We start from the raw sequence: 144,179 nt of genomic DNA on the forward strand, positions 1-144,179 counted from the left end.
GCCCACCTCTACAAAACCTAGGCACATCCCCCACGGCGTACAACAGCATTAAATCTACACCAGCTTTCTTGATTTAGATCATGCCAAAAACTGGCTTAGAAAATGATAAATGAGACATGTCTGCTGCACCGCCCTCTTCACTGCCCATGCCGCTCCCCTACTTTTTTTAGAACTGGCATACATGGCATGGCAGGGGAAGAAGTCACAGATTTTGCTGCAAATCATCTTTTTGACAAAATCTACACCAAATATACGCCAAAAAGTGGCGCATATTTGGTCAAGAATGACCCCCATGTCTTAGACAAGCAGAAGTCATCACTTTTAAGGCTTTATGAAGACAATGCATATAAATACAAGTGATACAAATGAATTAAAATAACAAACCCAAAGTTCAGACATCAATAAGATTCACTTGTATGACTTGTAACAAGAATTCATAGCATCTTAAAGGGGTTGTGACACGAAACATAATTTACATTTTTCAAACCAGCACCTGGATCTGAATACTTTTGTAATTAGTAAGTTAGCCAGTGAGCTATTCAATATGTATGGCGCCCCCTGCTGTTTGTTCTTTTCCTTATTTTTTTGTCCATCTCACTTTGCTGGTTGAACATGCTCAATTAAAATCTTCAACTGCAGTATGTTTTGTTAGACGTGGCAGTTACAGGTAGAGAGATGCAGCAGAAAGGACACATCCCTTGAGCTATCAGGCTGAAGATAATCTAGCAGAGTAATTGGAGCAGTAAATGTGGAGATCTCTGGACCCATGTGAGGTGCAGGACTGGGTCATAGCTTTGTTAGAAAGGTATTTTCATGTACTATATGATGTTTAATTTTCAATCATGGCAGAACCCCTTTATGCACATTGTAAATGTCCTCATCCATATACTTGATATATTCCTAATAGTATTAAATATTATACTAAACTCAATCAATTACTCCTTGCAGATAAAGAAAAGCTCTAAAAAGTACCGAGACGTGCAAAATAAGGCAAATAGAACAAATGCCTATGGATGATGCCACATATCTTGAATTTCAGCCTTGTTTTCTTCATATGCAGCTATAAAGGTAAAGTATGAACAGGTATGGTATATCGTGAGCTTCTCCTACACAAATGTATTTGTGTAAATTTTACAAAGCCAGTATTGCTACAACGCAAGTTTTTATTATTCAATAGTAGTGAAACTTTTAATGGACCCAATTACGAAGGCAAACATGACAAATAAGTAAAGGTTGAAATGTATGGCATGCTGAAATAAAGGTCTGATCGACATTTTCTGTCTCATCGTCAGTACCTTAGAGAACTGATTATAAAATGTGGTCAATCAAGCTTCTTCTTCCTGCAAAGTTTGTGTCTGTAATAGCATCTAGACAGGGCATCACTTCTTTCTTCCACGCTGAGCTGCAGTAGTCATGCACTCAACAGCTCTACCATTCACAGCGCAGTCCAGAAAGTCAGGAGGGATTCTGCTCTCATTGTTTCGCTTTTTATAAGTATAACGATTGGCAGAAGTTCTGCTAAACTTTTTCTCTCTAAAGGCTTGCATTATAGAATGTTTATAGATATTCTCATTATCCTTTACCACGGTGAATCTCCATTTCTACATGTACTTTACAGCTATCGAGTTACCTAAGGGAAGAAAAGACAGACACTTTAGATAGAACTCCTGTAAAATATTGTTTTATATGTTTATTTTACAATGGTGTTATAAATATAGTTCGTACTATATGAGGGTCAGTTTCAGATATAATGAGAAGTGGCAGGGCATGACATAGGGATTCTGTTTTGGGTATTCTTTGAATCTTTGTGTCATGTACTACCCCCTGTGCGAGGCATAACAGAAACATAAGAAGAATTTCCTCAAGGTGCTAAGGAGGTAGTCCAAAGATGTATCTGATCGGTGGATGTCCAACTGCTGGGACTCCCAATGTTCATGAACGTGTACCCCTTTCCCAATATGAATAAATATGCATTGACACTACATTCATCTCTATTGGACTGCTAAAAAAGTCAAGTACAGGGCTTGGCTATCTCTAGCAGTCCTATACAGATGCTTTACCACCAATCCATGCATAGGATGAGACAAGGGCACCCATTATTGTAATCCCAGCACCAGTTTTTGAAAAAATTGCATCATCTAGAACACAGGAACAGAATTCATCGTACTATTCTTGGATCTGCTGTGATTTTACAAGAAGTGCTATTTAGTAGTTAAAATATTTAGTTAACATCACACACTGACAAAACATAACTTGTAAAGACAAAATGGTGACAAAGGTGAGGAAGACCCAAATCCTCATTTATGTATCGTCTCTCCCATAGTGAGACTAGTTTATACTAGACTAGCAGATGGACCCAGCTTCACAATTGTATATTTCATCTATATTATTTAATGTTTGTGTGTGTCGTTAAAAGATATTGACAGTATCCCCCATAACAGTGACCTCTACAGCATTCCGCCCCTTTAACAGTGAACTCCACAGTCCCCCACCCCTTTAACACTGCCCCCCCGCAGTGCCCGCCACTTTAAAATGGGACCTTTACAGCATCCCGCCCCTTAAACTGTGATTTTCACAGAACCCCACTCCCTTGACAGTGACCTCCTCAGGGGCCCTCCCCTTAGCAGTGACCTCCACAGTAACCCACTGCCTTAACAGTGACCTCACAGTACCTTGCTGCCTTAACAGTGACCTCCACAGCAGTTGCTCCTCTAATAGTGGTCCCTGCCATATTAACAGTGACCTCAACAGTGTCTGCCCCTTTAAGGTCCCTTTCACACGGGCGAGTTTTCCGTGCGGGTGCAATGCGTGAGGTGAACGCATTGCACCCGCACTGAATCCGGACCCATTCATTTCTATGGGGCTGTGCACATGAGCGTTGACTTTCACGCATCACTTGTGCGTTGAGTGAAAATCGCAGCATGCTCTATATTGTGCGATTTTCACGTGACACAGGCCCCATAGAAGTGAATGGGGTGCGTGAAAATCGCATAGCATCCGCAAGCAAGTGCGGATGCGGTGCAATTTTCACGCATGGCTGCTAGGTGACAGTCTATTCACTGTATTATTTTCCCTTATAACATGGTTATAAGGGAAAATAATAGCATTCTGAATACAGAATGCATAGTAAAACAGCGCTAGAGGGGTTAAAAAATAAATAAATTAACTCACCTTAGTCCACTTGATCGCGAAGCCCGGCATCTCCTTGTGTCTCCTTTGTTGACTAGGACCTGTGGTGAGCATTAAATAGAGGTAAAGGACCTTTGATGACGTCACTCCGGTCATCACATGGTACGTCACATGATCTTTTACCATGGTGATTCACCATGGTAAAAGACAATGTGATGACCGGAGTGACGTCATCAAAGGTCCTTTACCTCTATTTAATGCTCACCACAGGTCCTAGTCAACAAAGGAGACACAAGGAGATGCCGGGCTTTGCGATCAAGTGGACTAAGGTGAATTAAATTTTATTTTTATTTTTTTAACCCCTCTAGCGCTGTTTTACTATGCATTCTGTATTCAGAATGCTATTATTTTCCCTTATAACTATGTTATAAGGGAAAATAATACAATCTTCAGAACAACAATCCCAAGCCTGAACTTCTGTGAAGAAGTTCGGGTACCAAACATGCGCAATTTTTCTCACGCGAGTGCAACGCATGACAATGTTTTGCACTCGCGCGGAAAAATCGTGCATTTTCCCGCAACGCACCCGCCTCTTATCCGGGCAAAAAAACTGACGCCCATGTGAAAGAGGCCTAACAGTGACCTCCACACTGCCCACCCCTTTAACAGTGACCTCCACAGTGCCAACCTCTTTAACAGTGACCTCCACAATGCCTGCCCCTTTAACAGTGACCTCCACAGTGTCCGACTCTTTAACAGTGACCTCCACAGTGGTCGTCCCTTTAACAGTGACCTCCACAGTGCCCTGCCTCTTTAACAGTGACCTCCACAGTGCCCTGCCTCTTTAACAGTGACCTCCACAGTGCCTGCCTCTTTAACAGTGACCTCCACAGCGCCCTTCCCCCTTAATGCTAGGGCTACACGATGACATGTGTTGCACAATATTTTGTCTGAACAAATTTTATAATGATAGGCTATGGTGTTGCACTGCGACATGTGTCATACTGCGACTGCGACACGACAGTTGCAAAAAATCCATCCAAGATGGATTTTTCTGCGACTGTCTTGTTGCAGTCACAGCATGTCACATGTCACAGTGCAACACCATAAACTATCATTATAAAAATTGTTGTGCAACATTGGTGCGACATCAATGTAGCGCGACACATGTAGCAGTGTAGTTGGGATATGAAAAGAACGACTTGCAGGCTTTTATTGGCTAATGCAGGTCATTTTTGGGGAATTTCTCAGGAACGTTAAGTCCTAGAGAGCTGTGAGATTTCTTTCCAGGTAGCAAGGGACGTGTATACCAAGTTTCGCTGAAATAAATGATTGCGTTTTTGAGTTATCGCAGAACATACACACATATACATCCTTCTTTATACAGTGAGTGCAGAATTATTAGGCAAGTTGTATTTTTGAGGATTAATTTTATTATTGAACAACAACCATGTTCTCAATGAACCCAAAAAACTCATTAATATCAAAGCTGAATATTTTTGGAAGTAGTTTTTAGTTTGTTTTTAGTTTCAGCTATTTTAGGGGGATATCTGTGTGTGCAGGTGACTATTACTGTGCATAATTATTAGGCAACTTAACAAAAAACAAATATATACCCATTTCAATTATTTATTTTTACCAGTGATACCAATATAACATTTCAACATTCACAAATATACATTTCTGACATTCAAAAACAAAACAAAAACAAATCAGTGACCAATATAGCCACCTTTCTTTGCAAGGACACTCAAAAGCCTGCCATCCAAGGATTCTGTCAGTGTTTTGATCTGTTCACCATCAACATTGCGTGCAGCAGCAACCACAGCCTCCCAGACACTGTTCAGAGAGGTGTACTGTTTTCCCTCCTTGTAAATCTCACATTTGATGATGGACCACAGGTTCTCAATGGGGTTCAGGTCAGGTGAACAAGGAGGCCATGTCATTAGATTTTCTTCTTTTATACCCTTTCTTGCCAGCCACGTTGTGGAGTACTTGGACGCGTGTGATGGAGCATTGTCCTGCATGAAAATCATGTTTTTCTTACCTTGCAGACTTCTTCCTGTACCACTGCTTGAAGAAGGTGTCTTCTAGAAACTGGCAGTAGGACTGGGAGTTGAGCTTGACTCCATCCTCAACCCAAAAAGGCCCCACAAGCTTATCTTTGATGATACCAGCCCAAACCAGTACTCCACCTCCACCTTGCTGGCGTCTGAGTCGGACTGGAGTCTCTGCCCTTTACCAATCCAGCCATCTGGCCCATCAAGACTCACTCTCATTTCATCAGTCCATAAAACCTTTGAAAAATCAGTCTTGAGATATTTCTTGGCCCAGTCTTGACGTTTCAGCTTGTGTGTCTTGTTCAGTGGTGGTCGTCTTTCAGCCTTTCTTACCTTGGCCATGTCTCTGAGTATTGCACACCTTGTGCTTTTGGGCACTCCAGTGATGTTGCAGCTCTGAAATATGGCCAAACTGGTGGCAAGTGGCATCTTGGCAGCTGCACGCTTGACTTTTCTCAGTTCATGGGCAGTTATTTTGCGCCTTGGTTTTTCCACACGCTTCTTGCAACCCTGTTGACTATTTTGAATGAAACGCTTGATTGTTCGATGATCACGCTTCAGAAGCTTTGCAATTTTAAGAGAGCTGCATCCCTCTGCAAGATATCTCACTATTTTTGACTTTTCTGAGCCTGTCAAGTCCTTCTTTTGACCCATTTTGCCAAAGGAAAGGAAGTTGCCTAATAATTATGCACACCTGATATAGGGTGTTGATGTCATTAGACCACACCCCTTCTCATTACAGAGATGCACATCACCTAATATGCTTAATTGGTAGTAGGCTTTCGAGCCTATACAGCTTGGAGTAAAACAACATGCATAAAGAGGATGATGTGGTCAAAATACTCATTTGCCTAATAATTCTGCATGTAGTGTATATATAGATTCAAGTAAGGCTTCCAAAAATGCATTTACAAACCTGAATTATATCAATTACATAACACTCTTTAGCAAAATGTGGTAAATGTGAATATTACATATGTTTTACAGTAAAAAAAACCCTACAGACATGGTAAACAAGAAAATCTTATTATCTTCTATTACCTTTCTCTATTCTCAGCTGCATCACCAGCCTCATGAGATCTACTGCTTATTACACAATAACATAATTGCACCACAATCATGTCATGCATCTCATAGGAGCAACACTTCAGTCTCGTTTACAGCCTCATTAACGATTTTCTGTGATTGAACAAGAATTGGTGTACACACTTTGATTTGGGGAGCTACTATTTTATTTTAACTACATTCACCAATCTTCACACCTTGTAATGACCCAAAAGTTAGCTTTACAACTAATGATAGATGCTGCCACTGTAACCAAAACTAATCTGAAACAATGAAATGTTTTTTTTGTCTGAGCAAAGAGAGTTAGGAATTTGATTTCAACCCCTAATAAAATGCCACAGGTAAAATATGTAAATGACTTAGCTCCTTCATTGGACACTCACACCAAGGACCAGATATAGACTCTGGAGAAAGCCTAGGGACTATGTTCATAATTTCATCAATTTAAAGGGAGTTTGTCAGCAGTTTTGAACAAGCTAAAATGCTAACAGCGCTAAATAGGGTCTGGAGAGTGCTGGAGAAATGTACCTTTTGTAAAGCATTTCTCATCAGGAGTAGTGTAAATATGAACTTTTATTCTGTGACATGTAAGTGCTCAAGAGGTGCAGCTTCACTGTGAAGTGCCCTCTGCTCTCCACATTGACCTGTTTCACTGCCCCTATCCTGTGCCGTGAGTGACAACTGTAGCATCCAACCAGGAGAAAAATTAACGCACTCAACGCAGAGAGAGGGGCTATGAAGCAGTTCAATGAAGAGAGCACTTCACAGTGAAGCCCCACTGAGCACTTACAAGAGCAGCACCTGCCAAACTAAAATGTTATATTCAAATTACTTCTAATAATAAAAGCTGCTTGTTCTTTTCTTCCCAGCTTGTACCTGCTGCTGTGAGCATGATCAAAACTGCTGGCAGACATGCAGGAGGACAAATATGGAGCATTAGAGAAGCCAAAAAAATCCCACAAACCAAACTAGTGGATTAACATGTTTGATAAATAGAATTCTTCTACTATTTTTCTGCTGATTGACATATTAGTGGAAAGCAAAGTGAACTGAAGAACTCCATGCCAGACAGCTTTAGCAAAACCAAAGAAGTTCATGGACAGAGGGCATAAAGCAGCATAGATATGTATAAATACGGTACATCAATGGTCACTACAGTTATCATTCTGTACCATAATCTATTGATACCTAGGACAATAGCTGTAACAATTTAGCATCCTCTACAACTAGAGGATAGAAGGTTTCTACACCAACATAGAAGGAGATTCTTTACTGTAACAGCAGTAAGACTGTGGAGCTCTCTACCAGAGCAGGATGTGATGGTAAACTCTCTAAGACTTCAAAGGGGCCTGGATACATTACTCAGAGGTAATAATATTGTAAAATATGGTTACCATATTACTGGAAATTTGATCCAGGGATTTTTCTCCTTGCAATGTATGAGGTTGGGAAGAATTTTTTTTCTCCTAAGATGACGAAACACTATTAGGTGACAATTGCGTATTGAGTATATAGTCATTATAGTGTGTGGCTTGTCTTGCAGAAATTATTACAACTATGATGGACTACTCAGATATAAATAACCTGGGATTATAAGAAGCAAGGGTGTAGCTTTAGTGGGTACAGAGGCAGCATTCGCACCCAGTCTGCCACATAAGAAGACATTGGTATTGGCACATGACACTTACGGTAATTGATATTGTTTTCTGACCGCAGTAGTTGTTATTCACAGTTTATGGCTATTCTTGGGAAATTTCACTCAGTATAATGAGCTAAAGACAGATGGTATACAGTACTTTTCTCAGTACTGGAGGAGAAATATCCTTTGGACTTGATGTATCATCCAGCAATGTTATTAATATCCATAGCTTATTATATTGTACAGTATTAAATACTTTTTGGCACACTGACAAGTACAGCATTAAACATACTACTATACACGTTTATATGCATATTAAATTTTGATTTCAAAATAGCAAGATAATATTATGCTCACTTCTTACCATATGCAGAGCAGGTGTATAATACCCCAGGTGACTTTGCATCACTGGGGAGAGGAATACCTTTTGAATGCTTAATACAAACACATTTGATATACACACCTATTATGAATACAATATGCTCAAATTTTGTGGTGAACAGTTCAACAGGATTTATCTGACATGTTAAATGTTTTTTGTCTTATTCTGTTTTCAAAATTTCCAGTTTGTGACCATAAGCAGAACTCACTTTCATCATCATTATGGAAACTCCATTCACAGGCGTGCAATCAAGATTCCCTGGAGGAACAAACAGGCTGTTGAAATTATGATGTGTTTTAAAGTCAGTATGGTTGGGAATTTAGAATTCTCAGCAGTGAGAGCTGTCATTTCATCTGGTGAATTTATGTGTGAATCTCTTTTCTAAAACATTGGTATAATAAAATACAGTGACTATAACATCGCTTTTTTTCCTCACTGTATGTGTTTAGGCTGGTCATCATTCATTTTTGAATTTGTATGAAAAATGTATATTCTTCAAAACTTTAACTGGTGTACAGAACTAAATTTGAGTTAAAAATGAGTTAAACACACATAAATCTAAATAATTATGTATATATACACAATATAGTGTATATTTAAATATATTCAATGGATTCAACGCTGTCAGGTATCTTTTGGACCGTGCACTTCTGCCCATCTGCCCAGGGCTTTAATAAGAGTGTGAAATAGCTGGATTCTACATTACCCGGAAATTTTGCAGGCCAAAAGCCACGGACTGGCAAGTCTTTTAATGTAGGTGCCATCTGTCTGAAGCCACCTTGTCACGGGTTCCAGAAGTTACTGTCATGTGTGCACTGGTCCCTGCAATTGTTACTGTTTGGACTGGTCTCTGTATGTCTGGGTTCCAGAAGGCTTAATCCAATCTGAATAAGTTCCAAGTCCTTATGTCTGTATGTTTGGGGTCTGACGTCTTGATCCAAGTTTGAACAAGTTCCAATTCCATGTCTCTGTATCTTTGGGTTCCAGAAGTCTTGATCCAAGTCTGAACAAGATCCAATTCCACATCTCTGTATCTTTGGGTTCCAGAAGTTTTGATCCTAGTCTGAACAAGTTCCAAGTCCATGTCTCTATCTTTGAGTTCCAGAAGTCTTTATCCAAGTCTGCACAAGTTCCATATCCATGCCCCTGCATGTCTCAGTTCCAGAAGTCTTCATTAATGTCTGAGCAAGTTCCATATCCATGTCTCTGTATGCCTGAGTTCCAAGTCTGATCAAGTTACAAGTTCATGTCTCTATTTTTCCTGCTCTGTAGGTCATCTGCATTCAATCTAGAGTCCATCCTTGTGGTGTTTTCCAGTTTGAGGCACAGTGGTTCTAGAAAATCTGAAACAAGTCTACAAATACATATATCTACAGATGTAAACAGACTATATGTATATGTGCATTGATATTCATGCATATACTTTATTGTGAAACTTAGTGTGGTATAACAGTATTTTTATAATCATGTATATGTTTATCTGTATATATTGTGAATCTTTTGTATGGTATGGCAGTATGTTATGAGCATATATTAAGGTAGTTTAAGTTTAGTTTTATAGGAATTGTACATCAATATTATTAGGAACAGTATTTTTTTGATCAATGTATGGTGGAAATATTCAGACACATTATGACAATAGCTTTTGAGCAAAGTAGGGTATGGCAGTCATTTTAGGCCATAGTATTATGGTAATATTTGAGCAATATATAACATTCATATATCAAGAACATGACCTTTTGCTCTGGGTCTCAGTCTTGATAGTAACCAGAATAAAATTGTTAGGGTTTGATGACACAGAACATGCACACACAGGGATAGTGTAGTCCTGAACTTCCCAGACCCACTATCTCTTCCTACTTGCACGGTCACCCTAGGACAGTGATGGCTAACCTTGGCACTCCAGCTGTGGTAAAACTACAACTCCCAAGATGCCCCCGTTGCTTGGCTGCTCCCAGAACTCTATAGAAATAAATGGAGCATGCTGGGAGTCGTAGTTTTACCACAGCTGGAGTGCCAAGGTTATCCATCACTGCCCTAGGAGGTAACCCCACAACTGTTTCACAGTCTCTATACCACGTAAGTCAGGAAGCAACACACAAGCAGGAAACAAACAGTCTCAAAAAGAGTATTTGTACAGTTCTAGGGTCAAAAGCCAGTCGTTTAACAAAGTACCAAGAATGCCAGAAGCAAACGAGAAAGCAATGCCAGAAGTCAAAATCAGAAAATGCAAGAACAAATTAGCAGAAGCGAGAAAATGCAGTCACAATACCAAATACTGACGTCTGCAGCCAAAGGGAATGCAATACCAAAAAGGAACAGCAGAGGGAGCCAGAGAAACAGAAAGGAACTCTTCAGATGACGGCCTTTATACTGAACAGAGGCAACTCACGCTGGCGTGCCTACATGCCAGGTGGAGCTGCTGCCCATGTACCCTGACACCCGGGGCCACGGCACACACTGTCATTGGCCCGGGGCTCCCCCGGCAACCAGATGCTGCTGTCACACAGATGCAGCAAGGAGAACCATGACAAAAAGCCTACGCAATACCTCCTTAGTAGCACCAGTGTAAGTGGAAGGACAAGAAATCATTGCCCTGTACTGTAAAAAAAAAAATATGTATCGCAGTTTCATAAATTTAGTTTGAAAAATTAAAATCATACATGCTGCTAATTACTAAGTTACAATGCTTTTCATGGAAAGCAAATTAATCTACATCATTATATGTACATTTTATCTAGAACTCACCTTTGTAGTTTTCACTTTATTACCTGAGGCACAACTCCATCCTTTTTGGTCTGGAAGGACTTTGCATTCCTCTCCATCAAGACAAGGATGCATTTGACACCACCATTTCTGCTCCACTATTGATGCTAAAATCAACACACAGACATGACAAATCAACAAAATCAACATCTACTGTAGATGGTAGAAATCAACAAAACTCAATATCTATAATCCATATAAATGGTAAACTATCTCATTTCTGCTGTATTGAAAGTAAATAAAGTATATAATTGCAAACATCACCATAGATAATATGTACAAAATATACTTTTTAATACTAGACTTTGGTATTTTTTATTACTTTACAGCTTTAAAACGGTTTCTGGGAAGTAAATTATGATGACCTATCCTTAAAGGGACACTGACAGGCCCGATAAACATATTTAGTTATTCCTATGCAGTCATAGGTCTATTAAAGTGTATTCCAATCACATAAGAGTACCCCCTGTCCGCATTTTAAACCATGTAAAAACAACTTTATAATCATCTGTCAATCACCTTCCTTTATGCCCAAGGGGCGTTTTTTCTCCTACCATTGTGACCAGCCGCGCCCCAACTGTTTCCTACCGCCGCCCAGCTCATTATTATTCACTGGGCTGGGCGGCTTTTACAGTCCCGATCCTGCCAAGCCGGCGCAGACGCAGCAGGAGACGCTGATGCCGCCGCATTGAATAAGGGACACAGGCGCACTGCGAGTGAGGGTGCCGGGCAAGTTATCCGGTGCACGCGCAGAAGGTACAAGTGAGGCCGCTGCCCATACGTTTCTATTGGGCATGTGCCGGCTCAGCAGGATCGGGAACTGTAAAAGCCGCCCAGCGCAGTGAATAATAATGAGCTGGGCGGCGCTAGGAAACGACAGTTGGGGCGCGGCTGGGCACAAAGGTAGGAGAAAAACGCCCCTTGGGCATAAAGGAAGATGACAGATGATTATAAAGTTTACATGGTTTCAAATGCGGACAGGGTGTACTCTTATATCATTGGAATACACTTTAATAGACCTATGACTGCATAGGAATAACTAAAAATGTTTATCGGGCCTGTCAGTGTCCCTTTAAGATAGGTCATCAATATCAGATAGGTGGGTACCTAACTCCTGGCACTCCAGCCTATCAGCTACTTGAAGGGGCCAAGGTGCTTTTCGAGTTCTTTTTCTGGCCTATGATATCATGTCTTTGTGGTCTTACTGTAGGTCAGCACTGTGACTCGTATACAATGATGAGACTACAGAGTTTGTTTGAGGGCAATGGTTTCTTTAAATATCTGATTGCCAGGAGGTTACCAGGAGGTAGTTTTATATTTATGTCCTAGAAAATGTTTGATTCATTAATAATGACAATAAGAAGTAAAAGTAAGACAACTGACAGTAATACTGAATAATACATTTTATATGATATTTCACTGAGTAGAGTTAATATACTTACAATCTACACAAGATGGAACAGCTTTTGTTGTTCCTGCCACTTGTCCTGGGAAACATGAACACTTCACAGTCTGTGACCTTTCCTCTATCTTATTCTTATTACAGCATCTGTGAAGAGCCACAACTTCACATGTTCCAGTTTTAACATGCTGAGCTGAAGATGCAAGAAAATAAGTAAATATTTAAAAAAAAAAAAATATATATATATATATATATATATATATATATATATCTATATAAATAATCAACTGAACAATCTCTAAAGTTACAGTGACTCACATGTGAAGATTAGTGATGGATGAAAATTGACCGGGACGTTTCGCGAACGTGCATTCGCAATCAAATGATCGCAAACCGCACGTTCGTGGCGGGCCCCCTTCACTTTAATGGCAGGTGAACCTGGAAAACCTTTGGGTCATATTTGCAACCTTTAAAATATTTACTAGACGTGCACAAATAGTCCCAAAACATGGACAGTGACATACCAGAGGGGGATCAATGGCAAAACTTCCCACAAAAAATATGTATTTTAATCAGGGGCCATTTTTATGCGTCTTAAAGGGAAACTCTCAAAAATGTGCCCTGCTGGAACCTAGAAGTACAGAACCCAAAAATTAGGCATTTACCTTACAGAAAAGAGAAAGTAATTATGTAGCTGGAGTCATATTAGACGGTCAGTGGATAACAATTTTATTGTAGACCATTACAGGCCCCAAAAATTAGGCATTCATCTGACAGAAAAGAACAAGTGATTATGTGGCTGGAGGTACATTCGGCGGTCACTAAATAACAAATTTACTGGCCAGTGGAGTAACCTGCGGGACTGGACTGGTGTGGCTCTTGGCTTCCAGGCACAGCAGCCACAGCACAGCATGGCAATGTCTCACCTGGCACGTCGAATAGGTTCTGGGGAGCTTAGGGGGTGCAGTGGAAGAAGCAGTAGCAGTGGAAAAGAAAGAGTCAGCCGAGGAGGAGACGGAGGGTGGAGAAGGAGGAAAAGAAGAAGAGGCAGGCCTGCATGGAATCCGTGGCGGTAACACCAAATCCACATGGGTGCCATGGGTTACATGCTTGATGGCCAACAGAAGGTTCACACAGTGGGCAGTAAAAATTATGTACCTTCTCTGCCCGTATTTGATAGATCACGTGTCTGGGGTCAGATGTATCTTGGCACCGACACTGTGAGCCAGAGATATATTCACTTGCCGCTGAACATGGCTATATAGCTCTGGAATGCCCTTCTGGGAGAAACATTTCCTTCGGGGGACTTTATATTGTGGTGTGCCAATGGCCACAGAGTTCTAAAGGCCTTTGTGTCCACCAGTTTATATGGCAGTAGTTGGCAGGTTAGTAGTTCCAATAAGCCAGCGGTCAGCCATTGGGCAACAGGGTTATCCGGCGTCATCAACTTTATGTGCTCGAACATTTCGGCCACGGAAGCCTGCCTTCTGCCAGATGAATGCGGCGACGGAAGGTGGAGTGGAAGACAAATCGGAGGAGAGCGGAGAAGGAGAAGAGGCAGGACATGGAAAGCGGGGAGTGTGCCTTTGCGGGTTCTAACGGCGCTGCTCCCACTAGGATCGGTGATGGGAGGCCAGGCAGTCGTCCCTAGGTGAGTGTTTGGATTACATCAACTTATGAGTTGACAGCACAGGCTGCAGATGGCAATACTATTGTCAGCAGCTGACACATAAAAAAAAATGTGCTGGCGTCCTGGGAGCACAAGTCTGCTTTTTGCCTCCGGTGCACTGCGAGTTCTGCCTGCTTCTCCTCCTTCTCATCCCTATCTGCTGCTCCGTCTCTCTCTCTAAACTCCCCTTCTCTTCCTCTCTTGTGGACACCCACATGACGTCCATCGACACCTCATCATCGTCACCTTCACCACCACTGACATTAGAGATCTCAGAGTAGGCATTAACAGCGGGGACCACTCTCCTTGGGCTGCTCTGTGTCTTCAGAACACTGGGTGGTGGCCGTTGCTACCCTCTCTTCCTCATCTGATGCCAAAAATGGCTGTGCATCGTTAAGGTCTGGGAATGGATGGGAAAATAATTCCTCTGACTCGAGTGGAGGGGCTATGGTGGAAGTGGTGGTATCTTTGGGGGTGCACACAGCAGAGAGTGAGGAGGGTGCAGATACAGAAGTGGAAGGCTGAGTGAACCACTCAAACAACTCTGGTGCATCCTTTGACGTAATCGCACACACCTTCTCCAACTTTCCACATAGGCTCCGGCTGTTGTACCTGCCCGACCCCTACCACCACTGCGGAATTGCCTGCCTCTTCCTTTGTCTGTTATTTTCAAAATGACCCTGTGCCAAAGTCCCTAGAGAAGAGCAGTATTTGTGGAAGCAGGTATATTGCAGGCCTCAATCAGTATTTGGTGGAAGCCAGTATATCAAACCCCTTAATCAGTATTTTGTGGAAGAAGGTGTATTGCAGGCTTTAATCAGTATTTTGTGGAAGCAGGTATATTGCACCCCTCAATCATTATTTTGTGAAAACAGGTATATAAAACCCCTTAATCAATATTTTGTGGGAGGCAGGTATATCAATCCCCTTAATCAGTATTTTGTAGAAGCAGGTATATCGCACCCCTCAATCAGTATTTTGTGGAAACAGGTATATCAATCCCCTTAATCAGTATTTTGTGGAAGCAGGTATATCACACCCCTCATTCAGTAATTTGTGGAAGCAGGTATATAGAACCACATAATCAATATTTGGTGGAAGCAGGTATAGCGCACCGATGAATCTGTATTTTGTGGAAGCAGGTATATCAAACCACTTAATCAGTATTTTGCGGAAGCAGGTATATATCGCAGGCCTCAATCAATATTTGGTAGAAGTTCGGATATCAATCCCCTTAATCAGTATTTTGTGGAAGCAGGTATATCAAACCCTTTAATCAGTATTTGGTGGAAGCAGGCATATCAATCCCCTTAATCAGTATTTTGTGGAAGCAGGTATATAGAACCCCTTAATCAATATTTGGTGGAAGCAGGTATATCAAATACTTAATCAGTATATTGTGGAAGCAGGTATATTGCACCCCTCAATCAGAATTTTGTGGAAACAGATACTGTATATAGAACCCCATAATCAATATTTTGTGGAAGCAGTGGAAGCAGGTATATCACACCCCTAAATCTGTATTTTGTGGAAGCAGGTATATAAAACCCCTTAATTAGTATTTTGCAGAAGCAGGTATATTGCACCTATCAATCAATATTTTGTTGAAGCAGGTTTATCAAACCCATTAATCAGTACTTTTGTAAGCAGGTGTATCGCAGGCCTCAATCAATATTTGGTAGAAGCTGGGATATCAATCCCCTTAATCAGTATTTTGTGGAAGCACATATATCGCACCCCTCAATAAGTATTTTGTGGAAGCAGGTATATCAGAGGCCTCAATCAATATTTGGTGGAAGCAGTTATATCGCACCCATCAATCAGTATTTTGTGGAAGCAGGTATATTGCACCCCTCAATCAGTTTTTTGGGGGGCAACAGGTATATCACACCCGTTGCAAATAGTTGTTCCAATAGCGCTTGTCCCTCTATATACCTGCAGGTATCGCAGTAGAACCGCACACAACTGCTGCACAATACAAATGCACTATACACTTTCTTTTATAGAATGTATATTATAGGTATATCACACCCCTCAATCAGTTTTTTGGGGGGCTAATTGCAACAAGAGTTGCAATTAGTTATTTCAATATCGTGTGTCCCTCTATATAGCTGCAGTATCACAGCAGAACCGCACACAACTGCTGCACAAAACAAATGCGCTATGTTAGAAAGTATATTGTAAGTATATCACACCCTTCAGTATATCACACCTATCTATAGCACATCTATACCAGTCCTTTCGCAATTTTCAATTTAAATTTCTCTGCTTTTAAAACAGATAGAGATACCTCCTAAAATAATTATTCATTTACATTTCCCATATGTCTACTTCATGTTTGGATACATTTTAATTTTGGGGGATTTTAGAAGGCTTAGAAGTTTAGAAGCAAATCTTGAAATTTTTCAGAAAATTTACAAAACCCACTTTTTAAGGACCAGTTTAGGTCTGAAGTCACTTTGTGAGGCCTTTATAATAGAAACCACTCATAAATGGCCCCATATTAGAAACTACACCCCTCAAGGTATTAAAAAATAATTTTACAAACTTTCTTAGCGCTTTAAGTGTTCCGCAAGAATTGAAGGAAAATGTAGATGACATTTCAGAATTTCACTTTTTTGGCAGATTTTCATTTTTAATCCATTTGTTCCTATAAAGTTCTTGTTCGTACCGAACATTAGGATTTTTTGACCCAGGACCCGAACCCAAACATTTCAGTAAAAGTTTGGGTTTGAGTTCTGTGTTTGGCGTTTTAATGGTGCTTTTTGAAAGGCTGCCAATCAACAAGCGTTTCACTCGTGTGCCCTTAGAAACCATCACAGCCATGCCTACTAATGGCATGACTGTGATTGGCCAGTGCAGCATGTGACCCAGCCTCTATATGAGCTGGAGTCACGTAGCGCCGCACGTCACTCTGCTCTTACTAGTGTAGGGATAGGATGCTGCTGCTGTGAGGGAGAGAATAGGAAAGAATCTATCTGATATTAGAACTTGTTGTTAACTCTGTGATCTACAGCGATTTTTGTTTGTGGGTGCAATGCAACATTTTTGTACCCTGCCCTCAGCCCAGTGACACAGAAAAATATATTTTATCCGTCTGTTAGTTAGGTAGGTGTCGGCGGCCATTTTGTGCAAGTTCAGTGCACCAGCACTGCATATGTGCCAGGGACAATAATTTAATCCTGTTCTTTTAGTTCAGTGGGCAACATATACCCATTTTTTAAGTGCACCTGCACTGCATATGTGCCAGGGGAAAGGAAAATAATATAGGTAATCCGTCTGTGAGTTCAGGGACCCGGGGGTGACATGTTCACATTTTTTTCTGTTAAGTAACCCTGTGCTGCATATGTGAGTGTATTTAATTCAGTAAATCCATCTGTTAGATTCTGATGGGACAAATTTTTTTTTTTTTGCTAAAAATGCACTGCATTTGTGATAGTGAAAGAAAATCAGTTAAATCCATCAGTTTAATTGTGGGCAAAAAAATCCTATTTTTTTCCCCCATAAACTACCTTTTGCAGCCTTCACTGCAAATCTGATAGTGAAATATAATCCATGAATACAACTGGGACATTGTGGGTGAAAATGTTTTTTCCCATAAAGTACCTTTGTGGCCTACACTGCATTTCTGACAGTCCAACACAACCGTTAAATACTGCTGTTATATTATTGTTTGAAAAAAACACCCTTTTTATGCTAGATATTACATTTGCAGCCTTTGCTGTATTTCTGACAGTCCACTAAAACTGTTAGATACTGCTGTTATATTGTGGTTTGAAAAAAACACCCTTTTTGTGCTAGATACTTAATTTGCGGCCTTTGCTGCATTTATGACAATCCAATACAACCAGTCAATACCGCTGTTACATTGTTGGTTGACAAATTCAAATTTTTTGTTACCGTGAATTTATTGTTAAATATTCGGCTGTCACACTGTTGTGTGACCTCAAGAAATTTTTTCTCTTTATGACACTGGCACTGTCTTACTGTCAGTGAACTTAATTGTTGACTATTGTCGCCTGACATAAAGCATCTGTTAGTTTGGTGGGTGAATGCAAAGAATTATGAGAGCGTCAAATAAGGGAAGTGGCCCTGGTCGTGGTGCTACTGGTGTTGGTGGAGCTCCTGTTGCAGGGAGAGGACGTGGTCAATCTGTGGCAGCTACAGGCACAAGTGAAGCACCTTCCTCAGGTACGAGAAGCCGACAGAACCTTCAGAGTTATTTAGTAGGGCAGAATGCGGCTCTACGAATGGTGAGGCCAGAACAAGTACAGGTGATAGTAGATTGGGTGGCTGACAGTGCCTCCAGTTCCTTCACATTGACTCCCACCCAGTCCCTTGCTAAAAAGATAAGAGTTGGCACCTGCAGTCCATGGCCATCAGTCTTTCACCTAACCCCCTTGCAAATCAGCTAAGCAGTCTGAGCCCCAAGTCATGCAGCCGTCTCTTATGCTTTTTGATGACTCTGTTTCCCAGGGCCATCCACATAGCCCTGCCCCAGAAGAGGAAGAGATTGAGTACACCAATGCCCAACCACTTATGGCTCAGGATGAGGACATGGGAGGACCACCACAGCACATCTCGGATGATGACAAAACACAGGTGCCAACTGCTGTGGCTTTCTACAGTGTGCAGACCGACAAGGAGGGCAGGGGTGAAGATGTGAAGACAGGGTAGAAGATGATGTGGAGGACAATGAGGTCCTCGACCCCACATGGAATCAAGGTCATGCGAGTGACCTTGGTAGTTTGGAGGAAGAGGAGGTGGTCACACAGAGCCACCAGCACAGCAAAAGAGGGAGCAGGGTGCAAAAGTGGAGCGGCCATCCCCTAGACAGTACGCCTGATACTGCCCACCGCACCAAGGGACCGAGCACACCAAAGCCAGCTACAAGGAGTTCCCTGGCGTGGCAGTTCTTCAGACAATGTGCCGACAACAAGACACGAGTGCAATCAGAGCCTGAAGCGAGGCATAAACATTCTAAACCTGAGCACAATCTGCATAACCAGGCATCTAAGTGCAAAGCACGAGCTGCAGTGGAGTAGACACCTCAAAAACGAAGAAAGGTCTCTGGCTCCTCCTGCTTCCTCTTCTGCTACAGTCTCGGCCTCTTCATCCCCCTCTGGAATGACAGTGGCACCTACCACCCGGCAAACAGAGGATGTGCCTGTAACGCCACCACCTCGGCCACCGAGCATCTCCACAATGTCCCATGTAAGCGTTCAGCTGTCTATCTCCCAAAACACTGGAGCAAAAGACGAAGTACCCCCCCCTACCCACCCACAATCTTTCGACCTGAATGCCAGCATTTCAAAATTACTGGCCTTTGAAATGCTGTCATTCCGTCTGGTGGAGACGGAGAGTTTTAAAACCCTCATGGCGGTGGCTGTCCCACAGTACGTCATTCCCAGCAGCCACTACTTTTCCAGGTTAGCCATCCCTTCCCTGCACAACTAAGTGGGGGACAAAATGAGGTGTTCACTGCTATACGCCATCTGGGCGTTTCTCTTTGCCTCATGTTGCTTCCTCCTCCTACTCCGCTTCCTCATCCTCTACCGCGTCCTCATCCGGTCAGTGTAACACGTTCACCACCAACTTCAGCACAGCCAGGGAAAAACGACAGCGGGCAGTTTTAAAACTTTTCTGTTTGGGGGAAAAAAAACACACCGCACAGGAGCTGTGGACGGGCATGGAACAACAGACCAATGTGTGGTTGGTGCCTGTGAGCCTCAAGCCCGGCCTGGTGGTTTGCGATAATGGGCAAAATCTCGTAGCAGCTCTATAGCCGGTTTGACGCACATCCCTTGTCTGGCGCATGTGCTAAATTTGGTGGTGCAGAAATTCCTGAAAAATTACCCTGATATGTCAGAGCTGCTGCAGAAAGTCTGGGCCGTCTGTGCGAGCTTTCAGCGTTCTCACCTTACTCCTGTCAGCGCTGCAGCGTAACTTCGGCGTTCCCGATCACCGCCTCATATGCGACGTTCCCACAAGGTGGAACTCCACCTTGAACACACTGGCCAGAGTGTGCATGCAGCAGCAGGCAATAGTGGGGTTTCAGCTGCAGCACGCACGGGTGAGTTGCTCTGCGGAACAGCACCACTTCTCTACCAATGAGTGGGCCTCCATGCGAGACCTGTGTTCCTTCTTGCGCTGTTTTGAGTACTCCACCAACATGGCCAGTGCCGATGACACTGTTCTCAGCGTTACTATCCCACCCAATCCATTCTATGCCTCCTTGAAAAAACGCTTCGGGCGATGATGGAAGAGGATATGGCACAGGAGGAGGAGGAAGAGGGATCATTTACAAGGGTTTCAGGCCAGTAATTCACAAGTGGCTCCAAGGGTGGCTTCCTGCACCAACATACGCCAGGTGCACAATTGTCCAGCCAGTTCTGGAGGATTACGAGGTGGAGGATGAGGAGGAGGAGGAACCATGTTCGCAGCAGGATGGCACCCAAACAAGTTCATGGCCATCACTGGGGCGTGGCTGGGGGGATACAGAGGACACAGACGATGCACCTCCCACAGAGGACAGCTTGTCGTTGCCTTTCGGCACACATGAGCGATTACATGCTGCAGTGTCTCCGCAATGACAGCCGAGTTGGCCACATTCTAACTTGTGCTGATTACTGGGTGGCCACGCTGCTGGATCCCCATTACAAGGACAACGTACAGTCCTTAATTCCTTCACTGGAGCGTGATCGTAAGATGCGTAAGTACAAGTGCACGCTGATGGCATTCCCACCTGACAGCAGGGGCACAGTGGAAGCACAAGGCAAAGGCAGAGGATGAGGTCGCCAACGCAACTGGGGCACCACCAGCACCTCAGAAGGCAGGGCTAGCATAACCGAAATGTGAAAAAGCTTTGTCAGCACACCACAACAACCAGCACCACCAGCTGATATGGAACGTCTTAGCAGGAGGCAGCATTTCAGCAACATGGTGGAGCAGTATGTGTGCATACACCTACACGTACTGACTGATGGGTCTGTCCCCCTTTTTCTTCTGGGTCCCCAAATTGGGCACCTGGCCTGAGCTTGCCCTTTACATCTTGGATGTGCTAGCCTGCCCTGCAGCCAGTGTATTTTCTGAACGTGTGTTTAGCATGGCAGGGGACGTTATCACAGACAAGCGCAGCCGCTTGTCTACAGCCAATGTGGACAAGCTCACGTTCATTAAAATGAGCCAGGCATGGATCCCACAGGACTTGTCCGTACCTTGTGCAGAATACAATGCAGAATGTATACCGGCCTCACCCAGCCATTATTATACTCCAGCGGACTTTCTCATTGTTTTATTTTTTATATTTCCCAATGTTTTGGGGAGCACCCTAATTTAAACAACAACATAAAAACATAAAAAAATAAAAATACCAGTGTTAGCTACCTCCTCCTCCTCCACCACCGCTTCCACCTACACCACCACATCCACCGCCTCTTCAACCTCCTACTCCATATGGACCACCACCTCCTAGATCAAAATTATTATAATTTTTTTTTTACTTATTTTATGTTATTTTAAGTCATTTCACTAATTCGTCTGATACATTGTTGGGTGAGATTCCCAATTTTTGGGCGGTGGTATACCCCTGCTCTACATAGTTGACAGAGAAATACTTTTCACTAATTCGTCTGTTACATTGTTGTGGGACATTCCCAAATTTTTGGCTGTCATATACCCCTGCTCTACATAGTGGACAAGGAAATACATTTCACTAATTTGTCTGTTACATTGTTGTCTGACAGTCACCAATTTTTGTCTGTGATATACCCCTGCTCTACATAGTAGACAGGGAAATACATTTCACTAATTCATCTGTTACATTGTTGGGTGACATTCACCAATTTTTGGCTGTGATATACCCCTGCTCTACATAGTGGACAGGGAAATATATTTCACTAATTTGTCTGTTACTGTCACGGATGGTGTTGCAGAAAACAAGAAGTAACAAATAAAGATCCGACTGACTTGATGCCAAACTAAGGAACAAAAGGGTGAGCCCTATTAAAGCCCTATAGCTCTCCTTTACTGCTTAGCCCATGCAAAGATCTCTGTGATAGAAAGTTGCATGTCCACGTACCTAGACTGAGTGACACCTGAAAACCCTATAATAGGGAGGGAGTCAGGGTCACCTAGAATCAAGCCAACAGGAAAACACAAATAAAAGGATAGACTTATCTGAGAAACCAGCAGTAGCAAACTTCTAGCAGTGAGCACAATCCAGGAAGTAGTATAAACCGCAAAGTGAGGCAATATGGGAGGGGATATAAAGGGAGGCAATCACTGCTAATAGATGACAGCTGGGAGAGGGAGAAGAGATGTCAAAGCGAAACCAAAATAAAAGAACATCATGCAGGAGGTACTGAAGAACGTTTGTCAGAACTTCTCAGAGTTCTGGCGGTGACAGTACCCCTCCCTCTACGAGTGGACTCCGGACACTCAGAGCCCACCTTCTCAGGATGGGACCTATGGAACGCCCTGATAAGACGAGTGGCCTTAATGTCCGCCACTGGAACCCACATCCTCTCCTCAGGACCATAACCCTCCCAATGAACGAGGTACTGAAGAGAACCGCAGATGATACGAGAGTCCACAATCCTAGAGACCTGAAATTCAAGATTGCCATCAACCAAAATCGGAGTCGGAGGCAAAGAGGAGGGTACAGTGGGTTGGACATAAGGTTTTAATAGGGACTTGTGAAAAACATTATGGATCTTCCAAGTCTGAGGAAGATCAAGACGGTAGGCAACGGGATTGATAACGGACGAGATTTTGTAAGGCCCAATAAACTTAGGACCCAACTTCCAAGAGGGAACTTTCAATTTGATATTCTTAGTAGACAACCACACCAGATCACCAACATTCAGGTCCGGACCAGGCACACGTCTCTTATCCGCCACACGCTTATATCTCTCACTCATGCTCTTTAGATTATCCTGAATCTTTTGCCAAATAGATGACAAAGACGAGGAGAATCTCTCCTCATCAGGTAAACCAGAAGACCCCTCTCCAGAGAATGCCCCAAACTGCGGATGAAACCCATATGCACCAAAAAATGGTGACTTATCAGAGGACTCCTGACGACGGTTATTTAAAGCAAACTCAGCAAGGGACAAAAAAGAACACTAATCCTCCTGATTCTCTGCCACCAAACAGCGCAGATATGTCTCCAGATTCTGATTGACGCGCTCTGTCTGGCCATTCGACCGCGGGTGGAAAGCAGAAGAGAATGACAACCGAACCCCCAAGCGAGAACAGAAAGCCTTCCAGAATCTGGAAACAAACTGCGTGCCCCTATCATAGACTATGTCTAAAGGAATACCATGCAATTTGACAATGTGATCAATAAATGCCTGCGCCAGCGTTTTAGCATTGGGCAACCCAGGAAAAGGAATGAAATGTGCCATTTTGCTAAAACGGTCCACCACCACCAGAATCAAAGGCACACGGACACCATTTGGAAGGAGAGGGACCCTGAGACAAGACCGCACCCACCTCAGAAGCGTCCACCTCAACAATGAAGGGCAGAGAGACATCAGGTTGTACCAAGATGGGAGCGGAAGCAAAACTCTCTTTGATACTAAAAAAGGCCTTATGCACCTCTACCGACCAGGAGGAAAAATCTACCCCCTTTCTAGTCATATCAGTGAGTGGCTTAACAACAGAGGAATAATTCAAAATGAACTTCCTGTAATAATTGGCAAAACCCAAAAAGCGCATGAGTGCCTTCTGATTCTCAGGAAGCTCCCAAACACACATTTTTCCAGTTTAGCGTACAATTTATTCTCCCGCAGAATGAGCAAGACCTGACGTAGGTGGTCCCTATGAGTTTTGAAATCAGGAGAAAAAATCAAAATGTCATCTAGATACACTAGTACAAATTTCCCCATTAAATGGTAAAAAAGGCTGTTCACAAAATGTTGGAAGATGGATGGAGCATTCATCAAACCAAAAGGCATAACCAAATTCTCAAAATGGCCTTCAGGGGTATTGATGGCCATCTTCCATTCGTCCCCTTCTCTGACCCTGACCAGGTTGTATGCCCCTCTTAAATCCAACTTGGAAAAAACTTTAGCCCCAACAATCTGGTTAAATAGGTCCCGGATCAGAGGAAGCGGATAAGGGTCACGAATTGTGATACGTTTCAGTTCCCTGAAATCCAAACATGGTCTTAAAGAACCATCTTTTTTCTTAACAAAAAAAAAAACTGCGGCAACAGGTGACTTTGAGGGTCGTATGTGTCCCTTCCTCAGGCTCTCAGAGATATAAGTACGCATAGCGACCCTTTCAGGTTGGGAGAGATTGTATAAATGAGATTTAGGCAGCTTGGCGCCTGGGATGAGATTAATAGGGCAATCATACTCCCGGTGAGGGGGCAGCTCCTGAACACCACTCTCAGAAAACACATCCGAAAATTCAGAAAGAAAAGATGGTACAGTCTTAGTAGAAACCTCTGAAAGAGACGTCGAGAGGCAATTCTCTCTGCAAAAGTCACTCCAACCATTTATTTGCCTCGCTTGCCTATCAAGGGTGGGGTTATGTTTAGTGAGCCAGGGTAGCCCCAACACTAGAGGATTAGGTAACCCGCTTAGGACGAAACATGACACATCCTCAACATGAGCATCACCCACAGTCAAACGGATATTGTGAACTATGCCCTTTAAAGATTTTTGAGAAAATAGAACGGAATCAATAGCAAAAACAGGCATATCCTTTCCCAAAGTGCATACCTGGAAACCATGTGTTATAGCAAATTGATTGACTGCTGCTCCACTATCTACAAAAATCTCACAATGTTCTTGCTCTCTAGCGCCACCCTGGTAAGTAGGACTAAACGGGAACTACAAGCAAACGGAAAACCCTCAATTTCCGCATCAACCTTGCCAATTGTAACAGATGGAACATTTTTAGAGGATTTTTTTCTTTTTGTTTCTTTATTACTCTCAAAAAACTCCCTGAATCTCCTAGAGGGACAAACATTTGCCAAATGATTTATACCTTCACAACAGAAACAACCCCTCCTCTGAGAGCTGAATCCTCTGTTGTTAGAGGCAAGCAAAGCCAGCTGCATGGGTTCCTGCTCAGAGAGGATTGAGAGAGACTGAGACCCTTGCACACTGAATGAGACCGTCCCACTGTCCTTGGACTGAGTATGACAGGAAGGAGTGATCTCTCCTCTCTCTCTAAGGCGCCTGTCAATATGAACAGCCCGAGACATGGCAGAGTCCAAGGAGGTAGGTCTCTCATGAAAGGCAAATGCATCTTTCAATCCCTCTGAAAGACCATGACAAAATTGACTTCGGAGTGCAGCATCATTCCAACCAGTATCAGCTGCCCATCTCTGAAATTCTGAACAGTATATCTCTGTGGACTGTTTACCCTGGCATAAAAGATGCAGTTTAGATTTAGCCAGAGCAATACAATCCGGATCATCATATATCTGGTCACCTGAAACTGAGACACAATTTTACAGAGCTCTGCGACCTCCAGTGAAAGAGCCCGCATGCGGTCCGTCAAGGCTGAAAGCGGATCCATGCTTAAGATGGTTTTGGCGGTTTATAATGTCACGGATGGTGTTGCAGAAAACAAGAAGTAACAAATAAAGATCTGACTGACTTGATCCCAAACTAAGGAACAAAAGGGTGAGCCCTATTAAAGCCCTATAGCTCTCCCTTACTACTCAGCCCATGCAAAGATCTCTGTGATAGAAAATTGCATGTCCACATACCTAGACTGAGTGACACCTGAAAACCCTATAATAGTGAGGGGACACGACCACTGGCTCTCTGCACTTAATACGGAGGGAGTCAGGGTCACCTAGAATCAAGCCAACAGGAAAACACAAATAAAAGAATAGACTTATCTGAGAAACCAGCAGTAGCAAACTTCTAGCAGTGAGCACAATCCAGGAAGTAGTATAAACTGCAAAGTGTGGCAATATGGTAGGGGATATAAAGGGAGGCAATCACTGCTAATAGATGACAGCTGGGAGAGGGAGAAGAGATGTCAAAGTGAAACCAAAACAAAAGAATATCATGCAGGAGGTACTGAAAAACGTCTCAGAACTTCTCAGAGTTTTGGCGGTGACAGTTACACTGTTTGGTGACATTCACCAATTTCTGACTGTGATATACCCCTGCTCTACATAATGGACAGGGAAATACATTTCACTAATTTGTCTGTTACATTGTTGTGTGACATTCACCAATTTTTGGCTGTGATATACCCCTGCTCTACATTGTGGAGAAGAAAATACATTTCACTATTTTGTCTGTTACATTGTTGTGTGACATTCACCAATTTTTGGCTGTGATATACCCCTACTCTACATAGCGGACAGGGAAATACATTTCACTATTTCGTCTGTTACATTGTTGGGTGACATTCACCAATTTCGGCTGTGACATACCCCTGCTCTACATAGTGGACAGGTAAATACATTTCACTACTTCGTCTGTTACATTGTTGGGTGACATTCATCAATTTTTGGCTGTGATATACCCCCACTCAACATTGTGGACAGGAAAATACATTTCAGTAATTCGACTGTTACATTGTTGGGTGACATTCACCAATTTTTGGCTGTTATATACCCCTGCTCTACTTAGCAGACAGGGAAATAAATTTCACAAATGCATCTGTTACATTGTTGGGTGACAAATTCTCATCTTTTGCACTAGAAAGTACATTTTGGCCTACACTGCATTTAGGACAGTAAGAATGGTGAGGCCAGAACAAGTAGAGGCGATAGTAGATTGGGTGGCTGACAGTGTCTCCAGTTCCTTCACATTTTCTCCCATCCAGTGCCCTGCTGAAAGCTCAGAGTTGGCACCTACAGGCCATGGCCATCTGTCTTTCAACTCACCCCCTTGCAAATCAGGCAAGCAGTCTGAGCCTAAAGTCATGCAGCAGTCTCTTATGCTTTTTGATGACTCTGCTGGCAGGGTTTTCGTGGGCCATCCACATAGCCCTGCCCCAGAAGTGGAAGAGATTGAGTGCACTGATGCCGAACCACTTATGTTTCAGGATGAGGACATGGGAAGACCACCATCTCTAATGATGACAAAACATAAGTGCCAACTGCTGTGGCTTTCTGCAGTTTGCAGACCGACCAGGAGGGCAGGGGTAAAGATTGGGTGGAAGATGATGTGGAGGATGATGAGGTACTAGACCCTACATGGAATCAAGGTCATGCGAGTGACGTGTGCAGTTTGGAGGAAGAGGTGGTGGTCGCACAGAGGCACCAGCACAGCAAAAGAGGGAGCAGGGTACAAAAGCGTCTGTTACATTCTTGGGTGACATTTTACCATTTTTACCGGGAGTAAACCCCTGCTCTGCATAGGTGACAGGGACCTAAATTTCTAAACATCCCCTGTTACATTCTCAGGTGACATTTTACCATTTTTGCCATATACAAACCCCTGCTCTGCATAGGTGACAGGGACTTCATTTTTGTAAAATCATCTGTTCAATTGGTGGGTGACATGAACCAAGTTTTGCCGTGAATAAACCCCTGCTCTGCATAGTTGACAGGGACTGAAATTATTAAAAATCATCTGTTCCATTGGTGGGTGACATTAACCCATTTTTTGCTGTTGAAAAACCCCTGCTCTGCATAGGTGACAGGGTCTTAAATTTATAAAATTCGTCTTTAATTGACGCATGCCCCCTCCTTTCATTCGATTCTTCCGCTTTACTAACTTGTCCCACATTTCCACCCGATCGATAACATTTCAGCCATTGACCTCCCGTGGATGTGGTATGCCCATTCTCACGCTCCCTCTCCGGCATGGAACCCTGATTCCCCGTTATCCATGATCACCATGGTAAGCGTATAAAAGAACATCCAAAGTTGATAGAGAGGATATCGAATTGGATCATGGACGTCACTGTGACGTGCAACATGGTGGAGCAGTATATGTGCACACACCTACACGTACTCACCGATGGGTCTGCCCCATTCAACTTCTGGGTCTCCAAATAGGGCACATGTCCTGAGCTTGCCCTTTACGCCTTGGAGGTGCTGGCCTGCCCTGCAGCCAGTGTATTGTCTGAATGTTTGTTTAGCACGGCAGGAAGAGGTTACCACAAACAAGCGCAGCCGCCTGTCCACAGCCAATGTGGACAAGCTCACGTTCATTAAAATGAACCAGGCAGGGATTCTGTACCTTGTACAGAATAGACATGTATACCGGCCTCACCAAGCCATTATTGTACTCTAGCGCTCTTTGTTTTATTTTTATATTTCCCAATGTTTTGAGGTCTACCCAAATTAAAAACAAAATTAAAAAATAAATAAAATACAAAACCAAAAACCAGTGTTGGCTACCCCCTCCTCCTCCTCCTCCTCCACCGCCGCTTCCACCTACACCGCCACATCCACCGCCTCCTCAAACTCCTACTCCATATGGACCTCCTCCTCCCAGATCAAGATTATTATTTTTTATTTTTACGTATTTTATTTGAAGTCATTTCCCGATCCACATTTCTTTGCAGAGCACTTGCCATGCTCTTAACATGTTGCTGCCTTTTGCAGCCCTCTAGCCCTTTCCATGACTTTTTAGAGCCATTTTAGTGCTCAAAAGTTCAGCTCCCCATTGACTTCAATGGGGTTTGGGGTCAAGTTCGGGTCAAGTTCGGGTCCCGTTGAACCTGAACATACAGGTGTCCGCTCAACTCTATTAACAGCCAAAGTAAACTCAATATTTATTACCCTGAATATGTAGTTTACAGAAACACCCCATATGTGGTCGTAAACTGATTAGCCACATGGCAGGGCGCAGAAGGAAAGGAAAGAGATGTGGTTTTTGGAAGGCAGATTTCACTGGGATAATTTTAAGTTGCCATGACACATTTGAAGACCCCCTGATGCACCCCTAAATTAGAAACTCCAAAATAGTGACCCCATTTTGGAAAATACACCCCTCATGGTATTAAAAACTGATATTAAAAACTTTGGGAATCCATTAGGTGTTCCACAAAAATTAAAGGAAAATGTAGATGAGATTTCAGAATTTCACTTTTTTGGCAGATTTTACATTTTAATCCATTTTATCCATTAACAAAGCAAGGGTTAACAGCCAAACAAAACTCAATATGTATTGCCCTGATTCTGTAGTTTACAGAAACACCCCATATGTGATCTTAACCTGCTGTACGGGCACACGGCAGGGCACAGAAGGAAAGGAACGCCATATGGTTTTTGGAGAGCAAATTTCACTGGGATAATTTTAAGTTGCCATGTCACATTTGAAGACCCCCCTGATGCACCCCTACAGTAGAAAATCGGGATAAGGTGGCAGTTTTTTGGGTAAAATTTTAGGGTACATATGATTTTTGCTTGCTCTATATGACACTTTTTGTGAGGCAAGGTAGCAAAAAATTGCTTTTTTGGCACCGTTTTTATTTTTAGTTATTTTTTATGTTTATCTGACAGGTTAGATCATATGGTATTTTTATAGAGCAGGTTATTACGGACATGACAATACCAAATATGACTTTTTTTGTTTATTTGTTTCAGTTTTACATAATAAAGCATTTTTGAAAAATAATATTTTTTAGTGTCTCTATATTCTGAAAGCGATATTTTTTTTTTTTGGGCGACTGTTTTATGTAGAGGCACATTTTTTTCAATATTAGATGATGGTTTGATTGGTACTATTTTAAGGTGCATATGACTTTATGGTCGCTTGGTATTACACTTTTTGTGATGTTAGGTGAAAAAAATTGCTCTTTTGACACACTTTTTCTGAAATTTTTTACAGTGTTCACCTGAGGGGTTAGGTCATGTGATATTTTTATACAGCAGGTCGTTACAGATGTGGCAATACCTAATATGCATACTTTTTTCATTTATGTACATTTTAAACAATTATATCATTTTTGAAACAAAAAAAATCATGTTTTAGTGTCTCCATATTCTGAGAGCCATATTTTTTTTTGTTTTTGGGCGATTGTCTTAGGTAGAGTACAATTTTTGTGGGATGAGATGACAGTTTGATTGGCACTATTTTGAGGTGCATATAACTTTTTATCGCTTGCTATTACACTTTTTGTGATGTAAGGTGACCAAAAAATGGCTTTTTTGACAACGTTTTTATTTTACTTTTTCTACGGTGTTCATCTGAGGGGTTAGGTCATGTGAGATTTTTATAGAGCAGGTTGTTACGGACGTGGAAATACCTAATATGTATACTTTTTAATTTATTTAAGTTTTATACACTAATATTATTTTCGAACCCAAAAAAAACATTTTTTGGTGTCTCTATAGTCTGAGAATCATAGATTTTTTATTTTTAAGGCAATTGTCTTATGTAGGGTATCATTTTTGCAGGATGAGATTACAGTTTAATTGGCAAGTTTTGGAAGGTGACAAAAAATTGCTTTTTTAAAACCGTTTTTATTTTTTACGGTGTTCATCTGAGGGCTTAAGTCATGTGATATTTTTATATAGCAGGTCGTTACGGACGTGGCAATATCTAATATGTATACTTTTTTAATTTATTTAAGTTTTACACAATAATATCATTTTTGAAACAAAAAGAAATAATGTCTTAGTGTTTCGATAGTCTGAGAGCGATAGTTTTATTTTGTTTTTGGGTGATTGTTTTAGGAAGGGTACCATTTTTGCAGAATGAGATGACAGTTTGGCACTATTTTGAGGTGCATATGACTTTTTGATCGCTTGCTATTACACCTTTTGTAATGTAAGGTGATAAAAAATGGCTTTTTTAACAGTTTTTATTTTACTTTTTTTACGGAGTTCATCTGAGGGGTTAGATCATGTGGTATTTTTATAATGCAGGTTGTCACGGACGTGGCGATACATAATATGTCAACTTTTTTTTTTTACATTTAACACAACAAAAGCATTTTTTAAACAAAAAAAATTATGTCTCTGTAGTCTGAGAGCCATAGGCAGGGGCAAATTTTTTTGCAAGATGAGGTAGCAGTTAGATTGGTACTATTTTGGGGGCATACACCTTTTTGATTGCTTGGTGTTGCACTTAGTGATGTAAGGTGACAAAAAATGTTTTTCATAGCACAGGTCATGTGATATTTTTATAGAGCCAGTCGATACAGATGCGGTTGATACCTAATATGTCTACTTTTCTTTATTTCCCTATTTAAAAAAAATATATTTATCTTTATTTGGGGAAAAGGGCGCTTTTTTTACATGAAACTTTAAATTTTTTTGCAAAACTTTATTTTTTGAACTTCTTTTTTCACTTTATTTTTTGTCCCACTCTCGGACATCAACTTTTGGGGGTCTGATCCCCTTTACAATTCATCACAATATTTCTATATTGTGATGCATTGGCTGTAAGTGTATTACACACTCTAATACACTTACAGCCTGCTTCCTGCGAGATCCAGGGAGCTGGATTTCACAGGCTGTCACTGAAGGCAGCCACTATGCCTAAGGAAGGCATCAGGCTGCCTTCCCTGCCATCGGGTCCCCATGACAACAGCGCGGGGACCCGATGGCCACTCCACACCAGGCAGGATCCCACACGCGCCGCAGTCATCGTTGACCACGGCAATGCACATACAGAAGCGGTCCGGCTATCAGTAACTGTCGGACCCCTGCCACTGATCGGGTGGGCGCAGCTGCACCCGCCCAATCAGCCCGCCGTACATGTATGGTGCTGGTCCTTAATTTACGTCCACCAGTGCCGTACATGTACAGCGCGGGTCCTTAAGGGGTTAATGGAAGTCTTTCAGCAGTTATGATCCTGCAAAACCTTGAAACTCCTTTGTTTGGGCCATGGCAAAGTTGGTAATCGTACTTGTATCACAGCTTTATTATCAGGAGGACTGATAAACTGAAGTTCTATTCTGTGGGGCACCACTCCTGCAATTGCCCAGAAGCCATCGGCTGCAGCTGTCACATCCCCCATGTCAAAATGGATGTTGATGTGTGGAGACTCGGGACCTACAGAACTGACAGTGAAGCCAAAACCCGGGGCCAGGAAAGGAAAGGGGGGGGGGGGGTAGATCAGGTATGATCTGGTAAGTATGAAGTTTTGGGGGATGTATTCTGTGCTGCTGGGGCAGTATTTTGTGATGGACTGCAGTATTTGGCTATGTTGGGATGGTATAATGTGCCACAATATGGTATTGCTCGCCCTGCCTTCTATCAATTTGGACTCGACTACAAATCAGGACCACTTTTACTATTTTTCCCAGGGCCATTTTAAGTTCCCAGTCCACCCCTGGCAGAGTGTTCAAAAATCTGCTATGGGGCTCTGGGGCCCAGTCATGTCTAGTTACACCCTGAGATACTACTGAGCCTGAGATACAGCTCAAACCTATTTAACTAAATGGGACTGGTCTGCAAAATGAGACATAGGTGCTGTGTATTATATTTATTTATCCAAACAAAAAATGTGCCCTATTTATAGCAAGCAAGAAGGCAATGTTTTGGCTTTAATATTTCAAGCTCTTTTTTCAAGCTGAAATAACAGAGTTTTAATATCTGAACATAACATATTAAAATCCAGAAGCTTCAGTACATAAAATAGTGCACAGAAGGCTGAGGCACCAACTGTGCAATTATATGTATGGTTAGGTCATGCTTTTCCCACATCAGGTTACTGTAACTTCCTGTAATAGAAATCTCCACAGCAACCTTTGTACAGAAACTGAGCCAGCAAGAAATATCAGAAGATTTCAGCTGAGAAGCATGCAGAACTTTGAATACAGCTCTAAACTGTAATACAGGCTACTACTCAGCAGTGGTATACTCACCATGGAGGCACACTACATGACTGCTATGGGGCTCGTTTTGCTTCCCCATAAACCCTACAGCCACAAGAAACTGTATAGGTAGAGCTCAATGTAGAGATATTTTACAACTGCAATTTCGTTCAGTAGTAACTGTACACTTTCCTATGCATTGAGCTCCCCCTGCTGGTGTCTTCAAACATCCAATTTAATATTATAATGTGGAGGAGGCTTAAAGCTGAATGGGGGAGATTTATCAATGTGTTTATTCCAGTTGTCTGATGTAAATACATTAAGAAATACTGTATATTATTCAAAATGTGCACCATATTTATGAAATACATGTTCCAATTTTTCCAATACAGATGTTGGGTAAAATGTTCCTGCGCAAAAAAAATTTTTATTATTCAGAAATCTCACTTAGGGTGGTAGTCTTACTAAATTTTGCTAAAGAGCCCTTCAATTTTTGTGTAGGTTCCTATGCAATTTTTTGGAAAGTTAATGCATATATATTATTTTATATGTGAAATGATAATCAAAGGTGAACATACTTTTTAAAGCCATTTTCTGACATGATAGAAACTTGAGTGTTAGTCACGTCATCCTTTTTAAATTTCATGATTTGTTTAATTTTTTTCATTATCCACATCATTATCTATATTAAAACAAAGTTCTAAAACCTTGTAGTTTTCACACTGACCATTTACCTCTCATTAGGCTGAGACTTACTATTCTGCAGAGATCTCTTCTCAGCAGTCACCTCATTATAATCACAGGTAAGATTATACTAACAGATAATACCTCTATTAGAAGATAGAGGCATATATGAATACGTTTTATGTGGTCGTCAAACATATGCAGCGACATATCCATGCCACAGAAAATGTCACCATGCATTATGAAAAATAGTCAACCTAGATGCCTGCTGATTCATATACTTGCAAGGAGAACTGATCAGAACACGTTATAAAGTAGTAAATGGGAAAAATATTGTATCGATGGTGACAAAGTCATAATAACATAAACATCTTTAGACAATATTGGCCCTTTTTAGATATACCCAACATACTGTATTAGCAGCTCCCAATGTTCAATCGTCTTCTGCCGTATAATATTTACTCATTAAAGTCTGGAGAAATTGCCAATTCCAACCAGATATCCCAGATGGAAAAGCCAGGTATGTCTTTGAACAAGCTGGTTCCTTCTTAATCATTGTCCCTACTGCTTAATTAACCTATTTTAGACAAAATCAAAGCTTTTGCACAGGGCTCATGTTGGCATAATGTGTTGTGAGTGTCACTAACAGAGATAATGATGGGTTTTTTGAGAGAACCACATGAGGCTTTTGCATGCGCATTGCCAAGATAGAAGATCAGTTATTCCTGAAAATGACACATACTAACCATCTGTGTGTAGCCCTGTGGCCTTTACGCTACAAAGTGGAAAATGTACATATTAAAACTGCAAATTGTATATGTAGATAGCTTGAAATTGATGATTTTAGTATTTAATAAAGAGAATAATTAAATCAAATAATGTATAAACTATTGAGGGTCCTGGCTGCCAGACCCCTACTTATGTAGGAATGAGAAAAAGGTTCCAGCATGATTATAACCTTTAGTTAGACCTTCAGGACCAAGTCTTTTTTTTTTCAACATTGTGTTCTATGAGCTATATAGTATTTTTTCACCTACAACTGGATGAGGGCCTGTTTATTTTTTTTACAGCACAAATATATATATATATATATATATATATATATTTGTGTGAGGCACTTACGGTAGTACAGTGAAGAACCTAGGAAATCAGGGAATAAGCGTAGTCGGTTGTGGTGTGCCGAAACCGAGGATGAGGTAGGCCTGAGAAAGAAGAGGGCCCACCCAAGGAAAGAGATGTGGAAGAAATGAGTTATTAAATGAGTGGAGTGGTGGGAGGGTCAAAGTTCAGACCTCGGACGGTGCAGGAGTCAGGTAGAGGGGTGCCCTAAATAGGCTGGAGGCGGACCTCAGCCCCTCCCACAAATCCAGGCCAAAGCCTTCACACTTGTGTGAGGCACTTACGGTAGTACAGTGAAGAACCTAGGAAATCAGGGAATAAGCGTAGTCGGTTGTGGTGTGCCGAAACCGAGGATGAGGTAGGCCTGAGAAAGAAGAGGGCAAAAATGAGATAAACAGGGCTCATGTTGGCATAATGTGTTGTGAGTGTCACTAACAGAGATAATGATGGGTTTTTTGAGAGAACCACATGAGGCTTTTGCATGCGCATTGCCAAGATAGAAGATCAGTTATTCCTGAAAATGACACATACTAACCATCTGTGTGTAGCCCTGTGGCCTTTACGCTACAAAGTGGAAAATGTACATATTAAAACTGCAAATTGTATATGTAGATAGCTTGAAATTGATGATTTTAGTATTTAATAAAGAGAATAATTAAATCAAATAATGTATAAACTATTGAGGGTCCTGGCTGCCAGACCCCTACTTATGTAGGAATGAGAAAAAGGTTCCAGCATGATTATAACCTTTAGTTAGACCTTCAGGACCAAGTCTTTTTTTTTTCAACATTGTGTTCTATGAGCTATATAGTATTTTTTCACCTACAACTGGATGAGGGCCTGTTTATTTTTTTTACAGCACAAATATATATATATATATATATATTTGTGTGAGGCACTTACGGTAGTACAGTGAAGAACCTAGGAAATCAGGGAATAAGCGTAGTCGGTTGTGGTGTGCCGAAACCGAGGATGAGGTAGGCCTGAGAAAGAAGAGGGCCCACCCAAGGAAAGAGATGTGGAAGAAATGAGTTATTAAATGAGTGGAGTGGTGGGAGGGTCAAAGTTCAGACCTCGGACGGTGCAGGAGACAGGTAGAGGGGTGCCCTAAATAGGCTGGAGGCGGACCTCAGCCCCTCCCACAAATCCAGGCCAAAGCCTTCACACTTGTGTGAGGCACTTACGGTAGTACAGTGAAGAACCTAGGAAATCAGGGAATAAGCGTAGTCGGTTGTGGTGTGCCGAAACCGAGGATGAGGTAGGCCTGAGAAAGAAGAGGGCAAAAATGAGATAAACCGTTTATTGTATTCGATATACAGGAAAACTCAACCCGACATGTTTTGGAAAGCATTCCTTAACTCCCGTGTTGGATTGGGGATGTAACGTGCGAAAGCGGACGACTTCCAGCGCCCCAATCTCTTAATGACATGAGCCGGGATGTTGGCACTGGAGGCCGTGGACGCGGCCCCGATCCGAAAGGAGTGCCCAGAGTAGTTGGATGCGTTGAGGCCTAGTTGAGTGAGGGATGACCTGACATAGGTCATGAAGGTGGTGGTGGTGAGTACAGACCCACGCAGTTGAAGTAGTGGCTGACAGGGTAGGAACTTGTGATGCTGTTTGTACGCGTCCAGAACCCCGACTGGGCACCATATGTTCTGCGTAGGGTAGTATGGAATGTTCACGGGTGAGAGCTGACTGCTTTTGGAGTGAGGTAAGGTTAGGATATAATGATCCCCGTGTTTCGTCAAGTGGGAGGCTAGCAGACAATGTGTAGTTTGGGTCGCCGAGGTCGTGGTGAATTCCCCGGGCCTCAGGAATCCGTAGAAGGCCAGGTACATCGCTGTTTTGATGATGGAGTTGGTATCAGCTTCAAAAGGACTGGAGTCTAATAAGTCGGATAGTGCTTTGAAAATGTGACTGTTAATGGGCAGTCTCTGTGTCGGCCGTGCGGGTTCTGTCTTCTGAATGCCCTTGAGTATGGTTTTGATCTGGTGTGAGGCCATGAAACTGATGTTGTTAGGGTGTATGATTAGCATGTGATGTTGGATACCGGTGAGATAGAGCTTGATGGTGTTGTATGACAGTTTGAGCTTGAGGTGGCAAAAAGAAGCAAACCCTAGCAGGGAAGTCATGACAAATGGGTGCGTGATGCTGTGTTCCAACAGGAATTTGTTAAACAGTGCGAATGCTCTGTTGTATGACCTGCGTGTGTTGTCTGATAGTGCAGAATGGGATAATGACTGGCTATGGCGCATGATGACATCTAATCCAGAATGAGCTGGTGAAATGACGGGGTGATGGAGGCCGTGGGTGACGCTGACGGGAGAGCCTGATGAAACGCCTGAAATTGGAAACGAGACAGATTGTCAGCTGCCGTATTGCACCTTCCCGGGATGTGGAAGCAGTGTATGACGAAATTGTTGCAAGCTGCCAACCAAGTAAGCTTGCGCAGGAACCTCATGATTGTGAGGGATTTGGACCGACCCTTGTTAATGATCTGGCAGGTTGCCTGGTTGTCTGAGTAGCATCGGACCGACCTGTTTGCCCATGAATGACCCCACGCCACGGCGGCCGCCACGATAGGGTAGATCTCGAACAGAGCCGAGGTAGTGGAGAATCCTTCCAAACCCTGGACCGCAGGAGGCCAGCTACCCCACAGCCAATCGTTCCCAAAAATGGCCGCGAAGCCTGTGGTGGATGCCGCATCCGACCAGACAGATGGGGAAGAGTCCGATAGCTGAGGGAGGAACATGCTCCTGCCGTTCCAGGCGGACAGAAATCTCCTCCACATACCCAGATCTGCAGTGGCGTGGGCATCCAGGGGCAGCCTGTGAGAGTCGTGAAGAAAAAGGGGGAAAAGGTGCAGAAGCCGTGAAATGAACGAGCGACCCTGGGGAATGATGCGCATGGCAAAGTTCAGGGAACCCAATAGGGACTGTAACTCCTTGCGATTGCAGTTGCCGAGTTGAAGGTAATTGTCTATGTGGTTGAGAATAACCTGGATCTTCCCGAGTGGCAAACTGGCTTGCATGGAGGCCGAATCCAACTGAATGCCCAAGAAGGTGATGATTGTGTCCGGCCCCTCTGTTTTCTTGGAGGAGATGGGTACCCCAAGTTCCCCGAACAGCTTGATGGTGGCCCTGAGGCTGGCGGGAGGGGAGATGTTTTCCTCCACGAGTAGAAAGTCATCAAGGTAATGCAAGACCATCGGGCATCTTGCTACGTTCAAGAGCAACCAGCATAGTGCCTCCGCGAATGTGTCAAAAATGGCCGGGCTACTCTTGGATCCGAAGGTCAACCGGGAGAAAAAATAATAGTTTCCGGACCACTTGATGCCATGAAGGTGCCACAGTGACGGGTGGATTGGTAGCAATTTGAACGCATTGGCGATGTCGGTTTTGCTGAGCCATGCTCCGACCCCTGCTTGCTTGATGGCGGTGATGGCGTGATCTATGGTGGTGTATTGGAGTGAGAATTCTTCCGACGGAATGAGGGAGTTGAGACTGGGGTCGGCTGAACCGTGTGGTGCCGATAAATCGATGATTAGCCTCTGTTTCTGGGAAGACTTCCCGGTGACGATGCCAATGGGATTGGTGCGCCATGTGGTGAATGGGGGTGTCTTGAATGGTCCTAGCACGAAGCCCTCTGCGACTTCCAGGGCTATGAGGGCGTCAATTGCGGTGGGGTTGCCTTGGGCGGATAGGAGATTTGGACATTCCAGGGTACCTGTCGGCATGTGCAGGATGCCCGTGTGGAAGCCTTCGGTCAGACCCGCCACGAGGAAATCCGTGAGATGTCTGGATGGGTGCTGAGACATGAATGCTGTAAAAACCGGCATATTTATGGTCGATAGATACTGTTTGGAAAACATTTTATTTAGACACATTGACTTAGCATGTGCCCGGAAACAATTGGTACAAATGTGCAACAACCTACACCCGCTATAATTGCAGGATCCCATATTGAAATTGTTGCAGATCTGGGACTTGCCCAGAAACTTGATTGGCCGCCCCAGCTTGTCCCGGGTTGATTTCTCCGTGACCCCGGAGGGGCCGGCCGTTTGAGAGGGGGCTTGTCTGTCCGCCGCGTTCGGGCAGAAATTGGTGGTGTGGGCCGTGGAGGAGCAGTGCACGCAAGCTGGCGTCCTCAGGCCTGCGAAGTGTCGGCAAAAAATGACAGTGTCGATTCTAGCCCAGTTGGAGCGGACTCCGTACTGGGAGAAAGCCCCCGCCACCTTTGCCGAAAAAGATCTATGGTAGTCATAGAATGCCGACCCTCCATATTTGTTGCCCAGGTCCACCAGCTTGTGCATGTAGAGGTCGAGCTCCTCCCTTCTGTTAGGGTAGACCGTGCAGATGACCTCCCTGTAGATGCCGAAAGCCAACACAAATTCTGGAATAGACAGTTTCCTATTGAGGCGGGCATCCCTAGATTTGACCACAACCGAGACATCGTCGTAGGCATACGTTTTGTTCTCGACAATGTCTTGAGAGGCAATCAGGAGGGAGGCCAGGTTCACATCCTTTCCTTCCAGAATGTCCTTTTTCAAGTGCTCCGGTATCATGTGCGCCGGGCTGACTTCTTGGTCATCTGGGTTGATGGATGGCACGCCCACTGGCAAATCGGCTGGTGCCGGTGGCGCTGCCGGTGGTGGCACTGCCAAGGAGAGGGATGTGGTGACCGACTCCAGCCTCTCTAACCTGTCGTTGACCCTGGACATGGACGTCATCAAAGAGGCCAGCATGGCGTGTATGTCCCCCGTGCTGGACTGGCTGGGTCCTTCCCCTGCCTCCGCGTTACTGGTTGACGTGCGCAGTAGTCGGAAAAGCTCCGCTTTCCTTGCCGTGGCGGGGAAGGGAATCTGCCGTCTCCTCAATTCCGTCGTGATACGCGGAATTGTCCAGGATCTGATGGATGCTGGGCTGGCAAGATCGTCTCCCTGGGCTAAGGTGATGGATCTGGCCGGAGTGCCAGGAAGGGAAAAGTTCTCACTTCCTTCCAGAGACATGCGAAAACAGAATAGTTTGTTAGTGTGGGTAAACACAGGATCGTGCTGGCAAGCTAGCTATGCCGGATGGCGAAATAATTAAGCCTAAGATGGTGACAGATGAGGCCCTGCTAATTGCCGAGCGGCTTGAGAGGCACTATCTATGAGTTGGCGCGAGGGGTTGATGAGGCCACTGACGTGGTGGCAGGAGTGTGAGGCCTCTCGGTGACTTGTAAGACAGGACTAGGGAAAGGGAGTGACAGGTGAGGCCCTCTCTATGCAACAGCGAGGCGGCTTACTAACGAGTGGCGCGATGGGCGGCTGCCTCCGAGCGTGTGAGGCGGGGTGTTGGCCTCGCGGACCACTGACTGATGGCGGAGCCAAGAGGGGGATACTCTAGTGGGATTCCGACGCCCCTAATGCCAGCACGCTGACCCTAACGGGATGGAGTGAAATGTAGGAAAAAATAGACGATTGAGCAGGTGTACGTACCTGGTAGCAAGAAAAATCACAGGATACGTGCAGCGTAAATAAGAATGAGCTTGACCGCCTAAAAGAGGGGTAGACAGAAGTGTTATGACGAGAGTTTGACAGCGGTCTGGACGTTAGCATGACCTGAGAGGATTGCGCCGTGAGTTGCAATGGTGACCCGGTATGGTGGATGTAGTATGAAATGTAGAAATGAAACCGGGGGTAGTTTGATTTTGATGATTCCTTTTTTTTTTTTTTTTTGTGGCGGGTTTTTTTTTTTATTTTTTTCCTGGCGTTTTTTTTTTTTTTTCATATGGCAGGGTTTTTTTTTTTTTTTGTGGCGGTTTTTTTTTGTTTTTCCATATGGCGGTTTTTTGTTTTTTTTTCATGTGGCGGAGTTTTTTGTTTTTTTCATATGGCGGGTTTTTTTTTTTTTTTTTTCATATGGCGGGTTTGTTTTTTTTTTGTTTTTTTTCTTTTTTCTGTTTCTATTTTCCCATGCGGGTTGTTCTGGTGGTTTGTGTGAAGCGTTTTGAAGGTTTTTATTGCGGTGGATTTTGGTACATGGATGTGGCGGGTGTGTACTCTGCTGCAGGCTTGGGATGATTGACTTGCGCCCCCCTCCTGAATGTGCTGGCTGATGGAGGGGAGCGGTAGCTGAATCTTGTGGTGCTTGGTGCAGGGGTGTATATGCGGCACCCCTCGGCTCCCCCCCCCCCCCCCGCACAGCGCACGCGCGCGGCACCCGGCCGGCCGCCGGTCACCGCGCATGCGCAAACCGGGCGTCGGGACGCGGCGGACGCCATTGGCAGCGCGGCAGGAGGACGGAGACGCGGGGAAGAGAGGGACCATGGCACTGGTGTAGTGTGTGGAGGGGGAGCGTGGAGCGTCCGGGTTGCGGCGAGCAACTGGTGACGGTGAGAGGGCGGGCGTGCCGCTGAGCTGGGCGAGGGGAACAACTTATTATCCAACAAAGTAACAGAATGGTCCACAGCAAGTGACAGCATGACACATATATATATTTGTGTGTGAGGGGAAGGAAAGTGTGGGATGATGGTGAGGAGGGGAACGGCGTTGGTGCTGCCATGGGAACCTGGTACAACGTGTTTGGCAGCGCTGGGAGTGGGGATGTGGTGTGGTGACCGTGTGCATGCATGATCGGAAAACGTAGCAAACATGAAAACCGTGACTTGGAGTGAAACTGTGACATGGTTTGACAAGGAAAAGGTGAAATGAACGAGCTGGTACAGGGGCAGCCGTGAGGCCCTGTGCTGTACCGTATGACAAGACTCACAGTTTAACGGGCAAAACGGGACCCGCAAGGAACCAGGTGAAGTCGGACGGATGGAACCGGAAAGCTCCAAATCCTGGACCCGCAAGCAACGAACCTCAGAAAAAAAACAGCAACTCGTAAGTAACCTCTCAGTTAACTCCACAAGTAACTCTCTCTCTCTCTAAGTTCAGACCTCGGACGGTGCAGGAGTCAGGTAGAGGGGTGCCCTAAATAGGCTGGAGGCGGACCTCAGCCCCTCCCACAAATCCAGGCCAAAGCCTTCACACATATCCATAAAAATGAACAGCACTCCAATGTCCATTGGAGTGCTGTTCATTTTTCTGGACTATAATTGGGGTAAGAAGCCTATCCCCTTAGGGACGTGCACCCAGACTTGCTTATTGGCCTGTGCCGCCATTTTCGTTGTTATTTATATATATATATATATATATATATATATACAGTATATATATTGTAGGAAGGCGCAAGGGACCATCGTTGATGACAGACATGTGTCACCGAGGTTCCTGGCCTCGGTGGAGTAAGAGTCAGTTTTCATGTGTCAGCAGCAGTTGCTGTTTGACACCTTGTTATTTAGTATAGCTGTAATAGCTGATCCGGGATGGCTCTTACTGAGAGTAGCCAAAGTACTGGGTGGGTGACTACTCCCCACGTTCCAGGCCAGGTTTTGAGAGGCCTATAAAAAACAGCCAGCAGTCTCAGGTCGTTGTGATGATCTCTCTCTGACATTGGAGCTCTGGCAATCTCTGTGGGATCTGAGCCTTGTGCCAGGCTGGAGGCCTGAATCCGGGAGGACTGCTCTGTCCTGTGCTATGCCGATCGGGCGTGATAAAAGGTGACTGTTTTTAAGATATGAACTGTCTAGGTGTAAACGAACACCAAAACTGCAAATGGACTGTCGTACTGTTTTCTTGCCATAGGTGTGAATAAAACAGTGAGGTTTTTGAGTTACAAACTGGTCTTTGCCTCTATATTGCATCCACTTGTCCTGTCTACCAGAGCGACCTTTAGACCCTCTTCTTCCCTATCTCATGTTTGCTGTGCAAGAGGTACCCCAGGCCTCTACTGGGTTTTCGCCCTTCGAATTGCTATATGACAGACATCCTCGTGGTTTGTTGAACGTAGTCAAAGAGGCGTGGGAACAGCAACCCACTCCACATAAAAGTGTCCTTGAGTATGTTACAAAGATGAAACAGCGGATAGAGAGCTTCTTGTCAGGGAGCATATGGAGGCCGCTCAGCGAGCCCAGATTTGGATCTATAATCGGCAGGCTTGGGTCCGGATCTTTAACCCGGGTGATCGGGTTTTGGTTCTGGTGCCAACCGTGGACAGTAAGTTCCTAGCCAGGTGGTAGGGGCCCTGTGAGGTACTTGAAAAAATTGGAGAGGTAAATTACAAGGTACACCAGCCAGGGAGGAGAAAACGCCAGAGCAAGTGTACCATGTGAATCTACTCAAACTGTGGAAAGATAGGAAAACCTGTACTGAAGACAGCCCGTGGCCAGGTTTTCTAGGGGAAGCGGTTTCGGCCCCTCTGTCTGAAGCAAGGGAAACGGTAAGAATTTCTGACAGCCTTTCCTCTAAGCAGGCTCAGGAGGCCAGGGAGTTTATTAGCCGGAACACGGATGTGTTTTTCGGAGCTCCCTGGACGCACTTCAACAATTTGGCATAACATTGTCACTGAGCCTCAGGTGAAAGTCCAGCTAAAACCATATTGGGCACCCAAGGCTCTGCGACAAGCCATCTCAGGGGAAGTGCAGATGATGCTGAGACTAGATGTCATTGAGGAGTCTTAAAGTGAGTGGGATAGTCCTATAGTGCTAATACCCAAGCCGGACGGAACACTCCGGTTTTGTAATGACTTCCGAAAACTAAACGAGATCTCTAAGTTTGATGCATATCCCATGCCTCGGGTGGATGATCTTATTGAGAGTTTAGGCCAAACCCGATATTTTTCTGTTTTGGACCTCACCAAAGGGTACTGGCAGGTACCCTTGACGGAGGCTGCCAAAGAGAAAACGACCTTCATCACACCAGAGGGGCTGTACCAATATAAGGTGTTACCCTTTGGTCTGCATGGGGCCCTTGCCACTTTTCAATGGCTCATGGACATTGTGCTGTGTCCACATCGTCGGTACGCTTCGGCTTACCTGGACGATATTGTCATCCACAGTACCGACTGGGAAAGTCATCTACCCAAAGTGCAGGCTGTAGTGGACTCCCTTAGGAAGGCTGGACTGATGGCTAACCCAAAGAAATGTGCGATAGGGTTAGAGAAGACTAAGTACCTGGGGTACATTATTGGACGTGGAGTTATCAAACTCCAAGTGAATAAAATAGAGGCGATTCGGAATTGGCCCCGACCTGTCACCACGAGGCAAGTAAAGTCGTTCCTGGGAATGGTGGGCTATTATATTAGGTTCATTCTCCATTTTACCACTTTAGCGGCTCCGTTGACAAGGCTCTTGAAGGGACGGAAGTCCATGATGGTTCGCTGGGATGACCAGGCAGAAGAGGCTTTTTCTGCATTGAAGTCGGTCCTGTGTGGGTCACCGGTTTTAGTGATGCAAGACTTCAAGAGGGAGTTTGTGGTACAGACCAATGCCTCTGAAGTAGGCCTCGGAGCTGTACTCTCTCAGGAAATCAATGGGGAGGAACATCCCATTGTTTTGCTGATCCGCAAACTCACACCAACCGAGACCAGGTACAGTATAGTGGAGAGTGAGTGCCTGGCAAACAAGTGGGCACTCGAGTCTCTCCGCTATTATCTGTTGGGGAGAAATTTCTGTCTGGTGACCGACCACTGCACTCTCAAGTGGATGAGCCAGGCCGAAGAAAGGAATGCTCGGGTCACCAGATGGTTCTTGTCATTACAGAAGTTCTCAGTGGAACACAGGGCAGGCCGCTTGCAGGGAAACGCGGATGCCTCAGGGTTGAACAAGGGGGAGGTATGTAGGAAGGCGCAAGGGACTTTCGTTGATGAAAGGTATGTGTCACCGAGGTTCCTGGCATCGGTGGAGTAAGAGCCAGTTTTCATGTGTCAGCAGCAGTTGCTGTTTGACACCTTGCTATTTAGTATAGCTGTAATAGCTGATCTGGGACAGCTCTTACTGGGAGTAGTCAAAGTACTGGGTGGGTGACTACTCTCCACATTCCAGGCCGGGTTTTGAGAGGCCTATAAAAACAGCCAGCAGTGTCAGGTGGTAGTGATGATCCATCTCTGACATTGGAGCTCTGGCAATCTCTGTGGGATCTGAGCCTTGTGCCAGGCTGGAGGCCTGAATCTGGGAGAACTGCTCTGTCCTCTGCTATGCCGACCATTGTGGATTAACACCCAAGATAAAAGGTGACAGTTTTTGAGGTATGAACTGTCTATATAATTATGAAGATACCAAATTTGTATGGTTTATATTATGTTTTACTACTTTTTTTTGTCTTTACATTACCAGCATCAACATATTCTGACACCCATAACGTTTTATATTTCTGTCTCTACATTGTTTTTTTGGGAAAAGCTGTTGGTTTTATTGGTATCTTTTTATTATTATTTTTTTTCGCAGGGGGGGAGGTGGAGTGGGGAACAAAAACAGCAAATTGTGCATAAATTTTTTTTTTTACTTTGTTTAGTATTTTAATAGTTTCTATATTTACGGATGCAGTGATACCAAATATGTTTATTTTTTTTTTATTTATTTTTTTATATGTAAAATTGGGAAAAGGAGTGATTTTAATTAATTTTTTTTCTACATTTTTTTAAACTTTTTTTTTGCTTAGGGGGCTCAGGAGACATGAAGTTGTGATCATCTGATCACTTGTACCATAGACTGCAATAGTAGACCATTGCAATCTATGGAATTTCCAAGGGCTTCCGTTCAGGCTGTTCTTTAGTCTTGGCTCTGCAGACAGCTTAGTATGAAAGCGCTAGTAGCTTTCACAAGGCCTCAGGCTGCCACAGCAGCTAATTAGAACTGCACAATTTCAACATGGGGTCTCCAATCAGAGGACAGACAGAGCACTCTCCCTCTGTCTAATAGCTAAGATTCATCAGTCACTAATGACAATGAAATTTGAGGGGATAACCGCTTAAGGACCGGGCTATTTTTCACCTTAAGGACCTGACTGTGGTGATAACTTTAAAACGCTTTCACTTATCCAAGCTATTCTGAGATTGTTTTCTCATTACATATTGTACTTCATGACGCTGGTAAATTTGAATCAAAGAATTTCATTTTTATTTATAAAAAAAAATAAAAAATAACCAAAGATTTGGAAACATTAGCAACTTTCCAAATTTCTATTTCTCTGCTTTTAAAACAAATAGTGATACCTCATATAATAGTTATTACTTTACATTTCCCATATGTCTACTTCATGCTTGGATGATTTTGTGAATGCCATTTAATTTTTTGGGGACGTTAGAAGGCTTAGAAGTTTAGAAGCAAATCTTAAAAATTTTCATGAAAATTTCCAAAACCCACTTTTTAAGGACCAGTTCAGGTCTGAATTCACTTTGTGAGGCTTACATAATAGAAGCCACCCCAAAATCACCTCATTTTAGAAACTACACACCTCAAGGTATTCAAAACTGATTTTACAAACGTTGTTAACCATTTAGGTGTTCCACAAGAATTAATTGAAAATGGATATGAAATTTCAGAATTTCAATTTTTGGGGCAGAATTTCCATTTTAATCTTTTTTTTCCCGCTAGCAAAGCAAAGATTAACAGCCAAACTAAACTTAATATTAATTGCCCTGATGCTGTAGTTTACAGAAAGACCCCATATGTGGTCATAATCTGCTATATGGCCACACGGCAGGGCACAGAAGGAAAGGAACGCCATATGGTTTTTGGAAGGCAGATTTTGATGGACTGTTTTTTTTATGCCATGTCCCATTTGAAGCCCACCTGATGCACCCCTAGAGTAGAAACTCCCCCAAAATTACCCCATTTATGGAAAAAACACCCCTCAAGGTATTCAAAACTGATTTTACAAACTTTGTTAACGCTTTAGGTGTTCCATAAGAATTATTGGAAATTGGAGATGACATTTCAGAATTTGACTTTTTTGGGCAGATTTTTAATTTTAATAATTTTTTTCCGCTAACAAAGCAAGGGTTAACAGCCAAACAAAACTCAATATTTATTGACCTAATTCTGTAGTTTACAGAAACACCCCATATGTGGTTGTAAACTGCTGTACGGACACACGGCATAGCGCAGAAGGAAAGGAATGCCATATGGATTTTGGAGGGAATATTTCACTGGATAATTGTAAGTTGCCATGTCCCATTTGAAAACCCCCTGATGCACCCCTAGAGTAGAAAATCCCAAAAAGTGACCTCATTTTGGATGGGATAAGGTGGCAGTTTTGTTGGTACTATTTTAGGGTACAGATGATTTTTGTTTGCTCTATATTACACTTTTTGTGAGGCAAGGTAACAAAAAAATAGCTGTTTTGCAATTGACAGGTCATGAGCTATTTTTATAGAGCAGGTTGTTTCGGACACGACAATACCAAATATGGTTATTTGTTTCAGTTTTACATAATAAAGTATTTAAGAAAAAAATAATTTGTGTCTCCATATTCTGAAAGCCATATTTTTTATATATTTTTTTTGGAGCGACTGTCTTATGTAGGGGCTAATTTTTTTCGATATGAGATAAAGGTTTGATTGGTATGATTTTGGGGTGCTCATGACTTTTTGATTGCTTGGTATTATAATTTCTGTTATGTAAGGTGATAATTAATGGCTTTTTTTGATACCGTTTAAGGCTACTTTCACATTAGCGTTTTTCTTTTCCGGTATAGAGTTCCGTCACAGGGGCTCTATACCAGAAAAGAACTGATCAGGCATATCCCCATGCATTCTGAATGGAGAGTAATCCGGTCAGGATGCATCAGGATGTCTTCAGTTCAGTCATTTTGACTGATCAGGCAAAAGAGAAAACCGTAGCATGCTACGGTTTTATCTCCGGCGAAAAAAACTCAAAACTTGCCTGAATTTTTTTTCCATAGGAATGCATTAGTGCCGGATCCGGCATTCAAAATACCGGAATGCCGAATCAGTCCTTCAAGTCTGCGCATGTGCAGACCTTAAAAAATGAGAAAAAAATAAAATACCGGATCTGTTTTGCCTGATGACACTGGAAAAACAGATCCGGTATTGCAATGCATTTTTCTGACTGATCAGGCATTTTTCAGCGATTATCTTAGGTAGGGTATAATTTTTGCGGGATGCGGTGACAGTTTGGTTGGCACTATTTTGGGGTGCGTATGACTTTTTAATTGCTTGGTATTAAAGTTTTGTGTGTTTAGGTGACAAAATGGCTTTTTGATACCATTTGCATTTGATTTTTTTTTACTGTGTTCACCTGACGGGTTAAATCGTGTAATATTTTTATAGAGCAGGTCGTTACAGACGTGGAGATACCTAATATTTACTTTTTTATTTATTTAAGTTGTATACACTAATATCATTTTTGAAACAAAAAAAAAATCATGTTTTAGTGTCTCCATAGTCTGAGATCCATAGTTTTTATTTATTTTTTGGGTGATTGTCTTAGGTAGGATATTATTGTTGCGGGATGAGATGACGGTTTGATAGGTCGAATTTTGGGGTGCATTTGAATTTTTAATCGCACGCTATTACACTTTTTGTGATGTAAGGTGACAAAAAAATAGCTTTTTTGACAGTGCCAACCTGCTGTGAACACGGTTCCTCCACCTCCATCTCCTCCTCCTCATCCTCCACCTCCTCATCCTCCTGAACTGTGCCCTGGCTGGACAATTGTGTACCTGGCGTATGTTGGTGCAGGAACCCACCCTCGGAGCCACTTGTGAATGACTGGCCTGAAATCCTTGTAAATGATCCCTCTTCCTCCCCTCCTGTGCCACATCCTCTTCCATCATCGCCAGCAGCGTTTTTTTTAAGGAGGCATAGAAGTGGGATATTGACGCCTAGAACGGCGTCATCGGCACTGGCCATGTTGGAGGAGTACTCGAAACAGCACAACAAGGCACACAGGTCTCGCATGGAGGCCCAGTCATTGGTGGTGAAGTGGTGCTGTTCCGCAGAGCGACTCATCCTTGCGTGCTGCAGCTGAAACTCCACTATCGCCTGCTGCTGCTCACACAGTCTGGCCAGCATGTGCAAGGTGGAGTTCCACCTTGTAGGTACGTCGCATATGATGCAGTGAGTGGGAAGACCGAAGTTATGCTGCAGCGCTGACAGGCGAGCAGCAGTGGGGTGAGAACGCCGAAAGCGCACACAGACGGCCCACACTTTCTGCAGCAACTCCGATATATCGGGGTAATTTCTGCACCCCCAAATTCAGCTCAAGAGCCAGGCAAGAGATGTGTGTCAAACCGGCTAGGCCCAGAGCTGCTACGAGATTTCGCTCATTATCACACATCACCAGGCCGGGCTTGAGGCTCACTGGCACCAACCACTCATGGGTCTGTTGTTCCATACCCGTCTACAGTTCCTGTGTGGTGTGGGTTTGTCCCCTAAACAGATACGTTTTAAAACTGCCTGCTGTCGTTTACCCCTGGCTGTGCTGAAGTTGGTGGTGAAGGTGTTACGTTGACTGGATGATGAGGCGGTAGAGGATGAGGAAGCGGAGTAGGAGGAGGAAGCAACAGAAAGCAAAGAGAAGCGCCCTGCAATCCTTGGTGGTGGAAGGACATGCGCCAAACTGCTATCTGACTCAGGTTAGCGGCCACTGCATTTACCCAGTGTGCTGTTAGGGAGATATAATGTCCCTGACCGTGCTTACTGGTCCACTTATCAGTAGTTATGTGGACATTGCCACAGATGGCGTTGTTCAGTGCACACCTGATTTTGTCCCTCACTTGGTTGTGCAGGGAAGGGATGGCTCACCTGGAGAAGTAGTGGAGTCATCAAAAAGCAGAAGAGGCTGCTGCATGACTTGGGGCTCGGACTGCTTGTCTGATTTGCAAGGGGGTCAGGTGTAAGACTGATGGCCATGGGCTGCAGGTGCTAACTCTGATCTTTCAGCAGGAGACTGGGTGGGAGACAATGTGAAGGAACTGGAGGCACTGTCAGACACCCAATATACTATAGCCTGTACTTGTTCTGGCCTCACCATTCGTAGAGCCGCATTTTTTGACACTCTCTTTATTCTTTACGTTAACCAACCAAACTAACAGATTGTTTATGTCAGGCGACAATGTAACCGCCAATAGTCAACAATTAAGTTCACTGACAGTAAGGGCTCTTTCACATCTGCGTTATTGTCTTCCGGCATAGAGTTCCGTCGTCGGGGCTCTATGCCGGAAGAATACTGATCAGGATTATCCTAATGCATTCTGAATGGACAGTCCGTCCTTCAGGATGCATCAGGATGTCTTCCGTTCCGGAACGGAACATTTTTTGGCCGCAGCAAATACCGCAGCATGCTGCGCTTTTTGCTCCGGCCAAAAATCCGGAACACTTGCCGCAAGGTCGGATCCGGAATGAATGCCCATTGAAAGGCATTGATCCGGATCCGGCCTTAAGCTAAACGTCGTTTCGGCGCATTGCCGGATGCGACGTTTAGCTTTTTCTCAATGGTTACCATGGCTGCCGGGACGCTAAAGTCCTGGCAGCCATGGTAAAGTGTAGTGGGGAGCAGCATACTTACCATCCGTGCGGCTCCCGGGGCGCTTCAGAGTGACGTCAGGGCGCCCCACGCGCATGGATCGCATGGATCACATGATCCATGCGCATGGGGCGCTCTGACGTCATTCTGGAGCGCCCCGGGAGCCGCGCGGACTGTAAGTATACCGCTCCCCCGCTCCCCGCTCTTACTATGGCAACCAGGACTTTAATAGCGTCCTGGGTGCCATAGTAACACTGAAAGCACTTTGAAGACGGATCCGTCTTCAAATGCTTTCAGTACACTTGCGTTTTTCTGGATCCGGCGTGTAATTCCGGCAAGTGGAGTACACGCCGGATCCGGACAACGCAAGTGTGAAAGAGGCCTTAGGCAGTGCCGGTGTCATAAAGAGGAAAAATTTATTGAGGTCACACAATAGTGTGACAGGCAAATTTTATGCAATTACTTCACAGTCACAAAAAATGTTAATTTGTCAACCAACAATGTAACAGCAGTATTGACTGGTTGTATTGGGCTGTCAGAAATGCAGCAAAGGCCGCAAAAGTAGGGTCATGCACAAAATGGGTGTTTTTTTAAAACCAGAATGTAACTGCAGTATTTAAAACTTGCATTGGACTGTCACAAATGCAGAAAAGGCCCAAAATGTAGTGTCTTGCACAAAATAGTTTTGTTTTGTTTTTTAAACCAGAATATAACTGCAGTATTTAAAGCTTGTATTGGAGTGTCACAAATGCATCAAATGCTCCAAATGTAGTGTCTTGCACAAAATGGGTGTTTTTTTAAAACCAGAATATAACTGCGTTATTTAACGCTTGTATTGGACTGTCACAAATGCAGCAAAGGCCCCAAATGTAGTGTCTTGCACAAAATGGGTGTTTTTTTTCAAACCACAATATAACTGCAATATTTAAAACTTGTATTGGACTGTCACAAATGCAGCAAAGGCCCAAAATGTAGTGTCTTGCACAAAATTGGTGTTTTTTTTTAAACCAGAATATAACTGCAGTATTTAAATCTTGTATTTGACTGTCACAAATGCAGCAAAGGCCACAAATCTAGTATCTTGCACAAAATAGGTGTTTTTTTATACCAGAATATAACAGTGGTATTTAACCACCTCAGCCCCCCCCCCCCCCCTAGCTTAAACACCCTTAATGACCAGAGCACTTTTTACACTTCGGCACTACACTACTTTCACCGTTTATTGCTTGGTCATGCAACTTACCACCCAAATGAATTTTACCTCCTTTTCTGCTCACTAATAGAGCTTTCATTTGGTGGTATTTCATTGCTGCTGAAATTTTTATCGAAATTTAACAAAATTTTTGCAAAAAAATGACATTTTTCACTTTCAGTTGTAAATTAAAAAAAAAAAAAAACACATCTATATATACATTATTCTCTAAATTTATTGTTCTACATGTCTTTGATAAAAAAAATGTTTGGGTAAAAAAAAATGGTTTGGGTAAAAGTTATAGCGTTTGCAAACTATGGTACAAAAATGTGAATTTCCGCTTTTTGAAGCAGCTCTGACTTTCTGAGCACCTGTCATGTTTCCTAAGGTTCTACAATGCCCAGACAGTAGAAAAAACCCACAAATGACCCCATTTCGGAAAGTAGACACCCTAAGGTATTCGCTGATGGGCATAGTGAGTTCATAGAACTTTTTATTTTTTGTCACAAGTTAGCGGAAAATGATGAATTTTTATTTATTTTTTTCCTTACAAAGTCTCATATTCCACTAACTTGTGACAAAAAATAAAAACTTCCATGAACTATGCCCATCATGAAATACTTTGGGGTGTCTTCTTTCCAAAATGGGGTCACTTGTGGGGTAGTTATACTGCCCTGGCATTTTAGGGGCCCAAATGTTTGCAAAGTAGTTTGAAATCAAAATCTGTAAAAAATTATTTTTTTGGGCACAAGTTAGCGGAAATTGATTTTTTTTTCTCATAAAGTCTCCCTTTCCGCTAACTTGGGACAAAAATTTCAATCTTTCATGGACTCAATATGCCCCTCAGCGAATACCTTGGGGTGTCTTCTTTCCAAAATGGGATCATTTGTGGGGTGTTTGTACTGCCCTGGCATTTGAGGGTCTCAGCATTAGGAGTTTCTGCTAGTCTCCTTATATTGAGCATACAGGTAATGAGATTTTTTTTCCGTTCAGCCTCTGGACTGAAAGAAAAAATGAATGGCACAGATTTCTTCATTCGCATCAATCAATGTGGAAGAAAAAATCTCTGCCCCCAAAAAAAAAAGGAGGGGGAAAGGCGTCTGCCAGGACATAGGAGCTCCGCCCAACATCCATACCCACTTAGCTCGTATGCCCTGGCAAACCAGATTTCTCCATTCACATCAATCGATGTGGATGAATAAATCATTGCCGGGATTTTTTATATATATATATATATATATATATATATATACAAAGTGTTTGCCAAAGCATATTAACACCGCTGCCCCCTCAGCTCATATTCCTCGGCAAACGTATCTTTTACTGCAGAGGAGAAATCTTGTCTTGCAGCGCCGCATACACCGACTTTTGTGTAATCTGACAGCAGCGCAATGCTTCTGTCAGAATGCACATCAGTGCTGCAGCTAGTCGATCGGTTGGTCCACCTGGAAGGGAAAAAAACAAAAAAGAAAAAAACAGGCCGCAACGCAATAAATTTATTAACGTTATAATAACATTTGAACGGAACATATAAACTTTATTTAACTTTTTGAACAGAACGTTAACTTTTTTGCTTACCGGTGATATTATTATATTTTTTTTTACCTTTATAGGACAAACCTCTCCTTCCCCATGGGACAATGTGCAAAGCGCAAATTGCCCAAAGATGTGGCGAAGTACATTATGCACTTTGACCCAGGTGAAAGGAGAGGTTTGCAGCAGCTGTGAGTGAATGGGCCCTAATAGCCCTGTGTGCCTGTCCTGTGAGATGCAATCCCTATGCTAAGTGTACCTGTGTGTGGTACTTCCGGAAACACTCCCCTAAGCATAGGGCAGGGTGGACAGGGCAGTCAGGAAAGAAATCGCGGGTGTCACGCCTTATTCCACTCCTGCTACAGACACAACATCTTTTTCGGGGTGATGGTTGGGTTGAGGTACCAGCAACGACATTGGGGAAATGTCGCTCGTGTAGACGGCTCACTACACTGGTGGATGGGGCCACGGAACCTCCTGGATACAGGAGGTTCTCGATGATCTCTTCCTGAAATTTGAGGAAGGATCCTGTTCTCCCAGCCTTACTGTAGAGAACAAAACTATTGTACATAGCCAATAGAATCAAATATACAGACACCTTCTTATACCAGCGTCTGGTGCATCAGGAAATGAAATAAGGAGCGAACATCTGGTCATTGTCCACTCCTTCCATGAGCAAATTATAGTTGTGGACACAGAGGGGCTTTTCAATGACACTGGTTGCTCGTTCTATTTGTATTGTCGTGTCTGCGTGAATGGAGGAGAGCATGTAAACGTCACGCTTGTCTCTCCATTTCTGAAGAGGGGCACACTTGTGTAGAAATTGTCCACATAAAGATGGTACCCCTTGCCAAATAAGGGTAACACCAAGTCCCAGACTGTCTTCCCACTGCTCCCCAGGTAGTCAGGGCAACCGACCGGCTCCAGGGTCTAATCTTTACCCTCATAGATCCGAAATTTGTGGGTATAGCCTGTAACCCTTTCACAGAGCTTATACAATTTGACCCCATACCGGGCTTGGGATGAATTGTTTGAAGCCAAGGCGCCCGGTAAAATGCATAAGGGACTCGTCTACGCAGATGTTTTGCTCAGGGGTATACAAATCTGCAAATTTGTTGTTGAAGTGGTCTATGAGGGGCCGAATTTTGTGGAGCCGGTCAAATGCTGGGTGGCCTCTGGGACGGGAGGTGGTGTTGTCGCTAAAGTGCAGGAAACGCAGGATGGCCTCAAATCATGCCCAGGACATGGCAGCAGAGAACATGGGTATGTGATGAATTGGGTTCGTGGACCAATATGACCGCAATTCATACTTTTTGGTTAGACCCATGTTGAGGAGTGGAAACGGCAGGAGTGGAAACGGCAGGAGTGGAAACGGCAACATTGTTAGCAGAGTGTTACTAAAGGTCACAGTGAACTTATAGTAGGAGTGACATTTCAGCCAGCACATGTAATGTGACTAAGAATCACTCTGAATAAAGCAAATCACCCTCAATCCAATTGCTGGTTCCAATATTATCCCACAACACTAGGTGGGACGTATTCACATCCATCAAAACATCCCGTTGATTTAAAGGGAACGCGACCACACCACTCCGAATTAACCCTAGCCAATATCAGACACTGATAATTTTAAATAACTGTTCTTCTGAGCGTGTTTTTTCTTTTTCGTTTCAAATTTTTAATTAATAACCATTAAAGATATAAGTTTTAATATCAGTTAGGGACCCCTACAGGGATTCAAGGTCTCATTAGACCATTGCCATATATATATAAATATCCCGAGGGTCTCTAAAAGGGACTTTTGTTTATGAAAATGTTGAGGAGAAGGCCCAGAAAAAATGTTAATTCGGAAACTTGGACGGGTTTCCACCAGAATGGCAGGGCATAATAGCTTCCAGGGTTGGCGGCTATAAATTGAGTGGCATACCGATTTGTTTCTGCCACGACTATGTCCAAGAGCTCAGCAGTCAAGAACAGCTAAAAAAATCCCATTGCCGAACCGATCTGAGCTGTCTCAACCCGAACTCCAGACTGGGCGGTGAAAGGGGGAACTAATGGTGCGGCTGAAGTTGGGGACTGCCTATCAGAATTTGCCAGCACCTCAGGGACTCTAGGGGCTCTACGGGTCTGTTTGTGCGGTGGCTGCGACGGAGTAACTATTGCACGTGCCACCGTACCAGCTTCAACTGCCTTTTTGGTGCTCGCCACTTCACCATGTTGTACGGCAGTGCTGGTACTAGGTCCAGGGTTGGCTGTGCTGCTGGTGTATGCCTCACCACGTAATCCAACACCACGTAATATGATTTTTTCAACCACAATTAAACAGAAGGATTTAACAAATTTTTTTCACTATCACAAATGCAGTGCAGGGCGCAAATGTACTTTTTAGCAAAAAAAATTCTAATATTTGTCCCCACAGAATCTAACAGATGGATTAACTTGGATTGTGAATATGTAACCCCCTAGGTCCCTGAACTCACAGACGGATTCCCTATATTATTTTCCCTTTACTGGCACATATGCAGTGCAGGTGCACTTTAAAAATGCACAAAATGGACGCCGGTGCCCACCTAACTAACAGACGGATAAAACGTATTTTTCTGTGTCACTGGGCTCAGGGCAGGGTACAAAAATGTTGCACTGCACCCACAAAACAAAATCGCAGAAGATCAGATAGATTATTTCTTTCCTATTCTTTCCCTCACAGCAGCAGCATTCTATCTCTACAATAGTAAGAGCAGAGTGACATGCGGCGCTACTTGACTCTAGCTTATATAGAGGCTGGCCAATCACAGTCATGCCTTTAATAGGCATGGCTGTGATAGCTTCTAAAGGCACACTAGTTAAACGCTTGTTGATTGGCTGCCCTGCAGCCTTTCAAAAAGCATCATTAAATCACTGAACACCGAACTCGAACCCAAACTTTTACTGAAAAGTTTGGGTTCGGGTCCGGGTTCCAAAAATCCTAAAGTTCGGTACGAATCCGAACTTTACAGTTCGGGTTCTCTCAACCCTAGTTTCAAGTAAAAAAAATATAAATAAAATATCCTTTTGACAAAATAAAGGGAAATAAAATTGTAAAATATAGGGGAAAAAAGAAAAGTGCACATATTAGGTATCGCCGGGTCCGTATTGACCGGCTCTATAATACTATCACATGACCTGAACACTGTCAAAAAAATAATATAAAAACAGTGTTAAATAAACAATTTTTTGGTCACCTTACATCACTAAAAGTTCAACACCAAGCGATCAAAAAGGCGTATACCCCCCAAAATAGTACCAATCTAACCGTCACCTCATCCCACAAAAAATTAGCCCCTACCTAAGACAATCGCCTAAAAAAAAAAAAAAATGCCTCAGAATATGGAGACACTAAAACATCGTTTTTTTTGTTTCAAATATGCTGTTATTGTGTAAAACTTAAGTAAATAAGAAAGTAGACATATTAGGTATTGGGCGTGTCCGTACCAACCTGATCTCTAAAAATACCTAATGACCTAACCCCTCAGATGACCATCGTAAAAAAAATATAAATAAAAACTGTGTCGAAAAAGCCATATTTTTTGTCACCTTAGATCACAAAAAGTGTAATACCAAGCGATCAAAAAGACATATGCACCTCAAAATAGTGCCAAAAAAACCATAATCTCATCCCACAAAAATCATACCCTACCTAAGACAATCACCCAAAAACTGAAAAAACTATGGCTCTCAGAATATGGAGACACTAAAACATGATTTATTTTTTGTTTCCAAAATGATATTATTGTGTAAAACTTAAATAAAAAAAGTAGACATATTAGGTATCGCCACGTCCGTAATAACCTGCTCTATAAAAATATCACATGACCTAACCGCTCAGGTGAATACCGTAAAAAATATAAATTAAAAACGGTGTCAAAAAAGCCATTTTTTGTCACCTTACATCACAAAAAGTGAATAGCAAGTGATAAAAAAGTCATATGCAGCCTATAATAGTACCAATCAAACCGTCATCTCAACCCTGAAAAAAATAAGCCCCTACACAAGACAGTCATCCAAAAAATTAATAAAACTACGGCTTTCAGAATGTGGAGACACTGAAAAATCATTTTCTTTTCAAAAGTGCTTTTTTATGTAAAACTGAAACAACTGAAAAAATATTTGGCTTGTCGCGTCTGTAACAACCTGCTCTTTAAAAATACCACATGATCTAACCTGTCAGATGAATGTTGTAAATAACAAAAAATAAAAACGGTGCCAAAACAGCTATTTCATGTTACCTTGTCTCACAAAAAGTGTAATATAGAGCAAACAAAAATCATATGTACCCTAAAATAGTACCAAAAAAACTGCCACCTTATCCCGTAGTTTCCAAAATGGGGTCATTTTTGGGGAGTTTCTACTCTAGGGTTGCATTTGGGGGTTTTAAAATGTGACATGGCAGCTTAAAATTAAGTGGACACGTAACAGAGAAAAAAAGGAAAAGGGAGGAAGTTAACAATGGTTTCTTGAGTCAGTGAAGACCCAAAAGTATTGTTAAACCAGGGGCGCCAAAGGTGATGGGACTATATATAGAGGAAAGAGAAAAGACAGGGTGTGTCAGGTGTTGAAGAAGGCAGCTGTAGATGGTGTTAGCGACAGCTACTTACTTGGTGATCAAATGAGTACTTGTGACTGGGTAGTCAGAAAAAGGCATAACAAATGGAGCCTATTGACTGGTCCAAAAGGAGAAAACAGCATCACTCATACGTACACCTGGGGAGAACCCTTCTATGGTGTTCCCGAAGAGCAGGGTGCACAATAACTTGGGGAGTGGTAAATCCCCGTAAAGGAGTAAATTATTGATGGTGGTATAGATAAAGGAGTGAGATATTTAATTGTTTGGGGTGCCATATTGGTATTAATACAAACAACATATAACACAGACACCATTAAAATATTTAAATGTAAATAAGGCGAGAAAACTCCAGTAAACTCACTTCACTGGGGGAATGCCACCAGGATAAAGCTCAAGACACCTGGGACAAAGCCCCCCCGGCCGGGATCGCCTGTAGTACAATAGCATAATGAATAATTACTGCTCCTGATGAAGGGGATTTTATGACTTCCCTGAAACGCGTTGAGCCGCATATTACTTGAAATAAAGAGATTGACTACAAGTTGCTGATCCTGTGTGCTGTATACCATCTTTACCACACCACTGGAACGCAGACGGCCATCTCTATTATGCTACAGGCGATCCCGGCCAACGGGGCTTTGTCCCAGGTGTCTTGAGCTTTTTCCTGGTGGCAACCCCCCAGTTAAGAGAGTTTACTGAAGTTTTTTCTCCTTATTTACTTTTAAATATTTTAATGGTGTCTGTGTTATATGTTGTTTGTATTAATACCAATGTGGCACCCCCAAACAATTGAATATCTCACTCCTTTATCTATACCACATCAATAATGTACTCCTTTACAGGGATTTACCACTCCCTAAGTTATTGTGCACCCTGCTCTCCAGGGACGCCATAGAAGGTTTCTCCCCAGGTGTACGTATGAGTGTCGCTGTTTTCTGCTTTTGGGCCAGTCGATAGGCGCCATTTGTTATGCGTTTTTCTGACTAACCAGTCACAAGTACTCATTTGAGCTTAAAATTAACCCAGTGAAATCTGCTTTTCAAAAACCATATGGCGTTACTTTCCATCTGCGCAATACTGTGTGCCCGTACAGCAGTTTACTACCACATATGGGGTGTTTCTGTAAACTACAGATTCAGGGGAATGAATATTGAGTTTTGTTTAGCTGCTTGCAATGTTAGGGGGGAAAAAACGCCCGTACAATCGCATATACAGATCGCTCCATCGCGAAAGCTCAGGTCTGAACCCAGCGTTAGACACTGAGTGAGAAGTAGATTCATGTCTGTGTGCAGAAAGATGGACACAGGAGTTATAGGAGTAGCTGCTGCAGGCAGAGAAGAGTGGGGGGCGTGGCCAGCCTGTGACTCATCACTGTGCAGTGCAGCCAGGCTCGTGTGTCAATAAAGTTAGGAAAGAACTAAACAGGAAACTGAAGATTGTAAACAGCTCTGCCTCAAAGAAGCCAATACATTCTAGGCTTCACACAGGAGATTCTGAAGCACAAACAGGGGAAGAAAAGCACAAAAATGATAAACAGATATTGGGGGCGTATGTATGTAGAGAGGTGTTAGGAGCACAAAAACGGAATTTTGATTTTGGGACCGGACAACCTCTTTAACTTTATGCGGACACAGGGCGTACAGGTACGCCCTGATGTCCGAGTCCTTAAGGACACAGGGCGTACCTGTACGCCCTTTGTATTTTCGAAATCATTCAGCAGGCACCCTGTAACAATGCCGAGGGGGGCCCTGTGACCCCCCGTATCGGTGATCTCTGCAAACCGCAGGTCAATTCAGACCTGCGGTTTGCAGCATTTACGGGTCATTCTGGCCGCGATTGTGGAAGCCATCAGGTCCCCGTGCTGCTGTAATGAGGACCCGATGGCATGGAAGGCAGCGTGGCTGCCTTCCCGTGAGAGCCTGTGGGATCCAGCCCCCTGGATCTCACAGGCAGGAAGCTGCATGAGTAATACAGTGTGTATTACTCATACAGCCAATGCATTCCAATACAGAAGTATTGGAATGCATTGTAAAGGGGATCAGACCCCGAAAGTTGAAGTCCCAGAGTGGGACAAAAAATAAAGCGTAAAAAAAGTTAAATAATAAATTTTTACAAAAAAATTTAAAAAGTTTTAAGAAAATAAAAAAAGCGTCCTTTTCCCAAAATAAAGTAAAAAAAAATTTGGGGTGAAATTGGGAAAAAAAGATATCACATGATCTAACCCCTCAGATAATTACTGTCAAAAAATAAAATAAAAACTGTGCTAAATAAAAATTGTTTTTTCACCTTACATCACAAAAAGTGCAACACCAAGCGATCAAAAAGGCGTATGCCCCCCAAAACATGCCCCCCAAACCTAAGACAATTGCCCAAAAAATAAAAAAAAATATGGCTCTCAAACTAAAACATGATTTTTGGGGTTTCAAAAATGCTTTTATATGTTAAATGTAAAAAATAAATAAAAAGTAGACATATTAGGTATCCCCGCGTCCGTAAGAACCTGCTCTATAAAAGTACCACATGACCTAACCCCTCAGGTGAACACCGTTAAAAAAATTAAAATTGTGTCAAAAAAGCCATTTTTGTCGCCTTACATCACAAAAAGTGTAATAGCAAGCGATCAAAAAAGCGTATGAACCCTAAAATTGTTTCCAATATAACTGTCATCTAATCGCACAAATAATGAGCCCCTACCTAAGACAATCGCCCAAAAAAATAAAAATAAAAACTATGGCTCTAAGACTATGGAGACACTAAAATGATTTTTTTTGTTGTTTTAAAAATGATATTATTGTGTAAAACTTAAATAAACAAAAAAAGTAAACATATTAGGTATCCCTGCATCAATAAGAACCTGCTCTATAAAAATAGCCCATGATCTAACCTGTCAGATGAACGTTGTAAATAATAAAAAAAAAACTGTGCCAAAACAGCAATTTTTTGGGCAAATTTTCATTTTAATCCATTTTTTCCAGTAACAAAGCAAGGATTAACAGCCAAACAAAACTCAATATTTATTGCCCTAATTCAGTAGTTTACAGAAACGCCCCATATGTGTTCGTAAAGTGCTGTATGGCCACACGGCAGGGCGCAGAAGGAAAGGCACGCCATATGATTTTTGGAAGGCAGTTTTTGTTGGACTGGTTTTTTGACACCATGTCCCATTTGAAGCCCCCCTGATGCACCCCTAGAGTAGAAACTCCCCAAAAGTGACCCTATTTAAGAAACTACACCCCTCAAGGTATTCAAAACTGATTTTACTAACTTTTTTAACCCTTTAGGTGTTCCACAAGAGTTAATGGCAAATGGAGATAAAAATTTCAGAATTTAAATTTTTTGTTACTTTGCCTCACAAAAAGTGTAATATAGAGCAACCAAAAATCATATGTATCCTAAAATAGTACCAACAAAACTGCCACCTTTTCAAAATGGGGTCACTTTTTTTCTACTCTAGGGGTGCATCAGGGGGGCTTCAAATGGGACATGATGTCAAAAAAACAGTCCAGCAAAATCTGACTTTCTAAAACCATATGGCGTTCCTTTCCTTCTGCGCCCTGCCGCGTGCCCATACAGCATTTTATGACCACATATGGGGTCTTTCTGTACACTGCAAAATCAGGGCAATAAATATAAAGTTTTGTTTGGCTATTAACCTTGCTTTATTAGCGGGAATTTTTTTTTTAAAATGTGGCAAAAAAGTGAAATTCTGAAATTTCATCTCCATTCATCCATAAATTTTATTTCCATTTCATCCAAAATTCTTGTGGAACACCTAAAGGGTTAACAACGTTTGTAAAATTAGTTTTGAATACCTTAAGGGGTGTAGCAACAGACCTCACTATTCATTATCGGCAACAATTCTCTATATTAACATTTTCATCGATGTATTAACAGCAGAGCAATAAATAGACACAATATATCACCATTCATCTCTGCAATGTGTGGCAACTTGGAACACTGTATCAAAGATACACTTACCAGGGAAACATTTGAATAGAAGAAGCAGATGAAGTTGTACCAGAATACCAGATAATTTTCTATTGAGAGGCAGAGATTTACACAGCAATAGCTACACCTTGGGATTACCACCACCTTTTTTCAAACCTATACTGGAGACACACAACCATATACTTTTCCTAATATATCTTTTTATTTTTGCACATTTTTGGAATATACCAATTCCTCCCATCACTTGTTTAAAGGATCCACCTCATTTTGTTTAACATTTGGTGCACGTTTTAGACCATCACAAAAGTTGGTATAAGCACCACTCCTACTGGTGGGACACACTCTTCAGTGCGCCACTCTGGGCGCTATATGATTCTGGACCAAACTCATTCTAATAGATTCTATTTTTGTACAGTCTACCAGCTGACCTGATATTGTATTATTCTATTTTATTCTTTTAGATTATTCTTTTTTCAAAAAAAAAGGGGTGTCTGGTGTGGGTGGGGAACGGGACGGGACGGCAGGCCGTCTCATTGATAATTTTCTACTCCTGTTTTAGGTGTAGAAAATGGTCTAAAATGGTTTAAATTTAGACCAGAGGTGAATGCGTCAAAGTTATGTGGAGGCCAGCTCTATATAACATTGGCGGATCCACTGCCAGCGCAAGGGGTTATTTAGACTGGCGTCTAAAACACCGGTCTTAATAAATTACCCCCAGTGTGTCACGAGAAAACAATCTCAGAATGGCTTGGATAAGTAAAAGCATTTTAGAGTTATTACCACATAAAATTACATATGTCAGATTTGCATAAATCGGCTGGGGATTTAAAGTGAAAAGTGGCTCGGTTACTGAAAGGGTCAAAAAACAAAATGTGTTTTTTGTCAACCTATGGGCTCTGGAATACTTTAAAATACACAGCAAGGACTGAAAGGTTTGGAGGGGGTAAGCTCCTTGAACCAATGGCCTTGGAGAAATGATCAGCCATCTCTTCACTTTCTAGATTGGAATGGGTAGTGCTCTATTGGGAAGCAGTTAAAACTTCAACTACATTACAATAAAGTACTGTACATAGATCATAAAAATGTTTTTATATCTGGACTACATTCCCTTAACATATCTAATAGGGATGAGCGAATTTCATATTTTGAAATTCCTTTTTAGGCTTGTGTTGTGGTATTATGTGAATTAAATTATGGATTCCGTTACCACGAACCATAACGCAATTCCATGACAGAATGCATAACAGAATGCCTTTAGAGGTATTCTGTTATTCATTCTGTCATAATAGAAGTCTATGGCCTGCATAACGGATCCGTCCGGTTTCCGTTATGCTGGAGTCCTCTCCTGCATAACGGAAACTGGACGGATCTGTTATGCAGGCCATAGACTTCTATTATAACGGAATGCCTCTAAAGGCATTCCGTTATGTATTCTGTCATGGAATTGTGTTATGGTCCATGGTAACGGAATTCATAACGCAATTCACATTATACCATAACCCGAACAAAAAACGAATTTCTAAATATGAAATTCGCTCATCCTTAATGTCTAACACTGGTACAATCCTAGTTCATGTCAGGCTAAAAATGTGTATTGGCCCCTTTAGCAAGAGGGGCTAAAACCACAACACTGCAGGAGAGACCATTGAGATATACACTAAATGCACAATTTATTTGAGACACCCATCTGGTATTATGTTCTAACTCCTTTAGCATTCAGTTGCCACAAACTAGATAGAGGTAATGACATGCTCAGAACAGCCCATTATACCATGTCCTAGAGATGCTGTATATTATTATGATCTGTGAAGGCCAGGGAAGCAAGAAAACATTGTTGTCATGTTCCTGAAACCAATTCATGACTATGTTACCCTTGTTTATAGAATGGTGCCTTTTTCTGCTGAAAGTCCCCTTGTGAGAAATGTTAAATAGCTGTTATGAAGGGATGAACTTGGCTGGCCACAATGCATAAGTAAGCGCTAATGTCCAAACCTCAAACCAAACCTTCATCCGCAGGGATTAGAGGACCCAAAGTTTGTCAACATTCCTTACACCATTACTCCACCTCCACCAATGTACATTACTGAAACTTCAGAGGAAAGGTTCTTCCATTCATTTTGCCTGTGCCAAATTATGTCTGTCCTATCAGCATGATGTAAAAGAAATCTGGATTCAACTGACTAGACAATGTTTTTCCACTGCTCAGTGATCCAATTGTTGTGCCCCTTTATCCACTGGAGTCTTGTTTTTGTGATTCCCTAAGACAGCAATGGGACTCAAATTGGTCATCTGCTGTGCGGAATGAAAAGCTGTGCGTTCAGACAAGTTAGTTGGAGCAGAAGCACTGTTTTGGACTGCAAGTTGCTTGACTGTGCTCCTCCTGTTTGTTAGGCCTCTTTCACACGGGCGAGTTGAACGCATTGCACCCGCACTGAATCCCGACCCATTCATTTCTATGGGGCTATTCACATGAGCGGTGATTTTCACGCATCACTTATGCGTTGAGTGAAAATCGCAGCATGCTCTATTTTGTGCGTTTTTACGTAATGTAGGCTCCATAGAAATGAATGGGGTTGCGTGAAAATCGCAAGCATCCGCAAGCAATTGCTAGGAGACGATCGGGATGGAGACCCGATCATTATTATTTTCCCTTATAACATGGTTATAAGGGAAAATAATAGCATTCTGAATACAGAATGCATAGTAAAATAGTCACCACAGGTCCTTTTCCTGCACACAGCACAGAAGACAGACAGAAGAGATGCCGTACTACGTGATCAAGTGGATTAAGGTGAGCTAAATTAAAAAATATATATTTTTAACCCCTCCAGCGCTATTTTACTATGCATTCTGTATTCAGAATGCTATTATTTTCCCTTATAACCATGTTATAAGGGAAAAAAATACAATCTTCAGAACATCAATCCCAAGCCTGAACTTCTGTGAAGAAGTTCGGGTTTGGGTACCAAACATGCACGATTTTTCTCACGTACGTGCAAAACGCATTACAATGTTTTGCACTCGGCCAGAAAAATTGCACGTGTTCCCGCAACGCACCCGCACATTTTTCCGCAACGGCCGTGTGAAAGAGGCCTTAGAAAGATTTGTTGTTCACATTCACAGGAACCTTTTTTGTTGCATGCTTTTCCATGATCATTGAAAAGACTGAACTGCTATGTGAGAAATTATGAGCATCCTATGCCTCTATACTACAGAAATGAAACAGTGAAGCTGTTGAACAAGTAAATGTGAGTTGAAACTTCCCCTATCTCCCTGGTATCATTTTATCTTTTTTGGGGTGTATTAGCCATATTTCAACCCTATAGGGCAGTAACGCTTCCACCCCTGATAAAAAAATCTAATAATTTGGAGCACCTATGCATAACCAGAGACCATAAATATTCCATTATTGTGGTTCTAAGTGGCCAATAGAAGGTACAACAAACCAAGTACATGTTTGCTGTGCTGTCCTTTTGTTTGTTAATCAATTCTTTAAGGGGTTATTCCATGACTAATGTAAAAAGGAAAATCAAATAGGACATGAAAACCTCTTTCTAACAAATCCAGAACCATCCCTGTACCTCACATGGATACAGAGATCTCCCCATTCATTGATCTGCTGGATGTATATCAAAATGGTAGCTCAAGGGGAGTGTCTTTTCTGCTGCAGAGGTCGGCATGTTCATGTTCTCCCTATCACAGCCCAGGAATAAGTTCAAGGATGAAACTGAGAATGTGCGGCCATCTTAGTGAGCAGGACAAAGAAATAAGGAAAAAAAAACTAACAGCAGGTGGCGCTATACAGATACATTTTATTGAATAACTTTGTGGCTATGCAAAATTTTCAATTGCATGCAATTACAAAAGTATTCAGATCTAGGTGCTGGTTTGAAAACCATAGAAAATTTTTCTTGGGACAACCACTTTAAGTAAGAAATATTGGTGGGTTTACACAGTCCAATTGTTGGGAAGATTTTCAGGGACAAACGTTCTTACGAAGGCTCCTTCCCGATAATCTACCCATCCAAAGGCGCAGCCGATAAACCAACAAATAAGGAAAACACACGTTTGTCGGGTGAAACGGACAAGAAAATTATTGTTTCTGGGCAGCAAATAGTGATCGCTCGGAGATGGAGATGATCGCAGCCTGTAAATTCAGCTCTTTATATCCACAGAACAAGGAGCCAGTTGTCGGGAAAGAACGCTTCCTTCCCAATAATTGGTTGCTCCTCTGGCCGTGTAAATCCACCATAAGAAACAATATTAGATAAATGCAGTAAGTTGTGTCTGTGTCAATGACACAGAATAGGATCTCAGCCTTGCTACACATTCAGTGGTCCTAAGTAGTGTTAATCGAGCATGCTCGGCCGAACACCAGTTCGGCTCGAGCATCTCGATGCTCGGCACATAGCGGTATTCGGCCGAATACATCATGTGCTCGAGCACGATGCTCGAGTCTCCTCCCCGCACATTTGTTGGCTGCTACGCAGCCAATAAACATGCAAGTAAGTACTGCCCTTCACTGTAATGCCGTAGCCTTGTTGGTTACTGGCATTACAGTGATTGGCTGGCCAGAACGCGTCATCAGGTGCTATATAGCACCCGATGACACGTGTTCTGTTCAGTGTTAGTCAAGGAGAGCTGTGCTGAAGAAGGGAAAGATAGTGTAGGGAGTGAATGTTTTTTTTTAAGTTGAAAAACTTTTAAGCTCACCAGCAGGCCCTCATAATGTTTCACAGGGTCAGGTCACCAGCAGGCCCCTCGCCCATAATTTTTTCAAAAGTTAGCTAAGCAGCAAGCACTTGCCCATAATTTTTCAAATGGTCAGCTCAGCAGCAGGCACTCGACCATAATTTTTTCGATGCTCAGCTCAGTAGCAGGAACTCGCCCATAATTTTTTCGATGCTCAGATCAGCAGCAGGCACTCGCCCCTAATGTTTTAGAGAGTCAGCTCTGCAGCAGACCCTCACCCCTAATGTTTTAGATGATCAGCTCAGCAGAAGGCCCTCGCCCCTAATGTTTTAGAGTGTTCGCAGCAGGCCATTGCTCCTAATGTTTTTGAGGGTCAACAGCAGGCCATCAATCATAATTTTTCAAGTGTGTATGATGCCCTCCTTTATGTGTAATAAAGGATGTATTGGAGTGCCGGTTCCTTGTAATTTTTGGCAGCCCTTTCACTTGGTGCATAGGCTTTATGAGTGTAGGATTCCCACTACCTGAACAATTGTACCACAATGTGAATGAGGCCCTCCTTTATGTGATATACAGGTTGTATCGGAGTGCCTCTTCCTTGTAATTTTTTGCAGCACTTGCACTTTATATACAAGTAAATATACAGGAAAGAATGTTTCCTAACAATTTTTCATCTAAAATCGATTTTATCTTCAGTTTGGTGCGTATTATTGTCAGTCTGTAAAAGTGGCGTACTACTCGGATAACATAGTTCCCAGCAGTGACCTGGGAGTCTAAGATGCATCCAGACATCCTCTCCATGCTGTTCCCGAACCATTTCGGTGGTGTTTCCATCATTTTCTGACCTTTTCCTATTAACCAGACACTCTCCCCTCTTCAGAGCAGGGGGTGACTGGTTTAATGCTCGGGTTCTCCCATTACCTTCCATTGTGCTCAGGTGCTCAGTAGAGCACTCGAGCATCCTGAGGTGTTCTACTCGAGCACCCAAACAGCCGAGCACTTTGGTGCTCGATCAGCACTTGTCTTAAGACCATGGTTTTTACAATTTCATGACATGGTGATAGCTAATTAAACAAAATTACATTTGTTCTTTTTTGCTGCAAGAGTAATTCCTATGAAAAATGGGGAGTGATCAGGAGATAAGTAAATGTAGTTCAGCTCAATCCCTTGCGCTTTATTATATATATATATATGTCAGCACTAACGATGCGATTGCACAAGTCAGCACTAACGATGCGCATATTTTTTGCGCAATACATGCAACTTCACATTTTATCGGGTCTGAGTAGATATTACTGATTGGTGCACTAAGTATTGTTGTGACATCACAGCACTATGTCTGTAGCATGTATGTATGGACAGCAGAGAAACAGTAATTCCTATTACACTACCTAACACCCTGCACTGGAACCTATCAGCTACACTATATCACTATCTAACCTACACTGACTATCTCCCACTAACTATCTGTATTATGTATATGAGCTAACTATCTAATGTAATTGGATAAGGAATAGGATCCAGATGAAAGCTCAGAGCACAGCAATGTCACTGCTCTCTCTCTCTCTCTCTCTCTCAGAACTGCAAAAAAAAAACTGCAGAAAATGGATCCTGGGGAGTTTCTTATATAGTCTATAGGAAACTTTCCTATTTGTTGCTAGGGATATTGCTAAGCTCTGCCAAAGATACTGCAGCCTTCTCATTGGCCCACAAGCAAGAAGGGAGGTTACTGATGAAAAAATAAATCTAGAATATTTGCGATTCCGAATATATAGCACTATATTCTACATCTTTGCGAATTCTCGAAGTGCCGATATTCGCAATAAAATCGTGATTAGAATATTCGCGATTAACACTATGAACCACATTCTCTTTTACTTGGAAAGGGAAAATATACAGTGGTGAGTTTCTTTCATCTGCAGTAGTTCCACTATCTAGACTATTTTCTATCCTTTGGTTGCCGTTCACATGAAAATACTGCATTACCACATTTCAGTTTACTTCCAAAATTTAGGAGGCTCATTCTGGGTTTTGTAGTGCTTCTTTTCACTAGAAAATGGGTTTATGTCTATTCTAGATTTTTTTTTTTACATGATTCTTAATGTGTTTCTCATTGATCCTCCTAAATTAATAAAAATAATTAGTATATGGTACAATGTAAATTCCAACTCTATACAATTTAATTTTAATTATATAATTAATATGTATCCCCTTACACACTTTTATTTGTGATTATTTGTAATCATTTTTATACAGAGAAGTCTTAATGCAAAGTTTGTTGAAAGGTTAGGTACACTTGAACCCCTTATGGACCGGGGTCATTTTCACCTTAACCCTTTCATGACCAAGGGTCATTGATGCCCCAGTGTCAAGGTCAAAATTTACAAATCTGACATGTGTCGCTTTATGTGGTAATAGCTTTGGAACACTTTTACTTATCCATGCCATTCTAAGATTGTTTTCTCGTGACACATTGTACTTCATGGTAGTCATATATTTGAGTCAATATATTTCACCTTTATTTATGAAAAGATCCCAAATTTACAAAAAAAATTGAAAAATTCACAATTTTCCAAATTTCAATTTCTCTGCTTCTAAAACAGAAAGTGATACCTAATAAAATATTTATTACTTAACATTCCCCATATGTCTACTTTATGTTGGCATCATTTTGGAAATGTCATTTTATTTTTTTAGGATGTTAGAAGGCTTAGAAGTTTAGAAGCAATTCTTACAATTTTAAAGAAAATTTCCAAAACCCACTTTTAAAGGACCAGTTCAGGTCTGAAGTCCCTTTGTGGGGCTTACATAGTGGAAACCCCCATAAATGACACCAATATAGAAACTGCACCCCTCAAGTTACTCAAAACTGATTTTACAAACTTTGTTAACCCTTTAGGCGTTCCACAAGAATTAAAGGAAAGGTCATGTGATAGTTTTATAGAGAAGATCGTTACGGACGTGGCAATACCTAATATGTATACGTTTTCTTATTTATTTAAGTTTTACACAATAATAGCATTTCTGAAACCCCAAAAATGATGTTTTAGTGTCTCTATAGTCTGAGAGCCATATCTTTTTTATTTTTTGGGCGATTGTCTTAAATAGGGAATCATTTTTTGCGGGACAAGGTGACGGTTTGATTGGTACTATTTTGGGGGTCATAAGCCTTTTTGATCGCTTGCTGTTGCACTTTTTGTGATGCAAGGTCACAAAAATAGCTTTTTTGGCACTGTTTTTTTAATTTTATTTTTATGGCGTTTATCGGACGGGGTCCATCATGTGATATATTTATAGAGACGGTCGTTACGGACGCGGTGACACCTAATATGTGTATTTTATTTTATTTTTTCATTTTTTTTATAGGAAAAGGCAATGTCTTTTTTTATTTACATTTTTTTTATTTATTGATTTATTTTTACTTTTATTATTTTCACTTTTTTTTTATCAGTTCCCTCTTGGATCTTGAAGATCCAGTGGGGCTGATAGTTGTACTATACTTTGCAATGCTCTTGCATTGCAAAGTATAATACTTCCAGATTGCCTGTAGGTGGCAGCACTGGACACCTTTGCCATGGCAACCGGACGCTTTTGCAAAGCGTCCGGTTGCCATGGCAACCATCGGGTGCTGCAATCACAGCGCTGCAGCCCCGATGGTGGAGAGAGGGAGCTCCCTCCCTATGTTAACGTCATGGATGCCGCAACCGCGGCATCTATGGGGTTACAGGAGAGTGTCAGCATAGAGCTGACACTCTGCTGATGGCGGCGGCTCAGGAATGGAGCCGCCGCCATCAAACACAGAATGGGGAATCGGGGGCAGCGCTGGAAGGGAGGGGGGATAAGTCGGGGGTACAAACTACAGGAGGGGCGGAGGGGCGGCTAGAAAATTAATGCAGGGGGCGGGGAGGGGGCGGATCGCATGGCAGGAAGTAGATGAGGGCACAGATCGGCGAGGCACAGTGGGGCATCATGGTCTTAGAGCGGCACAGATCGGGGGGGGGGGTGCATGAGGAACATGAGGAACACTATCGGCTTTCAGGCTCTGATCTGCAGAGCGCAGATCAGAGCCTGAAACCGGCATTTTAACACTGCCGCGATCCGATTGGTTAGTCTGCACAGACTAACCAATCGGATCGATTGCCGGCAAGGGGCCACTCTGATTGGTCCCTTGCCGGCATTACTGCACTGTATGCTATCCCTGACAGCATACAGTGCAGGGGCAGAAGCTTTAATCCAAGCGCTTGCAGCGCTTGGATTAAAGAGCTTGTTTGACGTTTATATACGTGGTAGCTGCACGGGGTATGTGCAGCTATCACGTATATATACAGATTGCGGTCCTGAAGGGGTTAAGGACCAGGCCATTTTTTGCAAATCGGACCAGTGTCAATTTATGTGTGAATAACTTTAAAACGCTTTTACTTTTCCAGGCCATTCTAAGAATGTATTTTCATTACATGTTGTACTTCATGACACTGGTAAAATGGAGTTTAAAAAAATCATTTTTATTTATAAAAAAATACCACATTTACTAAAATTAGGAAATATTTGAAAATTTCCAAGTTTCAATTTCTCTACTTCTATAATACATAGTAATACCTCCAAAAATAGTTATTCATGTACATTCCCCATATGTCTACTTCATGTTTGGATCATTTTTGGAATGCCATTTTATTTTTTGGGGATGTTACAAGGCTTAGAAGTTTAGAAGCAAATCTTGAAATTTTTCAGACATTTTACAAAACCTACTTTTTAAGGAGCAGTTCAGGTCTGAAGTCACTTTATGAGGCTTTCATAATAGAAACCACCCAATTTTGAAAACTACACCCCTCAAGGAATTCAAAACTGATTTTACAAACTTTGTTAAACCTTTAGGTGTTCCACAAGAGTTTTTGGCAAATAGAGATGACATTTTAGAATTTCTATTTTTTTGGCAAATTTTTCATTTTAATCCATTTTTTCCAGTAACAAAGCAAGGGTTAACAGCCAAACAAAACTACATATTTATTGCGCTGATTATGCAGTTTATAGAAACACCCCATATGTGGTCGTAAACTACTGTATGGGCACACGGCAAGGCGCAGAAGGAAAGGAACACCATATGGTTTATGGAAGGCAGATTTTGCTGGACTGGTTTATTTACACCATGTCCCATTTGAAGCCCTCCTGATGCACCCCTAGAGTAGAAACTCCACAAAAGTGACCCAATTTTGGAAACTATACCCCTCAAGGTATTCAAAACTGATTTTACAAACTTTGTTAACCCTTTAGGTGTTCCACAAGAGTTACTGGAAAATGGAGAGGATATTTCAGAATTTCAATTTTTGGGCAAATTTTCCATTTTAATCCACTTTTTCCAATAACAAAGAAAGGGTTAACAGCCAAACAAAACTCAATATTTATTGCGCTGATTCTTTAGTTTATAAAAACACCCCATATGTGGTCGTAGACTACTGTACGGGCACACAGAAGGGCGCAGAAGGAAAGGAACACTATATGGTTTCTGGAAAGCAGATTTTGATGGACTGGTTTATTTACACCATGTCCCATTTGAAGCCCCCCTGATGCACCCCTAAAGTAGAAACTCCAAAAAAGTGATCCCATTTTGGTTGCTCTATATTAAATTTTTGTGAGACAAGGTTACAAAAAATTGAAATTCTGATACAGTCCTGATCGAAAGTTTAAGACCACTTGAAAAAATGGCAAAAAATCATGAAAAATGATCCTGAGGGTTATGGAACAAAAAAGTCAAGTGGAAGACCCAAAAAAATTTCACCAGCACTGAGCCGGAGGATACAATTGGCTGTCCATCAAGACACTGGATGATCCCTCGACCCAAATTAAGGCCTCTACTGGTGCTGACTGCAGCCCCATAACCATCAGACAGCATCTGAGACTGAAGGGCTTCAAAAACAAAAAACTTCTTCAAAGACCTCGTCTCCTTGAACGCCACAGAACTGCTCGTTTGGACTTTGCAAGAGAGCACCAAACATGGGACATTCAAAGAAAGTTTTATTCTCTAATGAAAAAAAATGTAACCTTGATGGTCCTTATGGTTTCAAACGTTACTGGCATGACAAGCAGATCTCACCTGAGATGTTTTCTATGCTCCACAGTGGAGGGGGCGCCATAATGGTCTGGGGTGCTTTTTCTTTCAGTGGAACAATGGAGCTTCAGGAAGTGCAGGGGCGTCAAACAGCCGCTGGCTATGTCCAGATGTTGCAGAGAGCATTCCTCATGACTGAGGGCCCTCGTCTGTGTGTTAACGACTGGGTTTTTCAACAGGACAACGCTACAGTACACAATGCCCTCAGGACAAGGGACTTTTTCCATGAGAATAACATCACTCTTTTGGCCCATCCTGCATGTTCCCCTTATCTAAATCCAATTGAGAACCTTTGGGGAGGGATGGCAAGGGAAGTTTACAAAAATGGACAACAGTTCCAGACAGTAGATGGCCGTCATGCGACCGTCTTCACCACTTGGAGAAATGTTTCCACTCAACGAATTTTAGAAGTGATCAACACTAACGGCGGAGCTACTCATTACTGAGTTTATGTTTGGAAGTTGGATTTCTGTTTTGGGGGTTTATTTTTTTTGTTGAGGTCCTAAACTTTTGATCAGCTGAAAAACAGCCTGTTTCAGTTTATTCGTTGTTTTCATTAAATTGAATGCTCAATTTTTTTTTGTCTCACTCCCATTTCTTCATGTTTGTAAAATCAGTTTTGAATACCTTGAGGCGAGTAGTTTCCAAAATGGGGTCACTTTTGTGGAGTTTCTACTCTAGGGGTGCATAAGGGGGGGCTTAAAATGGGACATAGTGTAAAAAAAAAAACAGTCTAGCAAAATCTGCGTTCTAAAAACCATATGGCGCTCCTTTCCTCCTGCGCTCTGCCATTTGGCCATACAGAATTTTACAACCACATAGGGGGTGAATCTGAAAACTACTGGATCAGGGCAATAAATATTTCATTTTGTTTGGCTGTTAACCCTTGCTTTGTTACTGGAAAAAATGGATTAAAATTTAAAATTTGCCAAAATAGTTGTTTTTGCACCTTATTTTTTTTATATTGTATTTATTTGAGGGGTTAGGTCATGTGTAATTTTTATAGAGCAGATTCTTACGGACGTGGCAATACCTAATATTTCTACTTTCTTAAATTTATTTAGGTTTTACACTATAATATCCTTTCAAAAAAAAGCAGATTGTCTTAAGTAGGGGCTAATTTTTTGTGGGATGAGAGAACGGTTTTATTGGCACCATTTTGGGGTGCATATAATTTTTTGATCGCTTGCTATTACACTTTTTGTGATGAAGGGGAGACCAAAAAATAGCTTTTTTTTGTCACCTTACATCACAAAAAGTGTAATAGCAAGCAATCAAAAAGTCATATGTACCTCAAAATAGTGCCAATAAAACCATCCTCTTATCCCGCAAAAAATGAGCCCCTACTTAAGACAATCGGCTAAAAAAAAAAAAAAATGACTCTCAGATAGAGTTGAGCGAACACCTGGATGTTCGGGTTCGAGAAGTTCGGCCGAACATCCCGGAAATGTTCGGGTTCGGGATCCGAACCCGATCCGAACTTCGTCCCGAACCCGAACCCCATTGAAGTCAATGGGGACCCGAACTTTTCGGCACTAAAAAGGCTGTAAAACAGCCCAGGAAAGAGCTAGAGGGCTGCAAAAGGCAGCAACATATAGGTAAATCCCCTGCAAACAAATGTGGATAGGGAAATGAATTAAAATAAAAATTAAATAAATAAAAATTAACCAAAATCAATTGGAGAGAGGTTCCATAGCAGAGAATCTGGCTTCCCGTCACCCACCACTGGAACAATTCTAGTAAGAAGCAGGGCGGCAATACCAGAGGGTTAGACGGATCGTTAGTGATAGGGATATGTGTCAAACAAGATTAGACGATATGACCAATAAATTTAGAGAGCGAGGCTACCCCCCTGATCTATTGAAAATACAGCGTAATAAAGCTGAGATTACACCACCAGATAGAACTAAGAAAGAAACAAGGATCCCCTTAGTGATTAAATACCATCCCTGGTCCCAGCGCCTTAGGACTATTGTTAATCAACATTGGCACATATTATCTAAGTCCTATCCACGGATAGGAGAGTTCCAGAGGCCACCCATGATATGCTATAAACGGGCAGAAAATATTAGGGATAAAATAGTCCGGGCGGATGTGGGAAGTAATAAAATAGAAAGAGGACAGAGTACTTTATCTACACCTAGACGGGGCACTTTTCCTTGTTTAAACTGTGTCAATTGTTCCAGCGTTATAAAGGGTTCATGTTTCTCCCACCCTCACTCAGGTGAAAATATTCCAATAAGGGGCACGTTCACTTGTGATAGTAGATTTGTGGTTTACATTCTTAAATGTCCATGTGGATTACTATATGTGGGGGAAACCTCAATGAGAATGAAGGACAGACTAAGTAAACACAAATCTACTATCCGTAAACAGAATTTATTACTCCCAATACCCCTTCATTTTTATGATAAAAAACACAACATCTCGCAGTTGAGGTATCAGATTATTGAAGGTGTATCATTACCCCGTCGAGGGGGTGACAGAAATAAATTGTTATTGAAAAGGGAGGCTTACTGGATCCATCGTCTTCAGACAATGGAGCCCAGGGGCCTCAATCGTGAGTACAATGTGTCCTGCTTCCTATAAGGCATTCGGCCTTATGCAATCTGATAAATATATTTCTTTTTTTCTTCAGCGTGATTAATCACTGCAAGAATGGACTATGTGACTGAAAATCTTCGCCAGTATAGAGTGGATATGTTTTTTGCGAATTTTCAATTGCGAATTTTCAGTTGCGAATTTTTAGTTGCGAATTTTCAATTGCGAATTTTCAATTTTCAATTGCGAATTTTCAGTTGCGAATTTTCAATTGCGAATTTTTCAATGCGAATTTTTCATTGCGATTATTTGATATGCGAATTTTATTTAATGAGGGAGGCGGAGCTTCTTTGATGATGTCAGTTCCTTTGTGTTTCATTTATGTATAAATAGCTGGAGTGTAAGATGTTTTATGCAGTCTGATGAAAGCACATCTGTGCTGAAACGCGTCACTATGCCATTTTGAATATGTGACTGAATAAATCTACATTGTGATCTACATCAGCGAAGTGCCGGTCCTTTCCTTTGAAACCACCACTGGAACAGTCCATTCTCAGATATTTAGGCCCCGGCACCCAGGCAGAGGAGAGAGGTCCCGTAACAGAGAATCTGTCTTCATGTCAGCAGAGAATTAGTCTGCATGTCATAGCAGAGAATGAGGCTTCACGTCAGCCACCACTGCAACAGTCCATTGGCATATATTTAGGCCCAGCACCCAGGCAGAGGAGGGAGGTCCCGTAACAGAGAATCTGTCTTCATGTCAGCAGAGAATTAGTCTGCATGTCATAGCAGAGAATGAGGCTTCACGTCAGCCACCACTGCAACAGTCCATTGGCATATATTTAGGCCCAGCACACACACAGGCAGAGGAGAGAGGTCCCGTAACAGAGAATCTGGCTTCATGTCAGCAGAGAATCAGTCTGCATGTCATAGCAGAGAATGAGGCTTCACGTCAGCCACCACTGCAACAGTCCATTGGCATATATTTAGGCCCAGCACACACACAGGCAGAGGAGAGAGGTCCCGTAACAGAGGATCTGGCTTCATGTCAGCAGAGAATCAGTCTGCATGTCATAGCAGAGAATCAGGCTTCACGTCAGCCACCACTGCAACAGTCCATTGTCATAAATTTAGGCCCAGCACCCAGGCAGAGGAGAGAGGTCCCGTAACAGACAATCTGGCTTCATGTCAGCAGAGAATTAGTCTGCATGTCATAGCAGAGAATGAGGCTTCACGTCAGCCACCACTGCAACAGTCCATTGGCATATATTTAGGCCTAGCACACAGGCAGAGGAGAGAGGTCCCGTAACAGACAATCTGGCTTCATGTCAGCAGAGAATCAGTCTGCATGTCATAGCAGAGAATGAGGCTTCACGTCAGCCACCACTGCAACAGTCCATTGGCATATATTTAGGCCTAGCACACAGGCAGAGCAGAGAGGTCCCGTAACAGACAATCTGGCTTCATGACAGCAGAGAATCAGTCTGCATGTCATAGCAGAGAATGAGGCTTCACGTCACCCACCACTGCAACAGTCCATTGGCATATATTTAGGCCTAGCACACAGGCAGAGGAGAGGTTCATTCAACTTTGGGTAGCCTCGCAATATAATGGTAAAATGAAAATAAAAATAGGATTGAATGAGGAAGTGCCCTGGAGTCCAATAATATATGGTTATGGGGAGGTAGTTAATGTCTAATCTGGACAAGGGACGGACAGGTCCTGTGGGATCCATGCCTGGTTCATTTTTATGAACGTCAGCTTGTCCACATTGGCTGTAGACAGGCGGCTGCGTTTGTCTGTAATGACGCCCCCTGCCGTGCTGAATACACGTTCAGACAAAACGCTGGCTGCCGGGCAGGCCAGCACCTCCAAGGCATAAAAGGCTAGCTCTGGCCACGTGGACAATTTAGAGACCCAGAAGTTGAATGGGGCCGAACCATCAGTCAGTACGTGGAGGGGTGTGCACACGTACTGTTCCACCATGTTAGTGAAATGTTGCCTCCTGCTAACACGTTGCGTATCAGGTGGTGGTTCAGTTAGCTGTGGCGTGTTGACAAAAGTTTTCCACATCTCTGCCATGCTAACCCTGCCCTCAGAGGAGCTGGCCGTGACACAGCTGCCTTGGCGACCTCTTGCTCCTCCTCTGCCTTGGCCTTGGGCTTCCACTTGTTCCCCTGTGACATTTGGGAATGCTCTCAGTAGCGCGTCTACCAACGTGCGCTTGTACTCGCGCATCTTCCTATCACGCTCCAGTGCAGGAAGTAAGGTGGGCACATTGTCTTTGTAGCGTGGATCCAGCAGGGTGGCAACCCAGTAGTCCGCACAGGTTAAAATGTGGGCAACTCTGCTGTCGTTGCGCAGGCACTGCAGCATGTAGTCGCTCATGTGTGCCAGGCTGCCCAGGGGTAAGGACAAGCTGTCCTCTGTGGGAGGCGTATCGTCATCGTCCTGCCTTTCCCCCCAGCCACGCACCAGTGATGGACCCGAGCTGCGTTGGGTGCCACCCCGCTGTGACCATGCTTCATCCTCATCCTCCTCCACCTCCTCCTCATCCTCGTCCTCCTCGTCCTCCAGTAGTGGGCCCTGGCTGGCCACATTTGTACCTGGCCTCTGCTGTTGCCAAAAACCTCCCTCTGAGTCACTTCGAAGAGACTGGCCTGAAAGTGCTAAAAATGACCCCTCTTCCTCCTCCTCCTCCTCCTCCTCCTGGGCCACCTCCTCTTCCATCATCGCCCTAAGTGTTTTCTCAAGGAGACATAGAAGTGGTATTGTAACGCTGATAACGGTGTCATCGCCACTGGCCATGTTGGTGGAGTACTCGAAACAGCGCAACAGGGCACACAGGTCTCGCATGGAGGCCCAGTCATTGGTGGTGAAGTGGTGCTGTTCTGTAGTGCGACTGACCCGTGCGTGCTGCAGCTGAAACTCCACTATGGCCTGCTGCTGCTCGCACAGTCTGTCCAGCATGTGCAAGGTGGAGTTCCACCTGGTGGGCACGTCGCATATGAGGCGGTGAGCGGGAAGGCCGAAGTTACGCTGTAGCGCAGACAGGCGAGCAGCAGCAGGATGTGAACGCCGGAAGCGCGAACAGACGGCCCGCACTTTATGCAGCAGCTCTGACATGTCGGGGTAGTTGTGAATGAACTTCTGCACCACCAAATTCAGCACATGCGCCAAGCAAGGGATGTGCGTCAAATTGGCTAGTCCCAGAGCTGCAACGAGATTTCGCCCATTATCACACACCACCAGGCCGGGCTTGAGGCTCACCGGCAGCAACCACTCGTCGGTCTGTTGTTCAATACCCCGCCACAACTCCTGTGCGGTGTGGGGCCTGTCCCCCAAACATATGAGTTTCAGAATGGCCTGCTGACGTTTACCCCGGGCTGTGCTGAAGTTGGTGGTGAAGGTGTGTGGCTGACTGGATGAGCAGGTGGAAGAAGAGGAGGAGGAAGCCGAGAAGGAGGAGGTGGCAACAGGAGGCAAAGAATGTTGCCCTGCGATCCTTGGCGGCGGAAGGACGTGCGCCAAACAGCTCTCTGCCTGGGGCCCAGCTGCCACTACATTTACCCTGTGTGCAGTTAGGGAGATATAGCGTCCCTGGCCGTGCTTACTGGTCCACGTATCTGTGGTTAGGTGGACCTTGCTACAGATGGCGTTGCGCAGTGCACACTTGATTTTATGGGATACTTGGTTGTGCAGGGAAGGCACGGCTCTCTTGGAGAAGTAGTGCCGGCTGGGAACAACATACTGTGGGACAGCAAGCGACATGAGCTGTTTGAAGCTGTCTGTGTCCACCAGCCTAAATGACAGCATTTCATAGGCCAGTAGTTTAGAAATGCTGGCATTCAGGGCCAGGGATCGAGGGTGGCTAGGTGGGAATTTACGCTTTCTATCAAATGTTTGTGAGATGGAGAGCTGAACGCTGGCGTGTGACATGGTTGAGACGCTTGGTGACGGAGGTGGTGGTGGTGGTGTTGGTGGTACATCCCCTGTTTGCTGGGCGGCAGGTGCCAACGTTCCTCCAGAGGCGGAGGAAGAGGCCGAGGCGGCAGCAGCAGAATAGGCCGAGGCGGCAGCAGCAGAAGAGGTAGCAGGGGGAGCCTGAGTGACTTCCTTGGTTTTAAGGTGTTTACTCCACTGCAGTTCATGCTTTGCATGCAGGTGCCTGGTCATGCAGGTTGTGCTCAGGTTCAGAACGTTAATGCCTCGCTTCAGGCTCTGATGGCACAGCGTGCAAACCACTCGGGTCTTGTCGTCAGCACATTGTTTGAAGAAGTGCCATGCCAGGGAACTCCTTGAAGCTGCCTTTGGGGTGCTCGGTCCCAGATGGCGGCGGTCAGTAGCAGGCGGAGTCTCTTGGCGGCGGGTGTTCTGCTTTTGCCCACTGCTCCCTCTTTTGCTACGCTGTTGGCTCGGTCTCACCACTGCCTCTTCCTCCGAACTGTGAAAGTCAGTGGCACGACCTTCATTCCATGTGGGGTCTAGGACCTCATCGTCCCCTGCATCGTCTTCCACCCAGTCTTGATCCCTGACCTCCTGTTCAGTCTGCACACTGCAGAAAGACGCAGCAGTTGGCACCTGTGTTTCGTCATCATCAGAGACATGCTGAGGTGGTATTCCCATGTCCTCATCATCAGGAAACATAAGTGGTTGTGCGTCAGTGCATTCTATGTCTTTCACCGCTGGGGAAGGGCTAGGTGGATGCCCTTGGGAAACCCTGCCAGCGGAGTCTTCAAACAGCATAAGAGACTGCTGCATAACTTGAGGCTGAGACAGTTTCCCTGGTATGCATGGGGGTGATGTGACAGACTGATGGGGTTGGTTTTCAGGCGCCATCTGTGCGCTTTCTGCAGAAGACTGGGTGGGAGATAATGTGAACGTGCTGGATCCACTGTCGGCCACCCAATTGACTAATGCCTGTACCTGCTCAGGCCTTACCATCCTTAGAACGGCATTGGGCCCCACCATATATCGCTGTAAATTCTGGCGGCTACTGGGACCTGAGGTAGTTGGTACACTAGGACGTGTGGATGTGGCAGAACGGCCACGTCCTCTGCCAGCACCAGAGGGTCCACTAACACCACCACGACCATGTCCACGTCCGCGTCCCTTACTAGATGTTTTTCTCATTGTTATGGTTCACCACAACAACAAATATATTATTTGGCCCAATGTATTGTATTCAAATTCAGCGGGATATAAATTTGAGGCCCAGTATTTAGGCGCTGGGTGACCGGTATGGATTTAGTGACAGAATTAGACTTGGAAATGCACAGAAGCGTGTGTGTGTGAAGTTATTCTGAATGACCCAATGTGCACCTTGAATATTATATACCCTTTTAGGGATAGATTTCAAATAGCTCTGATATAGCAGAAACCACTAAATTATGAAATTGCTAAATTGGGAATTGTATTTCAACCCAGAACAAGAAATGTGCTTGAACGGACACTAAATAACTCGCCCAGCTACAGCACTAACGAGAGATTTAGCAGGATATAAATTTGAGGCCTAGTATTTAGGCGCTGGGTGACAGGTATGGGTTTAGTGACAGAATTAGACTTGGAAATACACAGTAGCGGGTGTGTGTGAAGTTATTCTGAATGACCCAATGTGCACCTTGAATATTATATACCCTTTTAGGGATAGATTTCAAATAGCTCTGATATAGCAGAAACCACTAAATTATGAAATTGCTAAATTGGGAATTGTATTTCAACCCAGAACAAGAAATGTGCTTGAACGGACACTAAATAACTCGCCCAGCTACAGCACTAACGAGAGATTTAGCAGGATATAAATTTGAGGCCTAGTATTTAGGCGCTGGGTGACAGGTATGGGTTTAGTGACAGAATTAGACTTGGAAATACACAGTAGCGGGTGTGTGTGAAGTTATTCTGAATGACCCAATGTGCACCTTGAATATTATATACCCTTTTAGAGATAGATTTCAAATAGCTCTGATATAGCAGAAACCACTAAATTATGAAATTGCTAAATTGGGAATTGTATTTCAACCCAGAACAAGAAATGTGCTTGAACGGACACTAAATAACTCGCCCAGCTACAGCACTAACGAGAGATTTAGCAGGATATAAATTTGAGGCCTAGTATTTAGGCGCTGGGTGACAGGTATGGGTTTAGTGACAGAATTAGACTTAGAAATACACAGTAGCGGGTGTGTGTGAAGTTATTCTGAATGACCCAATGTGCACCTTGAATATTATATACCCTTTTAGGGATAGATTTCAAATAGCTCTGATATAGCAGAAACCACTAAATTATGAAATTGCTAAATTGGGAATTGTATTTCAACCCAGAACAAGAAATGTGCTTGAACGGACACTAAATAACTCGCCCAGCTACAGCACTAACGAGAGATTTAGCAGGATATAAATTTGAGGCCTAGTATTTAGGCGCTGGGTGACAGGTATGGGTTTAGTGACAGAATTAGACTTGGAAATACACAGTAGCGGGTGTGTGTGAAGTTATTCTGAATGACCCAATGTGCACCTTGAATATTATATACCCTTTTAGGGATAGATTTCAAATAGCTCTGATATAGCAGAAACGACTAAATTATGAAATTGCTAAATTGGGAATTGTATTTCAACCCAGAACAAGAAATGTGCTTGAACGGACACTAAATAACTCGCCCAGCTACAGCACTAACGAGAGAATTAGCAGGATATAAATTTGAGGCCTAGTATTTAGGCGCTGGGTGACAGGTATGGGTTTAGTGACAGAATTAGACTTAGAAATACACAGTAGCGGGTGTGTGTGAAGTTATTCTGAATGACCCAATGTGCACCTTGAATATTATATACCCTTTTAGGGATAGATTTCAAATAGCTCTGATATAGCAGAAACCACTAAATTATGAAATTGCTAAATTGGGAATTGTATTTCAACCCAGAACAAAAAATGTGCTTTGACGGACACTAAATAACTTTCCCAGCCACAACAGGACAGCGTTAACGAGAGATTTAGCAGGATATAAATTTGAGGCCTAGTATTTAGGCGCTGGGTGACAGGTATGGGTTTAGTGACAGAATTAGACTTGGAAATACACAGTAGCGGGTGTGTGTGAAGTTATTCTGAATGACCCAATGTGCACCTTGAATATTATATACCCTTTTAGGGATAGATTTCAAATAGCTCTGATATAGCAGAAACCACTAAATTATGAAATTGCTAAATTGGGAATTGTATTTCAACCCAGAACAAGAAATGTGCTTGAACGGACACTAAATAACTCGCCCAGCTACAGCACTAACGAGAGATTTAGCAGGATATAAATTTGAGGCCTAGTATTTAGGCGCTGGGTGACAGGTATGGGTTTAGTGACAGAATTAGACTTAGAAATACACAGTAGCGGGTGTGTGTGAAGTTATTCTGAATGACCCAATGTGCACCTTGAATATTATATACCCTTTTAGGGATAGATTTCAAATAGCTCTGATATAGCAGAAACCACTAAATTATGAAATTGCTAAATTGGGAATTGTATTTCAACCCAGAACAAAAAATGTGCTTTGACGGACACTAAATAACTTCCCAGCCACAACAGGACAGCGTTAACGAGAGATTTAGCAGGATATAAATTTGAGGCCTAGTATTTAGGCGCTGGGTGACAGGTATGGGTTTAGTGACAGAATTAGACTTGGAAATACACAGTAGCGGGTGTGTGTGAAGTTATTCTGAATGACCCAATGTGCACCTTGAATATTATATACCCTTTTAGGGATAGATTTCAAATAGCTCTGATATAGCAGAAACCACTAAATTATGAAATTGCTAAATTGGGAATTGTATTTCAACCCAGAACAAGAAATGTGCTTGAACGGACACTAAATAACTCGCCCAGCTACAGCACTAACGAGAGATTTAGCAGGATATAAATTTGAGGCCTAGTATTTAGGCGCTGGGTGACAGGTATGGGTTTAGTGACAGAATTAGACTTAGAAATACACAGTAGCGGGTGTGTGTGAAGTTATTCTGAATGACCCAATGTGCACCTTGAATATTATATACCCTTTTAGGGATAGATTTCAAATAGCTCTGATATAGCAGAAACCACTAAATTATGAAATTGCTAAATTGGGAATTGTATTTCAACCCAGAACAAAAAATGTGCTTTGACGGACACTAAATAACTTTCCCAGCCACAACAGGACAGCGTTAACGAGAGATTTAGCAGGATATAAATTTGAGGCCTAGTATTTAGGCGCTGGGTGACAGGTATGGGTTTAGTGACAGAATTAGACTTGGAAATACACAGTAGCGGGTGTGTGTGAAGTTATTCTGAATGACCCAATGTGCACCTTGAATATTATATACCCTTTTAGGGATAGATTTCAAATAGCTCTGATATAGCAGAAACCACTAAATTATGAAATTGCTAAATTGGGAATTGTATTTCAACCCAGAACAAGAAATGTGCTTGAACGGACACTAAATAACTCGCCCAGCTACAGCACTAACGAGAGATTTAGCAGGATATAAATTTGAGGCCTAGTATTTAGGCGCTGGGTGACAGGTATGGGTTTAGTGACAGAATTAGACTTGGAAATACACAGTAGCGGGTGTGTGTGAAGTTATTCTGAATGACCCAATGTGCACCTTGAATATTATATACCCTTTTAGGGATAGATTTCAAATAGCTCTGATATAGCAGAAACCACTAAATTATGAAATTGCTAAATTGGGAATTGTATTTCAACCCAGAACAAGAAATGTGCTTGAACGGACACTAAATAACTCGCCCAGCTACAGCACTAAGGACAGATTTAGCTGGATATAAATTTGAGGCCTAGTATTTAGGCGCTGGGTGACAGGTATGGGTTTAGTGACAGAATTAGACTTGGAAATACACAGTAGCGGGTGTGTGTGAAGTTATTCTGAATGTCCCTATGTGCACCTTCAATATGATCTACCCTTTTAGGGATAGATTTCAAATAGCTCTGATATAGCAGAAACCACTAAATTATGAAATTGCTAAATTGGGAATTGTATTTCAACCCAGAACAAGAAATGTGCTTGAACGGACACTAAATAACTCGCCCAGCTACAGCACTAACGAGAGATTTAGCAGGATATAAATTTGAGGCCTAGTATTTAGGCGCTGGGTGACAGGTATGGGTTTAGTGACAGAATTAGACTTAGAAATACACAGTAGCGGGTGTGTGTGAAGTTATTCTGAATGACCCAATGTGCACCTTGAATATTATATACCCTTTTAGGGATAGATTTCAAATAGCTCTGATATAGCAGAAACCACTAAATTATGAAATTGCTAAATTGGGAATTGTATTTCAACCCAGAACAAAAAATGTGCTTTGACGGACACTAAATAACTTTCCCAGCCACAACAGGACAGCGTTAACGAGAGATTTAGCAGGATATAAATTTGAGGCCTAGTATTTAGGCGCTGGGTGACAGGTATGGGTTTAGTGACAGAATTAGACTTGGAAATACACAGTAGCGGGTGTGTGTGAAGTTATTCTGAATGACCCAATGTGCACCTTGAATATTATATACCCTTTTAGGGATAGATTTCAAATAGCTCTGATATAGCAGAAACCACTAAATTATGAAATTGCTAAATTGGGAATTGTATTTCAACCCAGAACAAGAAATGTGCTTGAACGGACACTAAATAACTCGCCCAGCTACAGCACTAACGAGAGATTTAGCAGGATATAAATTTGAGGCCTAGTATTTAGGCGCTGGGTGACAGGTATGGGTTTAGTGACAGAATTAGACTTGGAAATACACAGTAGCGGGTGTGTGTGAAGTTATTCTGAATGACCCAATGTGCACCTTGAATATTATATACCCTTTTAGGGATAGATTTCAAATAGCTCTGATATAGCAGAAACCACTAAATTATGAAATTGCTAAATTGGGAATTGTATTTCAACCCAGAACAAGAAATGTGCTTGAACGGACACTAAATAACTCGCCCAGCTACAGCACTAAGGACAGATTTAGCTGGATATAAATTTGAGGCCTAGTATTTAGGCGCTGGGTGACAGGTATGGGTTTAGTGACAGAATTAGACTTGGAAATACACAGTAGCGGGTGTGTGTGAAGTTATTCTGAATGTCCCTATGTGCACCTTCAATATGATCTACCCTTTTAGGGATAGATTTCAAATAGCTCTGATATAGCAGAAACCACTAAATTATGAAATTGCTAAATTGGGAATTGTATTTCAACCCAGAACAAGAAATGTGCTTTGACGGACACTAAATAACTTTCCCAGCCACAACAGGACAGCGGTAACGAGAGATTTAGCAGGATATAAATTTGAGGCCTAGTATTTAGGCGCTGGGTGACAGGTATGGGTTTAGTGACAGAATTAGACTTGGAAATGCACAGTAGCGGGTGTGTGAAGTTATTCTGAATGACCCTATGTGCACCTTGAATATTATATACCCTTTTAGGGATAGATTTCAAATAGATCTGATACAGCAGAAACCACTAAATTTTTAAATTGCTAAATTGGGAATTGTATTTCAACCCAGAACAAAAAATGTGCTTTGACGGACACTAAATAACTTTCCCAGCCACAACAGGACAGCGGTAACGAGAGATTTAGCGGGATATAAATTTGAGGCCTAGTATTTAGGCGCTGGGTGACCGGTATGGATTTAGTGACAGAATTAGACTGGGATATGGCCAAAAAATAACCACACTATTGCTGGTTAAATGCACTTGGTGATGGGCGCAGCTTGCCCCTGATGTAGTATATGGCCAAAAAATGAACAGACTATTGCTGGTTAAATGCACTTGGTGTCACAGCTTGACCAACCACACTACTGAGGGTTAAATGCACTTGGTGACGGGCGCAGCTTGCCCCTGATTTAGTATATGGCCAAAAAATGAACAGACTATTGCTGGTTAAATGCACTTGGTGTGATAGCTTGACCAACCACACTACTGAGGGTTAAATGCACTTGGTGTGACAGCTTCACCCTGATGTAGGCTTTAGCCAAAAAACAACCACACCATTGAGGGTTAAATGCACTTGGTCGCAGCTTGTGCTGGCGCACCACAAGACACAAAATGGCCGCCGATCACCCCAGAAAAATGTGACTGACAAACGGTCTGGGCAGCCTAAAAACAGTGAGCAATTGAGGATCAGCAGCTCAATGATCCACAGCTGCAGATCGATCAGTTAATCAAGTCCTTTGGAGGAGTTAATCTGCCTAATCTCGCCCTACTGTCGCAGCCGCAACCTCTCCCTACGCTAATCAGAGCAGAGTGACGGGCGGCGCTATGTGACTCCAGCTTAAATAGAGGCTGGGTCACATGGTGCTCTGGCCAATCACAGCCATGCCAATAGTAGGCATGGCTGTGATGGCCTCTTGGGGCAAGTAGTATGATGCTTGTTGATTGGCTGCTTAGCAGCCTTTCAAAAAGCGCCAAGAAAGCGTCACAAAAGCGCGAAGAAAGCGACGAACACCGAACCCGAACCCGGACTTTTACGAAAATGTCCGGGTTCGGGTCCGTGTCACGGACACCCCAAAATTCGGTACGAACCCGAACTATACAGTTCGAGTTCGCTCATCCCTACTCTCAGACTATGGAGATACTAAAATGGTATTTTTTTTTGTTTAAAAAAGGATATTATAGTGTAAAACCTAAATACATTTTAAAAAGTATTCATATTAGGTATTGCCGCGTCTGTAAGAATCTGCTCTAAAAAATAACACATGACCTAACCCCTCAGATGAACACAGTCAAAAAAATAAAATAAAAACGGTGTAAATAAAAAGCCATTTTTTACATCGCATTTATTTTTATTTTTTTACTGTGTTCATCTGAGGGGTTAGGTCATAAGAGCCATAGTTTTATTTTTAATTTTTTTTATGGGCTATTGTCAGTGGCTAAATAGAATTAAAATTGCGGAAGGAAATTATAAATTTAGTACTCCATGGAAGTGTGGTACTCCCTGAAGCAACCATCAATGCAGAGGCCCGGATGATCGGGGCACGTGTCACACTGAGTGGTGGTGTCCTTCCGTATCCCTCTCCTGTGACGCACTCTGCACTTTTTTTGGGACCGGGCGCCTCCAGTTCCCGAGGTACTCCGGCCTGCTCTTTCCCGGTCAGAAAAGATCAGGGCCTTGAGGATTGCCTCCTAAAACTGGAGGAATTTCCCAGTGTTGTCAGCACTTCGGGACAGCACAAAAGAGTTGTACAAGGCAACCTGTACCAAGTAGACCGCAACTTTTTTGTACCATGCATGGGTTTTGCACATGGCGTTATATGGCTTGAGGACTTGATCAGAGATCAACTCCTCCCATATACCAATTGTAGTCAACGATACAATCGTACCTCGCACAGGGACAGGGGTGATGCCGTTACCGTGAATTGTGGACAGTACAAGGACATCCCTCTTTTCCTTATATCTGACCAGAAACAGTTTTCCACTGGTAAGGGCACGGGTATCACCCCTGGGGATAGGTACCTGGAGAGGGTGGGCAGGGAGGCCCTTTGATTTTTCCGCACGGTCCCACAAGCGGACGTGGATATGGTGGCGAGGGACTGGAACAAGGGGATACTAGTATAAAAGTTATCCACGTACAGGTGGTAACCCTTATCTAGAGGTGGGTGCTAGTGTGGGCCATAGGGTCCCTGGCATGGCGGTCCCCTTGCTCCGCCTGGTGGCATCTCCACCGCCTTGGGGACTCATCACGCGGGTGACAAGAGGAAAGTAGGTTCATCCTCGTCCTCACTGGGGCTCTTGGAGTCGGAGGCAAGCAGGGCATATGCCTCATTGGCCGAGAACGTCTGGCGGGCCATAGGGGAGTGTGTGTGTGCGTGTGTGCAAAACTTTATTTAGTGTGCGTGTGTGTGGGGGCACGGGTGTTTGCATACTTATCCCTAAACCTAACACAAAAAATAATTTACATTTTTTTTTTTAAAGCCCAAAAAAGTTTTTTAAAAAAAGATTCAAACTCGCTGAAACAGCGGTTCGAAGCTGATCAGGGGTGGGGTATGCGCTAACAGTGGCCGGACATTAAGCGTGTCGCCCACAGTCAGCGCACGCACAGAAAAAAAGATCTTGCACCCAAAAAAATGTGGGGGGGGGGGGGGCAAGCTGCAACACCACTATGGTGGCTCAGTGGGGGTGCTGGGCTGGACACTGCTCCTCTCTCCACGGCTCCAGACACAGAAAGGAGGAGGAGAGCAGAGCTCTAGTAAGTTAAACCTCCCGCCCGCCCTGCAGACAAATGGAAGCGATACTTAGAGGTGATGTCACATCACCTCTCAGGATCGCAGGATGGTGATTGGTGGTGTATTATCACACGACCGATCACCATCCTATTCCGGGCTATCGGGTCACCAGAGACCCGAATAACCCGGAAATGCAGCAAACCTCAGAATTGACCTGCGGTTAGCTGCGATCACCGATACGGGGGGGTCACAGGACCCCCCTCAGCATTGTCCCAGGGCGCGGCGGTGATCGGAAATACACAGGGTGTACAGGTATGCCCTGTCCTTAAGTACCGGGACATCAGGGCGTACCTGTACGCCCTATGTCCCCAACAGGTTAAATACTATGCATCCTATTCCTCTCCACCATGCCTAAACTATTAGTACAATGTGTATACATGAGGAATAACACTATTTTGGGCCATTATATCACTTGTATTTGTATTCCTCTAGTTTGCAGTTCTCCTAGATCTGGTGGGTGAAGACTAGCTCTCATCCACTGCTGTTACAATGGCGGTTCATGGCCACTGCTGTCCTGTGCACACTGATGCTGACTTCTTGTGTGAAAATTAGGTTTTTTATTAATTCTATCTCTGTCTTCAGCACTGATAGGGTTAACCTTCTCCTGCTCTCTGAGCTGCTGCATGGCTGCTCCTATATATACCAGGCTGTTTACTTCAGTACTTGCCTGTGAAATTTGGTTTCACCAGAATATGCTATGTCTCTCTAGCTTGCTAGAGCCTGTAAAAGAGTTATTATCTGTCTCTCTGATTCCTGGTTCCTTCTGGTGCTTTTTAATCGTACTGACACTGTGTTGTCTTCCCTGACCTTTGGATTGTTTCACAGATTTGCATGAACTCTCCCAGTCCTGACCTCTGTGTATTGCCTGTTCCCCCAGTGCCTTGCACCAGTGTCTTTAATCATGGTGGGTCAGCAGCCAACCACACAGGAACTTTTCCAAAGGTAGTCGCCTAGTGGCTCCCCTGCAGTGGCTCCCTGTATAAGAGATAAAACGTGAAAACCAGAGGACTACCAGGATAACACCTCAGTACTAGCCCAAAGTCAAACCAGTTGATTGTCACAGTGGTTCCATAACCATTGCCTGTAACAACTGCACACCAAAAGTAGAGAAGAACCTGTCTCATCACTCAGAAGTAGCCCGAGGGTCATGTAGGACATTACAGAGAGGTACTGACCTGCATGGATATGAATTTAGCACTGTTTATACAGCCTTTCTTGCTGTGCCTGTTGCTGAGTTCCTGCTCACGTCTCCCCCCCCCCCCCCCCCCCCCCCCCTCCATAGACTTGTACTGCCATGTGTAATCTAATCCTTCAGTGAGCTGCTCCATCCTGAAGAGAAAAATCTTTAGCAGGTGGAAGGGGAACAACAGGTGAACTGGACATTTCTCTCTGATAATATATGTTTTAAAGTTTCTCAGGGTCACTTGTATTATTGATTTATGCAAAGTTGTGTAAAAAGTTAGTGATAATCTAAGACTACACAGTAGCTTTTTTAGTTTTTTCACTATTATGAGCAATTCCAATGTTTCCATCACACCGCACAACAATGATTTTGCTACTAAAAGAAAAACATGTGATTTATACAAAAATGAGCACGGTGATTCCAAATATGAACTTGGAATTTGCCTGACACGTCTAGATTTTAACCCCTTAATAACCCTGGGATTTTTCATTTTTCACTCCCTGCCTTTCCATAGTCCTAACTTTTTTATTTTTCCATTCACATAGCCTTGTGAGGGCTTATTTGTTGCGGGACAAGTTGTAGTTTCTAATAGCGCCATTTATGGTTGCATACAATGTAGTGGGAAGCGCAAAAAAATTTCAAATGGGGTAGGATTAGGAATAAATGCAATTCTGAAAAAAGCTTTTATTTTATTTTTACACAGTAAACTATGCAGTAAAATTGACCAGTTCTCTTCATTCTTCAGTTCAGCATGGTTACAACGATACCATTATATAATTTTTCTTGCGTTTTAATACTGAAAAAAAATGTAAACCTTTGAGGGAAAACTTTTTTTTTTATAACCAAATTCTGACCCCTATAACTTTTTTGTAGTTATGTGTACAGGGCTGTGTGAGGGCTCATTTTTTGCAGGGATAAAAATATAAAGTGCGTGTGACTTTTTGATAACTTTTTATTTAAAAATTATTGGGTAGTTGAAGTGTCAAAAAATTGCAAATGTCATTATTTTTATGTTTTTTCATTACGCCATTTGCCGTATGCCATTAATATTGTTATATTTTAATAGTGTGGGCATTTTCGCACGTGGCGATACCCATTTTTATTGCTTAAGTATTTTTATTTATTTTTATTTTAAGTCAAGGGGTGGGTGATTTGAACTTTTTTTTATATTTGCTAAAACTTTTTTTTACTTTTTTTAAACCACTTCACATTCGGGCCATTTGCCCCTTCCTGACCAGGCCTAATTTAGCAAATCTGACATATCTCACTTTATGTGGTAATAACTTTGGAACTCTTTTACTTATCCAAGCAATTCAGAGAGTGTTTTCTCATGACACATTGTACTTCATAAATTTGAGTCAATATATTTCACCTTTATTTAAGAAAAAATCCCAAATTTACCCAAAATTTAGAAAAATTCGCAATTTTAAAAAATGTTATTTGCTTTTAAAAAAGAAAGCAATATTTATATTTATAACATTCCCCATATGTCTACTTTATGTTGGCATTTTTTATGTTGGCATTTAATTTTTTTAGGACGTTAGAAGGCTTAGAATTTTAGAAGCAATTCTAAAAAAAATTAAGACAATTGCCAAAACCCACTTTTTAAGGACCAGTTCAGGTCTGAAGTCACTTTGTGGGGCTTACATAGTTGAAACCCCCCAAAAATGACCCTATTGTAGAAACTACAAGTTATATAAAACTGATTTTACAAACTTTATAAAAATTTAAAATTTCACTTATTTTGCATATTTTCCATTTTAATCCATTTTTTTTCTTTAACACATCGAGGGTTAACAGCCAAACAAAATTCAATATTTATTACCCTGATTCTGTGGTTTACAGAAACACCCCACATGTGGTTATAAACTGCTGTATGGGCACACTGCTGGGCGCAGAAGGAAAGGAGCGCCATATGGTTTTTGGAAGGCAGATTTTGCTGAACTGGTTTTTAGATGCCATGTCCCATTTGAAGCCCCCCGATCCACCCTTACAGTAGAAACTTGCAAAAAGTGACCCCATTTTGGAAACTAGGGGATAAGGTGCCAGTTTTAATAGTACTATTTTCGGGTACATATGATTTTTTGATCACTCATTATAACACTATTTACAGGGTCAACTCAGCTGCAGGCCCTTGCATATCATTATTTTAGAGGGTCAGCTCAGCTGCAGGCCATTGCATATAATTTTTTAGAGGATCAGTTCACCAGCAGGCCTTCACCTACAATTTTTTTACTGGGTCAGCTCACCAGCAGGCCCGCACCTCAAATCTTTTACAGGGTCAGCTCACCTGAAGGCCCTCGTATTACATTTAGAGGTTCAGCTTACCAGCAGGCCTTCACCTACAATCTTTTACTGGGTCAGCTCACCAGCAGGCCCCCACATAAAATCTTTTACAGGGTCAGATCACCAGCAGGCCCGCACCTAAAGTCTTTTACAGGGTCAGCTCACCACTAGGCCCGCCCCTCAAATCTTTTACAGGGTCAGCTCAACTGAAAGCCCTCCCATTTAATTTTTTAGAGGGTCAGCTCACCTGCAGGCCTGGACCTCAAATCTTTTAAAGGGTCAGCTCACCTGAAGGCCCTTGCATATATTTTTTTACAGGGTCAGCTCACCTGCAGGCCCTTGCACATAATGTGTTACAGGGTCAGCTCACCAGCAGGCGCTCGCAGATAATTTTTTACAGGGTCAGCTCACCTTCAGGCCCGCACCTAAATTCTTTTACAGAGTCAGCTCACCTGCAGACCCGCACCTAAAATCTTTTACAGGGTCAGCTCACCTACAGGCCCGCACCTAATTATACCTAATAGGTAATTTGCGCGCATGCTGCCTTGCTTAAATGTGGTAGCCGTAGCCATTTCTCAGGCTCCCTCTCTGGAATCAAACACTGTTTTCCCGTTACATGTAGTTACAATGGTTTGCGCTGACAATAACATCGAAAGTTGACATCCGAATAGATCGTCGCCGTCACAGGGACTTGCAATCGGCCCCAGGTTAACTAGAGTCACCAAAGCGGCAGCAGGCCCTCACCCATAATGTTTTAGATGGTCAGATCAGCAGGCCCTTGAGCTAAATGTTTTTGAGAGTCACCAGCAGGTCATCAATCATAATTTTTCAAGGGTTTGTATAATGCCCTCCTTTATGTGTAATAAAGGGTGTATTAGAGTGCTGGTTCCTTGTAATTTTTGGCAGCCCTTACACTTAGTGCATAGGCTTTATGAGTGTAGGAGTCCCGCTACATGAACAACTGTGGCATATTATTCGGACAACATGGTTCCCAGCAGCAACCTGGAAGGCCAAGATGCATCCAGACATCCTCCCTATGCTGTTACAGAACCATTTTGGTGGTGTTTCCATACATTTCTAACATTTTCCTATGAACCAGGCACCCTCCCTTCTTCAGAGCAAGGGGTACCTGGTTTAATGCTTGGGTTCTCCCATTGACTTCCATTATACTCGGGTGCTCAGTCGAGCACCCGAACATCCCAATGTGTTTGGCCTGAGCACCCGAGCACTATGGTGCTCGATCAACACTTTAGACGTTTCAGAACATGGACACACCACCTACCCTATAAATAAACCCGATCTGGCCACCATTTTACATTCAGTCTTTAGCCAGTTTAGAGGGAGGTTGCTGTGTGGAGCAGGGACAGACTGTTAGAGACACCAAACGCTATCTAATAGTGCCACAAAAGTACTTTTAAGTACTGGTATAGGTGTGCTATCGATAGATGTAACATACTTAGGGGTGTAATGTACTTATAATATACTTTCTAACATAGCAAGTATATTATAGTGCATTTGTATTGAGAAGCAGTTGTGTGCGGTTCTGCTGCGACACTGCAGCTATATAGAGGGACAAACGCTATTGGAACAACTAATTGCAACTGTTATGCTATACCATTTGCCCCCCAAAAAATCTGACTGAGGCAGGGGTGTGATATACCTATAATATAATTTCTATATAGTGCATTTGTATTGTGCTGCATTTGTGTTTGGTTCTGCTGAGATACTGCAGCTATACAGAGGGTCAAATGCTATTAGAACAACTAATTGCAACTGGTGTGATATAACAGTTGCCCAAAAAAATATGATTGAGGCAGGGGTGCGATATATATTTTTACTGGCCTGCAGTAAAATTGATATTTAATGACCGTCTAATATACCTCCAGCCACATAATTACTTGTTCTTTTTTGTCCGGTGAATGCCTAATGCTTGGGGACTGTACTACACTGGCCTGCAGTAAAATTGACATTGAATGGCCGTCTAATATACCTCCAGCCACATAATCACTTGATCATTTATATACGGTGAATGCATAATTTTTGGGGCCTGTAATCTAACTGGCAAACAGTAAAATTGTTATACGTTGACCACCTAATTTACCTTCAGCCACATTATCAATTGTGCTTTTATGTACAGCGAATTAATAATTTTTGGGGCCTGTTCTCCACTAGCCTGCAGTAAAATTGATTTCCATTGACCGTCTAATATACCTCCAGCCACATGATCACTTGATCTTTTATGTATGGTGAATGCATAACTTTTGGACCTGTAATCTAACTGGCTAATAGTAAAATTGTTATACGGTGACCGCCTAATGTACCTCCAGCCACATTATCAATTATTGTTCTTTTCTGTCCGGCAAATGCCTAATGTTTGGGGCCTGTACTATACTTGTCTGCAGTAAAATTGATATTGAATGACCTTCTAATATACCTCCAGCCACATAATTACTTGTTCTTTTTTTTCCAGAGAATGCCTAATGTTTGGGACCTCGGAGGAATTCAATACCTGTTGACGGCGACCACGTGTTATTGAATTTCAACTATTATCATTTGGTTTTTTTTCAAGAGGGGGGATTTCGTTAGCCATGTTTTAAATCCAATTTTATATTTTTTGTTCTTTTAAACTTATATATTTGAAATCTATTTGTACTGGCCTGCAGTAAAATTGATATCCAATGACTGTCTAATATACCTCCAGCCACATAATCACTTGATGTTTTCTGTCAGATGAATGGCTAATTTTTGGGGCTTGTACTCCTGTGGCCTAAAATAACATTTTTCTAGGCTCCAGCAGGCCACATTTTTGACAGTTTCCCTTTAAGATGAATAAAAATGGCTCCTGATTAAAATACATATTTTTTGTGGGAATTTTTGCCATTGATCCCCCTCTGGTATGCCAGTGTCCATGTTGTGGGATGATTTGTGCACTTCTTGTAAGTATTTTGTGGCTGCAATAATGACCTGAAGGTTTTTCAGGTTCGCCTGCCATTAAAGTGAATGGGGCCCGCCGCAAACTTGTGGTTTGCGAACATTTGATCGCAATCACGTTTGCGAATCTTTCCAGCAGCCGATGTTCGTCCATCACTAGTAAGTGACGAACATGGAGAGCTATTACATAAAGATATTTCTACAATGTAGAACAGGTATCAAGGCCGCTGGAATCCCAACATGATGGGGGACTACTGCTGAAAATATGACCGCTCACAAACGCAAAAGCAGATGCCTGAAGCACTTTTAACAGTACTGGGCCTTGCTCAAGTAAGACTTTTAAACTTAAAAATGAGACTTTTTGAAATTTTGTTATTCCATTACATTTTTATACTCTGTTTATTATGCAAAATTTGATGTAGATCAGGTAATTGTTGGAGTAAAACTTGTTCTGTTTAAAATTATTCAATGCTTTCCAAGTGCTTAATTTATTTAGGCATACTTATGCATAGCAAAATTTCATGACGTGTTACAACAATTCTGATTTTGGATTTGTAATCCGCACACTCGATTTAGTATAGGACAAATAGTTTTTGCCCAGTAGCAAACAAATATTTTTTTGGTGTTGCGTGGTGTTATTTTTCCTTTTACAACAAAATGTTTTTTCAGAATATAAAATTATTACCCCATCACCCATATTTATGTATATGAATATTCAAATTTGAATATGTTAAATATGAATATTTAACTTATTATTAGCCTTTGGATTTGAGAAAACTCTGTCAAACCGAGAAAACATCTTACCTCTTTGATGAATGGCTCCAGCTGATAACTTTCCCCAAAGAGTTCCAATAAATATTATTATAAGAAATGTCCCTTTTGTTGCCTTCTGCAGATATCTTTTATTCATTCTGTTACAAAATGTAAACAGCAAAGTTATTATGTTTCAATATCAACCAGAATATTCCCATAACCCTTTCCATTTAGCAAAGCTTTTCAGCTTTTCTAAATTGTTTTATAACGTTTTTTGTAAATGTTGACTTGAAATGTTGATGCTTCTCTGTTATGATTAGTCTCTGCAAGAAGACATTTGTTTTAGTGACTAGTAATGTTGATTATACCTCTATAATCCAGCTATTATATGTATATAAGGGAGACAGTGATTGTCAGTAAGTCTCCTTTTCAGGTTAATAATCCATATGTGTGACCATATTCATGCTATTCCATGATAAATGCTTGTTATATGACGTTATATCTACAATTCAACATTACTCTTACAAAACCTTTATTAGATGTTACTGATCTATTGTATAATATATAACCTTATCTGCTTAATGGTTTGGAGCCAAATTGTAAATCATGCTCTACAATTCATTTAGCATGGTACATGATAGTATAGAAGTCAATTGTAATATGAAGTCAGGCATCAGAAAACAAAATTGAATTGATAGGAAAGTCATGAAGATCTTCTAAGTAGAGTAGAACAGGAAAACCTATATGGTCATTTAAATCAACCAGAACAGGGAAAGTGATAAACTTCTGGCTTTTTGGTCCCATAAGTGCCAAATTATTGAATTATTAGTTATCCTTCTTAGGTGAAACAAATATATAAAAAAAAATATTTCTAGCTAATCAATATTGTGTACAATGTTTTTTACCTGCAAATCATGTGTATAAAGAGCCAAATCATCTTAGACAACTAAACCTATGTATTAAAAAAATAAAAAGGCAATTAAGAAATATCTTCGTATAATATAAAAAATAATAATAATTGACATTTCAACTGAAAGAATGGTAACAATTCATAATGGTAGTTCTATTTTTTGTTACTTAGTTATAAAGTTAGGTTGAATTAAAATATATTAGTCCATCAAGTTCAACCAAGGCATGGGTGGGGATGGGCATTAAGACATTCATTTTATTTAGTTCTAGGAAATCATCTAAGCCTTTTAAAAAAAAAAACTGTCCACATCCTGAGGTAGACTATCCCTCAGATATACAGTTCTTATGGTAAAGAAGCCTTTTTGCCTTTGGAGACTGAACCTTTTCTTCTCCAAACTGAGGCAATACCCCTTGTCTTTCGAACAGCTTTTCACCACACTGTTTTTATTGGCCATTTATATATTTAGAAAAGTTGTTCATGTCTGCCTTTAGATGTCTCTTCTAAAGACTAAATACATTTAATTATTTTTGTTTATCTAAAATTTTAGATCTAACTAAGATCCTCCATGTCCCTTATCAATTTAGTCACTCTTCTTTGTACTTTTATAGCTCCAGGGCATCCTATCTACATCCTGGCACCCAGGACAGAACTGCATTTTTCAGATGAAGTTGCACCAAAGTATTAATAATATTGTAGCAATAGTGATTTATTTTTTCCCAATATTCATAAAAGACAACCGCTAAGTTTGTGTGGTAAAATAAATATGGTTTGGGCAGCAGAGCATTTCATGAGACGTGACTTCAATTATTGTAGTTATTATCTTGAGTGTATTTCAATAATTATCTGTGGAAAAACATTTTGAGTAACTTACTGTACATGGGAAAATTAATCGGATTTTACAGAGTTTGACAGAAGTAATTAAGGAGTTGGGTCACTGAAATAATAATCCATCTATGCATTTTGTATAATCCTTGAAAACGTTAACTACATATGTCAGAATGATGTTGTAGAGGTTTGAAGTATTTCCAGTAGCTTTTTATAGCAAGTAATACAAATAGAAGTTGCTAAAGTCTATTCTGCAAAACACCAGCAGAATATGCAGTATATAAACATAAAAAATGTGAAAGCTGGCAGTTACACTAGTTTAATTGCTTCCATATAAGCATCTTTAGAGACTTATCTACTTGAAGCTATAAAAAGCATTGTTTTTAGGCATGAGTTAAAAAATATATATATTTTCTTATACTTATTTTAATAGCACCCTAAAAACAAATCCTGACAAAATTAATTTGTTAACCAGCATGCTTTGTGCTGTTTTCAGTATCAGCGATATAAATTAGTCTGGGCATATGATTAGAGTTGAGTGATTTCTTGAAATTAGTTTCTGGACAGCAGATTGATTTAGAAAATTTGAACTGAATCAAAACTGCCCCAATTGCCTTGAAAAGCTGTTTATGACGATCTGAGATCTACGAGGACTGTATCCAACCCATTCCAAGCTCATTAGTACACAACATTAGAAGTGTTAACATGATAGTGCCAGATATGGGTAAAGGGATGGTAATGGTAAAAAGGGGCTTAATAATGCAGTGCACTGTCAGATTTTATTTTAAATTAAAACATGGTCCAAAATTTTTTTCTTTTTTGTGGCAGATGGTTTCTTGTCTTCTGACCTATAAAATGGTGACTACCACTTTGAGGGGTTCATCTAAATGAAATTGCAAAATAATCAAATTTGAAATCAGAATTTTTGAGAAATTACGGTAATTAATTTAGAATGAATACACATCTCAGCCTATGATATATTTTTTTTTACTGAAACCATTCATGCTCGAAAGACCATGGGCAGAAGCAATTAGCTCACATTTCCTACACTGAAAAGTAAATGCTTTAACCATCTCAAGTGCACATTTCAGAGGTCTGCAGAAAAACTGTACCACACTGAATGTGACACTGCTGTGAAACAGTGATTTCCCAAGAGCACTGTTGTGAAGGATAGATTTCAATAAAGTGCTTGTTTCCCAATAGGAGAGGAAATGTGTTTTGATTCTGTCCTGACTGATGCACAACCCAGATCTTGCAAATTTTGATCAACAGAATGGTAGCGGCGCAAGCATCATAAACGAGAAGCCAAATACAAGATAACCCTTTTCCAAAGCCAGCACTGCTATAAAAGATTAAAAAAGAACAATGGATATTTTGAATATCATCAGTAAAAGTTATTTGTGACCTGCCTCTCAGTACATGCTTAAAGGGATTCTGTCAGCAAGATTTTTGATATAGAGCTGTTCATATCATCCTATCAGCACTGACCAGTGGATCCAGGGCGCATGCGCGAGATTACAGTGCACAATCAGCAATGAGAGTAGTGAATAATTAGCAGTGGGGAGGCGCTGGGCTATAAGATAAGTGGCGCAGTTGGGCACAAACGGACGGAGGGACAGCCCCTTGGGCATGTTAGTACCCTGTTTCCCCGAAAATAAGACAGTGTCTTATATTAATTTTTGCTCCCAAAGATGCGCTAGGTCTTATTTTCAGGGATGTCTTATTTTTCCATGACACAGGGGGATCAGAGGGGGGAATTAAAATGACACAGGAGAATCTGAGGGGGGATTACCATTTTAGTACCCCTTTCTTATCCTCCTGTCATTTTGATTCCCCCCTCTGATCCCCCTTTGTCATTTAAATGATCCCCCTCCCCACCCTGATCACCCTGTGTCATTTTGATTCCCCCCTCTGATCACCCTGTGTCATTTTAATTACCGTTTTAGTCTCCCCCCCCTCTCATCTTCACCAGACATCCCCCACCTTCCATCAGATATTCCCCCCCTACCTGTCACCCTGTCCCCTGTGTGTCCGTGCCAGCCAAGTTGTGAGACTCCATCAGGGCAGAGCGAGCAGCGGGCAGAAGAAGGCGGCAGCTTGTCCTGGCAGCGGCGCAGGCTCTCTGATTTAAAGAGACCTCGCACCGCCTGCGCTGCGGCCAATCAGTGAGCTGCGTGGCGGCGCCTTACGGTACCGTAGCTGCGGGGTCCTTACATTCTGGGGTTGCTTGCTTTATTATCGGGGAGGCATTATGTTCGGCGGATGCTTTATAATCGGGGAGGCCTTATTTTCGGGGGATGCTTTATAATCGGGGAGGCCTTATTTTTGGGGGGATGCCTTATATTAGAGCGATAGGCAAAACTAGAGGTAGGTCTTATTTTCGGGGGATGTCTTATTTTCGGGGAAACACGGTAAGGTAATTAGCATATAAATAAAACCCATTTTTATCAAAAATGAAAGGACATGTGGGTATAAAACTAGTATATTTTTAATTATATAATGGAGACTGATAGGATCATATGAACAGCTCTATATCGAAAATCTTGCTGACAGAATCCCTTTAAGCTGTCCTTTCATTAGACAAATGGAACAGCTTGATATAACTTATAGATAAGCAGACAATGTTAAGTAATTGAAAACATATTTCAAATATATAAAGCATAATGAGCAAATTCATGATCCAAATATCAATAGAGCACTCCAAAGCAAGTATATCATTTCTAGAATTATGAAAATTAAATACAAATCATGCAACAGATACATCAGATGGCATATTCTCAAGTCATAGCTGGATCTCCACAGGACCCCATCACAGTCAATGGGGCTGGTGGGCATTCTGGTAACGTTCAGCAATACCAGATCCATATCGTTCCAGCAGGCTGTTCTCTGCCGAAACAGCCTGTCAACACTATGCCAGTAGTGTGAAACTAGCCTTGTGCTATTTTATATTAGAGAGCTTTCAACAAGTGTCCCTTATCATGGGCAGTATTGGAATATGGCAAAAACTGCAGCTGATGACGTAGAGTAGCGGAACTGCGCCATTAGAGACACCTGGCTAAAAGTCTAACTGAAAGAATATGGCAAAAACTTCAGTAGATGGCTTAGAAAATTAGCCAATTTTACTGAAGGATTAAACTTTGGTGAGGGCAAATAACTGTGTCACTATGGACACCTGGCCATAAGTATTAGGGATAGGATATGGAAAGAACTATGACAGATGGCATAAAGAAGAATTCAATAACTTGGTGAGGTAAGGAACTGTGTTACTATGGACACCTGGCCAAAAGTCTCAGCTGGAATATGGCAAAAACTGAGGCTGGTGGCATACAGGAGAAATTTTGGGGAAGGCACGGAACTGTGCCACATTTACCACAACTAAGTGGTACAGCAGCAAATGCACTGCTAGAAACTTGGCCAGGTGGGAGTTCAGCTAATTGCTAGTCGCAAATAGTTTTCTCATGGCCACACACTCCATTATGGACTTCTCCCAAGGAACGGAGAACAAGGAGGAGCAGGAGGAGTCTGAGCAGGAGAAGAAACAGCTGGTGATAATGACAAGGACATTGTACTGCCTGGCTGCCACAAAGAAGAATGGGAGAAGGAGGACAGACTTGGTCCAATTCAGAATGTTGACCAGTTCTATTTTCCACAGGATCCGGTGATGCTACCTCATATGCTGGAATAGAGCCCTGGTGCCTATGTTTGTGTTTGAATGCTAATGACTTGTTTTAATCCTGCTGATCTTGCAAATGGCTGTGTTACTATACTGGTAAACACAGCTAGAATCTGATAGCCAGATGGAATAAGCTATGCACGGTTTTATACTCTAGAGATGTTGATCATAGTGCAGCTTGAAGTGTAGATGAAGAGGTGGTAATACAGCAAGGAGTAGAAACAGTTTCGGTAAAACAGTTAAAGTCACAATTCTTGAGCAATAATTGAATTTCCACATGGGTAAAAGAAGGCCCAAACAGGAAACAAGATTGCTTCCAATCAGCACACAGTGGCCATCTTTGTTAAGGGCAAATCCAAGGGCAAACACAGCAGCCTCAAATGGTTCAGAATAGAAGCGCAACAAAATAGTCCAGAATGAGTGAAACAGCAGCCACTAATGGTTAACTAGAAAAATACAGTGCATCACGATCCTGACATTATTTCCTCCTTCAGCAGTGGCCTCTGGACAGTGCTTGGCCTGGTGTTTCTGGATATCTTTGGTGAAATTCCTTATGCAGTTGATAAACATTGCTGTTGTTTACAGGTTCCCATGAATTGTCCTTAGGCCATACTCCTGCCATTTTATTAGGTATTGCAGCTGATTTCTGAATATTCTAGAGTCCAGGATCTTTTCAATTTGTAATGTTCTGGTCCATCCACTTTAACTGGATCGGGGGAGGCAGGATACGTCCTGGAACAGGATTTGGAACAACAGGTTTCAGGAGCGACACATGGAACACTGGATGTACCCTTATTGGCTTAGGAATTTTGAGATGAAAAGCTACTGCATTTACTTGTCCAATAATCTTGAACGGCCCAATAAAGTTTTGGCCTAGTTTTATTAAAGGTACATGAAGTTTCAAATTCTTGGTAGAAAACCATACCTCATCTTCCACCTTGAAAGTTGGAGAAGGTCTGCGGGATTTCCTTATATCTCTCCTGGGCAATCTTTAATGTCTGTTAGCATCTCTAGATTCTATTGAAGAGATTCTATTCTGTCGTTGACTGCAGGAATTGGAGTGTCTCTGGGAAAATTAGGGAGGATACTTGGATAGTAACACAAATTAGCAAAAAAATTTATTTAGTGGAAGCATTGTGAAAATAATTGTATAAAAATTCTGTCATTGGAAGCAAATCAACCCAGTCATCCTGTGCATGAGGAGACCAAACAAATGGTATTCCTTTCCTTGTTAATTGGGCAATTGGCTAAAACATTTTGATAAACCATCTGTAGAAATTAGCAAAACCTACAAAACGCTGAACCTCTTTCACATTCCTTGGGGTTGACCAGTCAATTATTGCTTGAATCTTGTTGGAGTCCATATGCAATCCTATGGTAGAAATGACATAATCCAAGAACTGAATTTCAGTTTGAATACAGTTAATATAGTGTTGATAAGTTCTTAGACGCTGTAGCACAGCTCTCTCAGAATTAGAACAGATTGTTATTTATACCATCCAGATAAATGATTACAAAATGATCCAACAGATATTAGAAAATGTCATTAATAAAATGCGAAAGAAATTTCAGGTGCACTACAAAGTCCAAAAGGCATGACTAAGTACTCAAAATTTCTATAACGTCAGCCGAATGCTGTTCATCAGGTCTTATATGCACCAGTTTATAGGTACCACATAGGTCTAGTTTGGTGAAAATATTTGCATGACAGACTCTATCCAGCTGCTCAAGAATAAGAGGCAGATGGTAACGATTCTTTATTGTTATTTTATTTAGTTCTCTAGAATGAACACGAGGCCTTAAGGTACCGTTTTTCTTTTAAACCAAAAATATTGGTATATCTGCTAGTGAAGTGGATGACCAAATAAATCCTTTAGCTCCTTTAGCTGGATTTTCGTCTATGTATTCTTTAAGTGCTTTCAGGGTCTGCCAATGGATATATGCTTCCAAAGGGTATAGCTACTCCTGGCAACAGTTCAATGGGAAAGTCATAAGGTTGATGTGGAGGCAACTTGTCATCATTCTTTTAATCACAAACATCAGCAAATTCTTTATATATTGATGGCAATTTACGAAATGTTTCAAAGTCCTCAGTACCATATACATGAAGTTCATTTGATAAAGTCTGTGTTAAGTGGGCCTTTGGTGGAAAAGACACTTATTTGGTTTCCCAGTTGATCTTAGGGTTCTAAGCTTGTGACCATGGCAATTCCAAGATGAATGGAAAATGTGGTGATGAAATTATAAAGATATTATAAAGATAAAACCTCTTGGTGATTAGGTTCCATAATTATTTCCAAGGGTTCAGTCTCTTGATCAGCTGGGCCTGAGTTCAGCGGGGACCCATCAACAGTTTCCATCAGAATTGGTGATGGTCTTCTCAGTGCCTCTACATAACTCCAGCGAATCACTTCCAGCGCAGGGGCTTATTAAGTATTCCAATAGTCTTACGACTATAGATTCCTATTTCTAGTCTTATCATTAAAAGGTGACCTTTATTTCTTTCTTTATTAAACAATATATGCCACAAAAAACATAGAGTAATTGTTAAAAATACATATGGAGGGCTAGGAACTGAGGGTACAGTGTTTCTACTTTATTGATAGATGAGAGGGATATTATCTCACTGAAGCTACGTGTAGGCTATTTTATATTCTGACCTGTGTTGCTACACTTTGATGCCTGTAATGTCAGCCAACATCAGGGATTTTGTCATCTAAGTCGCACTATATTCGCTAATCACCCTATAAAGATGCTTCTCTGATTATGTAATATCCCTTACTAAGAGTCTCTCAGTAGCTGTACTGCTTGTACATTTCTATCTGCACTGTCCCTCAGAAGCGTTCGGCGTCTGCAGATCACCTTTTCCTATTCCATTTGTGGCCCTACCATAATTCTTAAAAGTATAAAAGACACAGCTCCCCCAACATGTTTCACCGCAGATGCGGCGTCTTCAGGGGAATGGTATCAACTCAAGGTAGAGGCGGGCATTGTCACAGGACCAACTGCGTGACAACGTGGAGGCTGAAGCGTCGTCACCTGGCCAAGTTGCTGGAGTGGCTGTGCAGGAACCACATACACCCAGTGGGCCGTAAAGGACATGTATTGTCCTTGACCATAGTTACAGCTCCACACGTCAGCGGTGCCGTACACTTTGGCAGGCTAAAGAACTGGCCCACCTTCTGTTCTAAATATGTGTCCAGGGCTGGTACTGCCTTTTTGACAAATAAACTACGGCTTGGGATTCTCCACCTCGGCTCGGCACAAGTCTAGGCCACTTTATGGTGACGCTGCATATGTTGATGCAGGGCTGTGGTGCCAACATTGGCACCCTGGCCACTCTTTACCTTCTGCCCCCAGATTCTACAAATGGCCATGTTCACCTCCTCCGGCGGCATAACAAAAAACTTCCACACCACGAAGTTGGTGATTTCACCCCCAACACTCCGTATTGACTGACTGCTACTAAAGCTGCTTCCATGAACCCCTGCACCACTACTTTCGTCACAGGTAGGCTCCTGCAAAGCGGGCGGTCTACCCTGGGCACATTTGGCTCCCGAACTCCCACAGCTGCCACCCTGCTGACTCCCGGCTACGCTAGCGACTTGCTGGCTCTGCCGCTGCCTCACAGGCAAGCTGCCACGCTCTTCTCCTGATGGTGATGAAGCCCCTTCTTCACCCGGGTCCCAAGTCCGATCAGCTACATCATAATCATTGAGTACTGTCTGCACGTCACTGATGTCCTCCTCAGCCATCTCTGGGTCAGGGGCCTGACCGCTCGCAACACCAGCTCCCGCGTCACTCTCCTCATCACTACTTGCCCACCTAGCGGAGGAAGCAGCGGATGTCTCCTCCACATCTTGGCTGGCCAGTAGATGCTGACTGTCCTCTAGTAGCTCGTTCTCACTGTATAGTGGAGCTGAGCCCACAGCATATAATACTTCTCTGCCTGAGGGAACAGAAAAGGACAGGCAGGTTGAGGACAGGTCAGGGCACAGGGCCTGCTCCCGGGCCATGCTTAACTAAGGGTTGTGTCTGACGAATCCACCGACTCTTGGCTGGGGGTGTCTGATGTCACTTGGGACAAAGTTGATGAACCAGTCAACCATTCAAGAACCGCTAATACATGTTGCCACTAATACATGTGAAAAAGGGCTTTAGAACATATATTGTAACTGCACCACTGAACGGCAAATAATATTTTTTGCCACTAATATATGGCAAAAAGGGCTGTAATTTTATCACTTCACCACACAATGGCAAATATTTTTTGCCAAAAGGGTATTTAGAACATAGAACTGCACTGCCCGAACGGCAAAAAGGCCCTGTTTGTTTCCCACTTATACGCTCCACAAAAGGCTTTAGAACATATAACTACACTGCTGAACGGCAAATAATATATATTTTTCTGCCACTAATACATGCCAAAAAGGGCTTTAGAACATATAACTGCACCGCTGAACGTCTAAAAGGCCCTTCTTTTTTTCCACTTATACACACCACAAAAGGCTTTAGAACATATAACTGCACCGATGAACGGCAAATAATATATATTTTTCTGCCACTAATACACTCCAAAAAGGGCTTTAGAACATATTACTGCACCGCTGAACGGCAAAAAGGCCATTATTTTTTTCCACTTATACACACCACAAAAGGCTTTAGAACATATAACTGCACCGCTGAATGGCAAATAATATATATTTTTTTGCCACTAATACACTCCAAAAACAGCTTTAGAACATATGACTGCACTGGTGAATGGCAAATAATATATATTTTTGTTCTGTCTCCTCCACATCTTGGCTGGCCAGTAGATGCTGACTGTCCTCTAGTAGCTCGTTCTCACTGTATAGTGGAGCTGAGCCCACAGCATATAATACTTCTCTGCCTGAGGGAACAGAAAAGGACAGAGGCAGGTTGAGGACAGGTGAGGGCCCAGGGCCTGTTCCCCGGCCATGCTAACTAAGGGTTGTGTCCGACGAATCCACCGACTCTTGGCTGGGGGTGTCTGATGTCACTTGGGACGAAGTTGATGAACCAGTCAACCATTCAAGAACCGCTGGGTTGCTGGTCCAAATACGACCGCAGGATGACACCGGGAGCTCAGGCCTCTCGCTGCGACTCCTGCTGCCACGTCCTCTTACTGTGCTGTGAACTGTGCCTGCACCAGAAACATTTAGGCCCCTGCCACTCCCCTGGCCTGGCACTTCTCTGTCTGACATACTGTTAGATCAAATAATTAAATAAAAAGGAAATTAAAACACTCAAAAAAGTGTCATTTTACAGTATAATTTCACCACACAACGGCTAATAAGCCCTTTATTTTTCCACTAATGCACGCCAAAGAAGGCTTTATAAGATATAACTGCACCGCTGAACAGCAAATAATATATATTTTTTTGCCACTGATACATGCGAAAAAGGGCTTTAGAACATATACTGTAACTGCACCACTGAACGGCAAATAATATTTTTTGCCACTAATATATGGCAAAAAGGGCTGTAATTTTATCACTTCACTACACAAAGGCAAATATTTTTTTGCCACTAATACACGCCAAAAAGGGATTTAGAACATATAACTGCACCGCCCAAACAGCAAAAAGGCCCTTAATTTTTTTCCACTTATACACATCACAAAAGGCTTTAGAACATATAACTACACCGCTGAACGGCAAATAGTATATATTTTTCTGCCACTAATACATGCCAAAAAGGGCTTTAGAACATATAACTGCACCGCTGAACAGCAAATAATATATATTTTTTTGCCACTAATAGACTCCAAAAAGGGCTTTAGAACATATAACTGCACCACTGAACAGCAAAAAGGCCCTTATTTTTTCCACTTATACACACCACAAAAGGCTTTAAAAAATATAACTGCACCGCTGAACGGCAAATAATATATATTTTTCTGCTAATTAATACACTCCAAAAAGGGCTTTAGAACATATAACTGCACCGCTGAACGGCAAAAAGGCCATTATTTTTTTCCACTTATACACACCACGAAAGGCTTTAGAACATATAACTGCACCGCTGAACGGCAAATAATATATATTTTTTGCCACTAATACACTCCAAAAAGGGCTTTAGAACATATGACTGCACTGGTGAACGGCAAATAATATATATTTTTGTTCTACTAATACACGCTAAAAGGGCTTTAGAATAAATGACTGCACTGCTGAATGGCAAATAATATATATTTTTGTGCCACTAATACACGCAAAAAAGGGCTTTAGAACATATAACTGCACCATTGAACGGCAAATATATATTTTTTCCACTAATACACGCCAAAAAGGGCTGTAATTGTTTCACTTCACCACACGACAAAAACATTTTTGGGGTTACTAATACACGCCAAAAAGGACTTTAGAGCATACAGTATAACTGCACCACTAAATGGCAAATAGGTCCTTACTTTTTTCCACTTATACACTCCACAAAAAGCTTTAGAACATATAACTGCACCGCTAAATGGCAAATAATATATATATTTTTTTGCCACTAATAAACGCCAAAAACGGGCTTTAGAACATATAACTGCACTGGTGAAAGGCAAATAATATATTTTTTTTTTGCCACTAAAATGCGCAAAAAAGGGCTTTAGAACTTATAACTCTACTGCTTAACAGCAAATAGGACCTTATTTTGTCCACTTACACATGCCACAAAAGGCTTTAGAACATATAACTGCACTGCTGAACAGCAAATAATATATTTATTATTTTGCCACTAATACACACCAAAAAGGTCTTTAGAACATATAACTGTACCGCTGTACAGCAAATATATATTTTTTGCCTTTAATACACACCACTTCGCCACACTTTTCTCACTTCGCCACACAACGGCAAATATTTTTTGTGCCACTAATACCCGCCAAAAAGGGCTTCAGAATATACCGTATAACTGCACCGCTCAACGGCAAATATATGTTTTTTTTATTCTAATACCCGCCAAAAAGGGCTGTAATTTTCTCACTTCACCACACTATGTCAAATACTTTTTTTTGTGCCACTAATACACGCCAAAAAGGGCTTTAGAACATATAACTGCACCGCTGAACATCAAATAATATATTTTTTTTGCACTAATACGTGTCAAAAAGGGCTTTAGAACATATAACTGCACTGCTTAATGGCAAATAGGCCCTTATTTTTTTCCGCTTATACACGCCACAAAAGGCTTTAGGACATATTACTGCACCACTGAATGCAAATAATATATTATTTTGCCACTAATACACGCCAAAAAAGGGCTTTAGAACATATAACTGCACCGCTAAAAGGCAAATATTTATTTTTTGCTACTAATACACGCCAAAAAGGGCTGTAATTTTCTCACTTCGCCACACAACGGCAAATGCTTTTTTTGTGTGCCACTAATACACGCAAAAAAGGGCATTAGAACATATAACTGCACTGCTGAACGGTAAATAATATATTTTTTTTGCCACTGATACAAGCCAAAAAGGGCTTTAGAACATATAACTACACCACTGAACGGCAAATAATATATATTTTTTTGCCACTAATACGCGCAAAAAAAGGGCTTTAGAACTTATAACTCTACTGCTTAACAGCAAATAGGCCCTTATTTTTTTCCACTTATACACGCCACTAAAGGCTTTAGAACATATAACTACACCGCTGAACAGCAAATAATATAATTTTTTTGCCACTAATACATACCAAAAAGGGCTTTAGAACATTTAACGGCACAGCTGAAAGGCAAATATGTATTTTTTGCCACTAATACACGCAAAAAGGGGCTTTAGAACATATAACTGCACCGCTGAACGGCAAATAGGCCCTTATTTTTTCCACTTATACTCGCCACAAAAGGCTTTAGAACATAAAACTGCACCGCTGAACGGCAAATAATACAAAATTTTGTGCCACTAATACACGGCAAAAAGAGCTGTAATTTTCTCACTTCACCACACAACAGCTAATAAGTCCTTTTTTCCCACTAATACAAGCCAAAAAATGCTTTAGAACATATAACTGCACCGCACAAGGGCAAATAAAATATTTATTTGTAATAAACCCTGTTAATGGCTGTATTAAACCGCACTTGCACCCCAATAACAAGAACAGTTTGCTGGAATTAAAGAGCTGTATAATGGCAATTTGGGTGCCCAGTCAGTGCAGCAATGTTTGATAGGATTGTTCCTATTACACAGGCTGTAAATTACCCTAATGAACCCTTTTTTTGCTTCAATACTGTGGAATGATTCCTCCCTATCCTTTACCTGAATTTCTATACAGCAAAATAAAAGTTTTAAAGTCTTTTCTACCACTTTCCATAGTGCCTGCTAACGTCTCTCTCTGCACTAAGTACACTGGAAAAGGGCTGAATCCAAGATGGCTGAGGCTATTTATAGGGCTGTGACATCACAGGGCTGGCTGTTGATTGGCTGCATGCATGGCATTGTGGATGATCCCTCGTTCCTTGAGTTCCTTGCTTCAAGTCCTAACATGTGCAGCAGAAATTCACATTTGTTGCAAATCGAATTTTTCCTGAAATTCTGATCAAATTCCACTTAATCAACTTCGATTCGCTCATCTCTAATGAACACCTTTAACCTCCCATTTCAATCCAGTAAAAATAAAAACTGTGAACAATAAAATCTTGTGTAGAGGTGGAGAGGGTTTATCATTACAATACTTTATCAAACAATTTCTATCAAAAATGTAAAATTAACTTACCTCCTTCATTAAAAATCCAGATTCCCCCCAGACACACAAGAATACAGTTTAACATCTGTAAAATAAATTGAAACTAGTATTATTGTCAGCTTTCCTAATGTGCCATAATAAATTTATGTAAAGAAGCAATCCCATAACAATTTTTATTCTCTGACCTGTTAGAAAGGTGCATAATGTAATCTGTAGTAAAGGTTATCTTCATCTTCATTCTGGTGACTGTATTTATGAGTTATAACCTCCCTTCTGAGCCTCGGCAGTATCATATGACCAGCACTCTGATCTTCAACTGACAACAGACAGGGAATCAGTTACTTGTCTATTCATGCCTATGAAACTGACATTGAGGCTCTCATAGGAATATCTAATATATAAAGCTGAGTGTCTGTGTGTGTATGTCCGCTAAAGGAATCCGCACCGTCGCATTTACAATCACGAAATTTGGCACACAGGTACATCAGGTGTCCGGGAAGGTTTTAGCTCTCTAGGACGTACCGTTACTGAGATATTCCCCCAAAAAATGCATTAGTCAATAGAAGCTTGGTCACATGATCCTTATCAGCCAACAGAAGCTTGCAGTTCCTCCAGTCTCCACATACACAGTTTTACTCCAGGTTTCCTTAAAAACCCAGCCATTTATCTTCACTGCTGTAGGAGAGCTTTAAAGGAAATCTGTCACAAGGATAATCGCTATTGAAGTAAATTCATGACCTAATAGCACTTAGTACCTTATTTTAAGATGTGCCTTTGTTCCAGCAATAGATGTTTTTATTCTCTGAAAATCCAGTTTATTTGGTATGCAAATGAGCCAGTAAGATTCCCAGAGGGACGTCACTCTTGCAGGAAGGAGCCCAGACACGCCCCCTGCCACAATCTGTCCACCCTTAAAAGACTTAAAACCCTGCCCCCAAGTCCCACTAAGCCATGCTTCTAATCTGGTTAGGCCCCCTACCACTCCTGAGCTGACAGGGATTGAAAAAAATGAAGGTAAAAATCAACATCTGTCAGCTGCAGGGGTGGGAGGGAGGGTGGCTTTCTTCCTGCAGCTTACACTCAGACAGCACAGTGCTGCTGTCTTAGAGTGAGCTGTTCAAAAGGCCATGCCCCCTCCCACTCCTCAGCCGACTGAGATTGAAAAAATGAAGTTAAAAATCAACTTCTAGGTCCCTCTAATCCACGCCTCGATCTGGTTAGGCTATGCCCCCTCCCACTCCTGAGCCTACGGAGATTGAAAAAATGAAGGTAAAAATCAACTTCTGTCAGCTGCAGAGGTGGGAGGGAGGGTGAGTTTCTCCCTGCATCTCACACTCAGACAGTACAATGCTTCAGTCTTAGAGTGAGCTATTTAAAAGGACATGCCCCCGATCCAGTAAATGCCACTGTTAAGGGGGTGGGCCCCTGTGGAGGTCACTGTCAAGGGGGTGGTATGCTGTGATAGTCACTGTTAAAGGGGAAGGCTGCTGGGGATGTCCAATTTTAAGGGACGGGGCACTCTGGAGGAGTGTTAAGGGGTGGGGGGCTGTGGAGGTCACTGTTTTGGGGGCAGGTGCTGTAGATGTCACTGTTATAGTGGATAGTGTTGATATCTTTTAACGACACAAACAAACATTAAATGAAATCGATTAAATATTAGTGATGAGTGGCAGGTGCCATATTCGATTTCGACGAAATTCGCAAATATTCGATAGAATATTCGTTTTATATTCGCCGAAATCGAATATTCGTCATTATTCTAGTTATCGCAATTAATATGCGATTTAAATAATCGCGTATTGCGATTTTAACTTAAGGCTACTCTCCTATTGTTTGTTTGATATCTAGAATTAGCGAAGATGACGAATATGACGAATGTATTCGTCATATTCCTCAAAACGAAGATAACAAAGTATTTTCCATCTTCGTTTTTAGCTACCTATTCATCAACTTCGCTAATTCTAGCAATCAAATAGGAAAGTTGACTATAGAGACAGCTGTGTTTAATTTGCTATGCGATTATATTACTTTGCTTTTTTTTTGTTATAAATAGAATCATTATAATAATTAAGTATTTAACAATTCAATAAAAAAAAAAAAAAGCAAAGTAATATAATCGCATAGCGAATTAAACTTAGCTGTCTCTATAGTCAACTTTCCTATTTGATTGCTAGAATTAGCGAAATTGACGAATATGGAGCTAAAATGAAGATGGAGAATACTTTGTTATCTTCGTTTTGAGGAATATGACGAATACATTCGCCATATTTGCTAATTCTACCAAGCCAACCATAGTAAACCAGGTCCAAGTTGAAATCGCAATTCGATTATTATAACTTGAATTAATCGAATTGCGATTTCAACGTAATTCTCAAATCCGACAGTACATTCTAGTATGGAGACGTTCCCATGGTGATGGGAACGCTCCATGAGCACGGAAGTTGGCAGAAGCGGCAACGGGCACTGACTGGAGCAGCCAGGAAGTCAGGAATCCTAAGGACAGGTAAGAACAACTTTATGGAAGTGGGAAGAGGAAGAGGTTCTAAGTCAACTGTCTAAAATTAATACAAATAAGTCACAGGGGCCTGATGGGATACACCCAAAGCTATTAAAAGAGCTCAGCAGTGAACTAGCAAAACCATTAACAGATTTATTTAACCAATCACTGGCAACAGGAGTCGTCCCAGAAGATTGGAAATTAGCAAATGTTGTGCCTATTCACAAGAAAGGTAGTAGGGAGGATTCGGGCAACTATAGCCCAGTAAGCCTGACATCAATAGTGGGGAAATTAATGGAAACCATACTTAAGGAGAGGATTGTGGAACATCTAAAATCCCATGGATTGAAAGATGAAAAACAGCATGGGTTTACTTCAGGGAGATCATGTCAAACTAATCTTATTGATTTTTTTGATTGGGTGACTAAAATAATAGATGGAGGAGGTGCAGTAGACATCGCTTATCTAGACTTTAGTAAGGCTTTTGATACTGTCCCACATAGAAGGCTTATCAATAAAGTGCAGTCTTTGGGCTTGGACTCCTATGTTGTTGAATGGATTAGGCAGTGGCTGAGGGACAGGCAACAGAGGGCTGTAGTCAATGGAGTATATTCAGACCAAAGTATTGTTACCAGTGGGGTACCTCATGGATCTGTTCTGGGACCCATATTGTTTAATATCTTTATCAGCGAAATTGCAGAAGGCCTCAATGGTAAGGTGTGTCTTTTTGCTGATGACACAAAGATTTGTAACAGGGTTGATGTTCCTGGAGGGATACACCAAATGGAAAAGGACTTAGGAAAACTAGAGGAATGGTAAAAAATCTGGCAACTAAAATTTAATGTTGATAAGTGCAAGATAATGCACCTGGGACGTAAAAACCCAAGAGCAGAATATAAAATCAGTGATACAGTCCTAACCTCAGTATCTGAGGAAAGGGATTTAGGGGTCATTATTTCAGAAGACTTAAAGGTAGGCAGACAATGTCATAGAGCAGCAGGAAATGCTAGCAGAATGCTTGAGTGTATAGGGAGAGGAATTACCAGTAGAAAGAGGGAGGTGCTCATGCCACTCTACAGAGCACTAGTGAGACCTCATTTGGAGTATTGTGCTCAGTACTGGAGACCATATCTCCAGAAGGATATTGATACTTTGGAGAGAGTTCAGAGAAGAGCTACTAAACTGGTACATGGATTGCAGGATAAAACTTACCGGGAAAGATTAAAGGACCTTAACATGTATAGCTTGGAAGAAAGACGAGACAGAGGGGATATGATAGAAACTTTTAAATACATAAAGGGAATCAACAAGGTAAAAGAGGAGAGAATATTTAAAAGAAGAAAAACTGCTACAAGAGGACATAGTTTTAAATTAGAGGGGCAAAGGTTTAAAAGTAATATCAGGAAGTATTACTTTACTGAGAGAGTAGTGGATGCATGGAATAGACTTCCTGCAGAAGTGCCGATATTCGCTAAAAAAATTTGATATACGAATATTCGCACTCAACACTATTAAATATACCCGACCGAAGTCGGGTCCTTCAGCTAGTAATATACAAAGCTGAGTGTATGTGTGTATGTATGTCCGCTAAAGGAATCTGCACCGTCGCATTAACAATCACGAAATTTGGCACACAGGTACATCAGGTGTCCGGGACGGTTTTATACCGGGTCTCAGCTCTTTAGCACGTACGTAAATATGGCACATCACATGACTTAAATTAGCCAATAGAAGCCTGCAGGTAATTATCTACCATGGTCAGAACTCTGGCAACTGAAATTTAATGTGGATAAGTGCAAGATAATGCACCTGGGGCGTAAAAACCCAAGGGCAGAATATAGAATATTTGACACAGTCCTGACCTCAGTATCTGAGGAAAGGGATTTAGGAGTAATTATTTCAGAAGACTTAAAGGTGGGAAGACAATGTAATAGAGCAGCACGAAATGCCAGCAGAATGCTTGGATGTATAGGGAGAGGTATAAGCAGTAGAAAGAGTGAAGTGCTTATGCCGCTGTACAGAACACTGGTGAGACCTCACTTGGAGTATTGTGCGCAGTACTGGAGGCCATATCTCCAGAAGGATATAGATACTCTAGAGAGAGTTCAGAGAAGAGCTACTAAACTAGTACATGGATTGCAGGATAAAACTTACCAGGAAAGGTTAAAGGACCTTAATATGTATAGCTTGGAAGAAAGAAGAGACAGAGGGGATATGATAGAAACTTTTAAATACATAAAGGGAATCAACTCGGTAAAGGAGGAGAGCATATTTAAAAGAAGAAAAACTACCACAAGAGGACACAGTTTTAAATTAGAGGGGCAAAGGTTTAAAAGTAATATAAGGAAGTATTACTTTACTGAGAGAGTAGTGGATGCATGGAATAGCCTTCCTGCAGAAGTGGTAGCTGCAAATACAGTGGAGGAGTTTAAGCATGCATGGGATAGGCATAAGGCTATCCTTCATATAAGATAGGGCCAGGGACTATTCATAGGATTCAGATATATTGGGCAGACTAGATGGGCCAAATGGTTCTTATCTGCCGACACATTCTATGTTTCTATGTTTCTATCTTCAGATCCCAACTTTGTATCCCAACTGCCCTACACACGGTCACATATCTCTTATCAGCCAATAGAAGCTTGCAGGTCCTCAACATACACACAGTTTTACACCTGGTTTCCATAACGACCCAGCCATTTTTCTTCACTTCTGCAGGTCAGCTTTAAAGGGGCAGGGAGCTGTGGATGACACTGTTAAGGGAGTGGAGTGCTGTGGAGGTCACAGTTCAGGGGACAGGAAGGGTGGCCATTCAGGCCACCCTCAAAAGATGGACTTAAACCCCTCCCCCAGGTCCCACTAGGCCACACCCTTGATCCTGTTAGGCCACGCCCCTTCCACTCAGCCGACAGGAATTGAAAAAATGAAGTTAAAAATCAACTTCTGTCAGCTGCAGAAGTGGGAGGGACGGTGACTTTCTCCCTGCAGCTCACACTCAGACAGCACAGTGCTGCTGTCGTAGAGTGAGCTGTTCAAAAGGACATGCCCCCGATCCAGTTAGGCCATGCCCCCTCCCACTTCTCAGCCTACAGGGATGGGAAAATGAAGTTAAAAATCAACTTCTAGGTCCCGCTAAGCCACATCCCTGATCCAGTTAGGCCACACTCTCTCCCACTCCTCAGCTGACAGGGATTGAAAAAATTAAGTTAAAAATCAACTTCTGTCAGCTGCAGGGGGGGGAGTAAGGGTGACTTTCTCCCTGCAGCTCACGCTCAAACAGCACAGTGCTGCTGTCTGAGAGTGAGTTGTTCAAAAGGACTTCCCTGTGTCCATCCAGGCCCTGCACCAGATGGAGGACAAGGAGTCTGAAAGCCGGACTGTCCAGCCTAAAACTGGACTTCTGGCCACCCTAGGGGCAGGCTGCTGTGAAGGTCACCGTTGAGGGGATGGTCCGCTATGAAGGTCAGTGTAAAGGGGCAGATTGCTGTAAAGGCCACTGTTAAGGGGGCGGGTCCCTGTGGATTGTCAAGGGGTGGTGTGCTGTGAAACTCACTTTCAAAGGGGCAAGCTGCTGTGATGGTTAAAGTGAAGGGGGTGGGCTGCCGTAGACGTCCTATTTCAAAGAGACGGGGCTCTGTAGGGGGGTCAGTGTTAAGGGGTGAGGGGCTGTAGAGGTCACTGTTAAGGCGGCGGGGTACTGTAGATGTCACTGTTATGGGGGGATACTGTTGATATCTTTTAACGACACACAAACATTAAATTAAAAATAGATGAAATATACCCGAGCAAATCCGATTCCTTCAGCTTGTACATAGATAAACTTGCTTCCTGACCACACATTAGATTCTATGTTATTAAAAAATTGAGTGTTGGTCAGATGACATAGCTGAAGTGTAGAAGGGAGGGGATAAATTACAAATATAGTCACTAATAAGAAAAATACCTTTACTATGGTTTATATCATGTACCTTGAACAGGTCAGAGAATTAACATTTTTGCAAGAGTGCTTCTTTAAATCTAGAAAGTTGCCAGAGTGTACATGACTCTCACATGTAAAGTGACTCACACCAGGAAAACCCTTAAATGGATAATTCTGCACAAGTAGAGAAAGAGCGTTCCTTGCTGTGGTACAATTTTTCTGTAACTGTAAGCTGTTTCCGTAACACTGGCCATCTCTGAACTCCACATATGACAGGTATTCCAATTGGAGCATACTGTATCTACTTATGGAGAGCTCTATTCTGAATCCTGACCTATGCCTCTCACCCAGTTAAGCCAGTACTGCTCTGCAATGATGAGGGGCAATTACCCCAAAACAGCTGTCTGCAGATGAGGTGCTGGCTTAGTTATTATCTAAGTCATGTCCTGTTTAAAAGGTTGAACATTGACTTACAGGATAGCTGCCTTACATCTACATAGTTTATAAGGCTGAAAAAAGACATCTGTCCATCCAGTTCAGCCTGTTATCATGCAAGTTGATCCATAGGAAGGCAAAATCTGGTGGCATTAGAGGCAGAGCTTGCTAAAAGCTCATTTGCATGGCATATTTCCAGGTGTTCCAATCTTATGTCCAGTCTTAATTAAATAGATCCTGAAATATGTAATAGTATAACCATTTTAATGAAAATGTAAAAAAAATCAATATAATAACATAAATATGGCTGTCAGTGGCTCAGTGAGTAAACAGTATTATTTCAGAATAATATTTCATAGGTTTAACGTTTGAAATCTAATTTAAGCACAAACAGCGGTATTTATTATTTGCAGTGATTTTGGTGTCAGTTATAAGTCTGTCTTTGCTTTGTGAGGTTGTGCCAAATTTATGAAATTTGGTGCAAGTACAATGTGGTTTACACCTATATTTGGAAAAGTAGACCAGGGGTTTGCCTGGTGTGGAAATATGACTTTTCTGCAACTTTTCCAAATGCTGCAAATAGTAAGTGTGCAGTCAAACAAGTCTAAACACAAAACCTCCTAAAACATAGACCACTCTGAAAAGTGGCGAAGTATGGTATAAGTGGATAAATGTCGCAGAATTTTGAGAAAAAAAAAATACAACAAATCATGTGACAAATAGCTGCCAAAAAAACAGACATACCTAGAATGATAAATGCCCCCCAAAGTCCAGAAATGTTTTGTGCGTATTTTTGTAACTAAGATTCCTAGCCTATGATATTTTACATGAAGCAAATTGCATTTTTGACCTGTCTTGCTGTTTAAATTTAATGTTCTTAAAAAATTCTTCACAGTATGCTTCAAGGGAGATTAGTAACCTTTATTTTCTATTGTCATGTTGTAGCAGCATGGCATCAAACAAAGTAAATGCCACATAATTAAACAGTAGAAAAAATAATTTAAAACTTTAAATTATAATTACATAGAATATTTCATCATATTTTTTATCACCTGGTAGTTTTTTTTAAAGGGCACAATGTATTTTTCCAGTAATCCCAGTATGTATCAAGTGCCCAAGTATATCAAAGACCTTGTAAAGTGATACACAGTACAAAACCAAGCAAGATAAGGCCTCATGCACACAACCGTTTTTTTTACGGTCCGCAAAAACGGGGTCCGTAGGTCCGTGATCCGTGACTGTTTTTTCGTCCGTGGGTTTTCCTTGATTTTTGGAGGATCCACGGACATGAAAAAAACGGTGCATTTTCCGATTTTTCCACGGACCTATTGAAAGTCAATGGGTCCGCGAAAAATAATGGAAAATGGCACAACGGCCACGGATGCACACAACGGTCATGTGCATGAGGCCTAAAGCAGAAATTCAAGAAAACACAGCATGCAGTATGTTTATTTGAGAACCAGTAGCACAGAAAAAACCTGCAAAAAGGCTCAGTGGTTTAATGCTCTTTGGTTGACCACACATTAAAATAACTAAGTCAGTGAACAATTATATATTAACTAATGCCTCACAAGTAATGGAGTCTTCCCTTAGTGGATAAATGCTAATTATTCCTTATTGAGAGAAAAATGTGAAATGAATAGAAATTAACCACACAAGGGAATTTTAAAAATGTTTTCAAAAGTTCCTTATTATTTGGAATAAAGTTTGGAAATTTCTTATCCTGTACAATGGATAAGCTCAAGGTTATTTCTGTGCTGTGCTTTCAGATATTAGGGTGGTTATTATGATCACACTGAATGTTACACACTGCTTAAATAAATGTTTGTCATTCATAGTATGGCATGTTATATTTTTATTGACTTGATGGTGTCAAGACTTGAATTATACACCAAAATACAACATATTTTAAATGTGACTAAAGCCTGTGGAACATGGAAGTTATTGTAAATAAGAGTGCAGGGGAGTCAGAGGTCTTTTTTAACATGCAGCACTCTCATTCCTTTCATATAAGTAAATGATAAAAATCTTGGGGTGGGGAAATTTATAATTTGTGGTGCTTTTGGTGTCAGTTTTAGTCTGTCCGCTGTGTTAGGTTGCGCCAAACTTGTGAAATAAATAAGCAAATTGCCGGCACCGTCGTTCACTGATAAAATCCACTTTTTTTCCACACATTAAAAAATGTTACAGAAACGTGAGCCATTGAATTGGCTTATGAGTTTTGACACAAGGTCCTAATCATAACCAGGTAATGAGTAAGGTCTTTTGTCGAAACGTGGATTTTATCAGTGAACGACAGTGCTGGAAATGTGCTCATTTATACAATATATCCTGGTCCAGGAGTTCCATGCATGCATTTCACAAGAAGCTGAAACTTTATAAAGTCTCTGAAACTAATGAAATGGTGCACATTAATAAGTGCAATGTACACCACATTTTTGTAAAAGTACTCCGGGGGGGGGGGGGGGGGGGGCAGAGCCTGACTGCAGTCCTGATCGGCCGCATGTGAAGAGAGCTCTCCTCTCCACTACCCTGCAAAGTGGTTTATTTCGTACCCTAACCGCAGAAATATGGGGAAAGTAGGTAAATACCTGCCAAAAGACAAGCCTGAACCCCTCAAACAAGACTGGGGATCCTCCGATATGGAGAAGTACTTCAACAAAAAAGCGGCAGCTCCGGCAATAGAGCGACCCAAGATGGCGCCGCCAGACCCTGATGAGGGAAATGAAGACGCCAACAGAGCTGATAGCCCGTCTACTGAGGGTTCCCTGGGATCGCAAGCTGATACTCCAGAACCTATCTCCAAGAGGTTCCTACAGCAGACGCTTTCCTCAGCTTTGCTACCTGTGCTGCAAGAGCTCACTGAGATAAAAGGTGACATTAAGCACATCGGCCACAGAGTAGAACGGCTCGAGAATGCACAAGGGGCCTTACTGGACTATGCCCGCACAGTCGGGGACAATTGCTCCGCATACCTGTCCTCTCTGGACCATGCTTATGCCCTGATCGAAGACCAGGAGAACCGGAGCAGGCGTAAGAATGTACACATTAGAGGCCTACCAGAAGCAGTGCTCCACGAGGAGTTGCCTGAAGCGGCGTCCACCATTTTTGCTTCTCTACTGGGCTCAGATGGGGCCTCCGCCATTACAATCGAGCGCATCCACCGCTCCTTACGCCCTAAACCCAAAGATGGCGACCCCCCCCCCCCGACATGTGGTCTGTGGCCTATTACGCTATGTAGACACCGCTGCAATTTTCAAGGCGGCCAGAGAGCGCGGAGACTTGCAGTACGATGGGGTTAAAATTTAGCTATTTCAAGACCTCGCTCCTTCGACCTTAAATAAAAGAAGAGCCTTACGTCCACTCACAAAAGTGCTGCGGTTGAGCAAGACTCATTTTAAGTGGCTGTTTCCCTTCGGCCTTACGTTTACCAGAGAAGACAAGAGATGCACGATCCGGACCCCCAGTGACCTGCCTGTGGGAGCTACTTAATACTACTCCACAATCATGGCTGCCCTTGGCGGAGACTGGCATCTCGCTCCCGGACCTTCCTGAGAGCTCCAGAAATGGACTAGGGCCCAAACGTAGAAACACCTGAACACTCTCCACAGGTTGTATGTTTGTTATAACTATGTGGGCCTCCTAAGTTGCTGCTTATTATGTTTGGTGAGCGCCATTACATTGAAGGGGTCGGCCTGACTTCTATAGGGCCGGTGCTAGGTGGCAGCTACCTGGTGATACAAAGAGCGACCATCATGTATGTCACTTCAGTGATGTAAGGCCTCACTACTGTAAAGGGAGGCCATGTATCGTAAGCCAATGTTTGCGCTCTCTCAGGCTCTCACACACGGTTAGGAAAGTTGTTATGTTTAACTGTGTACTACTTTGTCACACTTTGCAGGGGCATGGGGTCCCGGTTTATGGCTCCAGTAAGTTTTACTGACTGGCAACACGAATGTCAGTTCGCTCCCATCTAGCCACCGGTGGTTCCTATACCCTATCATGGTGTACTTTCACTTCCTTTGAGCCCCTTTTGCTTTTCAGGATGTATGTCCTACTAATGATTGGGAAGATCTGGCAAAGGGGTTCGACTGTCCTTGCACATAGTAAGGATTTTTTGATTACTCACCTTGTTATGTTATCCCTGTTTACATTTCCGTGCTCACCTGTTCCAATGACCAGGTATACCCTTATGCCGCATTGTACTGATGGCGTTAGTTAATTGCACTTTATTTAATGTAAGGGGTTTTAACACCCCTCAAAAGCGCTCACAGGTAATTCGGCTACTGAAGAAATCCCACACTTTTCAAGAGCTGCATTTTAAGTTAGGTCATATCCCTAAACTCTCCCAGTCATATTTCCAACATTGGTTCATAAGCACCCATGCTAAGGCGTCCAGAGGGGCGGGGATTGCCATATTAAAGCGGGTTCCCTTCTCCCTTATTGCATCCTTAACAGACCCAGAGGGGCATTTTATTTTTGTGAAGGGCAAAATAGTGACATTGGCAAGTCTTTATGGTCCTAAACGGGGTCAGGGTTCTTGGTTGAGTGCTACACTGTCGAAACTGTCCTCATTCGCAGAAGGTATTTGGCTAGTAGGGGGGGACCTTAACGTTACTTTAAATCCTCTCTTAGATGCTTCGGACCAATCCTCTCAACTGACTCAGGCGGTTTTGAGTAGAATAAATAAGCACATAGCGAGAGCTCATCTGATAGATACATGGCGCCTGACCCACCATACAGACCGTGATTATACGTTCTTTACAGCCCCTCACAAGGTCTATAAAAGGCTAGATTACATATTTATCTCCAGTAACCATATATATATATATATAGTTAACAAATCCACCATTGATCCCATGACGGTATCAGATCATGCCCCAGTCACGACATCCGTGAGGTACTCAGATCTGCCTCAGCACTCTCGGCAGTGGAGGTTAAATTAAGAGAAGATATCAGCTTTGGAGTCTTTGCATAAAAAATCCAAGACGATAGAGGCCCAACCAGAATTAGTTTTAATACGGAAAAAACTGAAGGATCACCTTAATTACCACCAAGCTAAGGCCTATCAATATGCTCAATTCCGTTTTTATGCCCATGGTGACAAAGGCACAAGGCTTATGTCTTCACTCCTCAAACAGAAAAAAGACGCCTCCTATATATCGGGAATTAAAACTAAAGAGGGTCGTCTAATGCACAAAACCTCAGACATTGCAAAAGAATTCCAACAGTATTATAGCCAGCTTTATGGCTTACGTTGCCCAGATAATGACACAGAAGCTGATATAGAAACTGCAGCTGATAGATTCTTGATGAATCTTAATCTACCAAAACTGGAGGACATAGAGAGGGAACAGCTCACTGCCCCAGTCACAATAGATGAAGTTACAAATATCCTGTGTTCTATGCCAATGGGGAAATGTCCTGGACCTGATGGGTTCTCAGTCGGTTATTATAAAAAGCTTTCAGCTATTTTAACCCCACACATGGTCACGTGGTGCAACTCCCTTTCAAAGGGCGCTACCCTTAACCTCAGAAGCAATGGTCACAGTTCTCCCAAAGGCAGGGAAGGACCCTAACCAATGTGGCAGTTACAGACCGATTTCGCTCCTCAATGTAGATATAAAGGTGTGGGCAAAATTGCTAGCTACCCGCCTGGCACCCCTCCTGCCGAAATTGATCCACCCTGACCAAGCCGGGTTCGTGCCCAGACGAGAAGGCAAATGAAAACTCCTGCAGAGTAGTCTCGGCAATGCAATTTGCTAGAAAGAAGGGAGCCTCTCTAGTTCTTCTGGGTGTGGATGCGGAAAAGGCCTTTGACAGGGTGAGCTGGAGTTATATGAAGAAAACCCTACACAAATTTGGCATTCCAGAACAATTCCAAATTGCCATCATGTCCCTTTACCACGAACCTAGTGCCCGCATACGAGTGAATGGCACACTATCTCTTCCATTCCCAATTACAAATGGGACTCGGCAGGGTTGCCCTCTGTCACCTACCTTGTATGTCATGGTCATGGAGACACTGTTACAAGCTATAAGAGAACATCCTGGCATAAAGGGACTCAAAATTAACGATAGCTCTCTTGAATTTATAAATGCTGCCTATGCAGATGACCTCCTGGTTATGCTCACAAACCCTGCCGAGGCCTTTCCGCATCTTCTATCCCTCTATACGAAATCAGAGGCGTATGTGCTTCAGATGTTGCCCATTTTTCTCCCCATGTCCTTCTTCTGTCGGGTCAAGCAACTGTTCAGAACATTCTTGTGGGGAGGAAGATCTGCTAGGCTAGCTCATAGCAGACTGATACAGAGGAGAAACATGGGGGGGGGGGTTGGGTTGCCGGACACACACCTATACTATCAGGCTATACACCTTAAAAGGTGGATTCAACTTCATGCTCCCAAGTATCAAAGTTGGGGAAGTAACCTAGAACTTGCACAACTCTCTTCGGTTCAGAGAGCGGGTCTACGGGGTCTTAACTCCTCCAACCTTAGGTCACAAGTTTTGTTAGGGGGAACTGCCACGGTAATTCAACAGTTGAATAGCAAACTAAATCTCCTGAACAATCCCTCCCCCTCTATGCCGGCGGACCTACTTCCCTTTGCTATACGTACAAATACCAAGCAAATAGCCTCGACCTGGCTTAAATTACGCAAATTTAAGACAGCGGAATTCCTAGGGGTGACCTCAGGGGAAAGCACTGATCAACATCCGTTACATCCCCTTATAAACTCATGTAACTTTTTGGAATTAATTGAGCTTAATTTAGTTAGTAAACCACTGAGTAAGCCATTCCACGCAAACTCATCTCCCTGTGTTACCTGTCATTGGTTAGTCCCCGCTCCCCTGGAGTGCCACAATATTTGAGACATTGGGCTACTGAGCTAAATGTGGATTTGACTGAAACTGATATTCTGCGCATTCATGCGCACTCCCATGGCTTTTCTGTGTGCACCAGAATACAGGAACACACATACGAAGTCCTTACCCAGTGGTATCAGACCCCAAAACAGATGTATATCAGAGGTATGAGACAAAATGACAGATGCTGGAGGTGCCAAGAAGACACGGGAACTCTGTCTCAAATTTTCTGGTTCTGCTCGGGGATCCGTCCATTCTGGGATGGGGTCTTATCAACAATCCAGAAAATAACACATATGGCCCCTACTCTGGTGCTCTCGTGGCTCCCAACTCCCACTTTTTCTCCCTCGAAAAAATGCTTAACCACTCATTTGCTCCAGGCTGCCAGATTGCTCATTCCGCAGAACTGGTTGCGCACAGAACCCCCCACTGTAGAGGCATGGCTGAACAAAGTGGACCATATTTGTCGTATGGAGGAATTGGCGAGCTGGGAGGACAGGGACCACAACAGATATATGAAACTCTGGACGCCTTGGTTCCTATTCAGACAGGAGCAGCTAGACAAGCAGACTTTAAATGTGAACCCAAGTAACACTGTAGCGTAGGCTCATGTTTTGATAGTTAAATTATATGTTACACGTAAACATAATGGATATTCCCGGTGAGGATAACACAACTCCACCTGCACTCATATATACCTTCAGTACTTGTTCCTTCTTTCAGCATACTATGAACATGCGTGTGTCATGGACATGTAGTTTTTGATACTTCCCTTCCCAACTCTCCCCTTCCCCCCACCCTTTTTTTTCTTCTCTGTCATCTCCCCCACACCCTTCCACCCCCTGCTGTTGTCCCTTATTCTTCCCTTCTCCTTCTTTCCTTCACTCTTGAGTCATTATACTTTGTTGTTAGAATGCAAAGTTTTCTGCATATTTAAATTGGGGCATCCACAATAACTCGACATTGGATGTAAGGCGGAGTATTCACATCTTGTTCCAGCTCACATTTTGAATGCAATCAATGTAACTGTCATTTTCATGCATATTCTTCATTCATGTATTTGATATGGTTCTGAGAGGCTGCTGTGCAACCTTATTGTCTTGAAAATGCTGTACCCCATTCTACGCACCATTGTGAACTGTTGTGGTATGCATTTTGTACTTTTCAATAAAAAGAGAATTGACACAAAAAAAAGTACTTCAGGGGGGTGCCTGGTGTGAAGATGCAACTTTCTTAAAAAGTCACACATCAGGTGTTCTAATCTGAAAGCCTGACTTAGTTTTCACCAAAGGTCACAAAATTTGACCAACTGTCACAAAAACATGCACCAAATGTCATACTTAGGCATCACTCGTGATATTTTTACACCACAAAGCTGTCATATTGGAATTGATAAATGTCCTTCATGGTGTCTGAACCCCCTTCTAAATTGAGTTTATTGAAATCATAAGCATTAACGTCTTTATAATGGAAAACACGTAGAATTTTATAATCCAACAATACAGCTCTATGAAGGGATATACAGTTGCAAGAAAAAGTATGTGAACCCTTTGAAATTATATAGATTTCTGCACAAATTGGTCATAAAATGTGATCTGATCTTCATCTAAGTCACAACAATCACAGTCTGCTTAAACTAATAACACACAAAAAATTAAATGTTACCATGTTTTTATTGAACACACCATGTAAACATTCACAGTGCAGGTGGAAAAAGCATGTGAACCTCTAGACTAATGACATCTCCAAGAGCTAATTGGAGTGAGGTGTCAGCCAACTGGAGTCGAATCTATGAGATGAGATTGGAGGTGTTGGTTACAGTTGCCCTGCCCTATAAAAAACACACACCAGTTCTGGGTTTGCCTTTCACAAGAAGCATTGCCTGATATGAATGATGCCTCGCACGAAAGAGCTCTCAGAAGACCTACGATTAAGAATTGTTGGAAAGCTGGAAAGGGTTATAAAAGTATCTCCAAAAGCCTTGCTGTTCTTCAGTCCACGGAAAGACAAATTGTCTATAAATGGAGAAAGTTCAGCACTGCTGCTACTCTCCCTAGGAGTGGCCATCCTGTAAAGATGACTGCAAGAGCACCGCGCAGACTGCTCAATGAGGTGAAGAAGAATCCTAGAGTGTCATCTAAAGACTTACAAAAGTCTCTGGCATATGCTAACATCCCTGTTAGCGAGTCTACGATACGTAAAACACTAAACAAGAATGGATTTCATGGAAGGATACCACAGAGGAAGCCACTGCTGTCCAAAAAAAACATTGCTGCACGTTTACAGTTTGCACAAGAGCACCAGGATGTTCCACAGCAGTACTGGCAAAATATTCTGTGGACAGATGAACGAGATCAAAGTTGAGTTGTTTAGAAGAAACACACAACACTATGTGTGGAGAAAAAGAGGCACAGCACACCAACATCAAAACCTCATCCCAACTGTGAAGTATGGTGGTCAGGGCATCATGGTTTGGGGCTGCTTTGCTGCGTCAGGGCATGGATGGGTTGCTATCATCGAAGGAAAAATGAATTCCCAAGTTTATCAAGAGATTTTGCAGGATAACTTAAGGCCATCTGTCCACCAGCTGAAGCTCAACAGAAGATGGGTGTTGCAACAGGACAACAACCCAAAGCATAGAAGTAAATCAACAACAGAATGGCTTAAACAGAAGACAATACGCCTTCTGGAGTGGCCCAGTCAGAGTCCTGACCTCAACCCGATTGAAATGCTATGGCATGACCTCAAGAAAGCGATTCACAACAGACATCCTAAGAATATTGCTGAACTGAAACAGTTCTGTAAAGAGGAATGGTCATTAATTACTCCTGACCATTGCGCACATCTGATCTGCAACTACAGGAAACGTTTAGTTGAATTTATTGCTGCAAAAGAAGGTTCAACCAGTTATTAAATCCAAGGGTTCACATACTTTTTCCACCTGCACTGTGAATGTTTACATGGTGTGTTCAATAAAAACATGGTAACATTTAATTATTTGTGTGTCATTAGTTTAAGCAGACTGTGATTGTCCATTGTTGTGACTTAGATGAAGATCAGATGACATTTTATTACCAATTTGTGCAGAAATCCATATCACTCCAAAGGGTTCACATACTTTTTCTTGCAACTGTAAATGAAGAATATCGAGTAAAGCTATACGGTAGCTGTAGGTTGTGGTGAAATTTGCCTCAGTCACAACTCATTCACAAGGTTGTAATATTCCAATGCAGCCACTGAACAATGTAACAATAAGATGAAAGTGTAGTTGTTGTACTAGACAAATGACTGTGGATAGAGTTTTATAATATCAGGCACGTCCCAGAAATTTTAAATGAAAATGGAGGACTGGAAAAAGGACTGAGTTTATTAAAAAAGTAAAAAGAAAAAAGGGTGTGATAAAGGGCCTTTTTTTTATTTTTTTATTAAAGTAAATCATTTATATCTTTATATTCACTTCATTCATAAAACAATTAATGTGTTTACATAGGCCAAAAATTAGGTCAATTATCGGGATGGAGCTTTCCTTGAAACTGGTCCCCATGGTGATCGCACGTACCCATTTAACGGAGATGATTGCTGAATATAAATGCATCTTTCATCTTCTCTACCAAGCAGTCAATATATTTGCCTGCTAGGTCAGCACATGTAAAGGGGTCTTAAATGGAATTCCTGCTTTATTTATATATCTTCACAGCTTTCTAAAGACCAGTTTACATGGTTTGACTGAATAGGCAATTATCAGGAACAAACTTCATTCCCGAAAATTGCCTGCCTGTCAAAGGAGGTGAGAGCTGCATTTACATGCAGCAATTATCTCCTCCTTATAGGCACTAGTGATCGCTTGTCCCCATAGAGAATTATTGTTTCTGGTCAGCAGATCTCTGCTGACACAGGATGATTTGCAACCCACAAATTTTAATTTGCGTGTTTACATCAAGGATGCCTTCACTCAATGGATAAGCAGAACCTTTATATAAGGCAATTTTTTAGAAAGCTCCTTTCCGATATTGGCCCTAATCAACAGTTGTAAAGGGGGTCTTTATTTATATCCTGAAAATGGAAACAATTTTATCTTCATTTTCCATACCAACTGTTACTACCAATCCATGATACTAAAATTACCACTGTGTATGCTCCATTCTTCCCTGATAATCTCCAATAATTGCAACATATTTAGACCATTCCACTTGTTCAGAGATGGTAGGGATAAGGGTCTGATTGGTGGAGGTTTGACTGCTGGAGCCTACACCTATCACGAGAATGGTGATACTGTGTTGTACTACTGTACTGGAGCAGCAGACTCGGATATTCATCGCAGCTCCATTTAACTCTGCTGAAGATATACCAATTACTGTGGCATAGTTATTATTTAATGGTAATTAATTAAAAGTTCATGTCCAGGTACTTAACCTTCGTTCCACTGGTGTTGTGCCTCTTCCTTCACCAAGTTAAACAAGGATTTTATTAATGGACTCATAAACTTTCAATGATCAAACGTTCTAGGACTACATTTATTGGTAAGTAAACATGACTTTGATGTGATGTAATGTTATGTGATTACTCTTCTACTGTATGCCTATTATACATCCAACTATCATTTTATATTGTTAGTTAGTTTTTTCTTGCAAGAAGCAAAACTTAATGAAAACAGAATATTAGAAAACCAATTCAGAAATTAATACACATGACGAAGACTTGTGCTCAGAGACTGTATAGAGCCTTTAATATAGAGCTATACAGACTCTGAGCACAATATATACAGTATATTCCACAGTATATACAGTATATTCATCCCTAGAAGCAATGCCCATGGAGCCTTATTTTTTTTCTATTGGATTCATATGAAATCTTACAGATAAAACCTCCATGTAAGATTGCAAGAATGTGAAATTGGAGGCACATGGAGGTACAATAGAGGGCTCTTGTACCTCTCTGATGATCTATTACACCTTAAAACTAAGCCCTAAACCAGCATTAACAACTCACGCAGCAGATGGAAAAGAGGCATCCTTTGTGATAGCAAAATAAAATGTCTAGTTACTGACTGACATTCTTATCACATTTACATGCATTCTCTACAAAATTTAAACATGTCTGTCAATTTGTAGGCAGCTGAGTTTACGTAAGTCTAAGTTGCAGATACAAAAACCAGTGGTTTTTATTGATTTACTCTGTTGATTCATGTTTTATACGGTATGTGAACTTTCATTGCGATATAAGAACCAACAAAAGCTCTCCATGCTCCAATGACTGGATTGCTTCCCTACCTGCATAAATTGAAATTACCTCTGTGTTACTCATGCTAATCCACAGCAGGTGTTTTAGATTGCAGAAACAGCACCGTTCAAAGGCAACCGGAATTTAAATCACTTAAGGGGAAACTGCACATACACAAAACTAGATAACTGTATAATTTCATTAGACAGTTAAAGTTGAAAGTTAACTTCAAAGTTAAAAATAACATTAATTTAGGCAAAGCAAATGCCCATTATCCTCTAATTACATGTAAGGCTTATGCAGTATATATGGAGAATCTAAGATACACCACTGGTCTCAAGACCAAAAGAATTCCCTGTAGGGGTCCACTAATTTGAAAATTAAAACATAAACTTTATTAGATCTTTTAAAAAGGGGGTTATAGATGCCCCAATATCCACACACTTAAAACTCTCAGACGGTAGTACTGGCTTATATGGAGATTAATCCTATTTCTCTCAGTTTGGAGAGAAAAATGAATGTGTAAGTTGGTAATGTCCAGTTTAACACACAATGAGGATATGACCCTAATTGGGGAGCCCCAGGACCTGGGCCCAGGTCCTAGCTAGTAATCCCTGCTCAGACAGGCTGTGTGTTACTCGTCACTGTCACACACAATACACACATACACTCAGAATATCAAGTTTTTGAGGACTGAAGCTCTCACAGTACTAGCGTTTGTCTAAGACAAATGCGCCTAACACTAGTCCCCACCCGACATGTTTCGCCGCGATGCGGCTTCGTCAGGGGTTAGGGGTATTAGCGCCGGCGCGCTGAGGAAACAGAGGCTATATGCGCTTAGTCACGCCCCCATCCGTATGCAGCGGCTTACCAATTGGTCGCGGCTGCGTGGGGCGTGTCAGCTACATCGCATACACGGGTGTATATTCTGAGTGTATGTGTGTATTGTGTGTGACAGTGACGAGTAACACACAGCCTGTTTGAGCGGGGATTACTAGCTAGGACCTGGGCCCAGGTCCTGGGGCTCTCCAATTAGGGTCATATCCTCATTGTGTGTGAAACTGGACATTACCAACTTACACATTCATTTTTCTCTCCAAACTGAGAGAAATAGGATTAATCTCCATATAAGCCAGTACTACCGTTTGAGAGTTTTAAGTGTGTGGATATTGGGGCATCTATAACCCCCTTTTTAAAAGATCTAATAAAGTTTATGTTTTAATTTTCAAATTAGTGGACCCCTACAGGGAATTCTTTTGGTCTTGAGACCAGTGGTGTATCTTAGGTTCACCTCCCGAGGGTCTCCACTAGGGCCCATTTTTTTATGTTTACTTGATTGTGTGTTAATTACCCTTTGTGCTTCTTGGCCCATTTAAAGGAAATAAAATCCTTAGTTTATTCCATAGATGGCAGGATTTCTTATGGAAGGGCTGGACAAAGAGGCATTGTTGCTTGAAGCAGGCCAAGTTTTTTCCAAACAATCTATCCCATTGAATACTATCGACATTAATAGTGGCTTTAGAAATATTGGTGGAACCTATAGACAATATTTCCGCTCATGGTAGGAGATAGTAAGTCTGGAAACCTATATCACCCAAGGTCTAGTGTATAGGGGCCTTAGGAATCCCCTTAGACCAAATAACCATACTGATGACCCAGAGTTTGTCAAAGGCTGGGACCGTGTGATGACTGAAAGCTCTCTTAGACTTATGCAATATATGGTTGAATACGAAAAACGATATCTGGATCGTGTGTCTGACCAACTCACTCAGGAACTGAAAGAAATACTCAGTTTTAGTCAGCAACCTGAATTTAAAAATCAGGAAATTAAATTACAAGCTGGAAAATTTTAAAACTGAGATTAAAGAGAGAAAACACCGTAAATATATACAAGATAAATTAGATTTTGAGTTAGATCGTGTTTATTCCTGGAAAAAGCAGAGGAATTTTCAAGCTAGAAAAACCAGATACACTGACTACTCCGAATCTGAGACTTCAGGGGCAGAGACAGGGAGTCAAAGTGGTCAAAACACTGGAATAAAAAGAAAAATCAGATATAACAGAAATCGTAATTCAAAAAAAGCTACGTCTTCAGCTGAATGTCAAGCACAAACATCAAGTGGCCAGCCTGTGGGCGCCTCTGGGCCATCTTTATTTTCATCAGTATCACTGGATGGTCACTTATTTCCAACTGGGGGGAAAAAGGCCCCCACTGCAAATATAGTAACAAGTGGGACCACGACCACGATAATGGGAATAGATCAACTCCCGAACATAGAGTCCAGAATAAGTGGGCCCTCCCTGACATTACCTGGGAATCAATTCCCTATAAATTCATCTGCCACTCGCCCAATAGCCCCCCTTTTTTTTAGGTCAGTCAGGGGTGCAGTTGAGGGACAGGGAAAAATTGGCATATTCAACGAAGTGACACAAAGGAGAGTTATACCTAGTAAGCTAGATATGACTGGTATACAATATAATGGTGGAGCTTTGGTTTGTGGATCGTCTGGTAACTTGGCAAGTGTTGATAGACCAGTGACCACACAAGTAATAAATTTATCCTCTAAGATTTTGTCACAATCACAAATTGATGTTTTAAGTAGGGGCCTTACTTTCACACCGGTGCCTCAGTGTGATAAATTCACCTGGGTGAAAGACATTAACCTTTTTGCACGTAAACTTGCACTCTATAAACAACACTTAAGTCTTACACAGGACTCACATAAATTAATTCAGCAGGAACAGAAGGCTTTATCAGCGTTGGAGAGTCTACATGCAGAAAGTGAGGGTATCTGTACCACTGTGGAACCCCCTTTGACTAATTTGAAACCTTGTTCACCACCATTTTCTCAATATAAAAATATAGAAACTTTTGTGGATCTGGTCACTGATGAAATTAGAACCATCAAACTGAATACATTTGGTGGCCCCAACAACTTGAATAGTGAGGAGGTTTCTGCGTTAGAAGCTCTAAAAAAAGATGATGAAATCGTAATTAAATCAAGTGATAAGGGGGGCAACATAGTGATACAAAATAGGAATGAGTATGACCTAATGGTGGAAAAATTATTGAGCGACAAAAAGGTCTATGAAATTCTCGACCGTAATCCAACAAATGGATACCTCACTGAACTGCATGTGATTCTAAAAAACGCACGAGATGGTCAGTTAATTTCTAAGGAGGAATTCGATTTCCTATATAATAAACATCCGACCATTGCCACATTTTATGCATTTCCTAAAGTGCATAAAAACAGGGTCCCAATACCAGGTAGACCCATTGTTTCTGGTAATGATGCACTAACCCAACCTGCTAGTGAGTATGTTGATACTATTCTAAGACCGTTCGTGACAGAGCTACCTTCCTACATTAAGGACACGAATGATGTGTTGTCAAAAATAGCTAATGTCACACTATCAAAGTCAACGTTTTTAGCAAGCCTCGACATTGAGGCCTTATATACTAATATTGAGCACAATCTAGGTATTGAGGCGGCTAGATCCTTTTTATACACTAAAAGTACGTCATTTCATAGGCACAATGACTTTGTAATACGACTATTAACGTTTGTCTTGACGCACAATTATTTTTTATGTAATGGAACTTTTTTTCACCAGATTCACGGGACCGCAATGGGCACGCCCTGTGCCCCGACATTCGCGAACCTTTTTCTTGGGTGGTGGGAGCATAATATTGTTTTTTCTGAGGCAATGGAACCCTACACAAAATACATTAGTTACTGGGGCAGATTTATTGACGATGTCCTGCTGTTCTGGGAGGGGGAGAGGGGGCAATTCCTGGATTTTGTTGAGCTACTTAATACGAATGATATCGGTATGCATTTTACTTTTAAAATTAATCTGACTCAAATAAACTTCCTGGATTTAAAAATACAAAAGGATGAGTCTGGACAAATTCAGACCGATATCTATCGTAAACCTACTTCAACGAACAGTTTTCTGCACTTCTCGAGCTGGCATCCAACTGCACTTAAAAATGGGATACCATTTGGACAATATCTACGTGCCAGGAGAAATTGCTCAACAGATGAACTGTTCAAGATTCAAGCAGATGATTTATATAATCGATTCCGGGACAGGGGGTACCCCCGTAAGGCCCTTAAAAGGGCCTTTAATCGAGCTAGGGCCCTCAAAAGGGAATCCCTTGTGGCAGCTAAGGTTTCCCCCTCTGTGACCTCCCAGAGCAGCAGGACTATACGTTGTATAGGCACTTTTGATGGCCATCATCATTTGATGACAAATATTTTGAGGAAATATTGGAAAATCCTTACTAATGATCCGGATTTACGTCAGGTACTTCCACCTTATCCTAGTGTCACTTTCAGACGTGGCCCCAGCTTGAAAGACCAATTGGTGCATAGTTTTCTCCCCAAAATTGGGCAGGAAAACTTGACTTGGTTGAGATCTAGAGTGACTGGTTCCTATCCGTGTGGTGGTTGTACTTTCTGTGGGTTCTTACCCAAAATCAAAAAATTCTCTAATCCAGTAGATGGTAGGGAATATGAAATTCGGGATTGGTTTAATTGTAAAAGTAGCGGAATAGTATATATAGCCTCTTGTACCTGCCCAAAGTTATATGTCGGCAAGATGGTTCAGGAATTAAGGAGACGGATATCAGGGCATATTAGTGCAATCAACACAAAAAAAGATACATCCTTGTATAGACATGTCTCATATGTTCATAATGGTCGCATAGATGTACTTAAATTCTGGGGACTCTTTCAAGCAAAATTGGGCCCTAGATCTGGTAACCTGGATGCTAGGTTACTAAGCGAAGAAGCCAAATAGATATATAGACTGTCTAGTATGAGCCCATCTGGACTTAATGAAGGCTTTTCCTTTGCTGCCTTCTTATAAAAATGTTTATGCCGAACAGACACTTTGGGCCAAATCTTGGTTATTCTTTAGAAACTGCCATCTATGTGATCATACAATTTAATTTCAATTTAAATAAAATGAAATATTCAAAATTAAAAAATATATATATAAGGTTATAAGGTGACCCCATGTTTCCCGTTCTTGGAACTGAGGAATAAATATAGGCATATGCGCTTTTAATGTTGAATAGAGGCAAAGGATATCTGAACAATGGATCTAAATTCTTGTTATGCTTGATCTAGTTAGTTCTGTATAAGTATGTATCCGTTGTTATCAGTATAAAAATATACATCGCTCTGCCCCTGTTCTGCAAATTGTATCTAATATTGAGCTACTACCCATCTCAATGTATCTAAGTGCGCATTATTATAAATTGTATCTAGTGACTAATTGTGTGACTGTATCTATCTTGGACCTCCGTTACATGGAGGAGGAGGAGCGATTACGTCTGGCATGATGTCATCAGACGGCGCCGACAACCAGAACGGGTAGGAGACGCCTGGTGAATGAGGTCATCACCGGGCGCCTAGGTATGTGATACAATCGATACGCCCCACGCAACTGCAACCAATGGTGGGGATGCCTGGTGATGAGGTCATCACCGGGCGCCCGTGTATGCGATGTAGCTGACACGCCCCACGCAGCCGCGACCAATTGGTAAGCCGCTGCGTATGGATGGGGGCGTGACTAAGCGCATATAGCCTCTGTTTCCTCAGCGCGCCGGCACTAATACCCCTAACCCCTGACGAAGCCGCATCGCGGCGAAACATGTCGGGTGGGGACTAGTGTTAGGTGCATTTGTTTTAGACAGACGCTAGTACTGTGAGAGCTTCGGTCCTCAAAAACTTGATATTCTGAGTGTATGTGTGTATTGTGTGTGACAGTGACGAGTAACACACAGCCTGTTTGAGCGGGGATTACTAGCTAGGTCCTGGGGCTCCCCAATTAGGGTCATGTCCTCATTGTGTGTTAAACTGGACATTACCAACTTACACATTCATTTTTCTCTCCAAACTGAGAGAAATAGGATTAATCTCCATATAAGCCAGTACTACCGTCTGAGAGTTTTAAGTGTGTGGATATTGGGGCATCTATAACCCCCTTTTTAAAAGATCTAATAAAGTTTATGTTTTAATTTTCAAATTAGTGGACCCCTACAGGGAATTCTTTTGGTCTTGAGACCAGTGGTGTATCTTAGGTTCACCTCCCGAGGGTCTCCAATAGGGCCCATTTTTTGATGTTTATATATGGAGAATATTTCAAGAAAAGTTGAAATTCAGTATTTATTGAGGTAATAACGGTCCTGGTACTTTGTTAATTGAATTTCCAATGAAAACACATATAAGCCATAATCACAGAGGGCAGTTTGGTATCATCTGGATGCATTTTTAGCTAAATCTAGGAGTGGATCTAGAAATCTAGATCCACAAGCACAGATGCTATATAGAGGCATTGACTTTTGGTGCTTTCATATGGTGATGCATTACAGTGATATTTTTAGATACTGAGCAATACTTAGTCCAAAGGAGCGTGCCACAAATTATTTTCAGAGAGAATATGACATAAACTGCCTCCATTTAATGCTACTTTCACATCTGCAGCACTGTGATGTGGCTGTCTATTCCGGCAGCCAATTCAGGGAAGCGTGCAGCAGTTTGTGTCTGGCCAATTCTCTGCATTTTAGCCGAAATGTAGCTTGACCTCTTTATACTTAACCCCTTTAGGACACAGCCTTAATTCAACTTAAGGACCAGGCCATTTTTTGCAAATCTGACCAGTGTCACTTTAAGTAGTGGTGATAACTTTAAAACGCTTTGACTTATCCAGGCCATTCTGAGATTGTTTTTTTCATCACATATTGTACTTCATGACACTGGTAAAATGAAGTATAAAAAAATAATTTTTATTTATAAAAAAATACTAAATTTACCAAAAATTTTAAAAAAAATGGCACATTTGCAAGTTTCAATTTCTCTACTTCTATAATACATAGTAATATCTACAAAAGTAGTTATTACTTTACATTCCCCATATGTCTACTTCATGTTTAGATCATTTTGGGAATGACATTACATTTTTGGGGGATGTTACAAGGCTTAGAAGTTTAGAAGCAAATCTTGAAATTTTTCAGAAATTTTCAGACCCACTTTTCAAGGACCAGTTCAGGTCTGAAGTCAGTTTGTGAGGCTTACATAATAGAAACCATTCATTTAAATATTTTTTTTCCAGTTACAAAGCAAGGGTTAACAGCCAAACAAAACTCAATATTTATGGCTCTGATTCTGTAGTTTACAGAAACACCCCATATGTGGTTGTAAACCGCTGTACGGGCACATGGCAGGGCGCAGAAGGAAAGGAATGTCATACGGTTTTTGAAAGGCAGATTTTGCTGGACTGTTTTTTTTGACACCATGTCCCATTTGAAGCCCCCCTGATGCACCCCTAGAGTAGAAAATCCCAAAAAGTGACCATGACCGGCAGGAGTGTATTTAAAAAGGGGGACTTGGGCACATATAGTAGCGGGCCTCTGGAGGAGACGGTACGCTTTATCTCATATATGGAAGACTAACTGTAAGTAGGGACACACTTTCCCCAGGAAGTCTTTATCATTCTGATGATCTTTGGTGATACTGAGCATGTATTCTTTATGACTTAGGACACCTATATGTGTTGATGCCATCTTGCTACTCATTGGACATCTCTTATCTCTGTGGAGACTGTGAGTTCCGGTTTCTGCTATTGGTGGTCACTGGTGGAGGTGAGATTTTGGAACCTGCTGTTTTCTATACCATTATGTTTTTCTCCTCCACAGATGCCTCTATGGAAATGTAACCTCATGGGATATCAACGTCATTATGCTATGGTCCGCGTATTGTCCAAATGAGATTGATCTCCTCCCGCTATCATCTAATGGCCCCCTCACAATCAATATGAATACATAACGGACACTAATATATCACTATTGGTGTTCCTCACCCAAATTGCGGATATCACTTTATCATTATTGGTAATCAAATTAGAATATTTGTGATCTACGCTACTCATGAACTAGTAAGTGTCAGAGGAGGACGATACATCATGACATAGTATGTCCTGAGAGTGGGGGCTCCTAGATCTTTCTCTCAGGCATCTATCAATGCATATGGCAAGAGACATAGCAGCCTTCAGAGAGACAGGAGTTTTATGAAAGGCCAAAGCGTCCTTCAGCCTCCCTGATAAACCCTGACAAAACTGGCTACAGAGAGCCGGATCATTTTACTCAGTATCCGTATCCCACCTCCTCAACTCAGAGCAAGTGGAGCGATCTCCTTGACGAAGGCAACCTAGCTTGGTTTTGGCCAGGGATGTCCCACAGCTTCAAAAAATTCATCCACCGACCGTTAAGACTGCGATCCTGTCAGCAGAGAAAAAGCCCATGACTGTGCAAACAAAATTAAATTATCACGACCCCCAGAGAATCTGTCTGGGAGGGCAACTTTAGGCTCCAGATAGGCCTGGTTTCCACCACCATCACCAGGACCAACAGCCTGTGATCTCTGAATTTGCAAGATGGTCATGCGGAGATTGGCTTCTTCCAAAGACAGCCCTTGCAACTGTCCTGCCAGTGCAGCAATTGGATCCATAGCTGCAGTCAAACAAAACAAAAAAGATGGTTTGGCGGTTTTTAATGTCATGCTCTAGTGTGGGAGGGAAACCCCACACCGAACATAGGAGGGAAAGGGAAAAGTAAATAAGGCCTGAAAACTAGGGAAGGAAGATGGACACCTCCTAGTGAAAACCCTAATGAAAGCACTGACTGACTACCAATATGAACAGACACCAGAGGTAGGTGAGTTCATACACAGGAATACCTAAAGTCCTATCTAACCCTAAAGGACCCTGGTACTTCCAGTTTGGAGATCATGTTCCTCCAAAAGGAAGGATGAACAGGAGTCTCCCTAAGGCCTAATACAAAACAACAAAGAAATGCAATACACAGAAAAGCCAAAATACAAAGGGAAAGGTAACACTTAACTTCCAAGAAGCTATGGCAGCATCAGGAACTCAGCTGAGATCCAAACACCAGCTATCCACAGGTCAAGCTAAAGCTATAAACCGCACAGCATTGTGGGATAAACAACTATAAATAGGGAAAGTTAAATTACCACAATACCAACACCTGGAGGTTAAGGGTGTGGCCAGTACCAGAAACAACACAGACGCCTATTGATCCACAGGGTAAACATGTCAAATCAAACCACATGTTGCCAGTCTCAAAGATTTCCTGCCACTCACTGTCATTGTGACGTCCTTATGTCTCGGTACATCCATGACAGGATGGTTTATACATATAGATATTGATCCTAAGCACACCGCAAAATCCACAAAAGATTACCGCAAACGGTGCAAGCTGAAGGTTTTACCATGGCCCTCACAGTCCCCTGATCTGAACATCATTGAAAATCTGTGGATAGATCTCAAAAAGCAATGCATGCAAGATGGCCTAGAAACATCAAAGAGCAGTGAGACGTTTGCTAGGAAGAATGTATAAAAATCCCTCAAACAAGAATTTAAATACTATTGCCTGGCTACAAAAAGTGTTTTCAAGCTGTGATACTTGCTAAACAGGGTGCTACTAGATACCTACCATGCAGGGTGCACAAGATTTAGTTTCAAGCCCTTTTTGGTTATTTTGAAAATATAAAATATGTAAAAAAAATTGTTTATGCTTAAAATACAAAGGGAATGTGTCATCTTTATCTTTATACCTTTTGGGATCACTTCATTTTTAAGTTGCTTAACTGTTCAGTTAAGTAACAGTAATTTCAACCAACCATGTACAAACTTTTAAATGCCACTATATATACTTTTTGAACAATCGTCCACCACCTTCCTTATATTTATGTTAGGTGTGGCCCTAGATCGGCACAATAGTATATTTAAGACAAGTCCTTGGCCATGGCCATAATGGCATTCAATGATGTGTATAGAACAGAGGCAGCGGTAGTGCCACTTCCTGTATTTGCTCTGGTAGTCATGTGACTGGTGACATCATAACCTAGATATCTGTATTGGAGGCTGCAGCTAGGTCTAACTTGACTTAGCATGGCCCTAACAGTGAGGATAAGCACCGAAACATTGCAGATTTTAACTGTAAATGAGGTTGCACTGTTTAAAAAAATTACAATCTTCAGCTCTGCCTTCGACTGCAAGGAATGGAAGAAAGGATGTGGCCACTGGCAGTATTTCACACAAAAATACACCGTGTGAGCTAGACCTAAGCAACCCCTAAAAAGAAAACATTCCCCACTTTAAATGCTACTATATGACTGACCAAGATTCGATTACCTGAATACGGCCATGATAATATATCAAAATTTACAGCAGACAATGGTATTACAGATGAAATATAAAATCTTTTGTAATGTGATACTATATAGTTAGCAGAAAGATAAGCTAAAATATAAAAAAGATGTATTTACTATTCAAACAAACTGTATGAACTATAACCTTAAAATTCTTAAAACAAAAGAAAAAAATACTTTTGAGTATAAAAATAGCCTTAATAGAAACCGTATTGTTTAAAATGTTGTGTCCACTGGCACAAAAACTATTTTGCTGGCCCAACAAATAAAAGTGTTGTAGTTGTTAAACTAATAAGTGTGAAATGTGACTAAACAATACCAAGGTTTTAAGATGGAGATTATTCTGGTCCTACTCTAAAAACTTTATTAACAATATTAAGAATTTTAGGACAACTAGGTAGTCAACTAGAGAAGATTGTAGTTTGCACCTAGTTGGCCTTTTAGAACATAAGAGACGATACCATTTCTTTCTGGTGAAGCTTAATATTTACAATCTACTTCAGAATATAGAGTGAAAGTAGACGTTTATTGGGGAAAACTGTATAATTGAAAGGAGGTTCTAGTACCCTGTTGGGCTACCTTTAGTCTGGATAAAAGATGAGATATGGTTGGGCATGGAGGCATACAAGTTCTATATTGTATCCTGAGGCACATTTGCCCACAGATGGTGCAAATAGTCCTATAGATCCTGCACACTCATAGGCTGCCGAAGCTGGCATCCCAGCTGGTCCAATAATTGTATGATTGGCAATAAATCTGCCTACCCGACAGGCCAAAGAAGGGTTGCACTCAAGTTGAGACATTCCAGGAAAACTCTTGCTGTGTGTGGGCAAGCATTATCCTGCTGAATAATGGCATGTGGCCGCAGGATGTCCTGCACATTTCATTGAGCTATAAGTATCACTTATATCACTACTAGGGGTGACTAACTGTCATATTTGGTGGCACCCCAGATCATCACACCAGCAGTTGAGGCAATGTCTTGCTCCACAGCAAAGATGGGAATGAATTGCACACCACAAGGCCTCCATATTCGAACCTGATTGTCACTGGATCAAAAACAGAACCTAGATTCATAGCTAAAGACAATACGGTTCCAGTCTATAGCAGTCCACGTTTCTCATTCATGGGAGAATTGTGGCCAAGAAGCCATACCTTCTTGGATTTGGTCAGTATAATTGGTGTCCTAAATGCTGAGAAAAACAGGCAGATACTTATCCATAATACAAAATCATCAGGGGGGCGTCTGATTGGCTCCAAATTTATTCTGCAGCGGATCAACCTTTAAAAAGCAAGTGCAGGTGTACCTACAAGAACTGATGTTGTTATTAATTGATAAAAAATAACTAATAACACTTTTTTTTTTTAAAGCATTCTTACTTTGAAGCAGTTTTTCACACCTGCCTTTTCCACAGACAGGGAGAGGGACATTTACTAAACCCATAACCCCACAACTGTGGCATAAAAAAAAGTCACAAAGTATGGTGCACTTTTAAGCTTTTCTACAATTTCTGAAGTGGTGAATAAAAGGGTTATTTACTATAACTTACGCCAGACTTCAGTTTCTGGACCACAGCAGGGCAGAGATGTGGGTAATTTATTAACCCCTTCAGGACTCTACCATATTTCACCTTAAGGACCAGGCCATTTTTTGCTAATCTGACATATGTCACTTTATGTGGTGATAACTTTAAAACGCTTTTATTTATCCAGGCCATTCTGAGACTGTTTTCTTGTCACATATTGTACTTCGTGACAGTGGTAAAATTGAGTTAAAAAATATCATTTTTATTTATAAAAAATATATCAAATTTGCCCAAAATTTTGAAAAATTTGCAAATGTCTAAATTTCAATTTCTCAAATTTTATAATAGATAGCAATACCTCCAAAAATAGTTATTAATTTACATTCCCCATAAGTCTACTTCATGTTTGGATCATGTTCTGAATGCTATTTAAATTTTTGGAAAAATTTCCAAAGCTCACTTTTTAAGGACCAGTTCAGGCACTATCAGAGGCCTTAGAACCGCTTAAGTCGGACCTTAACTCTATTAAGGAGGACATGAGGCACATAGGGAGGAGGGTGGAGGCGCTTGAGGAAGCTAATGTTACCCTTACCTCACACCAAGCTGCGGTCTCGAACTATCTAAGTGCCCACCAGAAACATCTCAATACCCTCTATGTACAGCTAGAGGATCAAGAAAACAGAAGCAGGAGAAACAACCTCCGCTTCAGAGGAATATCTGAATCAGTGGGCACTGAAGAGATCTCTGAGACAGTGACACAGATATGTCTGAACATCCTGGGCCCTGATTCCACACATGAGGTTCTTATTGAACGAGCTCACAGAGCATTACGCCCCAAGCCTCAATCCACAGAACCCCCAGGGACATAATCTGCAAGTTTTTGCATTTTCCTGTCAAGGAGGCGATTTTAAATGGAGCAAGAAACACCCCTCAACTGTCATGGGATGATAATCCAATTTCTATATTTCAAGATTTAGCCCAATCTACGCTTAAAAAACGTAAGTCCTTGAAGCCGCTCACCGACCTGCTGAGAAGTATGAAAATCATGTACAGATGGTTGTTCCCATTTGGACTGTCCTTCTTTCATAATGGCAGCAGAATCTCCATCCAATCATATGCAGATTTGGACAAAGCGTATGACAGCCTGCAAGTTCCGACGCTCCCTATTGAAAATTGGGACTTAGTTAGAGATGTATCCGGATTACCCTCTCTAGCCTCGGATGGACCGTGGGAGACCCCTCGCACTCAAAGGTCTCAGAAGATTAGAAGAAACCGCAGATCATCCTCCTCAAAGAGACTGTCGCTCACAGATGATTGATTTATACTATGCGAACTCTCCCAAGCTTCACTTGGGATAAGGTCATATTGTCTGCTTCTTATACAGCCACTCTTTTGGCAGTTAATATGCCGTCAAGTTCAAATAGAACGTTAAAAGATGTATATCACTAAATATCTCTACCCCTTACTCTTACTCAGTAAATTTACAGTGCTCCCCCTTACCTTAGAGTTTTGTAATAACCGAAATTGGTGCTTAAATTTTTTTTCCTCCTTATTGAGGGATCGCCACAGTTGCATTCTACTGAAAGTAATGCAATTCCCCCCCCTGCCACTAATTCTAGTTGGCTTTCATGGCTTAGTACCAGTTTGGTACTGTTGTTGGTTATGTTTATGTTTTCCCTTTTATGTTATTAACCTTTTTTTGTCCTCTGTTAGGTCTCAAGAATGCACTAAACTGTATGTTTCGCCTGCTGATATGTACCCGCTGATCGGTGAAAACCTATGCCCTTACTGGAGTCATCGCTTATCTCGAGGTGGCACCCTCCCCCCACTCTGGTTGGTTGATAATACACATCTTTCGCCCACATTTCTAATTGCATCCAATACCTACACCTCTTACAATCATGTCTGACTTAAGAGTTGTAACTTACAATGTTAAAGGTTTGAGGTCCCCGTCTAAGAGGTGCCAGATTTTTTCCCTATTAAATAGAGAGAAATGTTCCATAGTCTTCCTGCAGGAAACTCATTTTAAGCATGGAAATTACCCAAATCTCTCCTTCTCTAAATTTCCTACCTGGCACCACTGTGGGGCTGGGGGTGCAGCCTCGAGAGGAGTTAGTATTGGCTTTCATAGAAGTTTACCCTTTCACTACAATTCACATGTCCAAGACCCTGAAGGCAGGTTTTTAATACTTAAAGGCACAATTGGCTGTTCGATTTATACACTTGTGAATATATACGCTCCTAACACGGAACAGATTAATTGGCTAGCCACTTTGATTGCACTAATAGAAACTCACAGAGAAGGCATCCTAATTATGGCCGGTGACTTTAATCTAGCCCTCAACCCGCTATTGGATACCACCTCCAAAAAATCAGCCATTTCCCAAAAAGCCCTTAGTTTCCTTCAGACTAAACTCCGGGACCTTGGTGTCACAGATATATGGCGCTGACTCAACCCGCAGGGTCTGGACTACTCCTTCTATTCCTCCTCTAACAAATCATATAGTAGGATCGATTATATCCTCATTTCTAAAGAACACCTACAGCTATGTTCGCGTGCTAAGATCGGAGATATAACACTGTCTGATCATTCTCCTATCTTTTGCGATATACACCCACCCATTAGATCAAATAAAAAATCCAACTGGAGATTTAACGAATCCTTACTGGGGAATGAGAAACATGTAGCCCGTATCTTCACCTTCCTTGAAGAGTATTTTTCAGTCAACAATACTGAAGGTATCTCCCCCCAAATTCTTTGGGATGCCCACAAGGCCTTTATAAGGGGCAGCCTAATTAGCCTATGCTCCTTTCTCAAAAAACAATCAGATAAAAGACTTTCCACTTTATTGTCTAGAATTCACACGCTGGAAAAAGCACACAAACAATCCCTGATGGCCCTACACCTCTCCGAACTCACCTCCCTAAGGACTGAATTAAAAAATCTACTTAATGAAAAGTCCGCTAAGTACTATTTATCAGCACAGCAGAAAGTCTTTGCCCATGGTAATAAGGCCTCTAAATTTGCAATGCAAAGAATTAAGCAGAGAAGGACTTCCCGCTATATCCAAAGCATTAGATCCTCACAGGACACCTTATTATTTAAAGCCAATGAAATAGCTGACCAATTCAGGAATCCCCTCTGTTCTCCCGGATCCCTTACTGAATAGGAATTCTAACATCAATGCCTTCTTATCCTCTCTTAAACTGCTGTCGCTATCACTGTCCCAAAAAGAATCCCTGTCCGCTCCCTTTACCATCACAGAATTGGAAGCGGCTATTAAATCGACTCCCAAGGGGAAATGCCCAGGTCCAGATGGGCTTCCCATAACCTACTATTCAACATTTAAGGACACTCTCCTCCCCTTCTTGCTCCATCTACAACCTGGCCTTAGACAAGCACCCACTTTCTGCAGATATGACAAAAGCCACCATTACAGTTATCCCTAAACAGGGCAAAGACCCCACCTGCTGTTCGAATTATCGCCCTATTTCCCTGTTGAATGTGGATCTTAAATTGCTCTCCAAAGTCTTGGCCACCAGACTGCAGAACCTTCTACCTCAGTTAATTCACTCAGATCAGGTAGGTTTCGTGAAAGGAAGAGAGGGAAAAGACAACACCACTAAGGTATTGAATGCTTTGCATTATGCCTCCTATAAATCCGCTCCCCTAGTTTTGCTTGGCACAGACGCCGAAAAAGCATTTGATAGAGTGGATTGGACATACATCTCTCTGACTCTATCTAAATTTCAAATACCGGCACCATTTATCAATGCTGTTTTTTCCATGTACACCCACTCTTTGGCGTCTGTGTCAGTAAATGATACGCTTTCACCTAGTTTTCCAATTAGAAATGGAACAAGACAGGGTTGCCCCCTTTCCCCTCTTCTTTTTGTCCTAGTGATGGAAACTTTACTACAGTCTCTTAGACAGAATTCTGATATTAGGGGTCTGCAGGTTGGTGGCCATGATTTCAAATTAGCTGCATTTGCGGACGACCTTCTGATTATTACAACTAACCCTCTTATTTCTATACCCGCAATTTTATCCAGTCTTAGTCATTTCGGTGCCCTGTCTAACTTCAAAGTAAATGCATCCAAATCCCAGATAATCCACTTGGGCCTCTCCCCACAAAGTCTCCTATCACTACAAAAGAAATCCCCTTTCAACTGGCAAACTCAACAATTAACTTACTTGGGAGTGAAACTGTCCCCAAATATGAGAGATCTGTTTAGTCTTAACTACAAACCTCTTCTATCTTCCTTAATAACCCAAATGGACTCTCTAAACTTTCCCTACTTGTCCTGGTTTGGGAGAAAAATTCTTATTTCACTAGTAATACCTAGACTCACGTACTTGATGCAAGTACTTCCCATCGAAATTCCCA

General features: G+C 42.0%; 1 protein-coding gene across 1 annotated transcript; it reads right to left on the reverse strand.

The window, feature by feature from the left end:
- Nucleotides 1-1,292: 1,292 nt before the first annotated feature.
- On the reverse strand, nucleotides 1,293-109,369 carry TAFA2 (TAFA chemokine like family member 2). The gene is made up of 6 exons (XM_044277091.1): nucleotides 109,271-109,369; nucleotides 109,116-109,170; nucleotides 95,033-95,139; nucleotides 12,484-12,636; nucleotides 11,024-11,148; nucleotides 1,293-1,630 (listed from the first exon to the last, which is right to left on the reverse strand). Exons 3-6 carry the CDS (start codon nucleotides 95,136-95,138, stop codon nucleotides 1,619-1,621), a joined length of 396 nt encoding a protein of 131 aa, XP_044133026.1. The 5' UTR covers nucleotide 95,139; nucleotides 109,116-109,170; nucleotides 109,271-109,369; the 3' UTR covers nucleotides 1,293-1,618.
- Between the last annotated feature and the right edge of the window lie 34,810 nt (nucleotides 109,370-144,179).

This window comes from Bufo gargarizans, chromosome 2 (assembly GCF_014858855.1).
Source record: "Bufo gargarizans isolate SCDJY-AF-19 chromosome 2, ASM1485885v1, whole genome shotgun sequence".
NCBI lineage: Eukaryota > Metazoa > Chordata > Amphibia > Anura > Bufonidae > Bufo > Bufo gargarizans.

Coding starts and splice junctions, on each gene's coding strand:
- TAFA2 (XM_044277091.1), bottom strand. CDS start 95,138: ATGAATAAAAGATATCTGCAGAAGGCAACAAAAGGGACATTTCTTATA. Junction 12,637..95,032: donor TGGAGCCATTCATCAAAGAG/GTAAGATGTTTT, acceptor TTGCATCTTCAG/CTCAGCATGTTAAAACTGGA. Junction 11,149..12,483: donor TGTTCCATCTTGTGTAGATT/GTAAGTATATTA, acceptor TGTTGATTTTAG/CATCAATAGTGGAGCAGAAA.